Genomic DNA, 112500 nt, shown 5'->3' with positions numbered 1-112500 from the left:
TACGAATAGCCGACTCATCAATATGATTAGCTGATGGCTAATGACTAATGCAAGAGTTTTCCTTTGTCATATAGGGATACGAAGTAGCCTATCATTTAAAATGTATTAAGAACGTAACGCACAGCGATAATAAGTGTCACCCATTGAAGTGCCCAGAGAAATAACACTGATCATCGGCGGCACGTAAAATTACCTTCGACCATTGTGCGCAAAAATTTATCGGCATATCCGGGAACTGCTCGAAGGCTAAGGCACTAAGGCCAATAGGGACGGAGCCAGAGCGATTGTGGGTGCCGCGGGAGGCCAACAAAGAGGCTTCTGTCAACAAGTATAGGGTCCTCAGAGCAAGCAAGATGAACCCAAGACCAACGTGGTGGACCCCTGAAAGATTCGTAGTTCTCCTGCAGGCTAATGTAGGCAAACATTTTCGTATTTTTAAGTCGGAACATTTGACAGGCCTGTTGATTACAAGATACGGTGAAGACTACACCCCGCAGGTCCAAATGGACTAGCTGCAGGACGAGCGGAAACAGAGGTAATTGGCACAATGGAAGACAGACGAAGTTGTTTCGGAAGAGACGAGAGGATGGACCGATGGAATGAAAGGGATCAAACGCCGAGTAGCAGTGAGAAACGAAAGCACCTCCGGACCAACCAGTGCGCGGGGGGCGAGAGAACTTCGGGACGACGCAGCCGGCCGGGAGCTCCAGCGTCTCAACACGGCCGTCGTGCTGGACATCATGCAGTGTTCGACGCGGGTGGAGGGCAGCTGAGACCGTCGCCGTCGACTGGCTTGCGCACTTACTAGACGGCAAGCAGTTTCCGGCGCAGCGAGCCAGCCCATCGGACCGGCGCTGTCGACTCGCTGGCGCACCTGCTGAACGGCAAGCCGCGTTCGGCGCGGCTGGAAAGCAGCTCAGCGTCGTTGCTGTCACGCTGTAGTCCTGCTGGGCAGCAACCGGTGGCCGGCACAGCTGGCGAGCAACCATCTGACCACGGCGAGCGGCTTCCCGTGCAGCGACAGGCGAGCCGACATCGGACCGCGGCGAGCGGCTTCCCGCGCAGCGACAGGCGAGCCGACATCGGACCGACGCTTCTGACCTGCATGCGCGCCGGCTGGACAGCGGGCAGCGGCAGACGTAACTGGAGAGCCGACATCGGACCGGCGCTGCCGACTCACTTACCATAATGCTGGGCGGCAGCTAATGTCTGGCGCAGTGGACAAGCAGCCGTCAGACCATCGCGGCTGGCTTAGCTGCACGCCGGTTGGACAGCGAGCAGCGGCCGACGCAGCTGACGAACCGCCATCGCAGCATAGCGGCCGACCCGCTTGGTTGACTCCTGTCGCAGAGCTGCTGGATCGGGAGCGGCGGCAGGTACGACAGCTGGGACCTCAGCGCAGCGGAGCAGCGGCCGGCGCCAGCCGGCTGAGATTTGCGCCCGACTGGTATACATGAGGACGGTCGTGGACGCCCGCGATGCGAGGCGGAGTGTACTGTGGCATGAGACGGCCCCGCGTGAGCGCCTTGCACCTCCGCCGGCGCAGAGGGTGAGCCGACGCTCTTCCTCACACGCGTGCATTGCGTCAAATGTCCGTCCCGCTGGCTCAGTTGATTAGAGCACCTGCATTCCGGCCCATCCACCCATGGCAGGGTGGGTTTGAGTCGTTTTAGGCTCTCGCTATTTGCCTTTGGCAAGTATGGCCTGCGGCCAGTGGCAGTGGTCGCGCTAAAGGTCAGTTGACGTCACAGGGCAGGACGGACCGTGCCGAGCATTGCGGCACGTTAAGCTTTCGCCACTAAATTCTGCCGTTGCCTGGAAATGCACTATCGGATGGTGGGGATCAGGGCTCACACAAGAAGCACTGCTTAGCGTAAGCGCTGATCCCAGAAATCCATCCATTCAAAAGGTTCGCATCAAATTTATAAAAAACTAAATGTCACCGGTGTACATGCCGTGTATGTATGAGGTGGAGAGCGACTGTGCAAATGAACCACCCCGCGTGAGCGCCCTGCACCTCCGCCGGTGCAGCGTGTGAGCCGACGCTCCACCTCGCGTAAATATGTTATGTCGATTGTCCGCGGCGTGCATGCCGTGCACGTGTGAAGTGAGGTACCGTGAGTGCCGCGTACGTGTGTATAGGGAGGGTTTATGATTGTCAGCGGTGTGTATGGGGAAAGTTTGCGATCGTCCGGAGTGTGCATAGAGGGTTTAGTGCGTGTGGGAGGATCAGGACAATGACCCAGATTAAGGAGGGTTCACCAACTTTTTACAGGGACGTGAAATTGAAGAAGGCTTTTAATGATGGCACACATTTTCATACTTTTTCCACTTCGCGCCACCCGCCCGGGACCGATGGGGCTTCCTGCGTGGAGCCAGTCATAGTTTGAGCTGGTCTGGGCCCCCACGCCGCACCAAACACGACCATTAGGCCGAGAGAAGAATGTGGAGCAGCCGGCGGCGTACAAACATCCAGCGGCGACCCGGCAGCAACGCAGCGCACGCACCACTCCACCACAGAAACCCTTACACAAACATACAGGGCCCCGGCCAGAGCAGGGCGCTCTCTGAGCAAAGGGAAATTACCAAAGACCCATTCAAATGGCCCTCAAGAGATCGAGTGTACAGGCCAACAGATGGCCGCCGACAGGAGCGATGGGCTCTACATTCAAATACCTAATGTGCAGGGCCCCCAAACATTCCAGTGTGCCCGAGTAGATTAACAGGTGGCCCCCGACAAGAGCGTAGGGCCATAGTGACATAGATTAGGACCAAGCAACATAGATTTGGAAGCGCCCTAGACCAATGTAGAGGACCCATGAACATATGGAGAGTGTGTCGGCAGGTTAACCGAGACCAACGTGAAGTGCCCCTGATCACCCGAGAATATCCCGACAGGTTTATGGGCCCCGGCTATAGAGTACAGAGCTTGCGGGGCGAAAAGTAAAATTCCGTGAAATGCCCCTGGTTGGCAAGAGCACTCCGGCACGGTAGCTAGAAAGGGCCCCAACAGCAGCCCAGGGCCTTCCGCGCAAGTGCAAAGAAAGTAAGTGCAGCGTGGAAAGCTGCTTAGGGATCGGGCTGCCCTTGCAAGCGGGCATATAGCTCTCCTGGAAACAGCACAGGGCCTCTGGACAGCGTAATGGGCCTTGTAGTACACCAATCACGCTCCATGTCATATGTCCACCGTATAACGACGTTTTATTTAGCTGCCATGATCTCATTTTACTTCTCATTTGCCAGCTGATCCGCCTGCAACCCAGCGATCTATTGGTGTCCAAGATCATATTCCACGCCATATTCCTACCACATAAAGATGTCATATTTGCCCACCACATCGACCAATATACAAACGGAACGAAAACAAATCCGACCCGAAAAAAGAACGCCGACGTCCATCAATCTAGCAGGAGACTGATAGCCAACTGCAGTTGGATATGCCGGGGGTGTCACGATCGCCTCAAAACTTGGTATGCATGACCTTGTCGACACGCTAATTCCAAAAACCACTGTCTTTGGGGTGGGATTTTGCGTGACTTCCGAGTTCCAGGGCGCGAAACATCACCAGATCGACGTTGCAGGGGCGTTTCGATTGCCTTCAAATTTGGTGTACAGGGCCTTCTCAACACGCTGATTCCAAAAATCCCTGGTCTGGGGTGGGATTTGGGGGTAACTTCCGAGTAACAAGGCGCGTAGCATCACCAGATCGACGTTGCAGGGGCGTTTGGATTGCCTTCAAATTTGGTGTACAGGGCCTTCTTAACACGCTAATTCCGAAAATTCCTGTCTTTGGGGGTGGGATTTGGGATTGGGGGTGGGATTTTGCGTAACTTCCGAGTTATACGACGCGTAACACACCAGTTGAATATTGCGGGGCGCCTCGATTGCCTCCAAATTTAGTGTGCAGGGCCTTCTCAACACGCTGATTCTGAAAATAAGTGTCTTTGGCGTGGGATTTCGTGAAACTTCCGAGTTACACGACGCGTAACACCCCAATGTAATATTGCGGTGGTCTCGATTGCCTTCAAATTTGGTGTGCAGGGCCTTCTCAACATGCTGATTCCGAGAATCCCTGTCTTTGGCATGGGATTTTGCGAACTTCCAAGCTGTACGATGCGTAACACCCCAGTTGAATCTGCAGGGCGTCTCGATTTGCTCAAAATTTGGTGTGCAGGGCCTTCTCAACACGCTAATTCCGAAAATTAGCGTATATGAGGTGGGATTTTGCGTAACTTTCGAGTTATACGACGCGATACTGGAGTGTTACGCGCCGTATAACTCGGAAGTTACGCAGCATCTCACCTCAAAGACCATGAATTTCGGAATCGGCGTGTCGAGAAGGTCATCCACACCAACTTCTGAGGCGATCGTGACGCCCCGATATATCCAACTGGCAGCTGGATATCAATCTGCTGCTAGATTGACAGACGTTGCTAGATCGACGGACGTGAAACGCCGGTTGATCCGCTGGGATGGCCTTGGCGCGTCAGTATCGTGCCAGCAGATCGTAGGCCGGGGTTCGCCGTCGTCCGTTGTTGCTGTCGTGATTATTATGTTTTGAAGGTATGATGATGAGATTTCCACTTGATATTGTTGTTGCATGATTATTTATGATGTTTTATGTCTTACGGACGTCAGTTGGTAGACACTTACAATTCAGCGTCTCGTGCCAATGTGAACAATGACCGAGTGGCAAGTTTTACACTACTGATGCCAGGTTTTGGTTTATATGATAAAAGTGACTATATATATATATGTATATATATATATGTATATATATATATATATATATATATATATATATATATATATATATATGTATTTAGACATCCATGTTCCATCTTTTTAAGGTAATGGAGGAAGGTAGTACCACCGATTTGGCATGTCATTGGCCAGCAGGAAACTCAGAGTAAATAGTACTAACCAAATTGCAATTTATGAATATGTCGTAGGTAAAATATACTTCTTTCCTCATTCAAAGTTGCTGCCTCCTTCTACTTAAAATGTCCTAAGAATTTTGTAGCTGTCTGGTGGGATCAAGTAATGCCCATTCCTGTCTTGGAATCAACAGATATGAGCAGCATTGACTGACAAAAAGTGGCACCAAATGCAAAGAGCTTATTTTATTAGGCAAATGGTGAAAAGTGACAACTTTAAAGCAGATTGGACTATTTCACATTTGTATATTGTTTTAAACTGAGCTAATCACTTCAGACCACTCCCTGCAGTTTCAAATTTATGCCCTTTTAGAATATTGCAGCTCACATCAAAGGTAGATGCATGCACACTTTTGCTGATTGGCTCTGTTTATCCTAAGGACACATAGTTATTAATGATAACATAAAGATATCAGATGAATCTCAAATTAAAACATATAACCATTGACCTCATGTCATTAATTCTGATATTGACTTCATGTCAGGACACTTTTTCCTTAAGAGTACATCAGCATGAATCAGCACATCAATAGGCAGCAATTGGTCAGTCAGCTTAAAGGGAATGTTTTACATTTGAAGATATTGAAGCAATCATCAGACATGACAAAATGAGCTGACTTTTGGTGTACTATTCATGTGCTTTTTAAGTGGAAAGCCTGTGCTGAACAGCACAATTTTCTATTCAGTAAATATCCTCTCAAATGTCTCGTGGTTTGATTCCGTAATCACAAATGCCCAGATATACCTTCCATGTTTTGTCATGTCTGATGCTAACTGAATTATTGATGATAATCACAAATGCCCAGATATACCTGCCTACATTGTATTTATTGGCCTTGACTGCCACATGGCTTATGGAATGGCAGGATTTGAATGATGCTATTAGGATGTCGCGAATGCTAAGGTGACTCTGAAATACTCTCCCCAATATACCTTTCCCCATTTTTCCCATTTGGGTGCATAGCTTAGGAATTAGAAGGGCTTAGGTCTTAAGAAGGACAGGATTGTGAACAGCATTGAAAGGTCTTCAAGATGGCTATTTCAGTTCAAAACCCCACATAAGTGTGGAACACTTCTTTTAGCCTGTAAAATGCAGGTCATGATCACTTGACATATTTTTTGATACATAATACTGACGTTTTGGCCATGCTGCTAGCTTGACAGAGACAAGATGGTAGATCAAAAACATAAGAACAGCATAGAAACCTATGATATGAATGGAAGTAAAAATATGAAATCACTTGAATATGCAAGAACATCATGGGATTGCCCAAAATAAGCACACATGATGGTTGTCTGGTTTATCAAGTACTTGAATAAACAAGCCACCTTACCACAAGTTCTAGTGTTAAAGTTAGTCAGACTCAGACTCAGCAGGAAGTCTAACACAGGCACTCTGGGAATGACTGTTAAGTCATAAAACAGTTCCAGGATGTAGTCAAACACTGGGTTATTGGGCAGCCCTCCATTAGGCAGTGAAATTGTATTATGTGGAGCCTTTGCACCTAATACAATACTGATTGATACAAGTGAGTCTTTTCCATCATATTTGACATTTGCCAAAATGTCCTACCATGTGCAACATTTCCTTTTAAACATTGGGATTGTCTGTCAAGAGTGTCAGTACCTGAGTACTGCTCTGTTAATCATATTTCTTGGTGTGATATAATTGGTATCAACACTTTGGATAATCATCATTATCAGCCTTGGGCCTTGCTGTTATTGAACCAGCTTTTTGGAATAAGAACAAAGGAAATCTGCATGTTTCACAGATGAATTGGATAGATATTCAGGTTAGCATTTCAGCATGCCTGAATATCATTGGCATTTCATAATTTCAGCAAACAATTATGTCAGGTTCAAGCTCAGTTGAAGTGAACTACAAATGCATTATCAATGTGCATTAAACATTTGCACTAAGACATTCTGAAGGAGCATCCTAGGAAGGCTATTGTGCTGTGTTATTTTGTTGGTATGTCTGATTAATGTTATCTAAATAAGTAAGGTCTTTTACACAAATGGATGTAATGTGACAGGTGTGTGTGGTTATGCTTTGCGCATGTGAGATATGTACCTATGAATTATTATGTGACCATTTTTGGCTGTTCAGCTAGTGTTTCATCTTCTGCAGAGGTATGGAAAGGATAAGCTGACCCACCTTGTCTCATGGCTAAACCATCTATTGGAATAATAACTAGCAGCATTTGCCTCATCACCAGTGTTTTGCAATGTTTTTTTTGTCATTTTTACCGTGGCTCTGGGAAGTGTAAAATCTGAGCTTTTACTCTCTAAGTGTGTGTTTATTACCTAACTACATTTTAGCAAAGGCACCAAAAGATGTGTCACATACTGAGCCCAACCAGTGGCTATGTGATTACTAAGGGAACAGTGTTGTGGGTAATGTTAGAGAGCTGTTGCAGTAATTAAGTATGTTACTTCAAAACTTCCCATAGCATGTTTTCAATCATGGCAAGAATAATGTAAGGAATCATAATTATAATATAATTGTAATTAGGATGTCATTTAAGCAAAATTGTATCATGAATAACAGTTTTGTGTGTGTTTGACTAGCCTAGAACACTGTCCACCTCTCTTTCACAGTGACATCAGTTCTTGTCAGTGAACTTGGTGAAAAACAAGTTCAGAAAAAAGAACAGAAAAAGTGAACAGCAGGACTCTGGGATAACACATTTTAGTCCACCTGGCACAAAAGCCAATCTTCTGCCCGGAGTAATTACCGGCTTGCACCTTCATCAGCTTGCAGTTGTCAGACAGTGTCTGCCAGTAGCACCTGAGCCCTGGCCATGGAGTGGTCCCAGTCCGACACCTCTCCAATGACGCCGCGCGGCGGCCGCGGCCGCAACCGCAACCGCGCGCACCGCTTCTCGCCGCTGGTCGGCTTCACACCTTCGCCGGGCCGGGTGCCCGACTTCACGCCCTCGCCGGCGGCGCGTGGCGCCCGTTGGTCCAGCACGCCGCGCGGCAGGGGTGGCTTCGGCTCCGGCGGCAGGGGCGGCTTCGGCTCCGGCGGCAGGGGTGGCTTCAGCTCCGGCGGCAGGGGTGGCTTCAACCGTGGCGGTGGGGGCGGCTTCAGTCCCGGCGGCAGGGGTGGGTTCGGCACCCCGCGCGGGCGCGGCGGTCATGGCGGCCAGGGCGGCCTGTGCTTGGACGAGACGTTCGTGCGCTTCGCCACCGAGAACCCGTGGGCCGAGCTGGAGCGGAGCAAGGGTCTGGACTCGGCGCTGGGGCCGCTGAACACGGCCGGCGGCGCGCGCGGTCCCTCTGCCGCTGCAGTGCCGGCGTCCCCGCAGCACTCGCTGCCCGTGCCAGACGACGACGACAGCTTTGTGTGACGGCAGCCGTGGTGAAACGAGCCGAAACGTCGAGCGAACAGAAACACCGTTGGATCGCGTCAAGGCGACGTTTATTTTTTTGCGAACTAGTCCTCTCGCTTGTGTTCATGCATCGGATGTCACGCATACTGGGCTGCGGCCATTGGCGCCAACACACCGCATTGTTGGGTATGTTCTGCGCTATGTTTCTTGTCATGCTGCTCTGAGCGTGTGGATCACATTTTTGTGGGGTTACTGTGGCCCATCAGTATCGTTCTCATTTTAAAATATGTCGGCGAAGAATCCCATTGGTTGCATTTCTGGTGCCATCTAATGGTGTTTCATGCAAGCACTTCGGCAATACACGCTTTGTTTGTTGCCTCGAACGACTTGTGATCTTTAGATGCTCCACCTGATGTGTTCTCACAGCATGTACGATCGTGTATTGTTAAATACAACAACAAAAAAGGTGTGTGGCATCTGCAACTTGGAAGTGAACGATGAAGGGCTCTCCGAAACGTCGTCAGATTGACGCTGTTAATTGGTAGCATTGCCTTCTAGGATTTCATCGATGCTTTTTGTTACAGACTATGCCAATGAAGTGCAAAACGGACTGCGGGAAAAATGCGATCCTTAAGGTAATAAGTGGCAATGATCCGGTTAATTTAATAGTTTCGATTAGCAACGTTTAGTGGCTTGATGTACTTCACATTTGGGGGCACTGCTATTTGCTTTGCATTAAGATTGTATTGGGGATTACGTTTGTGCCATATTACTCCTGTTTTGGTGATTTCTTTAAAGCGTGTGATTTCTTCAGCCTTCATGCATATTTCGCACGAGGTCGCCACCTGTTATATTTCAGAAAGGAAGACAAAGAACTCGCGTCTCCCTCCCTCATCTACCTAGAGGATTCGCCATCACTACAGGATCATCACCGTGCTAGGGCAATTTGCTAGGTACACTAGCAATTGGCGTCGGAAGTTTTCTTGCTAGGTAGACGAGCGACTGACTTCGAAAGCTTTCTTGCTAGGCACACGAGCGACTGATGTTGAAAATTTTCTTGCTAGACACACGAGCGATTGACGTCGGAAGTTTCCTTGCTAGGCACACGAGCGATGATGTCGGAGGTTTTCTTGCTAGGTACACGAGCGACTGACGTTGAAAATTTTCTTGCTAGGTACAAGAGCGGTTGACGAAAGTTTTCTTGCTAAGTACACGAGCGACTGACTTGAAAGTTTTCCTGCTAGGTACACGAGCGACTGACTTCGAAAGCCTTCTTGCTGGGCCAACGAGCGACTGATGTAGGAAGTTTTCTTGCTCGACACACGAGCGACTGATGTGGGAAGCTTTCTTACAAGGTGCACGAGCGATTGACGTCGAAAGTTTTCTTGTCAGGTACACGAGCGATTGACGTCGGAAGTTTTCTTGCTAGACACACGGGCGACTGATGTGGGAGGCTTTCTTGCAAGGTGCACGAGCGATTGACGTCGGAAGTTTTCTTGTTAGGTACACGAACGGTTGACGCCAGAAGTGTCCTTATTAGGTACACGAGCGACTGACGCTGAATTTTGTTTTGCTACGTACACGAGCGATTGACATGAAAAATTGTGTTGCTAGGTACACAAGCAATTCATGCCGGAGGTTTTCGTGCTAGGTACACGAGCGACTGACGTTGACAATTTTCTTGCTAGATACACGAGCGGTTGACGGAAGTTTTCTTGCTAGGTACACGAGCGACCGAGATGGAAAGTTTTCTTGCTAGGTACACGAGCGAACGATGTGGAAAGTTTTCTTGCTAGGTACATGAGCGATTGACGTGGGAAGTTGTCTTGCTAGTCACACGAGCGACTGATGTGGGAAGTTTTCTTGCTAGATACACGAACGATTGACATCGGAAGTTTTCTGGCTAGGTACACCAGCGACTGATGTGGGGAAGTTTTCCTGCTAGGTACACGAGCGACCGACGTTGGCATTTTTTTGGTAAGTACACGAGCGGTTGACGGAAGTTTTCTTGCTAGGTACACGAGCGGTCGATGTGGGAAGTTTTCTTGCTAGGTACACGAGCGATTGACGTGGGAAGTTTTCTTACTAGACACACGAGCGACTGATATGGGAAGTTTTCTTGCTAGATACACGAACGATTGACATCGGAAGTTTTCGTGCTACATACACGAGCGACTGATGTGGTAAGTTTTCTTGCTAGGTATACAAGTGACAGACATCGAACGTTTTCTTTTTCTTTGCTGCCGAGGCTTTCCATCCTCCATCAGCTATGAAAAATTGATAGATACGCGAGCGAGTGATATCAGAGGCTTTCTCCTTCTCTGCTACCTGATCTTGTAACCTGCACCAATGACAATTGCTCCTCAGTGTTTGGACCAAGTGCCAGGTCCAAAACGGCTTGGACGGTGATTGGTGCCCTCACGGGACGCGAGCCTGGAGAGACTCCCGTTTGTGTTGCCGGTGTGCGATCCGGATGTGAGTGCTCTGCTCGGAGCGACCCCATACCCGAATGTGAGTGCTCTGCGCGGAGCGATCCAATATCCGGATGTGAGTGCTCTGCGCGGAGCGATCCAATATCCGGATGTGAGTGCTCTGCGCGGAGCGATCCAATATCTGGATGTGAGTGCTGTGCTCGGCAGCGACCCAATACCCGCATGTGAGTACTGTGCTCGGCAGCGACCCAATACCCGGATGTGAGTGCCCTGCTCATCAGCAGCCTAATAACCGGATGTGAGTGCTCTGCTCGGCAACGAGCCAATACCCGGATGTGAGTGCTGTGCTCGGCAGCGGCCCAATATCCGAATGTGGGTGCTCTGGTCGGAACGACACATGCCCGGATGTGAGTGCCCTGCTTGGCAGCGAATCAATACCCGGATGTGAGTGCTGTGCTCGGCCGCTACCCAATACCCGAATGTAATTGCCCTGTACTCGGCAGCGACCCAAGACGGGCGACGCGCTCTGTCGCCAATGCTTCTTCTGGGCGTTCGAGACAGAGGTGCATAACACGGTGACAGCGGCCGGCCTGTTCAAGCGCGGGCAGTACGTGGCCGTAGCGGCCAGCGGCGGCAAGGATTCCACTGTGCTGGCTCACGTGATGAAGGAGCTGAACGAGAGGTGAGGGCGGGGCCCGGCGGGACGGCGGCCGCGTGTACCGCCCACATGCCCCCCGCCACGCGCTGCGCCCATCTATAGCGGCACTGGTTCGCAAGCTTAGTTGTTTTGGTTGAAACGTGTACCAGGATAGATTACTAGGGTTTTCGGTATTTTCGTAATGAACACTAACTCCACGCGTTTTACTGAATAGTACATTGGAATGTAAGTGAACAGACTTGTTACCTTACGATTTCTTCACTGGTTGGCGCTTGTGTTCCCCAGATTTACGAGCCTTATGTACCATTTCTCGAGCGCTACCTGACTAGACTGCTCAGGTTGCCTCTGAATGACCTAGCTTCTTGTGATGACCTTACGTCTGGCTGCTGACCTGCCCTCTGTCGTAGCCCTTCGAGGTAGAGCCGAGCTCAGCAGAACATTACAGGACCTATGGAGCGGAGCCTGAGGCCCTGATGCAGATGACAGTATCGACTGCACCCAGTCATGTGTTCTGTGCTAGACACCAGACGCCAAGCTGGCTTGACCTGACCTGGTCTAACCCGGGCCGGCGCTAGGTACGACTACGGTCTTCGGCTGGTGCTGCTCAGCATCGATGAGGGCATCACCGGCTACCGGGACGACAGCCTGGAGACGGTGAAGCGGAACCGAGACCAGTACGGCCTGCCGCTCACCGTCCTTTCCTACCACGACCTGTACGGCTGGACCATGGACGACATCGTCCGTCAGGTCAGCGCCTAGCGTCGCCCGCGGTCGACATCTGCCGGCTGCTAATGGTGACGGTGCACCGCCTGCTTATGTGTTCGGCGATTAAAGCAATGCAAACAACAACTTTTACTGAAGAACTGAGACGGGGTGTACAGCCTAACACGCCAGATGAGGACGATAGTCCGACAAATTATTCCGTCAGCAAACACCAGCGTTCTTAGCACTGAACAGGCGCACATGCAGCGCCGTGGCGGTGAATGCTGCAGCAAGCGGAAATTATAAACACCAAACCGACGCACGGAACAACGTAGAATACTCGCAGGCCTCCATTTAATTATGCGTTCATATTCAGTGGGCAACTGTCACCAGCTTGTGATGTGTCCGTGGTTTTTCCGAGACAGTAGTCAGTGTCAGCGTCGAGCACCTAGCTTCGTCTCAGAGCGCCTTGCCGGCAGGTGGGTCTACGAAACAACTGCACGTTCTGCGGCGTGTTCCGACGCCAGGCGCTTGACCGTGGCGCGGCGCTGCTCGGCGTCGACCAGATCGTCACCGGCCACAACGCCGACGACATCGCCGAGACCGTCATCATGAACGTGCTGCGCGGCGACATAGCGCGCCTGCAGCGCTGCACCGCCATCTGCACGGTACGTGCTCTGATCTGCACAGTACGTGCTCTGATCTGCACGATGCGTGCTCTCATCTGCGCGGTACGAGCTCTGATCTGCACGGTACGTGCTCTCATCTGCACGGTGCGTGCTCTGATCTGCACGGTACGTGCTCTCATCTGCGCGGTACGTGCTCTGATCTGCACAGTACGTGCTCTCACCTTCACGGTACGTGCTCCCATCTGCTTGGTGCGTGCCTTGATCTGCACGGTACGGGCTCTAATATACACGATACGTGCCCCCATCTGCACGGTGCGTGCTCCGATCTGCACGGTACGTGCTCTGATCTGCACGGTACGTGCTCATCTGCACGGTACGTGCTCAGATCTGCACGTTACGTGCTCTCATCTGTTCGGTACGTGCTCTCACCTGCACGGTAAGTGCTCTCATCTGCACAGTACGTGCTCAGATCTGCACGGTACGTGCTCTCATCTGCTCGACACGTGCTCTCATCTGCTCAGTACGTGTCCCCAACGCACGGTCACGGCAAGTTTGCGTCCTTTGCACAGCACGTCTCCGTTATTTGCGAGGCATGTGTCTGCTATCTGCATGGAGCGTTTTGTACGGCACACATGGCCATCTGTGCGATGCGCATTCTAATTATCGCGGACAAACACCATTGTGACCTCTGAGCCCTTTCAGTGAATGTGGTCGAAAGATTTACACTGGCCCAACGAAATGCAGATGTATTCCTGTAATGCTGGTACAGGTACCTGAAGTCATCACCATTACTTCACTGCCCCCCCCCCCCCCCCGGTGTACTGCAGCTTGATTATTTTCAACATAAGAGACAACATATATATATATATATATATATATATATATATATATATATATATATATAAAGGTGTGCTGATCACATTCTTTGAACTCAGTGAAGAGTGCATGCACTTGGGTCTCGGATACATTTGTTTTTTTGTGTTTAAACAGAAAGATTACGTTATATGGGGTCGCCCCAAAAGGATTGGGGATTGATTGTCCGGGAGATCACGTGCTCGAATAACGCGGGTGCTCATGGTTGGGTACTGAAGTTCTACGGTATTAAGTGTGCGATTGGGGCGAAGGCGTCATGAACATGTGTCAGGCGTCATGCCACGAACAAAGAACAGTCGGCTGCATGGTGGTCTGAGCTCTGATGGCCCATTTCCCAAGCAGGGACATGGTCGGGTCCACGATTCACATTGGTCGGACTCTTGTATCGTTCAGGGGCGCAGAGTGCCTAACAGAGCACTGTGGTCATTTTGTGTCAACGCGGGGCCTCGAGTCGGTCAGGGGAAGATTTGCTTGACAGGGACAGGGGCGGGAGGCCGACTGGCAGAGGGTCTCTTGCGTTGGTCGGCCCAAGTGGAGTCTATGTGTAATTATTTGACCACCTGCAGCGAACAAGGATGTTGCTGCGTTAATGACGGCTCATGCGTCGACCTAAGGTCAACTATGCGGGTCAGAATTGCCCCGCGTCAGGGAATGGACCAAGGTGGTGTGATGTATCCCTCTAAGGGCCTCCGGATCGGCCACGAGATGACGCCCCGTGTCGCCAGAATGACGACCGGAAAGCGCACCGCGGTGGGACAGGATGGCCCTTCAGCCCTTGATCGGGAACAACAATGTGACCCGTAGTGTTGTACTCATCTCTACCGGAAATAATAGGTCTCATTATTGTTGAAAATAGTGGGTCGAAATGAGTTCGAACTGCATAACGCCATCCCATGTTTCCCTGAGAACGTTCATTATTTTGCAGAATCGACAGGTGAAGTAAATACCATCAAAAGGTTTGACAGTGCGCGCCGGGTGCCGATAGTGTGGTGGATAACAAGCCTGCCTTACTCAGTGCGCGTTTGAGGAACCTTAGGTGCGGCGCTCAGTTCCGCGCGGTGCCCGCCCTTCCAGCCAGTCTGAGAGGCTGGCGGCGCCATGTAGTCCCAGCAACTGAGCGCGTCATACACTTCCAATGACGGGCCCGAAATCTCGGAGAGCAACGATAGCGGTGGCTTGGTTCGCAGTTTTCGTAAAACCGAACGGCGTTGGCCACTGCAAGTATCGCCAGTGGGCGGGCGCCGAGCGTGTAACAATGACTATCGTAAAATAATGTTTTTGGATGTCTCTCAGAACTAATTCATATAGTTCAAAGATGATACTGGGCGAATCTCTTTTTCCAATTTCGAGGTCGTCTTCGAGACAGATTAACAAATACAGCAACACCGGGAATGGATATTTTACCTTTACTCTTTCAGTTCCATCACCAGATTCGATCACCACTTCACGGTGCTGTAAAGACCAATACTTTATTGTCACCAATCTAAAAACCGCACAGATGAAATATACGCCCGGAAGACCTCTAAATGGGCGATGTGGTGTCCAGAAGCGTTCAAAGGTACTTCTTTAAGATGCGTCACCATTTTCGTTCACCTGTTGATCACAACCCAGTATTAGCCACAGAGCCAATGGCGCGTGTCCTAGGGGGACTGCAACGCCTGGCGTCGAGTTTTGTGTTACCGAGATATGCGAGCGCGCATGCTCAAAAGTGCGCCACATAATTTATGCCACTAATCAGTTCTGACTGAATGTTGAACATATCCAGACAAGCGTGGCGTGGCCGTGTTAATACAAATTTTTGACCCATTTTGATCTTCAATCTACAGTCGTGGAATCCTTACTATCTGTACAACCCGGGAAAAATTTCTGACAAAGTTTCCGAGTTTTATCGGTTTAAAAAGAGTCTACTAGACCGTTGTAAGATGAGGAGCGCTGATGATTTATTTCATGCGGGCTTTTAACGCGTGATGTTGCCAGTTTATTTAGTATAAACTAAGGCGGAATTGATCTCGCGATAGCGTCTGCCCAATATTCCAGTAATAGAGGGAAAAATGTGTAATATATGCATACGTATGTAGTTAAATGTATATGTATATATAAGATGTCTAAATAAACATGTCTTCAATAGCAAATTGGCCATTCCGGCGATTTTTTTTTGGGGGGGGGGCCTTTTACTATCAGGAGGCCCTTTGTCAATCCTTTCCCTCCCCTTGCCAAGCTTCTGGCTGCGCTCCTGCTCCAGGCCCTGGAATGTACCCGAGTAGAAAGGTTAGTTAAAGTGCGGGACATTACCAAAATCCGTAAGGCCTCAAACTGCCAGAGCGGGCCCCCGGATTGCGCGGCATGTTAAGCGCCAGGTCCTCGGTGTCCACCGTACCACTCACTCCGCCGGGGCAGCGCGGCTGGAGCTGATAAAATACCGGCTGGCGCGCTCACAGAGCGGCTTCGGCACCGAATGTCGCCCCCGTGAAATAGACTGCCGGTGTGAGTAAGTGATGCTCACTGTCCGCCCTCAAGTGTGCCGTGGGGGTGTAAACAGCTGGGGGGGGGGGGGGGGGAGATTGGATATTTGGTGATCTTATGGCTGATACGCATTCATAATCGCATGCTAGTTTTGCCCTCGCATTTTTGTGGTGTTTCTAGTCGTGTACATTATGTTCTTATTACTTTTAACAGTAATCGTGTACTTGGTTTGGTATTTATCTGCATTGACATGAGGCCATGAACATTCTGTATTGTTTCTACGCCATATACTGGACGTACATCCGGTTACATACCATTTTTATATTAAATACATGCATGCATACAAACACGTACGCACATACATAGATACAAACATACTTACATACACGCACACATGCATATTTTAAAGCCCTTCATTAGTCAAAGCCAAACTGTATTAGTCATAAGCCATCAGCTGATGAAATCGACTGGCCGGCTGGCCGTGACCAACCATGGAAACATCAAGTGTCGTGGCTCATTTTGACGATATGTAACAGCCAACTGCAGCTCATTTTGTCGGATCTTCTACGAGTTACTTAGCCTAAAAATGACATAATTCACCATGATCCAGACACAATGGATGCACATGTGTACCATGCCTAGGTTGCACGGGGTGTGCGCGGGAAGACGGCTTCACGTATACAAAAATGAAAAATAAAAAATGTCCCTAAGTCCAGGAGCGGGGGGAGGCACGATGTGGCGTGCTCCCCCCCCCCCCCACCCACTTTGACGAAATGGAGAGTGGGTGCCACTCAGCGGAAGCCAAGTGAAGCCATTTTAAGCCCAATACACCGCGGCAATACTGCAGCGTGTGTGAGATCGATTAAGCCATGGTCGGGGCTCTGTTCTGGCAACATTTGCTGGCCTGTGAGCCCAGTACACTTGTCTTAACAGCACCACAGCTGAATATATGGTAGAGGATGGAAGTGGTATTAAGGCTTATGGTTCACAGCCGGTCCTGCGATGTCTCACGGGGTCAGTTGGATGACGTCAGCCAGCAGGGGCGCAGCCAGGATTTTGTTTTAAGGGGGGGGGGGTCATAGCAGAGCCCGGTTACTAAGCGCCACGCCGATATTTTTTCTTTTACCTCTCTGGAGTCTTTTGCGGTGACAAAAATCCGACCTTAAGTAGGAGGTCTGGGTGCATCATGCCCTTTCCTTGGCTGCGGCCCTGCCAGCGAGGCAAAACTGAAGATTCACCCACTAAAGTGGCAAGACGCTCTCAGTCAGCAAGCGACAGATTCCTTCTGGGGAGATGACTGTCTGTCTCTGTTTCTGGATAATGCCATGGGTGCCTGCTAAACCCGAAGTGCTAGCTCATCGTCCGGTTGCAGCCGTAATACACACAGATGCGCGATGCCGCCCGGACGTGCAGCCATCAGCCAGGGTTGTTATCGTGTGGTCCAGATGTCCAAATATGCTGTAGTGTGTTCGCGTATGTGTGCGTGCGTGCGTGTGTGTGCGTGCGTGCGTGCGTGCGTACGTACGTGCGTGCGTGCGTGCGTGCGCGCTTGCGTGTGCGTGCGTGTGTGTGCGCCGTTTGGGGTGCCATTAGCTCTGTGATTTGGTGTATGTGGTTCTGAAACCCGGCCATTAATTCTCTGTTCTTTTTGCCGAGTGCAGGGTACCGAGGGCTCCATTCCTCGCTCCAAGCCATTCAAGTACACGTATGAGAAGGAGATCGTCATGTACGCCTACTTCAAAAAACTAGATTACTTCTCCACGGAGTGCATCTATTCTCCAAACGCGTACAGGTTCGTGCCGACCGGGTCGTGAAGTTAAGTCTATTTGTTCGAGCAGCTCTGACGCACTGACCGTTATGCTGCTATGTAAGTGCAAATGCCCAACCAACTGTCTGGTGCACATTAAGCAGTGGCACACGTCATGGTGTTCTCCAACACACACGGTAAGTCAGCGAGTTATCTCGGTTGGTTCCGCACATGCTGCACTAGCGCCGTAACTTGTACCCGAATCGGTATGTTCTTATTGGAGCCGGAGTGTCACCGTATGAGCTTCAGTACGGGGATTCGTGAACCGGCTTACATCGCGGTGGATCCGTGCCCGTCTGTCACGTGCCCACCTGTTCTGTTCTGTCGCCAGGGGACACGCGCGAGCCTTCCTGAAAGACCTGGAGGCGATCCGGGCGACATCTATCATCGACATCATTCACTCGGGCGAGAGCCTGGCGGTGCGGGACGCCGCGCGGCTGCCCGCCCAGGGCACGTGCACACGCTGCGGCTACATCTCCTCCCAGGCCGTCTGCAAGGCCTGTGTGCTGCTGGAGGGCCTCAACCAGGTCAGTTGGCTGCGCTCGGCTCCTCCCGGCCGGCGGACAAGGAATGCACGCTGCCGCCCCGAACCGACCCGGATGGCTGCTGGGCCGACGCCGCTCTCCCAGGAGGGCTGTGGACTGGCCTCGTATCACGCGTGTACCCTTAAACAAGTCCGGACAAGTTGCTCACATGTCTGTGCTGATGAGATGCCGCCCGTGGCCGAGGTCTCGGCTTGGGCCGGTCTCGGCCACCACTGCCTGCCGCCGCTCAGGCGCCTGACGACGACGGCCGCCAGCTCTCGAGGCGTGCGTCACTGGCGGCTTGTCGGCGCCCGGCCGACATCCAGAGGGCGTGCAGCTCGCTGTGATGGCCGCGGTTCACTGATCGTCGCCGCCCGTCTTCACTGTAGGAGGGTAGCGCGGGGGGGGGGGGGTGATGACCTTTCAACTGTGGTGAACACTCAGCCGCTGTCGTATTCAGCCCTAGAATGCTCTCGCGCCCAAGCATTCAAACCAAACGCAACTGATTTGTGAAATGCTTAAAGGCTACCAGATCTCAGATGGCTCGCGAGCGGGCCTGTCACAGACACGCTGACATCTGACCTGGTAAGCCGGGTACAGGCGTGTCTTGTTTATTTTAGTGTTTTAGACGGTTGCGGGCAATTCGTTGGGTTGCGGTTTAATGCGTTGGCTACAGTTATTCTCGAAACGCCAGTTTCACGTATTTCCATGCGTTCTGGCAACGTGCGGCTAGGTTGCGATCAACGCGTGAGTGTTGAAAGTGCGTGGTACCTTGCTTCTGATGGCCTATGTGATGCTCCATGCTGGTGATACATACCATACATTCCAAACTGGTGATGGTATACTGTTTTTTTTTGTCGTCGTTGAGGCTTTTCGACGCAGTCAGCCGCTGAGGCTATATGGCGTCGCCTGCCTCTCACCCTGGCAGGAAGGGCGGGCACCGCGGAGAATCGAACCCCGTACCTCTGCGCGTACGTACGTTAACCACTGCGCGTCTGATTTCCCAGACGCGCAGCCTTCAACGCAGACGCGTTAACCACTACGCTACCGGTACCCTCATATGCTGGTTGTTACCGTCATGCTGTTGGTGATACGGTATATTTTTCGGCGAACACCTTTGTGCCCACGATCCTGTACATCCTGTACAGTTTGGTATCGTACCTGGCTGTCATGCTTACTATGGTGTCTTCACAGGGCCAGCCACGGCTGGGCATCGGGAAGTGCAGTAAAGTGCGCGAGCGTCTCCAGCAGGCAAGGAGGGAAGTCAGCCCGGGAGACGCACTGAAGGCCGGCGAGACGCTGCCGCCTGTGGCCGGTGTGCGACGCTCCGGAGACGCGGACGGCGACCAAACAGCCGGGCCGTGGCCGCCTTCGGAAACGAGCCGGGCGGACAGGCCCCACAACACTGCGACCGGCGCAGCTCGCTGCTGTGGGGGTGCAGGCGCTTGTATCGCCGACGGTGCCTGTGCTCGTGACATGCCGTGATGTGATGCTGTGGCAGTACACTGACACAGGCCATGTTAGTGTTTCTCTGGGTGGTGGTGACTTGAGTTCGGGTTCGGATCAGGGCATTGATGCTGCAGTTATTATTATTAATTTTTGATCATTTTTGGTTTAACGACCAGCTTAGGAAATTGTGCCAACATGCCTACCTTTTTCTTTTTCCTTCCCAAGTATTCAAATAACTACGTTCCTGGTTGAATGTAAATCTCAAAATGGTGATGTATGAGCGACAGCATTGTGAGGAAACCCTCACACTAACGGCAAATTTTAAACACGAATACTGATGTACAAAACAAAGGGTTTGCGGAAGGACATTAATCCGTTGGTGGAGGAATACAAGCACCCACCGGTCGTCGGTTTGCTTTGTTAGCAATAGCAAACCGACGACCGGTTGCTTTGCTAGTGATAGGCAGTTGAGAGCAAAGAGGAGACCTCGTTCTCCTCGTGTTTACCTTCGAACGGGCTAGAAACACCTACCATGATTAGATGACGCGCTGTTCGGTACCATCGCTTATCAACGGTTCCTGTCTGCTCTGACGGCCCGCCGACCTGACCCTGACCATCCGGCGGCCGCCCACCAACCTGGTCCCGACCAAGGCTACCAGAGTTACCAGCTACGTAGAAGTGACGTCATCATGGAACTAAAAAATATGTGAAAATAAGGTAATGTGAGGAGGACAGGTGCCAAAAATTTCGCCGATGCTGCGCTATGATCTTTCGAGGCGTTGGTCAACTTTCGAGTCCATACTCACGAATGGGTTGGTTGGCAAGATACGCAAGGAATAGTACCCCAACTACCCTGATATATTCCCAAGACTTTCCGAGCTGAGCTATGGGCTACGACTCGACTGGCAGAAGTGCAAAACTTGCCAGAAATCGTCCTATTTTACAGTGAGATCTGCTATCGTAAAATGACATGGCACGGGCTACATTTACACCTCCCGAAGTTCACCCCGCTAGGGCAAGCCGACCCTGCATCGGCACTGAAAACACCCTTCCTAAGGCTACAGGATATGCATTCAACCTTCTCGAGGTGCGTCCGAGGGTGCTAGACTTTCCATCCCCGCCCTATGTTGTTATTGTGTATTGTGCTGTTCTACCTAAACTGCCTCTAAGCACTTCCGGCTAGAGTTCTTCGGAACAAATCGCTGGTGGATGAGTTACCCCATCTCTCTGCTGGAGGCAGGTGGGAAGCGCATTGCAGCAGCAATCTTGTGGCTCTGGTGCAAACCAACCATTCCTCAGCTAAAAACGCTTCGCTGAATGCGCTAGGTCCAAAAGTCTGGCGTGTGGAAATATTCATGTTTAAACCAGCCCGTAAAGAACGCGGTTTTACGCTCCCGTAGCATTGGTGCCATTGATGCTGACGTCGCAGGGTCGCCTACCCGGAATGCAGCAATACGGAGGCTTATTCCCGATCTGGACTCGACCACCCACCGACCTGGCCCATACCACTCGCCAACCTGGCTCAGCCCTGCAAAGATCACATATCCAGCTAGATCCTTGTCATGATCGACGCCAGCTCACATTTCTGCTGGCGCGCTGAGGGACCAGACTGAAAGCCACGTTATCACTGGTCTCTATGATCCGTGAACTGTATGTGATTTCAAACCACATGAAGCTTCAAATGATGAATGTATTCACAACGACGATGGTGACTGATAACTATAATGGTTAATGACATCCGACAACATACGGCCGGCGCTTTTCATCCCGAGGGTTCGTGAACCATCCGTCCGCTGCGAGGCTGCGTTTGATCACAGGCCAAGTGGGAGCGTTCACGGCATCAACATCTGTGACGTCAGGATCCTCTTGATGCAACCCTTGAGGCTCCCGTGATACGCATCCATTGTCCTGTGAGCCAAATCAAGCCCTTCCCACCCCCTCCCCCGACCGCTGTTCACCTGCAGGTGACACTGACAAGGCCTGCACTGCCCTCTACGTCCAGCAACGCGCACTGCTAGGCGTCAGCACCGTCGGCAGATGGCACGTATCGCACTTCTCCGGCGTCGTCGGGCGTTTCCATGACAACGGTCTTAGCGCCGGGCGGCGCGCCGGGCACCTCGGCCAAGGAGACCTTGATGATGCGACCCTGGGAGTCCTGCAGTGTGCCCTTGCCGGCGAGCACGTCCTGCAGGTGCTCGGCCGTGATGCCCTGGAGCGCGCCGGCGCCGCCGCAGTCCCCGCCAGCGCCTGGGCGGGCGGTGCCGAACTAGGTCAGAGCGCCGGCGAATCGCAGCCGCGCCACGGCCGGCACGGCAGAGGTCATCGTGCATCTACTAACCAAGCTCCGGTAGGCGTGGGCCGAGTGAGGCAAACCTTCGGAGGTCGTCTCAAGAACAGAAGCACGGCAACAGACTACTGGCGTCATGACATCAAATCAGTAACTGCGCACATATCTGCATGAACATCTTGCGACATGGACACCCTGTAAGACACGTAGAAACCCACCAGCGGAGTCTTCCGTGCGCGCCTTCTTGGCAGCTGGTGCGTCCTCCTCCGTGGAGCCGTTCTGCAACACAACAGCCGGTCACGGGCGAGTTCAACACTACCTTTCGCGGACCCATTTAAGGGCTGCGTGCACGTAACCGCACATCGCATGAACAAGAATTAACTTTCTTTTCGGCCCAGTTCTCCCCGGCAGGAAACCGAACACGTGAACGAAAAAAGCAAAGGATTCCCTCGACGAACGATATAGAAGGGACCGTAAGGGACAACCTCAGAAGAGTGAAGAATAGTTAACGATGGAGAGGTAAAGATCAACACAACGGTCAGGTTCCCTCACATCCGTCCTCCCCCGCCCCCCCCCCCCCCTCACCTCGAGCCGCTCGTCGGAGCCGGTCTCGGCCGAACGTTCCTCCGTCACGTCCACCAGACCCCACTGGACGTTCTCGGCGCTGGCCCGCTCGACCGAGGACGCCACCGCGTCAGCCGACGGCAACGGGAAGCCCATGCGCAGCAGGCGGCCGTACGCCGTCTTGCCCACCTGGCGACGGCGGCAGGGTCGTGTCATGGTCGACAAGCGCCACCGCCACCCAGAAGCCGGGCGCGCTAGATTCCGTCCGAGGCCCGGTCACCATGCAGCCGTAGCCGTACTAGCTCGCACGCGCGGCAGACTGACAGGCGCCAAATACGACGGCAGACAACACACGAACGCGCAGAGAGTCAGCGCCGGCAGCAGCACACAGACGTGCTGTGCAGCTGCCGCCCGGCGGCTCCAACAGATCGCGCCCACCAGAGGGTCAGCACCGGCAGCAGCACGCAGACGTGCTGTGCAGCTGACGCCCAGCTCCAACAGATCGCGTTCACCGGTGAGACGACGCCCTGCCGCCCGCTAACAACCAGCGCCGATCGCCGACGCGCCACGGCTTCGATGCGCTCACCCACAGCGTGTTTTACACCACACGAGTGACAAGGACGCCTCGGCCGTAGCGTGGGGCTGGGACGGAGGGTGGTGGGCGTACCTTCTGTATAATGTCGCGTGCTATGGTGAGCGTGGGCACGGCCCACTTCACCTGCGAGTCGCCCATCAGGGCCCGACGCTGATCCTGGTACTTGAAGAACCGCAGAAACCTGCCCCACAAACACAACAGAGCTGCACGCCAGCATGTAACAGAGCGGCAGGGATACGCTATCCACATCGTGTGCCCACAAGGCACCCGACTGAACAAGTCACTCTGAGGACATGAGTACAGGGATTCATTTCGGCAACTTTCATCCATTGAATTCCGCCATACATACATATAATGATATAACTTGCAGTTAACGAATACCGATTATGTGGTGGTAATAGGCCTAAAAATGACGACGAAAAAAACGTTAGAACACCAAGCAGTGCAGTATACCAAAATACCAACACAAACATAAAATCCTTTGCAACCAAAACGCATCAATCATCAACAAATTAATGCCTTGGGATGCCTGGCTTTCAGGAGTCTATACGCTAAGGGAGCGATGGGAGGTTACCTGCTGCATAGGATCCGCGCAAAAAAAGCTTACAACTTGGCTGGTTGGACCTGGCATGACCAGGCTACTGTAATCCACAAAATCGACGAACTTGCGAGGCCTTACAGTTTCAGCCACTGGGCAAAGTATCATGAAATGTGCCCGTGTTGGGGTGGAAAATGGTAACAGTGAGCTGGCTGCACGCGCGTTCCCCCCCCCCCCCCCTCCCTCCCTCCCTCCCTCCCCCTCTCCCTCTCCCTCTCCCTCTCCCTCTCCCTCTCCCCTCTCCCTCTCCCTCTCCCTCTCCCTCTCCCTCTCCCTCTCCCTCTCCCTCTCCCTCTCCCTCTCCCTCTCCCTCTCCCTCTCCCTCTCCCTCTCCCTCTCCCTCTCCCTCTCCCTCTCCCTCTCCCTCTCCCTCTCCCTCTCCCTCTCCCTCTCCCTCTCCCTCTCCCTCTCCTCTCCCTCTCCCTCTCCCTCTCCCTCTCCCTCTCCCTCTCCCTCTCTCTCTCTCTCTCTCTCTCTCTCTCTCTCTCTCTCTCTCTCTCTCTCCTCTCTCTCTCTCTCTCTCTCTCTCTCTCTCGCCCCTACCCTGTGGTTCTATGGCGAAGGCCTCCAAAGCGACGTTGACCGCTCTCTAGCCTACTACTGACGTTGCTATAGTTTCGACAGTGCTAGGTTGACGAATTCTTTTGTAGTGGTCCTTCAGCTACATCATGCAGTTGATCTCTCTCTCTCTGGATACTTTGTCTCCTTCTCTCAAGTATTTCATCAGTTGTGGTTGCCGTGACCCAAACGCAATCCTCCAACAAATGCTTGACCCCCAGCAGCCGCAAGCTGCGTGCTGGATCGCGAGTGACCGACCGCACGTCCCGGCCGCAGCTCTCGCTAGTGTGATCGTCCTTCATCAGGCTGTGTTCGCCTCGTGTCGCTTACTCAGGCCTGTCACTACCACATCCCGTTTTGACTGGCGTTCTTCAAACACTCCTCATCCCGCAAGTTTTTCGTTACATACAAATAAAAAACTAATAGGAGGGGCAAAATTTCTGCCGTGATACTAGAAAGTGGTGCAAGTTACCTGCTACAGGGAAACACAGCCCGAATAACGTACGAAGGCATACCTTGAAAAGACAGCACAACATGCAACTGGTTGTGCACGTTTTGCTACCGACTGCATGGCAATGAGATTGATGTTTTCGGTGACGAGAACAAAGTTTATATTACTGGTTGCAGTAGTACAAGCCAGTAAAACTAGGGAGTGGTCTAACTAGCGTGGACGGACGGAGCCACATTTTCAAAAGTCTGTGGAGCCACCGACATGCTGGAGGTTGTACGATAAGAATCACAGTATGCCATCTGCTTTTTTCTACAAAATGAGGCAAGCCAAACAAAAATAAAAACAAGCGTTCGGCCCATCTACTGTGGCTGCTATCAGGCCCGGCCCTACAAAAGTCTTACAATAGTTTCCAGGAACGATAACAGGCATGCGATACCACAAGGTACAGGTGTTACTAGCCACAGTTCTTCACTGCCATGACATCGAGGTTAACATATTTATACTTTGTCCCAGCCGCAGCGGCCACAGTGGAGCAATTATCGCACGAGCAGGACCACCCGCAAAAACCGATCTGGCGCGTTATTCAAGAGATTATGCCACATCTTTCGCATTCAACCCACTGATATTTTTTCGGCGGGGGCAATCGGAGTAAGACAGGCTCGGCCGGTCTATTCGCCCCTAAAAATTCACCACCCACCTTCTGATCGGACAAACATCAGAGCGTAAACGTCTACAGACCGTTCCCCTCGTTCACGAATGAACCACCCGCGAAATCATTTGGAATGCGTTGGACTAGTTACTGACGTGGTTTCCATGGCGGAGATCTTCCTCTTGAGCGTGTTGAGTTTCAGCGTGAGGGCCTCCGACTCCCTGGCGAAGTTGTCAGAGTCCTCGAAGTAGCGGGAAAGCGAGCGCTCGTACTCGCGTCGCTGAAGCAAAGTCGACAAGGCCGTCGGAGACGCGACCGGCGGAGCAGCGAGACAAACGGCCGCCGGCGTGTCCAGTGACACCGCTAGCTGTTTCATCAAAACCACACACATTTGGACGTCATGGCTATGTTCATCACACGGGTGCTGACAGATAACATCGAATACGACCGACAACTGTCCACATAGCAGGCGTCGCAATAACGGAACACTTAAATGTGTCGAGACTGACAGACTGAAACACATATAGTAGAGCCACGCTTACACCAAAGCCTCCCTCCCCCACCCACCCTATCCTATCCTATCCTATCCTATCCTATCCTATCCTATCCTATCCTATCCTACCCTATCCTATCTTATCCTATCCTATCCTATCCTATCCTATCCTATCCTATCCTATCCTATCCTATCCTGTCCTATCCTATCCTATCCTATCCTATCCTATCCTATCCTATCCTATCCTATCCTATCCTATCCTATCCTATCCTGTCCTATCCTATCCCATTCCATTCAATTCCATCCCATTCTATCCCATCCCATCCATCCCATCCCATGACCCCTTCCCCACGCCCCTCTCAATCCACCGCACCCGACCGCGACCAGCACCGATCTCCGACCAGGCCGCAGCTGCAACTGCGGCTGCGGCTGGAACAGGGGTCGGGATAATGAGCACCCTCACCTGCTTATCCACCTGCTTGATGCCCTCCACCAGACGCTTGACGTCCTCGTCATCCATGTCCGGGTTCAGTGCCAGTACATCCGCCTGAGGTCAGGTCAGGTCGGGTCAGGTCAGACGCGCCCGGCGACAGGTTCAGTCAGAGCCCGGGCGAAGGGGGGCAGATCGGTCAGGTCCATATACACTGGAGCACGTAGATACGTCCCCACGTGTGCCGCTTCGCTGTGAGCATATAGCATCAGTCACTATCAAAATACCGTAACAGCCATCTGTTGAAGATGGGTCAGCCATAAGCGCCATTTTTTTTGTGCTACAGTAATTTCAGATTCACGCTTTCTGTGTTAAAATCCGCCTGTTACGCCATTGTCATAAGCCCATGCCTGAGCTCGACCAATCGGCCAGCGGCTAGCACTCTCTGTATAGAAGCGTTTTCAACACTTTGCCATTGAGAGAAAGCAGCTGCTCGTGCACAGTATAAGGAACCCATTTTAAGTCTGCAGTGGACAAAATCAAAGTACATATGGTTTAAGAGCACGTTTTATGGTGGTGATCAAGGAGTCCCATTGAAAATGCAGTGAAGATAGCCATTTCAAATGGCTTACATGGGCTTCTCAGGAAAGATTTAAGAGAAGGCTCTACGGTCCGATTCATCCAAGCCTTTCCTAGTTGCGTACGGGTGCAACCTAAAATTCAGCACAAAACATGATAATCTCCCTTCACAAAATAGACGGAACAATGAAAAATGGCAAACGGAAGATAACAACGCGACGCAAGGTTCGTACACTGAGATGAGAGATTTCAGGCCGCGTCCACAAGTACGACATCAAACGAACTCGCTGAGCCAGCTTCGCCCATACTTGCCGCTACGATTTTTATGAGCGTGGGAGCAGAAACCGCAAGATGTGTACACAGAACTAGAGTACAGCGGTGCTCACAATCACGGGGGAACTCTCAAGGCCATGTATGTACACAACAGAGTACAGCGGTACTCACCATCACAGGAGAACTATCAGGGTTCTGTGCTTCGCCAGCCTCCTTCTCCTCCAGCACTGGATTGACCTAGAAACAAATCATAAGTCCGGTTAGTGTCGTTGAAATTATAACTTACCAGGGCCGAACTCTGGTACAAGAGACACTACAAGTAGACAATTAGTGCACTCCGTTGGTCAGCGTTAAAATGAAGGTCCTACACAGCAACATCCATATCCGACGACCTTACATCCACAGCGCAGACGCCGCTGATGGTCGCAGTGATCAACACCCGTCACTTGCGAGCAGTGACTGACCTGTGTTTCGCAGAGCTTAAGATTCTTCCTCTCGTCGTCAGATACGTCCGTCTTCAGTTTGTCCTTGAGACAGTCACTGATGCGGCGCAGCTCTGCGGCGGCCAGTCGGCGGAGGTCAGGTCAGGTCAGGTCAGGTCAGGTGGGGCGTCACGGCGCAGGCGCGGCTCGTAGCTCAGCACACGCCGCCCGCCGCGCCACTGGAGAGCCGCGCTCCACGTCCGGGCAGCTCCGCGTGGAGCCAACAAAGCTGACACAGGCCGACTGCCGTCCCGAACGACTGACGAGCATCCAGTTCAGCGCGGTACTTCATCGCGCGGCTGAGGCGAGGTCGTGACCCGCGCTCCAACGGCAGCACGCAGCACAGAACCCGACTCAACACAAACGCCGAACTTGTGGCAGTACGTATTACAGCCGCAGACGCCACACATCCGTCTGCGGCCTCCATCGAGGCCAGTCCTCCGCGGAAAGGACACACCACAGCCGCAGACACCACACATTCGTGTGGCGCCTCTGCAACAGTCTTAGCGCTGCACACAGCAGTCCGCTGAGTGGCCGGACCCAATGCCCGACCCGCGCCTGACCTGCCAGCGTCAGGTCTTGCAGCGATACCGTCGCACCGTTCTTGTGCACCAGCTGCAGGCCCTCGTCCGTCACGTTTACAAATACGGGACCCATCTTCTTCCCTGCGGACAGTGGGGCGCCGGTTCAGCTCCGCCCTCGCCCGCCACAAACCGCGCAGTGCCCTGGCGCAGGCGTCGCGCAGGCACTGGCCCAGGACCGCGCAAGGCACTGGCACAGGCACCGCACAGAGCACTGGCACAGGCACGACGCAGAGCACTGGCACAGGGCGTCTCACCGCATATAAACAGTTCGTTTCACCTCAATGCAAAGTTGGAGCATAAAACCGTCATCAAGCTACCAGAAAAAAACAACCAAAATGCGAACAAAAGAACATGGTGGCGCCCTGGTTCTCAGCATCAGATGGCAAATACTTGTTCCGTTAGCATGGGGACCACCAGTTGGACACCAGTTACGACGCGGCACTAGGTAGGTGATTACATACATGCTAGCTACTATAAGTAGATTAATATCCATATACAAACGACTGGACCCGCCGCCTTTGGGAACATATATGAATGGGACATAAATGTATCAGAATATCCTTATAACATGATTTCAAGAGGTAGCGGCGCGCTGATGATGTGCTTCCACAAATAAATCCCCAACCATGACTGGGAAAATTAGCGGGCAATGAAACTGGCGTGATCCGATGTTCTTAATCGATGGCTGCATGGATTTAAAGGGCTGGCGGTTGTAACCACTTCGGAGGGTGGAGGTCGGAGGCCAGAGGTGCAACCACCTAGTAGGTCGGAGGTCAGAGGTGACGTAACCACTTAGGATGTCGGAGACCGGAGGTGTAACCCCTTCATTCGGAGGTCGGAGGTAAGGCGTGTAACCCCTTCGGATGTTATAGGTCGGAGATGCAACCCCTTCGGAAGTCGGAAGCTGGAGGTGTAATCACTTCGGAGGTCTGCCTTGACAACGATGGCGTTGCACGTTTTCCGGACAATTACTGGCATAACCAAAGGTCGGATGACGTTGACAGTTTAGTGATTGGCGACTTTAGCCACCCCGTGCAGTGGGTTTCAAGTATTCCGCTGCTCTCGCCGCCGAGGCCTGACACAAGTCCTTAGATATTGGGAATGTACACATCGAGCCGCGCTCTGGCAGTACGATTACCTGCTTTCTCCTGCGCGGTCATAAGCTTATCTTACGTTGCCGTGACACCTGGCGGCCCAGGCCTAGACGGTTTCCAACCCGTGTCCTTCAGCACTTCGTGGTTTTAGCATCTCCAGTTTGCCATGCTAGCAAAGTGGGAACGTGAAAAGCGTCCATTTCGAAACGTTGCAGACATGGCTATGGCCAATGACTGTATGATCTTTTATCCAGACCCATTGCGAGAGGCATCCTCATATCTATACAAACCAGCCTCGGTGCATTCCACCAGGGTCATGCTCCCAGACTTGGTACAAATAGCCTCTGGGTGTTGTACCTTTGGAAAGCATACCTGGGTCCGTTTTATGGCTGATGTGCTTGGGTGTGTACGTCTTCCGAGCTGCGGGGGCCGGCTTTGGCTTAGGCGCTGCGAAACAGTATATGGTCATCTCAGCGTCTCGTCAGCGCAGTCATCTCGTCATCTCAGCCGACAGTGCAAACCGCACTGTTTGTACTGTCGCCTAACATGGCCGTATGAAATGAACATACTGAGTTCAGCACAAACGGCCACAGGAAAACCCACGCCATACTTAAAGGTTTTAAACGTATATCACGTTTCAAAGGACGACATGGCATGGCAGGCTCATTTATGAGCGCATTGGTGCATACGGCTTAATTGTGAAAGCAACTCAATACACACTGTATCTCAAACCGGCTACCGCTCGTACCACAAAAAGTCGTTTAACCTCGCAAGTGTTATGACAATCAATATACGTACGACGGGTCGCGGATCAGGTCAGCGACCCTGTCGTGGCGAAAGGAGGAGAGGGAGCGCCCTTACTCTGAGCGGCGGCGGCGGCGGTCGAAGGTCGGAGAATCACCTTCTTCTTGCCATTGTCAAACAGGCTGGGGTGGGAGCCAGCCTTCAGAGTCTTGTCCGCGTTGAAGTTCTCAGGCACAAAGTGTTCCTGCCCACCACCGGGGGGCGGTAACGTCAGCAGCGGCTCGCGAGGCGACGCCGAGGCGCGAGGCCGAACCCAGGTCAAGGTCGGCCAGTGACAGGTCGCCACCGAACACGAGGTATGCGGGGGCGCACGTCCAGTCAGACAACAGGCCAGGGGACCAGGACACACACGTCGGATGACGTCACCAATGACCGCATCTGACACGGCTGCAGGCTGGGCCGGCCAGACGTCCGTGCAATCACCCCACACAACAGCCGACGCGCTCGTCATCTCAGCCGACAGTGCAAACCGCACTGTTTGTACTGTCGCCTAACATGGCCGTATGAAATGAACATACTGAGTTCAGCACAAACGGCCACAGGACAACCCACGCCACACTTAAAGGTTTTAAAACAGAAGTCGCACGCATGCGCACATGACACGGTTCCAGAAAATCCTGCCACTTCCACTGTACATAAGCCACTGTTGGCAGTGTTCACGGCCGAGTTTGCAGCAAGTTTGCACAAGCTGAGAAACTGAGTTTGCACAAACAAACAAAGTGAAGGACGCACCTTGCAAACTCTCATTTCCAAGGGCCGTTGGGTCTTCGGGTCCAGGTCACCCCTTTTCCACGCATGTTTGCTTGTAGCTGCCGAGATGATCGAAGACCAGGCGCGATGGAGATCCTCCGGGAATAGGTACATGCTGAGACACCGAGGACCCGGATGTCAGCCGCTGCCGCCAACACCGACCACAGCAGCACAGACACCGCAGACCCCCCGACGTCAGCCGCTGCCGCCAACACCGACCACAGCAGCACAGACACCGCAGACCCCCCGACGTCAGCCGCTGCCGCCAACACCGACCACAGCAGCACAGACACCGCAGACCACCCGTCGTCAGCCGCTGCCGCCAACACCGACCACAGCAGCACAGACACCGCAGACCCCCCGACGTCAGCCGCTGCCACCAACACCGACCACAGCAGCACAGACACCGCAGACCACCCGTCGTCAGCCGCTGCCACCAACACCGACCACAGCAGCACAGACACCGCAGACCCCCCGACGTCAGCCGCTGCCACCAACACCGACCACAGCAGCACAGACACCGCAGACCCCCCGACGTCAGCCGCTGCCACCAACACCGACCACAGCAGCACAGACACCGCAGACCCCCGACGTCAGCCGCTGCCGCCAACACCGACCACAGCAGCACACACTGCAACCCCCCCCCCCCCCCCCCCCTATGACGTCGTCCACTGCCGCCAACACCGACCACAGCAGCCCGGCTAAGATGCTTCCCATGGGGAAATGATTTCGCCTGCTTCCCAGCGACAAAAAACAAACCCGCATCTCAAGCAGGACTGGGCAATACACGCCGCGAATCTCGAAACAGATTAACAACTCATTCACCGCCACCGAGCGCTTATTCCGTTCGGAAACGCCCATCCGTTTTTCCCGTTGTGATGCCGCATGCTTGGCCTAGGCTACATCACAAAAACACGCACCAAGGTCCGTTTGAGACACGTAACGGCCCTCGCTCCAAGGCACACCTGTCCAGCACGACCCGACCCGACCCGACCCGACCCGACCGATCCCGGGTCCTGCCCGGCAGCGCCAGCGGTCCGGCGGTGGCTGACCTGTCCGCCAGGTCGACGGTCGTGCAGCCGGGCACGCAGCAGGCAATGGGCGCCGGCTCAGCCGGCTCAGCCGCCTCGGCGACTGCCTCCTCGTCGCCGGCCTCGCCGCTACTGTTGTAGATCACCTTGACGCCGCCTGGGAAGCGCGTGGGCACCGCTGACGGCTGGATCAGGCCGCGCTCATCAAAGTCTGTCAACTCGAAGTGGTCCTGCGATGGCGGAGAGTACAGGGTCATTAGGGCGGCAGGTGGTATCCTGAGAATACAAAGCACACCGATGCACGACACAACACACACACACGCACGCACGCACGCACGCACGCACGCACGCATACACACATACACACACACGCACGCACGCACGCACGCACGCGCACGCGCACGCGCACACGCACGCGCACACGCACACGCACAACTTGACGCGTACCACACAGAGGTGTTTCACAAGCTCTGAAGCAGTTGTGTAGGCACATGACAAAATATAATACATTGCATAAAATACAATGATAATCTGTTGTTCACACACTGATACCTAACATGCCACAGCAGAAAACACCAGGGCCGCATCCCGTTACTGCAGTCCGGAACGCCTCCAACGGAGCTGTGTCGTACCTCGCAGAGTAGCTTGAGCTTGGGCTCTGGCGCGTTGATGTCGAGCGTCGGGTATACAGCCTCGAGCACGCTGGTCCAGGCGGCGCGCATCTCGCCCTCCACGGGAAAGGTGCACATGCGGCCGTGGCGCCGGCCACAGCCGGGCACCACGCACGACACGTCCGCCGGGATGGTCATTGGCACGTCTGTCGACAGAGACAAGCACTGACCATGGCTGGACATGGCCTCCTAATGACAACACTCGCTGCACTGTGTCTGCTCCCAAGGGATCAATGGCAACCAGCTGTGCTGTGTCAACCACAGAATGAATGTTAAATTGCACATATCCTTTAGTGTTAACATTTATTTCCACCTACAACTATACATCAGTCCCAGTTGGGTGGACATTGTTGAACTAAGCCATGAAATCCCATCCATTGTTTTCCCACAGAACAGCCAATTGACTGCTATATACTATACCACACATGTGGTAGACTATATGGTTTTGCTTTCTAGAAATAATGCTCAGCATTTTTGTCATCTAAAGTTAACTGGCACTTGCCAATAAGAGAGCCTGCAGGTACTGGCAACAATGTCATAAGCCTGCATGACATAATATTGAATCTTTGTTCTGGGAATTTAAGAACAAGCTGAAGCCAACATTCTCTATTGCCATGAAATGAAACAGCCATGGTGTCAGCATCACACCATATTCAATGAAGAATCATGGTATACAAGCCTTTGGCAACTGTGACTGATAGAAATCTCACAGGGCACATTACATGCATAAGATCATTCCATTTTCTTCCTTGAGTTCAGAGTCTGGACACTCAACGAGCCATGCCCGCAGTGACTCTGGGTTAAAATCAGCCTAAGCAAACTAATCATGAGTAAACAGTTTGACATCATCTACAATGAAAGACAGCCCCATGTTTACCTTCATCTTCCTCTTCCATTGTATGCTCCATGTCATCCTGTGGCATGTCTTGCAATTCAGATGCAGCCATACTCTCCTCATCTTCCTCTTCAGTGAGGATATTTGGCATGCTCTCACTGGGCTGCTTTATTGCCAGCTTCATGGTCTGCAATAATAGAATATAATATATTTGTCTCTAGTTTGTCACAGCATAACTGGTAAGCTTTGCTTATGGCACCTACCTATTCACTTATCCAGTCAGCAACAATATAACAGTGATATAAAACTTATCCTACAGGAGAGTGAAAAGCTGCCTTCATTCTCCAGTGCAGCCCCCATATGGTGTGTCTAAGTTGCTTAGTTGATAATGACTGACCTGAACCTAGAATGTACCAGTACAACCTTAGTGTGCAGTTTTATGAAGCATCCATGCATAATGAATATGTCCAAAGTGTGTTTTATTGTTCATAGTTGGATTTCTTTTTATCACAAGCTGTCCAATGCATGTTTATTATATGTGGTATTAAAAAGATGGTGATGGTGATGCTGATGGTGATGATGATGATGTTACTATGACTCTGTGATAATAAATATTTCAGGGCATTCATTCAGATAAAATGTGATGCTACCTTGACAGCTCTGCTTGCCATGTGCTCTGGGGTGTGGGAGGGGATGATGGGGGGGGGGGGATACAATAAGGTGGATACTTACTTGCCAGTCTGCAAAAACAAGGAAAATTTTGACAAGATTTTGCTGTGGTGGTAATGAGGCAAGGATTAATATTTAGGGCGGGTTGTATACATTTTTGGGAGGGAATTTCTTGAGTAAAGAAGCTCACATTATCTTAGCACGGGTCATGGCATCTTGAGGAAGGCACTGATCTGGGGCAGTATTTAAGCAAAACTGGAAAACACAGAGGTTTGTAAAAAGCAAAGGAGTGATATAACCAAAAGGCCTTCTGACGCATTTCACTTATGCCAGCTCCTGCTGCTTGTGCTGAGCAGGTAAACCAGCCACAAGCAACTCATGCCAATTGCCAAATAGGCCAATGCCAGAATGGCAGCTGTAATACTGTGATATCTTATTGTTTGCACTTTTAATGGAAGTTGCATTCTTAAATGCTGTAACAGTAGTAGCATACAGGTAGCATACAACACCCTGAATGGTTAATTCAGCAACACTTGTCCGTCTTCATAAGATCACGAGGAAAATCTTTGAGGCTGCCCAAGCCATCACATCATCAGCATCTTCCCTAAGAAGAGAGGTTGGCTGCCCCATCTGAGACAGGATAGGACCTGCCCCCAAAATCATGTGGACTTGACTAGCATGCCATTTTCTGCAGCCAGCCAATTAAAGACGGCAAGCATATGCCAAAACAAAATCGTTATGCTGCCAAGGGCCATACCGTGTTCCAGAGACATCTTCTGACCCTGTCCCCCCCCTTCCCCGCCCATTACCGCCGTCCCTATACTGTCAATTCCACACATATGACGACACTTCGGAGCCCGCCTGATAAAGCCGACCGAAAACGCGACGAAATGAAGTAACTCTACAATTTCATGGAAAAGAACGTGGTTATTTACTTACCCTTCGTTGTCAATTCCCCAATGTGTAAAACGTATATGTAAATACAATTCAACTGCGACCTAACGCCGGGGCATGCCCGTCCCCCTTCCAAAACCTACGCACAACCGCCGCGGCACAAACCCGAATAATCTCACCGACGTATGCATCAAAACGACGCCATGATAGTGACGTCAGCATTTCAGGTGGTGTAACAAGAACTAGCGCTTATGATTGCATTGTTTTGCATAGAAAACGCTTTTTAATATCCATTGGAAGTATTGATTTAATCAACGGCCGAAAAATCGTCGCATTTCCTGGACCATTCTTTTGGAAAACTTATCACTTTCGATGTGCTATTATTCTTTTACGTCATAAGATGGCGGCCTGTCCGCGATCGTGAGGGCGAGGATCGGGGCGCGAGTCCCCAGCGGCGTGTTGTGGTAAACATCACGGATTGGTGGTAAGTGTGGGCCCCGCGTCGTTGAATCGGTGAGCATTTCTTCAGCAGGCTTTATTACAACTTTCACTGTTCAAAGTTAGCTCGGCCTGAGGGAAAGATTAGGTTTTCCTGTATTGTAGTTAGGAACTTGGAGCTTACCTATTACGTGCCTGGTTTTCTGCATAGGCTCTGCGGAAGAAAATGGGTTGAGTTAAAAGAGGTCGGGTTATGATGTGACGTGGTAGATGCAGTCATTACAATCCAGTCGGGTTTTGCTATCTGCAGCTCCATGGTTTGGTGCAGTAAATTGGTGGTGTGAGTTATCCAATTGTGCTTGCTTTTACATTTTCATCACGGGCTCATGGAACAAGTTGCCATTGAGTTGGAGGAAACCAGTGTAAGGCTGCTAATGTATGTCTAATATAGCTTTAAGAAAGTGGTACATAGTAGGCTAAAACATTTGAAAGGCTAAGTTACTGAGTCTCAATGTGGGGCAGATGTTACATTAAAGAAATGGTACCTCTTGTACATGGGAGATTTGTGCAAAATTGGGTTTGTTGGCAAATGCTGAATGACATTCCAAATTGTATTTTCAACTAGATTTGGTCACTTTACTGCACTCTTGCTTTTATCTTAATGCTACATCATGTTTTAGCCATTTGAGCCTGACCCTTTATGTCTTATAACAAATATTGTGACATCTTAAGACAGGATGCTGATTTTACACAATCAGTTGCAGTTTGTTCATGCCAATGTTAGCGGGGATTCTCATTTTTTGCATTTTGTCATTGTGATTTCTTGTGCACTTGCCTTTTGAAAGATCATCATGTTTTCTTTGTGAGTTCTTCAGAAGAGAATGGCCATGCCCAGATTTGTTATTTTTCAAAGAGTTAATCTATGATGTGTGTGTTGGAGGGGGGGGGGGGCAAAGCAATAATCCTGAGGATGCAAAAAGCTGAGAGGCATAGAGCCTTTTAGAAAATATCAGATTGGTCTCAGTAAAACTTTGCAGTTGGTTTTAAGTTCTGTTTTTTCCAGGCTGGTATCTAGCCCCACCAGCCCAGCTAGGTAAAATATCAGTTTTTGATATAAATTGATTATTTCAGCTTTACATGACAGTGTTGAGAAAACCATGTAATTTGTCTGTATGAACTCATCTGATGTGTTCCTGTCAATTTTCAGTATATTATCACATGCTTTTTGTTCTGAGGAAATGTTGATATCAGGGGTATGTGAATGTCACAGTGTGCCAGCTAGTGATTGGCAGGTTGTTTGTTTTATCAGTGCCACTCATGTACTGTGTTGGGATTCCAGGGATGCATTATGTGCAGTTCAATGGACATGTTTTGCACACACAGATGGGAATGCTATGTTTCCAAATTATCATGTGTTTTCTATGTACATAGAAATTTTCATATCAAATTGACAATCCATTCTACAATATTTTATTCAAATGTGGCAGACAACCAGCTGCCTGTGCTAGCTAAAGATTTGCTATGCAGCATTCCCACAAAACATGTTACTCAGAACTCAGTTGAACAATTTGAAGATAAGCTCTAGCCCAACAGCAATAATTTGAAAATGATTGCTTGGCATGTCAGGGAGATATTGGAGCAACTCTAGAGGGGTCATATTATTGCCCACATAACAGCCAGTGAGAAAGAGGCACCAGTTGTACTAGTGAGATGTTGCTAGTACTGCATGAGTGACAGCATGCCCTGTGCACCTAATGTATATAGGGTGTATTTTCAGTTGCGGAACATGGTGAACAGATTATTATTTGGTGCCAAATAGCATGTCTGAAGTATTAAAAACCTGGCCTGTGCTGGCCAATAGATATTCTTTATCAAACTCCTTAGTACTAAGATCTGGTGGGACAAACCAATGCTTCTCCTTTTTTCACTGAAATGTGGCATGTAACATGTGTTTTGTAATCCACTTCAACAGGCATATCAATGGTTAGGCACCCATCTTGAAAAAATGGATGAAACATGCAACTAAATCAAATGGCTTCAAGCTTGGAATATAGTGGGTGCATTTCTTTCTCCACACAAACAGAAACATGCTCCCATTCGTCACTGGTGATCACAAGTCTTGTAAAGCGGTGAAGCGACCCACTCCCATGCCCCTAATGTAAGGTGCGGGTTAGTCAAAATCTGTGGATAAAAACAAAGATTTGGGGAAAAGAGGAAGTTGCTTGCTAAATGTGATGCTGCTGTATGCATCTGCTTTTACTCACGCTTCTGGTCTGCCGAAAACGCAAAGTTCTGCTGTCTTGATTGTGTTGTGATGAGCTGTATATGCTTCAGGCATGGTCATGCAAATTCATGCCACTCCTCTTCGTCGATCGCGAGATCTGACGCTTCTGCCACCACTGAGACCGGCCTCTCCGCAGCCTGAGTGTTTGCAGGAAGTTTTTTTCCATTTTAAGGTGGACGTCCAGGTGCTTTATCAGTGGCAACCCTGTCACCAGCTCTGTGTCCTGGTTGAATAACTGGCCATAATCTGTGATAGCGAGGTTCACAACCAGCAGAGTGAGCAGGCAGACATCTTCCTGCAGCTCAAGGTGGCATTTCTGGACATGTTTTATGGCATGGGCTCCGATCTCTGCATCCTTTTCACTCATCACCGCCAAAAACACAGTCGAGGGATGAAACTAGCACTTATCCCTCTCCATGGAAGACTTTAATCTTTTTCATGTAGTTTGGGAGAGACTCAGGAGCTGCAGAAAATGTTGAATGTTCTCTGACTCACTGACGTAAACACCTGCCGCGGTCTCTTTGCGGAGCGCTTCCGTGAATGACCGTCCCAGTTGTCACGTCACGCCGTCGACCTTGCTGAACAGCTGCCGCATATTATGTGCGTTTGCATGCGGGTGGCAAGTGAGCCATTAAACAGGTATGTCATTGACCCGCTTCAACAGCCGGCAGATACCGCTACAGAGAGCAGCGTTTATCAACGTACCATCACACCCAGAAAAAGTCAGGTATCCACCATGCTCGCAGGATGTTGCCTGGTTTCATTGAAGTGGTCTGTGACAAGGAAATAAGCTAATGGGCTTAACAAACAGGGAGGTTAAGTGTCCATTGTATTATCCACAAAGCTCGGCTATCGCATTCAAGAGGTCTTCGTGATCTCCTGCGCTTACATGGGTGAGATCCCTGCAACCGTCAAAGTATAGTGAAGCCGGGGCCAAAATGCGTTGACGATTGGCTCTGGTCTGCGGTTCCCCGTTTTTTTTTCTTCCAGAGTTTTCTCTTGCTCGGAACACGATTTTGAAGAAAAAAATGGAGAGCTTTTAACTTCCGTGTTGGGTTTATCTACGTTTTCCGGTTCAAGTCTAAAAAGGGTAATTTTCAAACGGTCGCATCGAGGAAAGTGTCCATCACGGATCCAAAATTTAACGGGGGATAAACCATAAGGACGGCTACATTTCACACCCAGTATGCTAAAAACTTATGAGCAGTGCATAGACACTAGATTGCTTAATATTTCAAGATTGTTATTTTAAAGAAAGACGACGATTTTGATCTTAAAATCAGCATTATTTTGGGACTTTCCATACCTTCCTACTTTTCAATACGTGAAAAATGTGGGTATTTCATACCGACTCATCCAGCGAGCACCAATCTGGTACTCCCAGGCTAGCCGCCGCTGTACCCAGTGTCGCCTCCCCCTAGCATCGGGTGCCCGACGCGATCTGAGGCGGCACACGGGGGAGAGTCATTGATTGACATGCATCATGTCTAACTTGAAGGAGGATATGCTTTAAACAAACAAACAAACACGTTCAGTACATCGGAATGTGTAAAGGGGTCGTGAAATACACTGCTTATGTACTGTCTAGATGACACGAGTTTGCAAGGGATATTGTTTAGCACCATCATACACTTGTTCGTTCGGACTACCCGAAATTATGTTTTGTCTTTGGTCATCCGAATTTGAAATAAAGTGTGGGTGCTGCTGGATGTGGAGCCAGGCAAGTGGATGTACAAACATTTCGGTCTTCGGCACCATGTTACAGTCATGCATTCCCAACGTCCTGTCATGAGGCACTTTCAACAAGCACCCAGCCATGTAAAATGTTTCACATAAATTAAAACATGTTTAAGGCGAGCGTTTATTAACATGTCCGGAACAGTAAAGCAAGTCAGGCCCTGGCGAAGTTGCGTACACTTCCAGATGTTTGTCGCTGGTCGTCTTGTCGATGTAGTAGTCACTCATGTATAAGACAGTAGTAATGGGTTTATTCCTCGCAGAATAACCAGGAAAATGGAGAGAAAGATGCGTTGATATTGTAGCAGCATGGCTCTATCGAAACACATATCAGCGATAAATTCAGAATTGCCCGCCGATCCTTCTCGATAATGCAGCCCTTTTTTGAACATTCAGACGCAGTTTTTACAGATCACCAACATTGAGGGGATGAAACAAGGACCAATTGATAGCCATTACTGCCGCGATACAGTGCTCATCTAATATTAAGAGTACGCGAATAGTACGTGCGCATGCAACCGAATTCAAATAAACCGGCATTGCGCACTACGCTTCACCCAAACTTTCAAGCGAATTCAACTAGGCATGCATCACGTATCACGCATCATTTATACATGCAAACAAGTTAAGTTAAATAGGCATGCAGCATCACGCGTCAGGCAGCACTCATGCACGTAAACGATTGTAAGCTAGCACGCATCACACATTAAGGCGCTCGTCGCATTCGCATAATCGGCCGTGGTGAGCCGTTTTATGAGACTTATTTTTACACTAGACACTAGACTCACTTATTTACCTGTCTGAATGGTCCTGTGCTGTGTAGATGACTTAGGTCTTTACTGCACTTTGAGGAGTATAGGGTCCATACTTCCCGGGATGTGAGCCTGAGTTTATTTGTGTTGCCAAAAAGTGGTCGCGTAAGGGGGTGTCCCTGTTTTATTTTTAGCGACCCGCATGTGTTCATTATCTCAAACGAACCCGTCGTCCGACAGCAAGTGTTCCCTCCTCCTACCACCCATCCCTCCAAGCGCTCTAGATCTTTTCACCTCTTCCAACATCATACTTAAAAGTCCCGGAAAATATCCTCTGGCCAACAGCAAAGTTCATTTTTTATTTATGCTGTTCCTTTCCTTTTCACAGCTAAATGAGTTGTTAAGAGCTGTATGGAACATGCACGAATTACATTCAGATAGTGGAAGTTGGATGCGCAGATCCACAGGTATAATTTTACCGGAGATAGTTGGCTTGATAAACAGCTCCACTTCTGACGATGTGCGTTGTGTGTTCCTCCTTTCTGTTGGTGCCAGTGCATCGAACTATGAACCCCTTTCTGTCACGTGTATTCTCCAACGTAAAAGCTAAATTCGGATGCTGAATGTTCATGAACTCAAAAAAAATATTCAAGGGTACACTGTCAGTGCGTCCATATTCCATCGATGAATCTAGCTAGGAAAGTTGGTTTTAATGGGCTGGCGGCCAGGGCCTTTGTGCCGAATTGGTTCAAAAAATGTCATCGCCAGAGAGATAAGGAGCGCATGGGTTCCCCATTGTTGTGCCCATTTTCTGTCGACAATAGTCGTCTCCAAGCGGAAAAGATATTTCTGGAGACGCTGCGCTAAAAGATTGCAAACATCCCCTTTGGATAGACAGAGAGCATCAATTTCACGGAAATAAAAGGACTCACTGGGTTGCCAGGTTGCATGACACTTAAACATAGGCGTGCACGGGGCAAGCATCGAAGCACAAACAGTAAATGTGGCGAACATGAAACCCCAGCATTCGCGCGGCACTTACCCTCCCCTTGGCATTCCCCGACCTGGAGATAGTCCTGTATTTGGTGGCTTACGAACAGCCTGCGTTTGTGTTCAGTGCTTAGCAGTTGTAACGCCAGCAAAATGAAGCCCTCACATGACTGCCAGATTAATAGAAATATCGGTGTCTTCCAAGAACTGGCGAGCAGAATAACGTCGGGATAGGCCCACTCAAACCCGCCGTAGGTTTTCCCCATTTTCAAGACATGGCTTGTGCTTTGCATCACTACTTTCGGAAAGTCTGATGCCTTGTCCTCACATCTCAGGGTTTTTTTACCTTTCATTGCCGTGAAATGGCTCAAAAATGTAATATTTTTGGATGGTGTTGAAACGTGTCGTCGTTGCGAATTGTTGCCTTCCAGGTTCTACATCAGTACGGAAATGATTATTTTGATTTAAAACTACACCATTGGCAATTTATGGCCACGTTCTTTTCTTTTTCAGCCTGCTAAAGCACCCGAACAGTACACAAACCGTCTCGAACACAGCAGGCACCTATTTTAAATTTGAAGGTGTCTTCACTGTGTTTATCGTCTAGAAATTCCATTTGAGACTGTTACATGCTTACGCTTGCGTTTTGGATCCAAAATATTTCGTTTCCATTCAATAAACATTAATTGCCCATTATGTTTAACACCGTTATATTACGGCATCCACATTTTGGAATCCGAATCTGCCTGCGCGGAAAAGCTTCTGCGTCACAAACGTCATCAGCTATTACCACAATGAAGATGATTGATCATAAAGGTAGCTTAGGAGAGATGCGAGTTCATGCTTGTGTTTGTCTCAACTCCATTCACCTTGTTCCAATGGTCTGATACGTGACAGCACGTGGATGTAGCCCTTGGAGGTAGCACATAGGCGGTTGCTCACTGCGATTATGTTCACTGGTTTACGTTGACGTTGCTGTGTTTCTCGTCGCAACCGACATCTGTGTGGCTGCGAAAATGAGTGTGGTGGAAGCCGAAAAGGTCTGTAATGCTATAGCTGGCTTTTGCCGTACGTGTATGATGGTGCCAAACTAAGCATAATCTCGCAGTGGATGTTGGGTAACAGCTGTGACTAGCGGTGACACTTTGTATATCATTGTGTGTAGTCTGAGTTCCGGGCATAACCACATCTCTGCAATGGGGAGGACCGGGATTGTAGAGATTAAAGGGAGTGTTTCTAATATTTTCTATTTTCCAAATTCACGCCAAGGGGGGTTTTGCAACTACCCATGGTTAATTTTGGCGCTTAAATGTGCGTTGGGTCTTGCGCAATTACACCGCCAAAAATGAACCAATCATTGGATAGGAAAGGACGAATGCATGTGGTGAGTAACCGCGCTTTAGTGATAGGGAGAGCGCTGGCGGTATAGAGGGTTACGCACTTGCAGATCCATTGCGTGATTCGAGACGGAAAAATGTGATACCCTGAACATGCCTGGTGTACCAGCGACATCGCAGCAACAATAACAGCGCATGTGTCCTGCTATTTCGAACACTGAATTCGGTGCACGTGCATTCGAAATGCGGTCATTTATATCAGGGTATAGGCATTGGAGCCGCCTACAGACGCTGCCAAAACAACGTACAACAATCGTATTTTCATACAGCCTGGTGTAGCCGATTGACACGACACAATGCTTGTGCCTCATCTCAACATAAAGTAGGTCAACGTGAATTAATTGCGGTGCGTATCAACTGACCAGCCGTACCACACGGCCAAACCCGGGCACTCACAGCCCTCAGCTGAATGTAAAAAAAAACAAACATTAACATATCGGGCGCCACCATCGCTGCGCTCGCAAACTGCTGTCAACGCTGACAAGCGACATCCTCGAAAAGCCATTGGCTAGAACTAACAATACCTTCTCAATGATTTCGATGTGTTTAGTAGTGAATTTTGCTTGTGGGCTACCCGATAACTTCGCTCTTCCATACAAATCAAAGCAATCTTGGGGGGTTGTGACTAGATCTCGTCAGTGGAGGCGAATTAGTAGAAACCAATAGCAACAAAACCTTCAATTTGAAATTCCCTGCCATCCTACGTGCACAGCTAAAAATCCCAACTTGACTAGGCACACTCCCTTTAACTGGAATGCGAGGGGCATACACATGTCAGAAATAAGTAATTTCAGCGGGGAATTGTAAAAACGTGCATTCCTCAGGTAATCAAAATCCAACTTCCTAAACTTCGGTGGCATGATCCTGGGTGTGCTTATCAATCCTTGTCTTGATTTTCCTTATATGGGGCAATGGGGGTCAGTATGAGGTGAGAACAAGTTTTTTCAGCACACTTATTACTGGATTCACCCAGGTCAATTTAAAACACATCACATGGTACCATCTGCAATTTAGCAATGTTCACGTACACCCAAAGATCATTTGGCAGATTTTTGTAACTGAATTGTCACTCCGTTCGTTATTCATTGTCGAGGCTTGCTGTTAAAACATTAACCTTTTTAGTGTGACCTAAGCCTCATTGCAGGATATGATCTGCCCCCCCCCCCCCTGAAAGTCACACCCACGGTCACCATACGGTGTTCAACGTATGACTCTCCCAGGAATTCCTGCCTGTGCTTGTTGAAAATAATCGGCCATCGAGTAGCGTTTTAAGTGAGCCTTGGATTATTTGATACATAAAGCCTAGCCTTCATAGGGGGGGGGGGGGGGAGGGGGTCTTGTGAACCACCCCATTAGGTTTTTCTTGTGGTACCTGTCGGGTATGCTGTGCAATCGCACCGAAATTTGGATGCCTTCTGTGTTATGTATTGCGCGTGTTCTGGCGCCATAAACGTGTCCCTTGAATTTCGGGTTTCTTGGGAGCGACGGTAGTTTGGGAGCCTTGCCTGGCGATCTACTGCCGGTGTGGGCGGAGGCCGGCAACCTACCATTGCGCGGTCTGGCGCGGTGGGCCGACACTGTCGCATCGACTGAACCCTTTATCAGATGCGTACGCTGGAGACAGATTACATTCCATTGTATTCAGAATCGGACAACACATACGCCTGTTGAAGTTTTGCGTCGCCAGGAGGCATGGCCCTGTGCATAAGAACATGTAAAGCCGAACAAATCTGTTAATGTTGAGAAAATCTTACCTTTGACCTGGCGTATTAGTGACAGTGTGTAGCCTAGGGACGCGCAGTTATTGTCAGCCGCTAGATCTCGTATAGAACAATGCACTGTAATTTTTTCTCGAGGCTCCACCTTTTTTAGTTTAGGAACGGCAGGGAGGCGCATCGCCCCCCCCCCCCCCTATCAGTCCATGCTATTAAAAACCGCGAATCAGGGTCAGAATTACTATCTGGTTTTCATTGCCATCCAAACTGCGTCGCCGTCGCCGTTTTTGCTAGGTGTGGTCGGAAACAGTGATCCGACAGCTTCGGTCTCAACACCTGTCCGATAATAAAGGTGTGCCACATCGCTATCCATCCGTTGTGGAAGTGTTTTGGTAGGATCTGTCGGGGAGGAGGGGGAGGGATGAGCAACACCCATCGGATATATTTAACTCGTTCTACGTATATTTAATAAGAAATCTTGTTGGCAGGCCCAGAGCCCCTCAACGCCATGCCACGCCGTGAAAAATTGTTGTGTTCATCGTCTGCGGAGTTGAGATCGGGGCAACATGGTTTCCGGTGTATGATGTACTCTTATCAGCTGGGCTGGGAGCTGAGTTGGGGGGAGGGGGGACTCTAAACAGCTAGCTCGGGTTCCTAGAGACCGCCTGGCATCTGATGTATATTTTCTACCAACTCAGATAAAACAAACGTTGCTTATTATCACGATTTACTATCATACTGTAACAACATGGTCTTTAGTGGACAGTGAATGGCGAGGAGGTGTGGAATTGGGAAACGCATGTACTTGAGCAGGGTACTAGACCAGCAGTATGGTGATTATACCTTAAAAAGGAAGCGACAGGAAACAATTAGCAATCAGTCAGATTTTGTTTGTTTCAACCAATTTTTGTGTCGTTACATGTCGCACATGTGACATGTCGGAAATTTTATAATGTTTCGACCTCTTCTTTAGTGGTGACATCTCTCCTTCACCTAAGTAAAAAGCGATTTCAGGACACTCTCTGGGCTCTCAGTAATGTTGCGAAAGGACAGCCCTGTGTCATATTTTCGATGGTTACCTGATATCTACGTACTGCGCTATGAAAGAAGTGAGAAGGCTTTTATGAATTATTCTTGCTGATTCCATCATGCATCATGCACTGCGAAACAACTAACCTAATTACGCCTTTCAGCTGGATTTTCTTGCTGTTAGGTGGCAGCACTCTCGCTGTCAGTAATGCATAATTAATAGGGACGACTTAAAATCGGCTTGCGCAGCCTGAGTTCCTGATCGATCTGGGGAAAAAATTATTGTTGTATTTAGTTGTCATTGCGCACCAAGTTCCATTGGCTCACCGTGCTCTAAGAATATAAAGCCCGATGGCACACACTACTCAATGATTGGACGGTTGTCCCTGCGAATTGCGCTGTATCAAGGACATCTTTGCCGTCCGAAGTTATAAAGGCGTAAATGCCATGTTTTGGAAATGGAAGTTGTTCATATGGTTTGACGTCGTTCGAAGAAATACATCTTGAAATCTGCATCTGATGAAAAGGCAACGTTTGAGAAAAATTCAGCTTATTTTTTTTTAAAAATCCTTTCAAATAATATCAGCATGTTTATTTCAACGGTATCTGGAAATGTTTTTCTGGGACAATTTAACTTGACGACACCTAGGCCTTTTTTGTCAATGGACGGCAGTTCTACGAATGGCTCTGATTTGCCTTGAAAGATCGTTTCAGAGTTGGAGATGAAAAAGCCGAGTACAGAAACCGATCATTCTGATCGTTTCGATCATCTGATCATGACTCTTTTTTTGCAGGACTGGAAGCTTCGAGCGTTTTGCGGATATGGATGATAGTCAAGGTATTTTTAACTTTATGAGTGACATCCGAATGTTGTCCTGACCGATGTCTGGGTGATACAATGGTTTCACCTATGTTTTTAACGTGCCATATTGAGTCCGCCACGTAACCAGGATTTCGCCCAGGAAGTGGTAAGCCGAGCTTAGGGGCCCTTTAGCTGGGGAAGCCTCTCTCGGTTAAGCAGATCCTTTTAAGCCGCTGCTGGACACGACGCCATAAGCCCCATGCGCTGTGCTACGACACTTACCCGGTTTACATGGGCAGCCGAGGATAATTCGAATTAAGATCGGAACGGATCATGCGACGTTAACCCTCTCGGCGAAGGGCGTTTACATGGGCGAAACCGGCTTTACGTCGGATTAACGGTCGATAGTTCGATCCCGCTTAGCTCGAACCAAGGAACGGGTTATGGGCGAAAACTGCGCTTTTGAGGCGAACTGAACAAAACAAGAAGAAAAAAGCCGGTACTCTGCGTATGGATGGCGAATGTCACGGGCCATGGTGGGCGCGAGACAGCTTTGAGGGCGAGGAGGAAGATGGACTCCGTTGGAAAAATGATCTGTGCGGGACTCATAGGCTTTGTAGCTACAGCACAAGCCATAGCACTTGAAACACAGGAGTTGCGCAGTCAGCACTGCCAAATCTGTCACATAAGCAGTGTTATATGCAAATTTTTACTAGCAGGAAACTGGCTAGCACGAAATCAGTATTTTCTTGTATTGGCCAATGACACTCACAAACTTACCACACTCATCAGTATGCCACCCAGCATCATGTCATCTACTTTGCGCAGCCCAAGAAACACATTACTTAATCCCGCACCAATGCATTTATGAGCAGCCTGCAACAGTGAGCTAAGCTACAGAAATGACTCATGAATGCTACATAGTGGCAAAAATTGTGTAACTATGTTGTCTTTCCCCATCCAATGCATCATCAGTACCTGAGGGCAGCATTGCCATTTAGACTTGGCATGGACTGGCAAGTCAGAATGCAGCTATTTGCTTTCTTGACATACTATGGTTGAAATACTACTTTGATATCCTTGCAGTCAACAGCATTGGCTGATATGGACTGATGGCTAGGTGGCACAAACAGCCGTGTTCGCACAGTCCAAAGATCATAACGTGAACCAGCCCCAGAGCTGTCATGACAAAAGCAATCTGGGCTCAAAATTCATAACAAATGATTAATTATAGCAACAGCTCAATTATCCACCTCATGGTTTGCAAAGATACGTGTCACAAAAAAGCACCGAGGCAACATATTTACTCACCAGTACAAAAACAGGTAATGATGTGCACTGCAGATGTTCTCTGCACATCATGTGGCATTAGGTTAGGTTTACTTAGTTTATGCACTGTTTTCTTCCACATGAAATGCACAAACCTGGATTTGACAGAGTACTGATGACAGCTAATTTCATCCAGTGCTCACATTTGCTTTCTTGACATTTTGGAACCATCACTGGGCAATTTTGGTCCCATCATTAAAAATAGTTCAAATTCTGCACTGACTGCAATGATCTATTGCCTATATTTGTTGATCCTTTGCATCATGCAGGAATTATTGAGTTACCTATCTCACACACATTAAACCGACAAGCAACAAACAGCCTAATTGCATCAAAAACAAATATTCCAGCCCCCGCTTCCTTGCCAGTTGGTCTACCAGTGTGACGTAACTTCATATTTCCTTGACAAGCCAGTCACCAATATCCAGCACATCCCTCCTGCCAATAGGTGGTCAACCAAATGTTCAAGTCACAGGAGGAATGTCTGCAAAATCAATCCTGGGGCATTTATGTATTCACCTAATGAAAGAAACTATTGGTACTCCCTGCAAGAATTGTTGAACAGTTGAATTACCTACCTCGTGGCCTGCAAAGACACCCATCACAAAAAAGCACCAAGGTGACATATTTAATCACCAGCATAAAAACAGGTGATGATATGCAACACAGACGTGTTCTCCATGCAGCATGTGCCATCGTGTTAGGTGTTAGTTTATGCGCTGTTTTCCTGCACATGGAACACACAAACTTGGATTTAGCAGAGAAATGATGACAACTATTTTCATCCAGTGTTCACATTTGCTTTCTTGCTGTTTTGACCCCATCATTGGGCAATTTCGGTCCTACCATTAAAAAGTTCACATTCCGAGCTGACTGCAATGATCTATATTTGTTCATCCGTCATATCGTGCAGCAATTTTTAAGCTACCTTCCTCACACAAATTAAACTGACAAGCAACCAGCAACCTAATTTAAGGAACATCTGCAAAAACACTCCCGGGGACTTAAGGTATTAACTTAATGAACGAAACTTGGAGGCATTCTCTGCAAGAATTTTGAGCAATCCAAAAATTAAAATGAGAACAAGTCAAAGCTATATAAAATAACCATATTACCTCCATCTGGCTTTTGGACGCATGGAGCCTGCCCCAGATGTAAACTAATCTAACCTTTAGGCGGAAAGATAGCACCAAACACCGTCGACGCCTGCTGTCTGCATAGATCAAGCGCCTAGCAAGGCTAAATTACGTGAGCATTTCTGCGCTGCTAGCCACTCAAGGCCCTCAATAATAAGAGTAGTTTTAGCAGCATGATGTCAACTTCACCTTCCTTCTCTTTTCCCTTACCATCTTGGACTTGAACCGTCTCGAGCAATAGCTAAAAACCCGTGGAAAAGCGGTAACACCGCACAAAGCTGAAATGGCTATGAACAGAACTGCGTGCGCCAGGCATTTTTCTTTTTTTTTGTTTAGACAGCTGACGGCCGATAATTCGGACGAAATCCCTTCCTGAACGGATGATCCTCTCACGGGAAGGGATTTCCTCCGGCGCACGATTCGAATCAGCGGAACGGCGCGTGAGTGTATTACCCTGTTTACATGGGCAGCTGTGATTCGAATTAAGCCGGGACCCGTCCTCGATCCGAACTATCCGGCCCATGTATACACTCACGCGCCGTTCCGCTGATTCGAATCGTGCGCCGGAGGAAATCCCTTCCCGTGAGAGGATCATCCGTTCAGGAAGGGATTTCGTCCGAATTATCGGCCGTCAGCTGTCTAAACAAAAAAAAAAGAAAAATGCCTGGCGCACGCAGTTCTGTTCATAGCCATTTCAGCTTTGTGCGGTGTTACCGCTTTTCCACGGGTTTTTAGCTATTGCTCGAGACGGTTCAAGTCCAAGATGGTAAGGGAAAAGAGAAGGAAGGTGAAGTTGACATCATGCTGCTAAAACTACTCTTATTATTGAGGGCCTTGAGTGGCTAGCAGCACAGAAATGCTCACGTAATTTAGCCTTGCTAGGCGCTTGATCTATGCAGACAGCAGGCGTCGACGGTGTTTGGTGCTATCTTTCCGCCTAAAGGTTAGATTAGTTTACATCTGGGGCAGGCTCCATGCTTCCAAAAGCCAGATGGAGGTAATATGGTTATTTTATATAGCTTTGACTTGTTCTCATTTTAATTTTTGGATTGCTCAAAATTCTTGCAGAGAATGCCTCCGAGTTTCGTTCATTAAGTTAATACCTGAAGTCCCCAGGAGTGTTTTTGCAGATGTTCCTTAAATTAGGATGCTGGTTGCTTGTCAGTTTAATTTGTGTGAGAAAGGTAGCTTAAAAATTGCTGCATGATATGACGGATGAACAAATATAGATCATTGCAGTCAGCTCGGAATGTGAACTTTTTTAATGGTAGGACCGAAATTGCCCAATGATGGGGTCAAAACAGCAAGAAAGCAAATGTGAACACTGGATGAAAATAGTTGTCATCATCACTCCGCTAAATCCAAGTTTGTGTGTTCCATGTGCAGGAAAACAGTGCATAAACTAACACCTAACATGATGGCACATGCTGCATGGAGAACACGTCTGTGTCATCATCACCTGTTTTTGTGCTGGTGATTAAATATGTCACCTTGGTGCTTTTTTTGTGATGGGTGTCTTTGCAGGCCACAAGGTAGGTAATTCAACTGTTCAACAATTCTTGCAGGGAGTACCAATAGTTTCTTTCATTAGGTGAATACATAAATGCCCCAGGATTGATTTTGCAGACATTCCTCCTGTGACTTGAACATTTGGTTGACCACCTATTGGCAGGAGGGATGTGCTGGATATTGGTGACTGGCTTGTCAAGGAAATATGAAGTTACGTCACACTGGTAGACCAACTGGCAAGGAAGCGGGGGCTGGAATATTTGTTTTTGATGCAATTAGGCTGTTTGTTGCTTGTCGGTTTAATGTTTGTGAGATAGGTAACTCAATAATTCCTGCATGATGCAAAGGATCAACAAATATAGGCAATAGATCATTGCAGTCAGTGCAGAATGTGAACTATTTTTAATGATGGGACCAAAATTGCCCAGTGATGGTTCCAAAATGTCAAGAAAGCAAATGTGAGCGCTGGATGAAATTAGCTGTCATCAGTACTCTGTCAAATTCAGGTTTGTGCATTTCATGTGGAAGAAAACAGTGCATAAACTAAGTAAACCTAACCTAATGCCACATGATGTGCAGAGAACATCTGCAGTGCACATCTACCTGTTTTTGTACTGGTGAGTAAATATGTTGCCTTGGTGCTTTTTTGTGACATGTATCTTTGCAAGCCATGAGGTGGATAATTGAGCTGTTGCTATAATTAATCATTTGTTATGAATTTTGAGCCCAGATTGCTTTTGTCATGACAGCTCTGGGGCTGGTTCACATTATGATCTTTGGACTGTGCGAACACGGCTGTTTGTGCCACCTAGCCATCAGTCCATATCAGCCAATGCTGTTGACTGCAAGGATATCAAAGTAGTATTTCAACCATAGTATGTCAAGAAAGCAAATAGCTGCATTCTGACTTGCCAGTCCATGCCAAGTCTAAATGGCAATGCTGCCCTCAGGTACTGATGATGCATTGGATGGGGAAAGACAACATAGTTACACAATTTTTGCCACTAACTATGTAGCATCCATGAGTCATTTCTGTAGCTTAGCTCACTGTTGCAGGCTGCTCCTAAATGCATTGGTGTGGGATTAGGTAATGTGTTTCTTGGGCTGCGCAAAGTAGATGACATGATGTTGGGTGGCATACTGATGAGTGTGGTAAGTTTGTGAGTGTCATTGGCCAATACAAGAAAATACTGATTTCGTGCTAGCCAGTTTCCTGCTAGTAAAAATTTGCATATAACACTGCTTATGTGACAGATTTGGCAGTGCTGACTGCGCAACTCCTGTGTTTCAAGTGCTATGGCTTGTGCTGTAGCTACAAAGCCTATGAGTCCCGCACAGATCATTTTTCCAACGGAGTCCATCTTCCTCCTCGCCCTCAAAGCTGTCTCGCGCCCACCATGGCCCGTGACATTCGCCATCCATACGCAGAGTACCGGCTTTTTTCTTCTTGTTTTGTTCAGTTCGCCTCAAAAGCGCAGTTTTCGCCCATAACCCGTTCCTTGGTTCGAGCTAAGCGGGATCGAACTATCGACCGTTAATCCGACGTAAAGCCGGTTTCGCCCATGTAAACGCCCTTCGCCGAGAGGGTTAACGTCGCATGATCCGTTCCGATCTTAATTCGAATTATCCTCGGCTGCCCATGTAAACCGGGTATATACATGGGCCGGATAGTTCGGATCGAGGACGGGTCCCGGCTTAATTCGAATCACAGCTGCCCATGTAAACAGGGTAACTGAATCGAGGAATACATTTTGAAACGTTTTCTTTGAAAACCTGATTGTGTGTGTGTGTGTGTGCGTGCGTGCGTGCGTGCGTGCGTGCGTGCGTGCGTGCGTGCGTGCGTGCGTGCGTGCGTGCGTGCGTGTGTGTGTGTGTGTGTGTTGGTCAGCTCTGCCCCTGTGCATTCCAAGGTCACGTATGACGGGTCAGGCCGTCTCCCTAAACTAGTGCGTCGCCTCCGTCTAGCGTGTACCCAAGCCTCTTATCACTATCCCGTCCCATAAACATGCGTCCATTCGCCGGACGGGGAGGCAAACCCGCCGTCGTCGCCGGCAGCCATGGGGACGGACTCGGAGCCGGAGTCGGGATCCGCGCCGGAGCCGGAGCCTCCCGCCGCCGGCTCCAGCGAGCAGGCGGCGACGGAGCGGGCGCCGATGCTGGCGGCGGCGCTGAGCAGCAGCGCTGATCAGGAACAGACGACGCTGGACGTGTCGGACGCCTCGGGGGGCTCGCCGCCGGGCGACGACGAGTTCGGCCTGGTGGAGACCGCGCTCAGCGCCCACCTGCGGCCCGTGATGCGCCGCTGCGACGACGTGCTGTCGGCCGCTGACGCCGTCCAAGTGTCGTCCATCACGTCTGAACAGCGCCGCGCGCTCGGCAGGTCAGCGGCGGGCCGGGGCCGGGGCCGGGGCCGGGGCCGGGGCCGGGGGCGGGGACTGAGTTTATATGTTGTCTTTATCTACATGTCCGACCAATCCCACTTTCACCGCCCGGCGCAGCTCCCGCACGCGGGTCTTTAAAAAGGCGTCGGGAGGCTACAGAACTGGTGCGGGCAGGGAAACAGTCTTCAACGACAGCTGCCGTCAGTTATTGATCAGCTTTGGTATTGCTTTTCTAGGGCCTTCATTATTTTTTTAAAGAAATTATTCATTGTCAAAACCTGGCTTAAGTAAAAGGAAAATCTAAAAAAAAAACGTAAATAATTTAATTCCTAACCGAACGGTCTGCTCAACAGAGAACAACAAAATATCCTTCAGCTTTACGCTCGTACCATAATTTGATGGCGACGCTCTGTAGATCGATAGAGAAAAGTGCATGCCTTTATTTAATGCCCCTTGCATGCGTTTTCATACCCTATTAAGCTCAGGTTTCTTGGTGGAGAACATGCCTTCTCTCCAATGCTTAATCCTCCCCAAGAGCCAGATGCTTGAGTAGCCGTGGATTTCCGCGTGCCCAAGCGAGTGTTTAGGATGGTGTTTGGCGTCACTTTAATACCTTTTAAACAATCGCCATTTGTAGTAGCTTGACATTTAAATGTAATCAAGGCAGCATTTAAAAGAATTGAACATAATTTTAACCAATATATGATCAATTCACGCAGTATTTGTAGGCATATGTTAGTGAAGCATATGTTTTCATGTACATATTTAACGTGCTACAATTATTTTCACGTGCAATCCAGAAACGTTGGATTATGACGTAAACGAGATGTCCTCTGTTCTTTCTCTTCTCCCTAGCGATCCGCCCCGTCAGGAGAGGCGGTTGTTGTTCTGAGCGCGGCGCTCGTAGTCCGGCGTCTGAGCGCGTGAGTGTCGTTGGTGGACGGTGGGTGTATTAAACGTGTGCTGGTGAGCAGTAACGGACCTGGGCACTGAGTGCATTGAAAGGAAATGTATGTGATATGATAAAAGATTCGGCAGAAACTCGCAAGCAGTATCCCTCGTTTAGCCGTGTGAGTGCGGCACGCGATGCTGTCGAAGTTTCAGGAACAGCCTATTTGCATCTCCTGTTGTTCACAGAGAACAATTTTTATACTTTTTCCAATATACAGTTATGGAGAGCAATACGTCTTAGGGTCAAAACACCAAGAGACGCCCAAATTTCAGGCAATGGTTGCCGGTCAGATCCGGGCGGCGCGGGGAGAGGTCATGACCACACAACATTTGGCAGTGACAAACAAGTTATATTATATGACACAGCTTATGGAGGTTTCCGTCCAATAACCAACCGGATCTGGGTGAAATGGAGTCATGCTTGGTAAACCTTTAATCATGGCTGATGGTGCGTTAAACTAAAGCGTATTCCTTCTCGGAGCTTGGATGCGTATTTCGTCAATACGATTCTTAAAAGGCATTATCTTGGCACTGAGCTCCACCGGCATTGCTGATTAGATGTTGCGCTTTTTTAAATGAAAACCGCAGACATGGACCGTATGGATGATGGATGATGATGACATGGATGATGGCCAGAGGCTGCTGGCCCTGCCTGTGCCGACTGGCACTGATGGACGCGCCGCCCGGCAGGCTGGACGGTGACGGCGACGTGACGCCGCGCGCCGAGATCGTCACCGACTTCGTCAAGCTGGAGGTGGAGGAGCACGAGCTGGAGGACCCGGGCGACCGGGATGACCTCGACTGGGAGGTGCCGACGGCCGCCGAGAACGACAGCAGCTACGGGCGGCCGTACCTCACCACGGCCAGCGACCGACGTTCGCGCGCCACCGGCGGACCCGGCCCGAGCCGCGGCGTGACGCGCGGTCGGCCGCGCGGCTCGCGCTCTCGCGGCCGCGGTCGGGCGCGCGGTCGCGGAAGGGGCCGGGGCTCTCCGGGCCGCGGCCGGCCGGCGGCGGGCCCCGGCGCCCGGCCGGGCGTCACATACCTGCAGGCGGGCCGGTCGGCGGCGCGCCACAACGGCCCCATCGAGGTGCTGGAGCTGCCCGACCGGCGCGTGCGGCTGGTGGTGGTGCGCGACAGACTGGTCATACAGAACACCGACGAATCGGGTGAGAAGGACGGCCGCTGCCCGCCGTCAGGTCCTCGAACGAGCGGGCTCCGTGCAGTGGTGCGGTGCTCTGGCCAAGCCATAAGAACCGTCTCAAATATCCTCACTTGATTTGTTGGATGACGGCCGGCTATATGACGACTCTGTCATGTGTGGCAGATTGAGTCGCTGGCGCGGTGCCCATTGCTTCTGCATCGTAGACGCCACGCTGCTACTGCAATGTGCCTGCCTGATATTAACATGAACCTCTTCTGAAGGTCGCTGATAGATTGTACCGCAGTGTGTTTTTGTCATTCTAAAAAAGGGAACGCGGCTCACGTCGTCGCGTACCTTTTTATGAAGCGCCAGCGACTGCATTGGCCTTATGAGCCCTCAAAAGCTATGGTGCAACCAGAATTCGAACCCGGACCGCCACGTTCGAGTCCAAGGAGCTAACCACTCGGCCGTGATACCCCTACAGCAGCATGCTATGGTCTTTGTCTGGCTGCCGCCGTGGTGACTTACTGGGTGCTCCGTTGTCTTCCAGATTCGGAGCCTACCCCGTCCCACAATGACCTGACATTTATGGAGCTTGTTAAGATCAAGGAGGCTGTCACCAAGAAGGTGGATGAGACCAGCGCCGGAGGTAAGATCAAAAGTCGGCAGCCCTGTGTAAGCGTCAGAACGCTGAAGATGGATGTGCCGAAGGCGAGCAAGAGACCATGGAGAGACGCAGTGCTGATTCGGCGGTTCACCTTTTTTATGGATTGAGATGCCACGTTGCCCGAAATCTGGGCTCTGGCTGTGAAGCGGCTGTTGCGGGGAGTGCGAGCGCCGCTGGAGCTGTGATCGTGCGCCACGTCCGCTCGTCTCGTACGCCTGTCTCTGGCGCAGCGGTGTGACAGCCTGCGTGCGCTGTGTGTCGTCTGCCGGCGCCGCCCCTGGCCGCGCGGGGCGAACCAGGGGCGGTGGCCGTGCGGGGTCGGGCGCCGGTAGGCCGCATCACCCCCGCGCCGCCGCCGCCGCCAGGTCCCGAAGAGCATATCCGGCGGCTGCGCATGGCGCGGCGCCAGGCCATCTCCTGGGTGGAGACCCGTCTTCGATCCGAGGCGCAGGGAGACATTACGCCCGTGAGTACCAGGCGGCCCGCCGCCGCCCCACATCGGTCGTACTCACTGGCACGTAGACGCGCTGTTCTCTTTGTATATCAGTTGACATGTCTGTGCACTTTACGATCCATGCCATTTCTCGGCTGTGGCTTCATCATAAGTTCACTGGGGGCAAGCACTGTGCTTTTGCGGTGCGCTTTGAGCCATCAAAATGTTTATTGTGTATTAATTTTTTTCCTCATCCGTACTGAGATTTCGCGTTTGTGGTGGAGCTGTGCATCATGTTCTTGGCTTATCGAACCGTTCGTTGTTTTCTGACTCGCCGACTGATCGCGGGCTCAGGGTTGCCACTCGCCCCTGCTCGAAGCCGACCCTGACCGCTGGTGTCTCCCTCACCCGCAGAGCTCGCACGGCAAGCAGGGCAAGTCCAAGTATGACGCGCTGATCACGGCCAGGCCGACGACGGCGGCGGCGGCGCTCACGCCGGCCCGGGCCGCCACCGTCAGCTCGTCACGTGGCAGGGGCCGCCCGCTGCTGCCCAAGCCACGTATGTGAGACCGCCGGCGGGACTGGGACGGGCGGCGGCCGGGGCAGGACAGCCGACAGACTTGGACGGGAGGTGGGCTGGCCAGGACAGCCGACAGACTGGGACGGGAGGTGGGCTGGCCAGGACAGCCGACAGACTGGGACGGGAGGTGGGCTGGCCAGGACAGCCGATAGACTGGGACGGGAGGTGGGCTGGCCAGGACAGCCGATAGACTGGGACGGGAGGTGGGCTGGCCAGGACAGCCGATAGACTGGGACGGGAGGTGGGCTGGCCAGGACAGCCGGCAGACTGGGACGGGAGGTGGGCTGGCCAGGACAACCGACAGACTGGGACGGGACGGTAGGATCGGGTGCTGACAGCACCAGCCGCCGGCGGACGGACTGGGCGATGTGTGGGCGCCGAGGTCGGTCGGGCGCTGACGGCACCAGCTGCTGACGGACGGGCTCGGCGGTGTATGGACGTCGAGGTCGGCCGGGCGCTAACATGCCGTGACCCTGTCGCAGCGATGGTGCGCCTCACCGGGGCGCACGGGCTCGGCGGTGTATGGACGTCGAGGTCGGCCGGGCGCTAACGTGCCGTGACCCTGTCGCAGCGATGGTGCGCCTCACCGGGGCGCACGGGCTCGGCGGTGTATGGACGTCGAGGTCGGCCGGGCGCTAACGTGCCGTGACCCTGTCGCAGCGATGGTGCGCCTTACCGGGGCGCGGCACGTCACCGTCGAGGGCCAGCCGCCGACCGCCGTCGACGCCGACGACCCCGACTACGACCCGACGGCTGGCGACGACTTCGACAACGAGCGCGCCCGCAAGCTGTCCGCCGCCACCCGGCCGACACGTGAGTCCTTGGCAGCCGCTGCTGACGGGGATGACCAGTAGCCCGCCGCCGGCCCCCAACCGTTTGGTAGCCACTGCCATCACCGATTACTGGCCGTGGGGTGGATGGGGCCTGCCATTCTTAACCCCCACAGAAACGTGCTTAGACAACTATTGGCCGCAGCAGACGGGTACACGCAACTTCGAAGGGCCGCTGGTAAATGCCACCAGTGGCCAAGTGCAAAAATTAAAAAATAGAATCCCCAGTTTTTGAATGGATGGATTTCTGGCATCACAAGCTCACGCTAATCGGTGCATTTTGTGCGAGGCATGATCCCTACCATCGGATCGCGTGGCGTAAGTTCAAGTATTGCAATGCTTGGCACGCCTCGTGCCGTCCTATGGCGTCGCCGAGCTTAAGCACGGGCGTTACCTCCGGCTGCAAGCCATACGCGTCAGGGGGAGATAACAAGCACGCGAGACACTCGAGCCCACCCCAACATGGGCCACAACACGCTTTGTAAGAAGTAACTACTGAGTGCCTGGAGGGCAGTAGGCATCACTTCGCAGCTAACAGTATATTATAAATTCCCCTTACATAGCTTGAATTTATTCGAGCAAAAACCTAACGCCAAAGCGAATAACACTGCCAACACCCTAATACAATGTACAACACCCCGCAGTCAACACCTCTGTCTCGTATTCGGCGCACTGAGTTTCAGTTTTACCAGTTAGTAGCCGGGTAAATTATACAATTTCCATTACAAGCGTGCACTAATTTGCATGACTGTACCTGACCACAATGGAGTGTACCAGAACTAACGCAAGGTTTGCATCATAAGTGTACGAAGCGAGCTATTTACAGCACATAAAAATACCAGAAGTAGCACACATGCCCGCAACGTAGCACAACATTATCTATTTGCAGCTAATTGTCAATCATACAACAACAAATCAGATGATCTCTGTTGAAAAATAACGAGATTATCACCTCAAACATTAGCACACCTTGAGAACACCTTGACCAGTCACTTAGGCAGAAATCAACAGCCGATAGCCTATGTCACACTGTTTAAAACCGACTCGCTGTGCAGTAACCGAGTCATCGCACGATCAATTATGATACAGAATGTTTAGAATTAGTCGTGTCGTGTAAGATTAGACATACTGGGACTTCGCAAAGAGCAAGATATATCAGATTAACCCAGATGCATGTCAAATTACCTTAACACGCGCCCGGATGGCGGGTTCAATGCTCTTTGTCGGTGGGGGTCCACTTAACCCCCTGAGATCTCAGAAACTAAGAGAGCTAGAGACACCAAATTCACAGGGTGTGTTGGCCTGTACGTGAACTCACGTGCGTCAAAATTTACGGTTCCTAGGTGATGACGTTGGGCCAAATAAGGTCGCACAAGGTCAAACTCCACAATGGTGTCCAAGTGCCCTCAGACCTCATGCAACCACCATGAACCTAGCGACCTGTCCTAAGCAGAAGGTCACCTGTGCTCATTGAAGTTCAGTGACATTGTTTCACCTTTCGAAGGTCACGGTAACCAAAATCTTGCGAGACTGCTTTGATTTTTGCATTTGAATGAGCATCAAGGATTAGGCAAGGCAGTATGTTCTTGAAAACAGAATGTTGACCTGGGTCATTTTAGGTTTGTGACCTGTACTGGCCTTGTAGAAGTTCATGAACGACGAGTAATGTGGTTCCTGTTAGCAAATTAAAAGTCAATACTAAAAATGCCCTCATCCAGCATGCTCTGGAGTGATAAAACAGGGTGGTTTTGATGTTGGCCTGCCCCTCATAAGTTACCCTGGGTCTGTGGAATATCTGGCCTGTAGAAGAATATCTGTGTATTTGTAGGTCTATGGTATTTATGGCCTGTAGAAGAATGTGTATGTATTTGTGAGTCTATGGAATTTCTGGCCTGTAGTCGGGATATTCTGGCACATTCTGCCCTGTGGAGGACCTGTTGCCATATGTGATGGACCCATTTGGGCTTGTACTGGGGCCCATTTAGACTTATAGAGGGCCCAATATCGACTTGCAGTGCCCATTCTGGTCTGTGGAGGCCCCATTCTGACTAGCAGTTGGCCCATTAGTAATTGGACAGAGCACGTTCTGGCATATAGGGGGGCCATTCTGGCTTGAAAAGGGCACATTCTAGCCCTTAGAGGGCCCATTCTGGCCTGTGGAATGTCCATTCTGGCATGCAGAGGGCATATTGTGGACTATGGACGTCCCAGGCTAGCCTGTAGATGGCTCTTTCAGTACTGTAGAGAGCCCATTTTGGTCTATGGAGCCCACTTTTGGAGGTCCATTTCCTACCTGTAGTGGGTGGGCCCATTCTAACCTGTACATGGCCTATTGTTAACTGCACAAGGCATACTTTGTCCTGCAGAGAGCCCATTCTGATCCTATGGGGCCATGCTGACCTGTAGAGCACCCATTATTGACTGTCTGGCTTGGTGGTGGGGGTGGGGGGCACCATCTTATTTCAGGGGCCAACTTTGGCATTTTGGGGCTTGGCTCCCAACTTGAACATAGCTCCTGTGCCCTGGTGCACAGTCATTACCAATTTCAACACAACCTTTATTCTTAGGCATTAGATGTTGCAAGAGTTTTTTCTCACAGCTATACGTCTACAGCTTTTCACACACAAAAATAATGTGAAAGCTAAGTGCATTTCGGCCTGGTCTGAGTTCTGCACATTCAAACAGGTTCAGACTTCAAAAGCCTTTCTCACACCTAACAAAATAATTGAAAGTAAGCTGCATCTTGGCCTGCAATGCATTTATACCCAAACAGGAAATTCAGTGCAGCAATGTTTTAGGGGTTCTGGTGAAGGGGATGCATTTTTTGGTGGATTGGGGTTTAGATGGGCTTTTTTGAAAAACTGAGCCCAACATAAGTGGCTCAATCTGCACCAGATAAGTCTCATAAGTTTCATTTACACCGTACTATGAGGATTGATAGGCCAAAAAAGCCAAGATGAAGACGTCATAAACCATTCGCCCGTGATGGTAATGATGATTTCGGATTTGGGCGTGTGTTCCACGTAAAAAGCTGCCCATTCTAATTTTACATTAATAGCAGTGTGTTAAATATTTACGTAGACAACTACGCGGTCATCTGCGGACAATACAGGTGTTAAGGTGTTACCCGGTACACATGCATGCACGGCACGACAATCGTTCCGTCCACCACCTCGAATTTACCACCAAAATCAAGGTCCCTGTGCGACAGGTAGTCGTGTTCGATGTGACCTCAGCAAAACTATGTAAATTTCTTAAACCGCAAGATGCCGCCAATACCCGTAGGAGGATTTAGGAAAAAGTTCCTGGCGACCTGGAAACAAATATACGTAAGCACTCTACTGGTGCTAATAAAAGGTTTGTGATTGGCCCACCGGCAAGGGTGTGTCACCGAGAAGCACATTGGTTGACGTTTGAACCATTGCGTCATATGGATCACGTGATGATCCCATTCTGAAAACCTTAAGTGCGCCTCGAATAGAGCCTATAAGGTTAGACGCCATAGGGGAGAAATCAAAGCCATAGTATAACGTTTCGTTGAATTCGCGGAATGAAAGCTTCGTGTTCGTATGTCTTAGTTTCTAAATAGACTGTTTCAGGCTTTCGTGGCATTCATTACGCAAACATTTGGACACCCTTAAGATGTTGCCAACATTACGGAACACACACGTCGGAAAAGGAAGACAAATGGAATCATTACTTTCATTGTGGTGAGCAGGAAGTCAAATGGAATTGCTCGCGCGGCTTCGGCTACGTCAAGTTGAAGTTTTCAGCTATTCGGAGGTTGTTTGAGAAAACTGGTATTGCGGATCAGATCGTACGCATAGGGTGTAGCAGTAAGTGAGGAGTACAAAAAAGGGGGATATTCCCTTCAAGAACAGAGTTGTGAACTGTACGCAGTGGCCGCCAGGATGGTTAGTTCAGATGAATACCCCATACAAATGTCGATCACTCCCTTTGATCCTGTATGTTGTGAGGAAGAGGATTTTCATGATAAGTCGATTAAGTTATTATTTTAGCCTTGCACATCCGTTCCCGTGTCATGTCCGTTGCAGAGTTTACCCAGGCTCGTGTGAACATTCAGACGACCTTGAAAACGCAGAAAATCAACCGCGACCTGGTGATTCTACAGGCCAAACAGCGTGATCTGCAGAACGTGGTAAGTTTGGGGAAACAAATAGTCCTGAAATAACGGCACTGCCGCGGACAGTGGGTCGGGGGTACCGGGTGCAGAGTGGAAGCCGATAACGGTGATTGGCGGGGTATGTGTCCACAATACGTGTCTGGGCGCAAAATGACCCTAGAAGTCGACGCGCCCTACAACCCCAATCATCATCATCATCACAATACGTGTCTGACAAGGCAGTGTCTGCACACGAGCGACTATTCGCAGACCCTGCACACAGAATGTCTGTCGATCCTGCTACCATCTATCAACGAGTTTTGAAATCGCGCCACGTGGTTGCGGCGCACTGCAGCAGAACTCTGACCGTGACCACCGCCATGTTGACCATCATCTCATTATCATGTGTTCAGCATAAATTGCTCTTTACATGGATAGCTGATTTTTTCATTTAAGTCCGTGGGGTGTGTGGAACGCGGTATACATAATGATGCTGTCGTGATGGACATACGTATAACGTAAGAAAAGTGCACAGAGGCACTAACTTTCCACGATGTCGCGTGTTAAATCTCGACATGAGCACTGCACTGCTCCCGAAGCCCCAACGGCTGGCGGCAAGCGGTTTCAGGACGAGGCCTCACGGTATGGAAACGTCGTGCGCGGCATGGACATTCTGAAAAAGGGCACACTCATTTTAACAGTTCCATTTGCATATCGCCCCTAGCCTTCCGTGAAGATTCTGAGCGTTAGCTTCGACGGTACCCTGTGCTGGTAGTCGCACGTCCGAATTAGTCAAATTGTGTAATTACATCCTGTTATGTCCATATTCGTATTGGATTCGTCACCATTTCGCGACGGCAAACTCCTTATCGGAGCTAACGTTTTCCCTCACGTCATGCGCTGCCTCATTCCGGGGCGTAGCTGTTGCGTGCTATCCCAGCCAAGTGCAAAAGGTGAATTTCGCGGCGTGGGCAGGACGCGAGCGCTGGCTGGCCAGGGGACCGGGACCACACGTCATCGGTCTTGGAATCCCGCCCGCCCCTCATGCTGCTGTTCCTCAGCACGCCACGACGTCGGCGGTGGCCACCGCATTGGGATGTCCGCTTTCCGAATTAGACAGCTGGAAGGACTGCCGTATTGCACGGTGTCGTTCTTGGGCCGCCTACCGCCGGTCGTCATGGCTTTTTTTTTGTTTGTTTATTGGTGCTTTCGGGTCCGTTGACTGTAATGGCCGTCATGGCTTCCCACAGCCGTGCTGTGTTCATGCGTTGAATTTACCAATGTTGCACAGAGAGCAGTGTTTGCCTATGTGGAGTGTTTTTACGCCCCCTAGTGTATTTTGTCATCGCTGCGCCGTCTTTTTTGTCGTAATGCATGAAGCCCATTGGTTCGCATCAAACGTAACGTCATATACGTATATTGAACGGTTCGTAATGGATACATGATAATGATCATGATGACGGCAACCGTAGTCAAGAGTTCTGCTGTAGAAAGCTGCGATCAAACGGCGTGGTTTGAAAAGTCGTGGCCAGATGGCAGCAGAATGGGCAAAACTTTCGTGTGAAGGGTCTGCTATAAGTCACTCGTGTCAACAAGGGCTGACCTGCCTTCAGATGCGTGCTTAAATAACATTATGTCTGATATATCTGCAAGCAACGTACTAGTGAGGGTTTTTGGTTACGTCGCGCCGGCCCCAACTTCTAGTGAAATTTTCGTATAAACCTATATTTAGTATTTTGTAGAGCCAAATTGATTTAATTTCTTATTGAATATTATTTATTTATTTTTAAACCCGATTTGGTAAAATTGTCGACATGCATGTATAGCCTAAGCTGTCAGGAATCCTGAGACCCTGCAACATTGCTTTCGTCGTCACCGAAGGACAGGTCACTACGTGTTATATTTGATATGGAACTGCACAGTCGCACGCGTGTTGAATGCTGTCACATCATGCCTGCTCGAGAAGGCTGGCTGGCGTAACACAGCGCTATGTACCGCGGTGCGCCAGTGGCTGGTGTACTGGGGCTTGGCAGGTACCCAGCGCGATATACCGCAGTGCGCCAGTGGCTGGTGTACCGGGGCTGGGCAGGTACCCAGCGCTATGTACTGCGGTGCACCAGTGACTGACGTTCTAAGGCTGGGCAGGTACCCAGCGCGACGTGCTGCGATGCGCCAGTGGCTGGTGTACTGGGGCTGGGCAGTAGCGTGTTTTCAGACGTTGATTGGTCATGCCGCGGGCCTTTTCGTCAGGGGGCCGAGCTGCGGCGGGCGGTCGACTACTTCAGCGTGGAGGCTACAAAAGACCAGGCCAAGATCGCGCGGCTGAAAAATGAGAACTCCCTGCTGGAGAAGAAGCTGAAGGATCTGGAAACCAGCATCCTGGGCAACACGCCCAGCATTCTGATTGGGCTGCTGGACAAGGTGAGCCGGACTTCCGTGATTTGGGAGATTCACATCGTCTGGGTGTGCTCTTCTAGCAACATTGACCCACCGAAAAACGAGTGTTCAGTTAGGTGCATAGAAAACAGCGGTATCTGTCCTGTATTCATGTAAAATGTCTGTTTCTTGAGTCTCCACATTGTAATGATTCAAAAGAACCTGCTCCATGCTCACGTCAGTATGGGTAATGTGTTAGATGAGTAAGCAGCATTACCTCTTTCATTAAGGCAACGTTTTAACATGTTAGCTATACACGCACGCACGCGCACGCACCCGCGCGCACACGCGTGCACACACGCCCACGCCCCCCCCGGCACCAGCTTAGGCCGGTGTAGGAGAGTAGCGCCCCCTGGGGTCCCAGCTCCGGTAATGGACGGACAGTGCAAGCTGTTCATTTCAGGACCTAGCGACCCCGCCGGCATGTGAGCCCCTGCTTCGTATCCCGCCCCCTCCGTCCTCATCACCCGCATTTCCGCATCCGGCCCTCTCACCACTCCTCATCCTCGTTTTGTCGGGGTGCCGTGCCCCTTCGCCCGCGTCCCCGCGTTGATCGGATCCTGCTAGCTGAGGGGCACGACGCGCGGGCCAGCCACAGCACGTCCCATCACTCAACTTTGGCGAGGATATTCGGGGGCGCGGGGATCCAGTGGGGCTCCACACGGGTCTAGCGGCTTGCCGCTCGCGCTGCGGCTGGGTGCTCCGTGCAGGTCTCCGCTTGGGGCGCTTGGTCGCGCGCAGCGGCTTAAGGGGTCAAGGGGCGACGGCGCTGAACCGCGGTTAGCACGGGGAGGGGTCTCCCCGGTTACACATGGGCGTGTGGGAGGCGTCGCCCGCCCCGTGTAGCACCGGAGTAGCCCTGGCAGTCACCATCTCCCGATTGGAGTGTTTGGCCGTCCCCCAGTTGGGTTCCGTGGTGGGTGGGAGGCCCCGGTGCCGAACGCCTAAACCTTACGTGCATGACAACGTCAATCCCCAAAAACACGCGCACCCCGAAAGAAGGGCGAGCTGGGACTACAGGTGGTAGTGTGTCAACGCCTACCCCTCGAATCCTGAATTTTCGAAGCACCGAGAAGGCGCTGTCGTCCCTGTCGCCCTTTCAAAGGCCGAATGGGTGTGTATTTCGCCCTTTCAAAGGCGGAATGGGTTTGGAAAGGTTTCGACCGATGCGAAAAGCGCGAGGGTGGTGGGATCGAGGTCGAGTTTCAGAACGGAGAGGAGGCGAAACGGGCCATGACTTCGGATAGGTATGTGTACTGTGTTCGGGATGCGGAAGGGAAGAAGGGCGTGTCGGTTGCGATGACTGTGGAGGCTCATAAAACGAAGAACTCATCAAAAAGCATCATCAACTGTTTTGACCTGAAATATGTCAGTGATGAGAACATAGTCGACGGCTTCGCTGAGTTCGGGCTGACAGACGCTCACCGCATCACGGTGCGTAGGGGTGCTGAGTTGGTCCCCACGAACAGCATCGTACTGAGTTTTAACCGTCCTGACATACCATCTGAAGTAAGGGTAGGCTGTGTAAAGGCAGCGCCCTGGAATTGCCCACTTGCGGTGTAAAGCGAAGTGAAGACATGCTATGAGGATGTCTTCGCTTTTTTTCCCCATATTCTATGCGAATTTTTCACTCCCATCTGATATCGTCTGACCACACATATGAAACCCATATTTCCATTTCAGAAGTCTGTAGATGTCATCCAAAACCGAGCTCATTTAAAACCATAAAGTATAAACAAGGTTCCTCAACATATGGGTTACTCTAAGTTAGGTTAAGTTGGTTAAGTGCATGTCATGTGACAGTAGGAGTTTTACAAGGATTGGTGACTCACAAACGCTGCTGTGATACCAGTAGGTCAGACAGGATGAGATAAGGTAAGGCTTCTCTAGGTTACGGTTATTTAGGTTACTTTCACGGAAATAGACACTGGTATTTTGCGAAAAAAACACTGACATAATATTTGTACTTCCTGGCCCCATCTTAACATGATTTAGAGGTATGTCTGTTGGTTGTTTGATTTGGTGGTGTGTTGATGTGCAAGAGTCCGTGGCTTTTTAGTTTGAATACGTAATGCTTCATCAATTTTTGCACGTTTTGTTGTTTTGCATTGTTTTGCACAGTCTTGTATTAAGAATCTTGTGGAAGGGAACTCTTAAGTGCAGCATCAAAACATTGGTGTTACGTAGTTTCTGGTGCTCATCACACTATTATGAAATTACTGTTCTTCAATGCATTCTGTTAAAGTGAAATGAGCTAAGATGTTAAAAACAAAAATAAGGTTGTCATAATTATGATTTTACGTCTATACCAACTTGAAATGTATGTCTTTGTTTGCTGGAGCATCTCTCAGTTACAAGTTCCAATTTGTGAATTGAATTTTTAAGTCCGGTACGGTCTTTTTTGCGATGAAATTGGTCACTCCCACTCTAGTTCAAAAGCGATTTTAGTTCACTTTGTGAGGGTGAAGCTGTAGATTTTTATTCCGATTCCCGTGATGTGTGTTAAGTGTTAGATGTTTGGACATGCAAGATACTTCTGCGATAACCACCCAGCATGTGGTAAGCGCGCCTCTTCGGAGCACCCGAGTGATCAGTGCACTGCAGCAAGCCCGTGGTGGGTGAACTGCGTTAAAAACCAGACACCTTACCCTGCTTTCGATCGTGTGCGCCCGGCGTACGTCAGAGAGGAGATCATCGCACTGAAAACCACGAAAGACATCTCATTTCGTGAAACGAGGGATCTGTTGAACTGAGTCACCCTAAGATATCGTATGCCACGGCAGCCAAGACGTCTGTCGCACCCGAAACCTCCCTTAGATCCGATGACTGGAACGCAACTCATTAAACTACTTACAACGTTCGGGCTGTCGGCCGTACCAGCGTCTCAGGTGCTCGCCACCGCATCGACAACACTGTCGTCCTCCGTCTCGGTAGCACGTTGCGCCCCCCTCTGAGGCGCAGGCCAGCTCGCCAATCCTTACATCGCCGCCTGACCCCACACCAGCGGGAAGCAGTGAGTGGACCGTAGTCCGCCGTGGCCGAACCTCCCGGTCTTTGCCAGTAAGCATGCGGTCATCGGCTTCGCAGCCGTCCTCTCCAGGAGCATCACACCCTACAGCACTATGGAGGTGATGGGACGAACTCTGGACAGGCTTGAGCGCCATGAGGCGGGGAGACGTGCGCGCGAGGCCAAGCGTGCACGCCTTCAGGAGCGGGAGAGGGCGAAGGCAGCCAATTGGCTGTCGGGTGCGGGCCTCTGGCCTGCTCCCACGGGGGAGGTAGTCCCACTTCCTAGAAGACGGTCGGGGCTCCATCAGACGCCCCGCGGCATCCAACGATGGGTGTTCCATCCCATCATCCGCTGCCACCCCGGACCACTACTTCTCCAGCGGCATCTCCGTCCAGAGCGGCGCGGTCCATGCGGACCGATCTTACCGTCAGAGGGCAGCGGCCCTTGGGTCCGGCCAAGAATTTGACTTTGTTCTGTTGCGTCGGGTATGCGGAGCGCAACAGTAAAGCTGAGTTTGACTGCTGGTGCGAGTACTGGTGCATCGTGACCGCGGCCCTGGAGAACGGTTTTCATCTCTTTTAAAACGTCCCTTGACAAGCGTTTTTAGAGGAGCACTAAAAGCATAAGTTGCACCCCTTTGCTTTAGTTCCCTGACAATGTTTTACGATGGAACTGCAGGGGCGCGAGAACTCATGCACAGGATCTCCAAGTTATTGTAAACGTCCCCTGTCCAGTGGTGGTGTGTCTGCATGAAACGAAACTACGGCCGGATTCACATTGGACAGTCAGAGGCTATTCAGTAATCCGTAAAGACTAACAATCGCACTTCTAGCACTTTTGTTCTTTTAGCTGTTCACTACAGCGTGCCTGCCCATCACCTGGTACCCGACACAACCCTCCAGGCTGTGGCAGCTCGAGTCAATTTCAACAATCGACTTATGGTGTGTTCGCCGTATGTGCTACCTGAAGTGGCGTCTTTTGTGGCGGAACTCGGCCGTTTAATGTTTGGTCTCCCTCCAACCGTCACGATTTTGGGTGATTTTGACGCTCATCACACCGTTTATGGTTGCGGCCACACAAACATGCCTGGACGCCTGTGTGCACACTTCATCCGCCAAGAATCATTGCGCCTTTTCAATACTGTGGTTCGGACACACGTTACACTGCCCTCGGGCCGGATGTGCGCCATTGGCCTAAGTATTTTGAGCCCATAGCGTACACCGTGATTTACTTGGCATGTCGCATACGATCCCATGGACAGTGATCTCTTTCCTGTTCGGCTAAGGTACCAGGATGGATCCGTTGTCGGGCATCGGCCTCAGAGATGGAATTTAGAAAAGGTGACTGGTGTGGGTTCGAAACTCGGCTAGACGCTGTGTTTCCAGCTGATCCACTTACATAACCTGCGTCTGCTGATGTCTTAACGTCCCTGCTTTTAAACGTCGCTCATGGATGCGTTCCCAAAACCACTGGGGCACCGCGGCGCACCCCAGTCCCTCGCGGATAGAGGGATGTTGAACTGCTATTCGTACACGCCGACGCGCCTTCAGGGCTTTCGATCACAGTAGCACTTGGCCAGCTCTGATCGTATTCCGCTATGCTAGGGCGGCAGCAAGTCGCACCGTTTGCGAGGCGAAGTGTGTTTCCTGGAGGGAATACGTTAGCAAACTAAGCAGGTTCACCCCGCCATCTCACCTGTGGTCACAGATCAAACGAATTTCAGGTTATTTTTCTTCCACCCCACTACCATTGTTACGTTCACGTGGCCAAGATGTTCAACCCATCGATGTGGCCAATGCGATCACGAGGGCACTAGCGGATCGCTGCCGAGCAGGGAACGATAGGATACAATGTTTGCGTCATGGAGTACGCGTCGAGTTAATTGCCGTGATTTTTTAACGTCCGAGGAGCGTGGTTACAATTTGCCATTCACTGTGAATGAATTCCAAGCGACCGTTTCGACTTGGCGGAGCGTGGCGGAAGGTTTCGATCACATCCACAAGATGTTAAAATATCTCCTCGTGCGTTGGAGTCCCCGTTGGGTAGTTTTCATTTGTTATGGATAAGAGGTCATTGCTCGGTAGACTGGCGGAATGCTACGGCATTGGCTCTTTAAACTGAGTAAGACGGGATTAGATCTGCTGGATTACAGGCTTATTTCTGTTACCTCACCGTTATGTAATTGATGGAGAAGATGATGAACTTGAGATTGTTGTGAAACTTAGGAGGCAAACGCCCCTTGAACAATGTCAATGTGGTTTTAGGAAAAGCCGCTGCACGATGGACCACGTTTTAACACATGACACTGCTGTGCGCGCTGCTTTTAAACAGGGTCGCCATTTAGGTGCCATTTTATTTGATTTTGAGAGGGCTTACGAGTCAACCTGGCGTCATGGAATTACAGTCAAACTCTTTAAACACGGCATCCGTGGCCCTACAGGCGTCTTTTTGCAAAACTCTGTCGCAACATCTGTTTTGCATAAGAAACGGCCATCATATTTCAAATTCGTTTTTGCAAGTGGGTTGAATACCTCAAGGAAGTGTTTTAAGCGTCGCATTATTTGCTATCATGATCCATGGTATTGACACGCCGCTCCCGCGTTTCATCGGTCTATCCCTCTCTGTCGACAATTTTGCCATCTGATCATGCACGTCAAGGACAGCTAGGACAGCAAAGACTGTGGAGTGATAGCTGCATATCACTGTCAGGCGTCTGGGCGTTTTTCAATTTGTCTGGACCGCACCTAGCTTTCCACGCAGCTGTATGCGGTCCAGATATTCATATCAAGTGAAGCTGCCGTGGGGCGCGACTGGGCGTGACGCACTTGGTCACCGGGCTGTCGGCAGGACAAGCGGAAGCAGCTGACGGCCCAAGACGAGGCGGTGCTGGAGTGCGGTGAGCTGTTAGCCGAGGTCGGCAAGGAGAACTACACCTTCCTCATGGCCCAAGGTCTCCCACTGCTCTCCGCGAAGGAGCTGGAGGAAAAGTAAGTGTGCTCGTGGATTTGTATGTCGTAGCGCTATTCAAGGAATTTATGTTCAGGCGATTTGAGGATTGTCGCATTGGCAGTTTTAGATGGACAAAAGGTTTATTTTCTGCACTGTGCTCCTTTCATTTTTTCTGTGGCCATGGTGTGCGGCTGGATGTGTTGTGATCGCGCCCGACAGTCGCGGGTAACCTCTGTATCTTTTGACACACTACGCTGTGCCGGCACGCCGGGAACGGCTCCGGCGCCCGTGCCTGACGTCGCCCCGCCGCGCCAACAGGACGCGCGGTGTCAACATGGCCTGGCAGTTGGACCCGTCCGAGCTGCTGGCGGCCGCGGCGCCGCCGCCGGCCACAGGCCGGGGCCGCGGCAAGAAGCGCCGCCGCCCGGTGGACCCGGGCGCAGCCGTGGACGCGGCCGTGGAGGCGGTGGTGGCTGACACACTGTCGCCGCAGTCGGGCGCGGCGCGCGGCCAGGCGCTGGTCGGCACGGCCGACGGCACCGAGCACATCAGCCTTCCGCAGGAGGTGCTCGAGCAGGTGATGAACGGCAAGGGATACCTGGTCGACGAGAACGGCGAGCGACTGGAGATCCGCGTCGTCGGCGACGAGCCGATGGCTGGCTGACCGTCGGCGGGGAGGCCAACGGGTGTGCCGGATGGGTGAGGTGGTGTCCGATAGAGAAGCCATTGACGTCAGATGACTGAGCGAGTGGCGAGTGGTGTTCGAGTTGCGAGATGGCCAGCAGCGGCGCCCAAGGGTGAGCGGGTGATGCCGGAGGGCCGAGCAAGCGAGCCTCGCCCGGGGATGGCTCTAACGTGGCGTGTGGGGGCGCGGCTGGAGGGCAGCCTGAGCTCGCGCCGCTCGGTCCGCCACCGCCGCCACAGTCTCGTCTGACCACCGTCGGTGCACACGGCGTCACCCTGACCCAGAGCCTTTTCTGTTTCCATGCGGGATATCGGTTGCTGTAAAAATGCTGTGCTGGGCAGTGCCGGCGCAGAATGAGTTGCTGCGCTGACCGGCGCCTGGCGCCTGGGCTCGAGCGCCAGCCACCAGTCAGCTGGTGCGGCGCCTCAGACCGCGGCCGATGTCGTCCCTAGTGTGTTGGCCCCGACCTCTGGCCGCTCGTCCGGTGCGTCAACGGCGTCAGGACTGGCCGTTATCACCCGGTACCGTTCTGCTTCAGCCACGTCATCCACCATCGCTGTGTAAATACAGGGAATTCATCACTTGCTGCCGGGTTTAGCCGGTAGTGCTGGAGCTGACGTGTGAACCACAGTGAACCAGTTCTTACAACGTGATTATTTAGATGCGTTCACAACCTAGATGCGAGCACCGCTGATGTGAAGTGAACCTTAAGAAAGCGTGGCTTGTCAATTTAGCAGAAGTCAGTGGGCTGACAGGATATCGGGAAGTTAAATCAGCTGGTTTTGCAATGCAAGCAATTCCATGAAAACGGCCGGGACACGCTTCCGCAAGTTACACGAATGATCGGGACAGATAAGGCAGGTGTAGGGCACTGACATCAGTATGCCTTGGAGAAAAAAAAAACATGCTGGTTGCATAGAATAAGCAAAGCTCAACAATGAATAACCCAGTGATAGCACTGCAGAAGTGAGATTTTGCGCATCCGACTCACGAGTTATCTTGGCGTATGTCGGGGATTAGCGAGAAAGTGATAAGTACCGGCAACATGTAACATAAATCCGAATCGGCCCTCGCTGAAACTGGCTTTCGTCCCCTCCAGCCGCCCCCTGTAACCTCAGATGACTAAACCCTGATGGGCGCTGCATACGTCCATCCCACCATCGTCGCGACTCCGAATCCATTTACTGGACCTCAACGATGGCGGCCAATTCGTTCAGGTCGGGTGCCAGTGGCTGTATTAATTGTCCACCACCCAGCTACAGCACCATGTGTGTAACATCCCGACAAGTGGTCGTATGCAGTGCGCGTGGCTGTTTATAACACTGGACACCTATTCAAACCGTGCGGGTGGGCGACGCGCTCCCGATGTTGCCGCTCTCGTGGCGTTCGTATTACACCCCGCTGGAAAATTAGTCGGGCTGAGTCGCTGTCTGGTCCTGCTTTACGTTCATGTGCCGCTGACGGAGGTCGTAAAAGACAAGCTAAATCATACGAACATTAACAGAACCCTCCATTCCTGCTAGTGTATTCCACGCTCTCACACGGTGATACGAACCAGCGCTCAATTACGCCGCTCCACTCGTCGCGCTCCAAGCCCGTCCGAAACATACGGATGTGCGAGGGAACACATGAACACATGAAAATCTCGTACCGTCGCAGAGGCACGCACAGAGTCGCACCTCCAATGGTCACAGCCACGGCTCGCTGTCGACAGACAGATACCGGCCACCGGCCACGGTCGACTGATTGGTCAGCTGCATATTGCACGGAATATTAGCACGCATCGGATTGGACGAGCCAAGCCTCCGCGTATTTCCCTGGTGATGCGCGGTCTGGAGAGGTAAAACTGCGAGGTACGCGTAATACGGACAGCGCGGCGCTGTTCCCAAAAATTTGAAGAAGCGAACATTGCGACAGCAGCAACGAGCAGCCAAGAATAATGGGTCACATAAGCAAACTGACTTGTACAGTACGTTCTGAGGAATGACTTATACGCATATATTTTTGGACTTCTTACTAAATATATCTCAAATTGGGAGAAATATGAGCGCCCACACCCACAATCCGTGTAAATCCCAGGACTGTACAGGCTAAAAGGTCACTCAAATTGACTCACAACTGATCTAGGACGTACTCGAAACAGAAGGCAATGACAATGCAAATGCCAAGTCACTCTCGAAACGTGCCTGCATGCTCCTAACTAATTAATTCTGGAAGGAGCTATGTCACGTCATGTCAACCCTGGCTCACTCGCCGAGAAGCTAATCGCCAAATTTGTTTGCCTGCATCAGCGCCCCATGTCACGTTTTACGAAATAATACTAGTGACGAACATGCAATTATGCATCCCTGGTACATGACAACCAACTGAAAACTAGGCGTAGTATATGACGTCTGTAAGCCCGAGGTACTGACAACCCGGCGCCGCCAATCGCTGACAATGCCCTGCACTGTGCCGACTGTTGCGCGGGTGTGCGGTGCTGGCCGGGGTGTCGGCCTGGACAGGCAATACCCGCGGCGGCCAAGTCTCGAGTCGACCGCCGGCGCCGCCCCGGCAGAACGGCAGCACAGCCGTCCAGCACTAATGTCGTCTACCCCCGCCGACCCAGCAGCAGGAAGAAGACAAAGCGGGCGATCTTCTCGTAGAGCACGAACATGAGCGCCGCCGTCAGCACTGTCTGCAGCATCTTAGCCTCCAGGCCCTTGAAGACGCCGGCCAGGCCGCCGTGCCTACGGACGGCCGACCCGAGGTGAGATGGCGGCCTTGTCCGGTGGCAGTGCCGTCCGGCAGGAAGGAAGAGGATCTCCACAGGGCGGCACAACTCGTTCGTCATCGAGACTTTACGACGCGCTCAGCCGCTTAGGTTACGTGGCGTCGCCCGCCTCTCACCGTGACAAAGAAGGCGGGCAACGCGAGGGACCGAGTCCCGTATTTCCGGTTTGGTTCTAGCCCCAGTCTGGCGCCACAACTACCTCACGGCCCCACATCCACCGCCGTAACGTGACGAGGCCTCTGATCTCCGTACTTAACAAACTACGTTCAAGATGTCACTTGGGCATGAATCATCTGTCCACACAATCCGACCTCACAACCCATACGTTGCGCGGTACGCGGACTGAGGCCCGGCGCCCGATCGCCTGACCTGTAGAGGAGCAGCAGGATGCGCAGGACGCGCAACTCCCTGGTGCCGTCCTCGAGGACCAGACCGCCCACCTGCACCGGACCAGATCAGATCAGACTACGCTCCGTGAGATCAGGTCAGACCAAACCGGCACGCAGTCGTGAGGCTCGGGGGAGACACCGCTGCCGCCGGACCGGTCACACCGACGCCTGCGACGACAACCGAACTGCAGAGTCGTGCGATTTCGACGCACGGAATGCTTTGTGAGGCATGATGAATGTGGATGTTGCAAAAACGTATTTACCGTACGTCCGTCATAAACGCGCAGAGGCTTTATTTTGAGGCCAAGTTGGAGACTACACACAACGAGTGACGACCAGATCGGCGCCACAAAGGCGCCCAAGGAAATAACTGGAGACCACGGAAAGGGTCGCTTTAAGACACCACCGAAAATATACCAGCATGAAAAGAAACGTCATGGAAGACGACCAAGTCCCGCACGGATAAGAAACAATAACAAACGTGACAGGCAATCACGAACACAGCTTGTCACGTCGAGCGGGTAGGCAGTATAAGCAATGTGTGCGCCATCACCGAGCTTCAATAAGACTGACATTTGCCGGCAAACCCGGCCACGCCCGTAACGTGTGGGAAGAGTGACGGCCCGGCGTTCGATAGAGGGCCGGTGGAGGCGGCAGCCATACCCGCAGTTTGGCCTGCACCATCTGCAGGGGGTAGGTGATGATGGTGGCCAGCGCCTTGCAGGCGGCGCCCACCACGAACACTGTGGTGGCGCTGAGCGGCACGCCCGGCTTCAGACGCTGGAGGACACAGCCGAGGGTCAGAACACGGCGCGGGGAACAACGCACATGGGTCACAACACACAGCGAACACAGCAGGGTCAGAACACATGGCGAGCACGGCGGGGTCAGAACGCACGGCGAGCACAGCGGGGTCAGAACATACTGAGAGCATGGCGCGGGTCACAACACACGGCGAACACAGCGGATCAGAACACACGGCGAGCACAGCGGGGTCAGAACATATGGAGAGCACTGAAGCCGTCAGGACATGTTCGTCACGCAAATGAAGACCCCCGAGTGACAGCCCGGAGCCCACCAATTGGTCAGTGTGAGATGGCGCCCGTGTGGTGGCGTCCGAGGACGACCGCAGCGATACCCCCTGTAGATCAGCAGCAGTCACTCGCACGGGCTAGCCCACCCCGCACCCTTGCCGTCCATGGAGGCTCGGAACTGGACTGCCGTCCATGGAGGCTGGCCGAACGGGAGGCACGTGCCGGCCCAGCTCCTCCTTCCGCCGACCAGGGCCGTTACCTGCTCTAACGCTGACACGTGCCGGTCCGCCCAGATGGAGTCGACCCCGCCGACTCACCTCCAGATAGCGTTTGGCGGCCTCGTAAGCCACGAACTGAACGGCCGGGTTGGAGGTGAGCATGAGCGAGGGCGTCAGGCCGTTGTAGAGGGCGCCGGTGCCCTCCTCAGTGGCGATGCGACGCACGCCGTCTGCCGACGACCCAGCCGCCGTGTCACCGGGCGGGCGAGCGGGCGAGCGCACGAATGAGTTCGACCGGGCGGACAATACACGACCAGTTGTCGCGCGACGCCCGGCTATATGGCGTCAATGAAGACCTGCGTCTCGTTCACTTTCACATCACGGAGTCCGACGTGCAGGCTGACCACGAAAAGGGTGGTGGTAAAGGGCTGATCGGTGCGGGTCCCCGCCTCATGCCAGAGCCGCTGACTGATAGGCGCGGGTCCCCTCCTCATGCCAGAGCATGACGCGCTAGAGTCAGCCTTGGGAACAAGGCCCGGCTGTGACGCACCGGCCAGACTACGGTAGCGCCTGCTGGCGGGCGGCCGCGCCTGCCCGCGGACCCGCTCGCTCAGCTCCGCCACGCCCTCCATCTTCATGCGCGTGTTGGCCACCCACAGCGGATTGGTGAGCAGCACATTGACACAGCCTGCGGCAACGCAGAGGGGTGTCACCGGGAGCCAGGAGCCAGGAGCCGGGAGCCGGGAGCCGGGCGCGGGCGGCGGCACGGCCCGGGTCGGGCTGGCGCGCCACCCGCGCCACAATCGGCGTCGGCCCAGACACCACGCCTCGTCAGCATAACACGGCCGAACTGACGCCGTACCTCAACACCTGACCCGCACCAACTCACACAACTAGGCGATCTCCCACAACGGGGGAAATCGGGAAAATCAACGGGGAAAATCGATGAGGTGACGCCCATTCATTTTTACAGCTCTGGGGGAAACCAAGTAAAGGATACGAAATGTCGCTAGCGATCATCTATGGTTCGTCAGGACCTGCCGACGGCGCTGTCGACGACGACTATTGCGCAAGCAGGATTCGTCGTTGTAGGGGCATACCATGATAGATTACCCACTGAAATGTAACATCAACATGTCCAAGACATGCAGAGTACCAGTGAACTAACAAATCTGAGCTCTTTTGCACAAACGTACGTTATAAATCATAGCATCGCACTCTGAAGCACACGTGAGACATGTCATCAGAGGAGCCCCCTCTCCCTTCCCCCATGGACTGATCAGTGTACAGCAGGGCCCACAATGCATCCAAAGCAGGCTCCACGTCTGTCACGGGCCCGCGGCCGCCCACCTGCTGTCATGGCCATGAGCAAGTCCTTGGGCGCGCTCTGTTCGCCCACCACCAGCCGCTTCAGGCCATGGAAGGTGTAAAAGTAGACAAAGTTGGAGGAGAAGAGCGACTGGATGACAGGGACGATGCCGCGGTACAGGCTGGTGATGCCCTCCTGGCGCGCCAGCTGGACCAGCAGCACCGCCGTGGGTGCCGCGCGCCGGCCCTCCTCCACTGGTCACAGCAGGATAGGAGAACATCAGCCATCACGGAACAGACCTATGCAGGCCAGGTCATGGGCAGGCACAGCACAGTGAACATAAGGTCAGGTCACAGACAGACAGTCAGCGCAGGTCACGTCAGGTCAGGTCATGGACACACGACACTAATTCCATTTGCCAAGGGAAATCAGGTCAGGCTGAAGGCAAGACATGTAGTCACACATGAATAAACAGCCTGGGGGATGGCTGGGGCACAGACACAGCTCTTGGTCTGGGCATAAATATAAACATTGGGTAGGTGTTGTAACTACAAGCAGATATGGTCCACATTGTCAAAGTTTCCAGTCAGTTCAGGTCAGGGAAGGCCTTAAAGTGACCTGAGCCCACTCTTTCATGGGTGGGTGAATGGGAAGGCAGATGCTCTAAACAGCGGAGCTGCCAGAACTGACAAATTACGGCCAACAACAACTGGGGTGGGTCAATTCAGAGACGGAGTCACAGAAGGTCAATTTATCATCAGACACAACAGACTTGACATCAGGCTGCAAGCAGACTAGACATCAGGCTGCAAGCAGACATCATCAGGGCACAGCAAGTCACTGAAGAGCAAGAACCGAAGTAGGTCAGACTATGAAAAAGTCACAGCAGAGCAATAGCTGCATTATATGCAGACAGAGGGGAGGTCATGAACCGAAATAGTCAGGCAAATAGTATCACCCTGCGACTAATACAGCCACTGTACAAGCCATATCTCACGCACATGCAAGGAAGTATAGCGAGGGAAGGACATGACAAAAGGATGGACAAACAGTACATCATAACACCAACAGACAGCACCTAACACAGACAGGGAAGCAGGCTCATAATGAGCACGACAGCCAACATGCCCTAGGACTCGAATCATCACCACCAGACAGTAAGGGTAGGCCATGCTGTCGAGGTCAGGAACAGTCATGAAACATCAGGTGATGAATGACAACAGACACTACAGTAGGAAAACAGCAAACACAATTATTAAAATGTCTGCCGTGCAGCAACATTATGGTCAAATGATGAAATGAAAACAGCAAACACAATTATTAAAGCATCAGTCATGCCCTCAGTAATATACTCACACTGAAGTCGTGTCCTCACAGTGTCCAAGGGGTAAGTCAAGGACATCGCCACTGAGCTTCCCTGAAAGCAGCACATTTTTCCAGTTAGCTTCATTTATACACCTTTTCCTGATTACAAGCAAGATGAGGGCTATGCTCTCTGCTGCTATGCAGCCTCAGATATGCAACAGTGCAATTTTTGAATTGCAACTGAATACAGTGATTGCCAGCAAATTGCTCATTTTTTCCGTCCACCCATCGCCCATGAACAGGTGACCAAGATGGCCCGCTCATGTCCACAGTAGGGCACACAACAGTTACAACCATATTAGGAGTAGAAAATTGCAAAGCTGCAGCACTCCCTGCTAGGAAGCAGGAGAGATACTACACATGCCAGGTAGATGAGTAAAAAGGTATTCAAGGTTAGTGGCAGGGCATTATGACACAAACAAATGTCACTGAAAGTTATGGTATATCATATATTTATACATGCATATAATATATATCATTGAAATAATAGGGCATTATGACACAAACAAATATTAAGAGGAAGAATAATGAAAGCAACCACTCCCAAGCATGACAACAGACAGGATATGTCACCAATAATCATTTCAATCTAATGTTATGAGAAAATGTATCATGATGTTATGAACGGCTCTGGGGTATATCAGGGTCATCTAGTAAAATAAAATCTAGTTTAGTAAAATAAAACAGTCAATGGAATAATAACCAGCCTTTTGTCTGTCGAGTGACAGGGGTGTCTCAATAGTCAGGCAGAGTGAAGTCAGCTGAGCAGGAAATAATGATCCCTGCTTGTTTGCTTGCTGCACACACCCACATACACCCACACATGCACGCACGCACGCCTACTCCCATGCATACACATGTGTGCATGCACACACACACATGCAGAACGTCCTAATGACCTAGCCGCCTGCACCATGTCAAAATGTTAACATGTGTCATATTTGGAAAAAGTATGACAATTTCCTCATCCCACAGCTTTGGGTAAAGCAAACATGTTGTAAAAGGTCTGTGATTTCAGTTTGAAAAAGGGTGCCCTCAGTGTTCAGTTTGTCCACAACTGCAATGAGAGACTTGTGTCTACATAAATTAGCAAATAGTGCTGATAAGCTTATATATCAACTTATACATTTTGTGTCATTGGGGTCTTACAACACACTCAGCTGCTGAGGCTATATGGCATCGCCTGCCTCTCACCCTGGCAGGAAGGGCGGGCACTGCTGGGAATTGAACCCTGTACCTCTGGTCTGGTGGTTTGAAGAAAACCGAAAATTGCATCATCTCAGGACTGTGTAACATTCACACCAAGAGCTTGTGGAACTGGCACAACTGCACATGACTAAAATAGTGGAAAACATAAGGAACAAACCATATTTACAATTACTGGGCATGAGCTACATTCTCTGCATTACTGAAGGTGAGGTGGAGATATGGTAGCCATGTACCAACTCCCCCATTCAGATATAGACTTGAATCCTAATGGCCTTTTTATCCATGATGCACTGGGAACTACTCAAGGCCAGTGACTGCTGGAAGCTCTCCAAGCCAGAACATCATCCATAGGCCAACACCTGGAACAGTCTTTTCCCTGAAATTGATTGCAACCAGGCAACATGCCATGAACACTCATATTTATGGTGTACATACATACAAGGCTGTTGCTACAACATTGCTGCCATGCTAGACATGTTTGGCATAATGTGCAATATTTGTGGCCTGCACTGTGCTTACTTATGAATTGCTCACTTTGTTTGATCTCATGGCGATCCAAGTAATTCATACTCCATGTCATGTTGACGATAACAGACAACAATGTCAGTTTTGAAATATCGGTCCGACGAGCTGTGAAATCAACTGGCTGACACAGTAAACGCCACAGCCGATTTTAACAGAACCAAGCGGCAAACACGTCCTTGGTGCTTACCGCCGCGCCCGCAATTGCATGCACCAGGGAAGAGTATGAAAACAGAGGAATCTTGGAGTCGGCCATTTCGAATTGAGAATAGCAGCCAATGAGTACGTGCACCGCGGACAGTGGCCCCAAACACGACGAATTTCCAGATTCTACAGCAAATTTCCACTTCAGCCAAATGCCGCGTATTGGCTCCCTATTATCCAGTCACCAAAAATGAATTCAAAACAACCAAAATAGGTACACCGACCAGATTGGACAAACCATCACCAAAATGGGCGTTTCAGCACCGTTTGGATTATTGCCACTAATATGGGCGTTTTCACGACCGGGTTAACGAAGTTACTGACCGTAATGGTTTGAATTCACCAAATATGCAAACGAAATGTCTTGAAAGAATAGCTGGTGAAAGACATTACCAAAATATTTAGTTTTTGGTGCTCACTTCGAATTTATTGATAACAGTAGCCGCATTATTCGCCTTTCATGAACTTTTTAAAGGTCAGAATAGGCCTCTGACCTTAAATAACGCAGGCCATCATTTTGCTTCTAGGAACATGTTGCCTAGCGTAATCTTTGTCACTCATTCAAACGCAAGCCTCAAGGTAATCCTGTATGATTTGGGTTGTCATGACCTTCAAAAGTTCAAACAAGGTCACTTACCTTAAATGAGCATGTTAACTTTTCCTTAGAACGGTTATCCAGGTTTTAGGGCTCTCTGGAGACCAACCTGAAATTTGACCTTGTATGACCCCATTTGACCCAAAAGTCACGAACTAGGAACCCCCAACTTGAACCTAAGTAAGTTCATGTATAGATCAACGCACCCTGTGGTGTTGGTGTATATAGCTCCCTTAGTTCCTGAGATCTCAGTAGGCTAAATTGCCCCCCCCCCCCCCCCCACCCGAGCGAAGGCATCCGACTAGCCACCGGGCGCGTATTACGAGCCCGCTTCGGGGGCCCGAGCGGCCGGCAGGGGGACGACCCCGGGATGAAGGCCTGGCCCTCAAAGGCTAGCCAAAGGGACTCTTCGCGCCTGTCGGGCGTCTCCGGGACGACAAGGGCTTCTATGTAGGTCCGAGACCACCAATGCCGAGCAAGTTGTCTCTGGGTCGGCTTGGACCCTGGGGTCCCATTTGCGAAGCAGGGCGAGGCTGGTGTCCACAGTTGTTACTGAAGACCTCTTACATTGGCCGGGGTGAGACAATTAATGGTCCGCGATGAGACAGTAGGAGGGCCTTGGCCAGCCAGAGACTCTAGTATCGAACAAGAGCCATTGAAGACCGCTGAATTTAATTCAGTTTGGTGGTTCTTAATGCCTTTCCACCCGTAATCACGGGTTTTAACCCTGATGTCTAGTCGTTTTGCTACGCCAGATCTTAACTCACACTAATGGGGATGACTCAGCCTCCTAGTGAACGTCCCCCTGACCCAGGTATGAACACCCTCTGGCACCTAGACGTGCGGGGCCTACGCATGTGTCTTCATACCAACGTACACCATCCTCCATTCTCAAGAATCATAAACATTAACAAGCAACTTTTAACCAGAGGCAACAATCAACCGGACAACACATCGCCCAAGCGCGCGCTGCATCCCCCATAAATACGCTTACACTGTCGCTCAAGCGGCGTCCAAATAGTAAGTACAATGTGACACTCCGCGTGCGAGTACTGCGGCGGAATGGGACCGCCGCCGTCAGCGCATACTCAGGCCGGGCCCACTCGGCCGGTATCCCGTAAATCAGTAGCTTTTCACCCCTTCCCACCTCAACAAGGAAAACAGCCACTATCGCCTTTTTATTGGTTGTGCGCCCGAATATTTCCGGTCCATCGGCAGGCTGGTTGTTAAAAGTTTTCACCAGTTTGAAGTAATCCGCATCTAGGCCGCTACATCCGAAATGGCCGGTGAAAGTTAAGGTGATCATCTGATCAAGCGTGAGCAAAACTCATCGTTATTGGGTGTCAAACATGTGGGCGTGCAATGCGTGCAGTGCTTACAAACATGCAATTATGTGGGCGTGTGTTGAAATATGTGATAAGCCATATCTGCGTCATCCCGGTTTGGCTAGGAGACATATTAGCAATCTGCTTAAGACTTTGTTCAGAAGGGCTTGGAAGTGCTTGAAAACTAGCGTCGAAAAACCGTAATGCGATACCTGCAATACATAAATGCCCCCCAAGCATATTCGTGACAAAATCACTGTGGGATTGCCAGGCCTAGGCCCGACTTGGTTCAGGCTTTCCCCTCCTCCCTTGTGAACAAAGTGTTAGTTATTCCCAACAGTCAGCTAGGGAACGTCGGGTCAGGCCGCGTCAGTTGTCTCAAGGAGCCCGTTGGGGAAGGTCGAGTCAGACCGCGCCAGCTACCTCGAGGGGTCTGCCGGGGGAAGGTCGAGCCAGACCGCGTCAGTTACCTCGAGGAGCCCGTTGGGGGAAGGTCGAGTCAGACCGCGTCAGTTGCCTCGAGGAGCCCGTTGGGGAAGGTCGAGCTAGACCGCGTCAGTTGCCTCGAAGAGCCCGTTGGGGAATGTGGAGCCAGACCGCGTCAGTTACCTCGAGGAGCCCGCCGGGGGACGGTCGAGCCAGACCGCGTCAGTTGCCTCGAGGAGCCCGTTGGGGAAGGACGAGTCAGACCGCGTCAGTTGCTTCAAGCATTCCGGCCAGGCGGGTTTTATTACAGCAGCAGCAGTGGAGCCTGCGAGCAGCTCGAACCTACGTGAGCCATGTTGAATGCGGTTGAAGGCTCTGATGTTCTACGTATAAATTTGATAGCTGTGTTCTTCATATGCATTCCATCGCTGATATATTCAGGTGAGTGACATACGAGCCTAAACGAACATACACTCTCCTTAATGGAATCCCGCTGATTACTTGCACTTTGGCCAAATTCCTGAATATTTTGGGCTACGGAAACAGGTTAAGACTGATAGCTGTCGGTTATTTTCCCTCTTAAATGGCCAGCCATAAAAATGACCACAACATTAACCTGAATGCTCGAAAAAAACCCAGCACTCCCTTACCATGTCCATTTCACATGTTCGACAACAACATCTATCTGGCGTATCATTTGACCATAACGTTATGGAAATTAGGAAGAGGGAGGGGTGTGCAGTAGTGCTTAAAAATAGAACCATAAAATTGCGTCGAATTGGGTAGCAAACGAATCCTGACGACGAAAGTTGTTCGATGGTTTGTGTAGAAAGTTCGTGATATGAGCTCATACGATTTCTCTTCAACCTCATCTGACCTCTTTTTGACTCTGATGTCTTTTGTTCGACCTCAACTAAGACAACAGAAATTATCGAGGCAGGCGAAATAGAAATGCACGTGCCAAACAAACCAACACGTCACAGCATTATTCCGTGGCATGATCCTTTTGAGCACGTCGTGTATTTTACATCACTTCACATCGAAGAGTCTACAGCGTACGCTTCTTAAATATCCTGGTCTTCTGCCAACCAGCTCCCACCACTAGCAGGAGCCACTGTAGCTGATATCTGTCACCAGCTACACTGCTTGTGGAGATCTCAATCATATGCATACACACGATAAGACGGATAGCCGTCATCCAATTCGCACTCATCGGTTGACTTGCTTGGCCATCGGCTAAGTAATTTTTCATTTTGTCTGATGTATATGCTAGAATAGATCTGCCAATCTGAATGCGATAGAATACCAATGGAGAGGACTTATTCATCAGATCCAACCATTCCCACTCGAGGTTGACGAATGGCATAGTATCTTCAAAATCAGTTTTCGCCGGCATAGACAGCAGCATCAATGCCATAGCTGCGTTTTTCATTATCGCTGACGTTACCCAAAACCAAAGATGTGCCCGGTTTCAAAGATTTCTTTCTGAACCTGGTCTTGGTTTCGGAACTAGAAAGAACCCAGGAACCAGTCTGAGTTTGGACCGAGGGAACCAACAGGAACCAGGATTCAGCATCATATTAAGCCGAAAGATCTAAAAAGAAAACAGGATCCAGCCTGACATCAAGCCGAAAGATCCCGCAAGAACCAATATTCAGCCTGATACCAAGCCAAGAGGACTAGCAAAAACCAGATCCAGCCTAGCAGCATGCTGAAAGATCCAGCAACAACCCATATCCATCCTGGAGCGTGCAGAGATCCGGAAAAAAACAATATGTAGTCCAGCACTAAATCGAGATCCAGCAAGGACCAATAAACAGTCTAAAGTGATTCCAAAGTTAGCATCCAGAACAAAAACTTTGTTTGAAACTCCAAGCAGCCTTGATTTTTAGGTTCAGCGAGGTGTTCCTCAGGAACACAGTCCTTCAAACTAGTTTGGAAGGCTGAGGGAAGAAAATGGCTGAACCTACTAACATTTTTATACTTAGAGTTGAAAGAAACCGATGCTATTTTTTGTCCTTTTGTATTCTTTTTTTTTTGTCTGCGTCTCCAAGCAACCTTGATTTTTTAGGTTCAGCGAGGTGTTTCTCAGGAACATAGTCTTTCAAACTAGTTTGGAATGCTGAGCGGAGAAAATGACTCAACCTGCTGCATTTTTATACTTAGAGTTAAAAGGAACTGACGCTACCCAGCAATGTGAATCTAAGACCTGGTGTTCCTTTAAGTTGATAGCATGAATGGAGACAATATACATTTGTAGGTCACGTGATATCACTGCACTTGGAACAAGCGTCATTCATGTTAAAATAATATATCAAATAATCGTGTTCCGATTCCCTTAAAAACTAATTTATTGTTTCGGCCTCGATATGTATGGCTTTCCTGTGTATTTTATTTGGTTACGAATTTCATCTTGGTATATCTACTTTCTTAAGTACCGTCTTTCAGCGTCGACATAAAAGTTCTATGACTTAGCGCATGGCCACCGCGAGTGGTTGTTTACTGCCTAATGGGTCCACTAACAAGTCCTTTATTACCGGTGACTGCTTTATAAGCTCCTTCCCAATACCATAATCCCTTGGCAATTACAAAAACAGGCGACCGTAAGCCTCCGTGACATCACCTTAGCAACTATAACGCATGCAATTATTGTATGTATTATACATGGTGCATTATATGGTGTATGATGTATAACAATGTATGGCGCATTATGGTATATGATACACCAGTATTTCATCAAGCTTCTTACTAACCGATGTATTCCGTCATGCATCCGTTTAAGCGCGGTTGACAAAAGCTGGACTCGCCGAGCCGAACCACCAACACAGTCCCCTCTGGATGACCTTGACCAATTGGCGTTCTCCGATAACCATTTTGCAAACGACTAATTTATAGATAATCGTAGTGATGAAAAAGCTCTTTACCCAGGAATTCAGCAATGTAGAATCAAGCATGATGACGCGCGAAGGGAATCAGCTTACCAATGCTGAACATAAGCTCTGAGCCTGCGAAGCTTCATCGACAATGGGTGGAGGAATGAGGATCAGCTCACTGACCCACAATAGCGACGCCGTTCTGAGGGTGGAGGAATGAGGATCAGCTCACCGACCCACATTAGCAGTGCTACTCTGAGGGTGGAGGAATGAGGATCAGTTCACCGACCCACATTAGCGATGCTACTCTGGGGTTGGAGGAATGAGGACCAGCTCACCGACCCACATTAGCCGTGCTGCTCTGGGGGTGGAGGAATGAGGATCAGTTCACCGACCCACATTAGCGGTGCTACTCTGTGGGTGGAGGAATGAGGATCAGCTCACCGACCCACATTAGCGATGCTACTCTGGTTCTGCCAGTATCTGATTTCTGACTTACATTTCATGCATCTCATTTGTTATGAGGCTTTGATATGTGACGAAGCTAGGCGACGGTCTCTAAGACGCGAACTTGGACACATCTTGTTTCCATATCAACAAGAAGGACACCATTTGATGGGAAATTGCCAGTTTGACAAACCAGAAGGATGTGAACACAACGCAGACAGATCGTGCATGGCTTTTCACTTTTTGTTGGTATCATACGGCAGGGGCAATGGAAGCTCCCTCAGTTTGGGGACCGGAATGTAATTTTGCTGTTTATTTTCGGTTAACGTATAGTCAGCCTTGGCGCTTCAGCCAACATGGGCCCTGTCTCGAAGCGCCAAGGCTGACTACGCGTAGTCAGCGTTTCTTTTCGGCTGTTTCTTTTCGGTTAACGCGCAGCCAGCCCTGGCGCATCAGTCAACATGGACCCTATCTTGAAAGGGTCAATATTTGATTTTTCCCAGAAGTCAGGAGTCTCAGCCACTTCTGGCCTTCCCATCCGCCACACCCCTATCAGACAGATAATACGAAGTTTTTCCAAGATATTCATACAACTGACAGCTTTTCATGGAAATCCTGATGCGTGGAGAGTTTGAATTCTGACATAGTTTCTATAGTCTTGGAACCTAATGGGTTATTACATCAACATGTATCTATGCACTTTTTGTAATAAACACCCCCACCATAACTTGGAATGATAAACATATGGCTTCAACATTTAGGTAGCTACTAAACAATAAATGCTGCGCGAGGGTCTCCAGCGGGGCTCGCGGTGCAGCAAGCGTCCTCTGCAGACACATAAGCTTCTTATGTGGGCTAAGTGTATGAGACGGGCTGAAGTTCTTGTAGCTGAAATGACCAAACACGTGTTGCCAACCGACGAGGGGCCGACCAGGGAGAGCTGGGGAGATGTTCATACTTCAGCAGGCCCTCTTCATGCCAGTGCAAGCTCGTAAGTCAGCTGTGCTAGGCTGTGCTGTCTGTGCATGTAGGTGAACAATGTGGTGTGAGGACAAGATTATTAAACACGGGCAACACGGTACGTTCATAATATGTAAACTACCTGAGGTAAATGAAGTATATACCAGATTTCGCCTATCTGTGGACAGTCGCTCCAGAAAGTCCATTTTAATGAAGCTATTTTGTTTATCCAAAGATCATTTTGTCCGCCCCAACCCCAATTGGCTGGAACACATGCCGTGCCTAAGATACCGGTGACGCGGTGGCTGGATTAGAGTAACTGCGACTCCCCTGGTTGCGATGACTCCGAGCGGTAGCATCGGCCACTCATGGTCAGACGAGATTAGAGCGCGGAGGTGGCCATGGCGAGCACAGTGGCACATCAAACTTTGGTTACAATTCTGTCGTCGAATCGGAATTTTACTTTCGGATGGTGAGGTTAGGGACCACAAGATAACCCCTCCTTAGTGTGCGCTCTGATTCCAGAGGTCCATCAAATCAGCATGTTAGAGCTACATACACAGCTCACCCAATGTTGATCTTGTGCAGCAACAGTAGCATTATCGATGTCATAACATACTCCTAACACAGGAATGAGGTCTCACTTATAGTGGGCAGACTGAAGGCATTCCTACAAGATCTACTAGCGTCCATCACCATCACATGAAGCATCTTACCAGAAGAGGTTCTATTTATGTTTGTTTTAGTCAATTTTGGTTTGAACTAATTCCGTTTTCGCCTTCTCCCGAAACGTTTGCAGTCAGTCGGCATGCCTGTATTCCTTACACGGCGTGTCAGGATAATTTACCATCGCTAATAGCGTCCATAATAGACGTGGACAGCCATCTTCTATGCTTTAATGTTAACGGTTAGGCATGCCTCGCAAAAAAAGAACGATCGCTTGCAGGCCGTTCCTGCGATATTTCCATGATAGTGATGACTATGTGGCGCATTTTTTCTCTGCGAGGAAACGACAGGCCCCCAGCAGAATTTAGTAAACATCAACAATGCCGTAGGACTGACCAGTTTGATCTCGCACTTAACAGTTTTGGGGTCAATCCACGATTGTATTTAATGCGATAAATGCATACACATCTGGTGCATAAACGCTGTTTACTGTAGTTGCTGTGTGGAATAGCGGTTCGTAAAATGATTTACAGAAAGCAGGCAACATCGACTTAAAGCTGCTGCCTTGTGCTGTCCAGAATGTTTCTCATTGCCGCCTGCTACGCATCAACATTCTGTGTCCTGCACACCAATTCCAAATATATGCTTGCAGCAGAAGATACGCTTGCAGAGTATTGAATTACGTAGTGCCCACAAGGACCTGTAGATTCGTAGCTACGCGCCCGCGAAAATGTGCATGATATTCCGGGTAACCATTTCAAAGTCGCGCAGCCGCCTATGACGTCATAACAGCGTCATCCAAATTCTGCCGCTCTACTGGTCGCACGGCCTTTAAGCTAAGCAACATATGGTCGAGAGGTTTATATCTGGCGTCGTGAGCACGATTTCCAGATCCAGATAAAACGGCTGTCATTTGGCTCTCAATCAATTTTGTGCAAGATGTGAAAGATTGTAACACGAATTATGTTTTGCGCTAAAAAAACACAACGGTATACAGGTACATATACACACACATATATATATATATATATATATATATATATATATATATATAGAGATACAACACACATATATATATATAGATAGATATATATAGATATATATATATATACCCAGCCAAGGGTCCAACCGTTGCCCCAACAATATATATATAGATAGAGATAGAGAGAGAGAGAGAGAGAGTAGAGAGGGAGAGAGAGAGAGACAGAGAGAGAGAGAGAGAGAGAGAAGAGAGAGAGAGAGAGAGAGAGGGAGAGAGAGAGAGAGAGAGACAGAGATAGAGAAGAGAGAGAGAGGGAGAGAGAGGAGAGAGAGAAGAGCGAGGAGGAGAGAGAGAGAGATAGAGAGAGAGAGAAGAGATAGAGAGAGGTGCGTGTGTGGTGTGTGGGGTGTGTGTGGGGTGTGTGGGTGTGTGTGTGTGTGTGTGTGTGTGTGTGTGGGTGTGTGTGGTGTGGGTGTGTGTGTGTGTGTGTGTGTGTGTGTTCATCAACGTCATACAAAACGTTGCCCAACAATATTAAACAGTGACGCATTAAGGAGCGTATTTAGTAAATAGAGAAACCGTGTTGTCTAGAGCAGACTTTTCCACTTAAAAGTATGCCCTAAACAACGTTTGGGCAGTCTTCAGAAACAGCTCCAGATTCCAAAGAGCACTTCCGACATCAAGCAAATATACAAATTTTGACCATCGACACCCAAGGACGATAAGACTTACTGCAAATACGACCTACCATACAGGTGCGGCAGTTCCTGTATACGAGACACCAGCTCCGTGGTTTTGTGCTGGATTTGATTTAGATTAACAATTGAATCAAGAATAACTCACCTTTTCAGTGAATCAAGGTTGATTTTTGAAGCCTTAGCTTCTGAAGCTGTTCTGAATCCAATTTGATTTGGCTCTTGTAGTTAATTAGCTTAATCAACCTTTTATAAAAGCTAATCATAACAAGCCACCATGCTGTCAAAGAACGACGTCTTTTTTATATAAGTGACAACATCTAGATGGTCACGCTGCATGACGAAGGAAAATATAAAGACGTATCAAAATACATCATAGCTGATGTCAAGGGCCCTGTTCGGGGCCCAGCCAAGGGTCCAGTCCGTCCTGGCAGCTCAGTCGGTTAGGTATGGCATGAGGCCGGTGGCAGCGGTTGCACTTAAGGCCAGGTGACCTCAGATGACAAGACTGACAGTGCCGAGCATTGCTGCACGTACAAATGTCGCCTCAAAATTCTGCGGTTGACCCGTAACTACACGATCAGATGATGCAGGTCAGGACTCACACAACAAGCACCGCTTATCATGGGCTCTGATCTTAGAAATTCTCACATTCAAAAGGCTCGGAATTTATAGCAGAACAGATGATGCAGGTAATCCGATGCAGTTTTACAGATTAAGTTGTGTGCGTGTGGGGCGGGGGGGGGGGGGGGGCACGGGAAAATAGCCAATCCTACCATCAATATACAGGAAATCTGCCTTTGGAAACCCAGGAAATCCCTGGGTTTGACACACTTCGCAGCAGAAGACAGAGAGGGGGCATGGACCTGAACTCCCTAACTGGACGAGAAAATATTGACATGTGTTAAAGTTTTTTGAGGGAGAGGAGTAGAAAAGCTTTCACATGCATTGGTAGCTACTATATTTACTGAGGCTTATACACCTCAAAAGTTTACAATACCTACATGAACCGAGGTTTCCAATGCTTGGAAATATTACTGAGCTGGGACTTTGTTGCTGTAAAAATAGTAATATTCCAGCCTGCTTTTTTGGTTTCAACGGGAGCTTTTAGCATAATACCTACCCCTTCTCAACTTAGGTGAGGCAATGATATTATGGAACACGGGTGTAGGCACGTATTTAGAAAAAAAATTACAAGGCACACGCAATTAACATACGTATCTCTCTGAGATAACGAAAGTAGAATGACCGGTGTGTCATTTAAGCCGCAGATGAAAAGTGCAAAACGCAGCCCAAGAACACTTGCAATGCACTCATAACTTCGACACGACACGACAAGAAACGCAAAAATGAATTTTTCGCGTTTATCGAACCAAAAAACACAACAGTTTTTTTTCCTTTAAGCCGTAAATTCTAAAAAGAAATGCGGCTCAGATGAAAAATACGTCATTCTACTTTCGTTACCTCAGAGGCATATGTATGCTGATTGCAGGTGACTTGTCATGTTCTTCTTAGCGTGCGCGTTGGTGCGTGCCTGAATCCGTTTTCGAGGATATCATTAACTGAACAAGGCTGAAGAAGAGGTAGATATTATCCTGAAAATCACGTTGAATATAAGCAAACTGGTCGGAATATCAATTTTTTTTAAAAATGTTTCCAATTTCTCATGAAGGTAAATATTTCCCACACGCCTGAACAGAGTCCCGGGATATTTTTCTAAACGCACTGTGGCGCCGATCATCTATACATACTGTACAACTGATAAAATTCCAGGGTTTGGATGTCGCCAGCATCTTAAATACTGAGGATGTTTTTTATTGCAAGGTTTACCCAGATTCGATTCATGTTCATTGCAGTAATGATTTTGGTAGTAATTTGATTGATTCAAGCCCAATCCGTCGCTTAGTCAGAACACCCAGTTCAAACCAAAGGAATTTAACAGAGATAAGTCGGGCCGGGACGCATGCATGGCTGATAACCAAGACCATCCAGTTCTTTTGAGGATTCAAGAGCATCCGACGATGCATAAATGGTAAAAAATGCCGACTTGGTGGATAAGATCGGCGACAAAAAGGCCTATTTTCACGCGACCCTGGGTGCCAAAAATGCTTTTGACCTAGCGTTTGATGGCGGCCACGGCAAAATATTGCAGTACGCATTGCAAAGCCTTACATTGGGCTTCAATTGCAATATGTTTCGGTTAACATCAGCAAGCCTTGCCACAAAGACCCTTTACCGTGCTCTACGGCACCATAGTACTTTTCTTAGGCTTTATACCAGCCTGGCGACAAAAACATCCTGCGACTTTTAAGCTGATTGCTCGCTTCGGTGATTGGTACCAGACAGCAGAAAATGTTTAAAAAGATCTAAATATGGCGAATCGTCTGGTCACAAGGGCTCCTTTCAATCGTTGCGATGCGACTAAGATATGTGGGGTTGCAGGTGACTCAATGCACTGCGGCTTCACAAGGGGCATTCGCGTTGCAGTTTAATGAATGCTTACTTACGTTTTAAGTTTTGGACCTCGTTAAGTTCAGTGATTGACAGTTCAAGAGAAGTCGGCGAGATGACCAAATCAAGGCAGAAATTGATCTGCCATTATTCAGACTGCCTTTTCAAGACACAGCAAACAGCAGAAAAGGCTGCTGACTCCTGTAGATTCGGTGGTAGTACCGTAGGCTGCTGACTCCTGTAGATTCGGTGCTGGTGGCTGATAACACTCCTCAGGGAAGGGAACGACAGGAGGTGAGAATGATTATCAAGTGCCATTGATGCCATTGCTGCTTCGTTCCTGATTAAGCATGGCTACCTATCAAACGGGAATGGGCTGACAAACAAAATTGTGGGAAGTCCCTCTCCAGTAACATTCAAAAACCGCTTGGATATAGCTAGATCTATGCAGGCCAGGTGACAAGCTTCGAGGATGTGTACAGAACCTGAGGTAGACCAGCTTCGATGGGCCCTTGTGACTCTTTGTTGGCCGACTGTCTTTAAGTCTTTGCCTTTTTGTCTTAAATAGGTATTTTAATCAGGTTTTGCACCTAGTCCCTGTTTATTTGAGGCCTCCAGCTCCCTAGTTTATGAAAAACTGCCAAATCGGGGGGGGGGACAAACATATTTTTGGAAAGACCGCAAAGTTTTCACTGCTCAGTCCCACACTTGCCTTTCAAAACTGTCTCATCTTGATGTGAGGCATAATTTCCGTGGCAATTTTTGGTATTTTTGTGCCGGGAGTAATTTTTCCCACAGTTGTACCTAGTGAAATAAACTTAGCCGGCAGCACATTGTGAAGAAAAGTATCATTCTTGTAGACCACTGGCAAACCAATTTAAAACAATGACCTGATCTGACCTGATCCATATGGGGAGCACAAATGGTCGTAATGAATTCTCCACAGTCTTAACGCTTATTTCTGTACCCTCAATATCCGTATTGCCATGTTAACATAGGCTTTAACTGCATGCATCGACCATTTTGTACGTTTCGTGACCTCTGGTGACCTCAAATTCCACCCACGGTCAAATATTTTAAGTGCGTTCTTCCAGCTTTGACGAAACATTCAAAGCGATATATCTCTTTTTTTCATACGGCGTCTTGAAGTTAGAGATGTCAGAGGGAAGTTAACTTCCCCGGCCGAGTGCGGTTGTCTCAGACCCTCGGACGGGCGCGGGTTAATCATTTCACGCTTGTCATGGAAGGGGCCTATTGGACTCGGATGCGCCCGTGGATGTAATTGATTTCGCTACCCCGTATTCGTGGGTCCTCTTATTTCAGCTCGCCTACGGAACACCCGGCAAAGTTCCCATCAGTAACACACTGTTCAGACCTTCACTACCAAACCATGCGGAATGCACCTTAAACCTATTAGCTAGATGAGCTACTATGGATGCCTTTTTAGCCTGTATCCATGCCCATAAAAATTCCCTCTCTAGCTAGTTTCTGGGACAGTTTCAATAGCCTTGTTCCTCGTAGAAAAAGCGGAAGAATGGGCATATAGATACGTTGATATTTCGGCCCCATGCATTTATCGAAGCATATTACTTATGCTGTTTTCAATAAAAGCATACAACCGAAATATCAATATATCTTTCCTTCCATTCTCCTGGGTATTCTGCGGAGAATAAGGCTAACACTGCTATCTTATCTGTATGCACAATAATCCTCACAAAGACAGTTAACAACTTATGTTTTCTGGACGCTCGCGAGCGGCACGTGGGCCACAGCAGGAGGTGGTGTACAGCGGTGACGTCCGTCGCGATTAAAAAAAAAATCTGGTCCTAGACGGACACGTGCCTGGCTCCCCTTCCTGATTCCTGGTTCTTGCTTTTCCAGATCTTGAAACCTTGGCATCTGCGTTTTATTTCACGATACTCGCCCCTGGATCCTATTACTAGTTTTGTAAGTATAGCTCCCGATTTCCTGGCTCTCACAGGTTTGTCCACAAACAAACATTGCTTTCTGGCTCCAAATGTTTTCTTAGCAAATACTACAAACTGGTTTCCGGTACTCATCGGCTTTTCTCTCCCACCAGACACTGGTTTCCTGGTTCTCAGCATTCTTTTAAAACACTAGGGCCTTGTCCATAGTTCCCACTGATGTTTTGGCTCACTTTGCTTAAGTGTCCTCCAATTTCTGTCATGTATTCTTTTAACCATTTTGACTTTTTCGATTCGAATGTTGTCGCTATCAATAGCTATCTTGTATTACCCAGTCTTAACCCTGCCGGCTTTTTGTCCTTTGATTTTTTCCGATCCGGCTTTAATTGCTGTCTACTCTGATTCCCTTTGAAACGTTGCCCTTCTACTCCTGCCCTTTGGACTTTTATACCTGTCAGCTTTACCCTTTTCCTACCCTTATACTTGTCAACTCTTATCTCTTTTTACTCTCTACTCTTCGAATTTTTTCCTATTCTACCTTTCCCATTCGACTTTTATCCCTGTCAACCCCTTTCGTCCGAGTTGTATCCCTGTCCACTCTTTTCGCTCGACTTGTTTCGTTTCCATTGAGCTCTTTTCATGCGACTTTTTCAAATTGGCTTTCTGTCCGGAAACCCCATCGAATATCTTCTTTCCTCCATCTCTACCTTTTGCAACTGGCTTCAAGCCTTGCGGTTTACAGCCAACATGTTCTAACATGTTCAACATGTTCGTTTTAGAGTTTTGAAACCTATTGGCTGGTATTATCGCCGGCCTCGTGTTTTATCACAGTCGCGATTTTCAGCTTTGCCCTAATAGCCACTTTGCCCATCGTCCCTATACCATTTAGTAGAAGCTGCGGGTCCTACGTTTTCTCAAAAATCCATTCATTTTTCCATTCTTCTAAATCTCTGAAAAGACAGTGCCTTTTGCTTTTCTAAAATTAAGCTTAATGTGTGTTGCGTATGAACCATCAGTCTATGTTTCTCAGACGACGGTCGCCTGGTGGCCCTGACCACGGAGACGCTGTCGGCGGCCGACCTGCCCCGCGTCGTCTCTCTGTCCGAGGTCGCCCCTGACGACCTACAGCGCCGCCTCCGGGGCGCCTTCTGGCAGCAGGACGTGCCCGTGCTGACCAGCCCACCCCGCTTCCCGCCCGCCACCCGGCTCACTGTGCTGCTGGCCGGCTCGCTGGGCCATGTGACGGCCACGTACCGACGGCTGGGCCAGCAGCCGGGCGCCCGCTCACGTCTGCTCAGCTGGCTGCTGGCCGTGCGCGGCAGAACGCGCCTGCTGCAGCCGGCGCTCGAGGCGGTGCTGCGCGAAAACGAGCGGGCGATGCTCGTTAGCTGCGCCAACGACTCGTGCGCACGCCTGGCGGCCACCTCACCAGGCCGGGGCGGCGTGCGGCTGGTGCCCTGGACGCCAGGGACGCCACCGCCCGACTGGAAGCTCAGGCAGCTGGGCGGCCGCACCCTGCGCGTCCTGGCTCCCCTGAGGAAGAAGCTGGTTGGCCACTGCACCTCCCCCGTCATAGCAGCCTACATCGCCCCCGACAACCGGACGCAGCTATGTGGCTACCTTGGACAGACTCTGAACATGCTCGCCGACAATCTAAATTTCAAGCCGCGGCTGATAAGGAAATCTGGCTGTGGCAGATTACAGGTGAGCGATGACTAACAGATACTAAAAACAAGGCGACATGCCCATGGCTTCCGAGTTTTGATTCGCGACATAGATGACAAGTTTGGATTAACCTTCCTGGAGTAGGATTAGGAGTCTTGAAATGTGGAACACTCCCCTTGAGTTGTGTGTAAGAGAGGGTGGCAAGAAGCCCAGGAGTGGTATTTGTCGTTAAAATGGGTTAAAAGCGGGAAAGAGGTCACGGCTCGGGCCATCTGGGTGTCAACATCGGCCCAGCAAACCGAGACACCGATCACTCTGGGTGGCAGTGCGAACTGAGCCCGGACTGGGAGACGGTGGAGGCTCTGGTAGAGTCGTAGCCGAAGCCACCGTCAAAGAGACGCCAGGGCAGCCTTGCCAGGAGACGGCGCCGACTGAGCAAGCGGGGAGCGGCTGCCGCGAGGAAGAGACCCCGTCAGAGACAGCCTCCCAGCGGTTGGTCAAGACAGTGAACGTGTGAATGCCACTGCAGTCTCAACTACCTGCCAGGGTTGTGGCGGCCCAGAGAAGGACAGGGGCTGACTGTTTTTGTAGCGCGAGGTGGTGACCTAACGATGCAAGACCGCAGGGTCTCCGCCTGGACTCTGCCCCAGGCGGAGCTGGCCATGCTTGCAGCCCGATGGAGGCAGAGGCAGCCGCTGTTTAGGCCGGGCGTCCAGAGGATGACCATCGCAAAAGGCCGGAGAGGAGACGTCAGGGAGCAGGCACTGCTTGTGTCCGGTGGGTCCGGGCACGAGATCCGATAGGAAAGACTTACGGTTCTGCTGAGGCGACTGGTCGATCCCCAGGCTCGAAGCTGGAGCCCGGCTGCGCAAGCCCACGAGGCCTATCCCTTCAGGGCAGGCCCAGGGGACGCCGGCCCGAACCCGAGGCCCGGCGGCGACAGAGGGGGCCAGAAACTGTAGTTCAGCGCCCAGCGGGCGACAAGCAAGGAAGCCAAAAGCAGTGTTCTCAGAGCTCAGAGTCTTCCCACAGCCCAGATCCCGCCGAGGCGGTCAGGTTTGCGGAGGCTGGTGGGTGGGCAGGACTGATGGGTTGGGGTGTCTGAGACACATCTGCTGTGATTTTTATCATTGGCAAGCTTTTCCTTCGAGAATCTAATGACACTGTCGCGTGCGATCCTGCAACGGACAACTGGAGTTAAAGTTCAGGCTTAAGGGCACAGACGCGAGCTTAGACTAGGACTCAGGCCCCGAGGGCTCGGAGCTAGACTGAGGCTCAGGAGGCTCGAAAATTGCCATGCAAGTGCTAGTTCTTGAATGTGTGCACGAGCTCTGAATATTTTCCCGAGCTGATGGCTGGTGCACCAGCAGGGCGATGCTCCCTTAGCGACCGGACGTGCTGTCCCCGCATTGTCATTTGCTCTGTACACCCTCAAACTCCCTCTCCTACCGACAGAGCGACATCCCCTCGTTCGATCCTCCCGATCGGCTCCGTCCGTACCCCCTCGGCGCTCTGTACACTTTTTCAGTACTCCTCGGTGTGCCAACATAACGACGCTCAGTGTTAACGACGCTCTGTCGTCTCATTCGCTCGATACTTCTCAGCCGCACTATCTGTGTTCCATCATGGTAGCTCGTCTGTTGACAGCTGGACGGCTCGCTGAACGGCCGGCCCTCCTGGCTGATCACCGGCCGCGGCGACCTCGGCGCCGGCACCTGCACCGTCGACGTCAAACGGAGCTCAGCCGTCTACATGGGCGAGTGGTTCTGGAGCGACACCACCTCCATCGGCACCGCCCAACCGGACCACTGGCACTCGGACTTCCTCGTGTTCGGCGTTTTCACGCCGGAGGTGTGGGGGCTTTCGGCGCTGTACGTGCTGCTGTACGCGGCTATTCTGCGGGTAGCCGAGTTGGCGGGCGGCGCGGGACGCAGTCGCCCGCCCGGGTGCCGCTCGGTCGGTCGCTCTGCCCGCGCCGCCCGCGCCGACCGGCAGCGCGTGCCCTCCGTCACAGCCTACGTACAGCAGTCGCTCCGCATGTTCCTCGGACAGGGCGACGACGTGACCAGCGCGCAGCCGGCCACCAGGCTGCTCATGATGTTCATCTACATGGTGCGTGGTGCTCATGATGTTCATCTACTTGGTGCGTGGTGCTCATGATGTTCGTCTACATGGTGCGTGGCCGCCGCTGTCGTGCTGTGGCTGGTCGACCAGGGAGGCGTGTCAGGCCTGTTCCGGGTGACCTTCACGTTGCCCCATTCCGCACGGATTTACCCTACCTCCACCCTGACATCTGGGGAGTTACTGAACCTATTTCGTATGTTGCTTTAATTAGAAAACAGGTATTACCCCAAACCTAGGATAGCCAAAGACAGATGCCTAATAAGGCGGCGAAAAAGTGTGAGGCTACGTGAGTAGTAAATGGTATTATCTGTCACAATGGTGATATACGCCGTGGGCGAGCTTGTCTTTCCATATAGCATGTATAGACAAGTGTCATTAGAGGTATCCAATTTTACAGAGAAGCGGAAAGGGTCACGTGATAGGAGACTGACCCATTGCCGCGCCCGTCAGCCCACAGCCCTTTGTTTCTCAGTCCCTCATTTGGAGCCTGGCAAACGGCGATGTCGACGTCCGCATGGCAACACCTCACCTGATACAAATCAGCTCGCTTCGGAGCTTTAAGGCACCGTGCCATCGGAAGGCCCCGAGACGCGGGAAGAACCATATGGATTCGTAGTTCATCCTCTCTGTTCCCCAGCTCGTGAGGTTTCCGGTTAGGACATTTAGAAGTCGGAACTCTCCTTACGAAAACGTTGTGGACGTACCTGCGCTTTTCATTGTAGCAGCTGTGATGGAATGAATGTTCAACGGCATCTAACTATTCGCGAACAGCGGAAGTGGATAGGCTGACTAAAGCAGGTGCCTATATTCGATGGCCGGTTATAAAAGTTTTATCGAGACTAGATTGTAACCAAAGAAATTACAGACTATTGCACTGTCGACGTAGGCCATATAACTAGCTTTTGAAGCTTTCATGTTAATGTGTTTGGTTTTAGTAAGAGCTTTATGAGACTGGATTGCTGCCCACCAAATACAGACTATTACACCGTCAACATGGACTATATATCTATTTTTAGGCCTCCATGCTGATCTATTTGGTACAAACGATGACAGGCTTTGACCTCAGTGTAGTTCCAGTCCCTATGAGCTTGGTTGGTAGCGTCAGAACGTCAAAGTCAAGACCATCGCCCAATAAAATTGTCAAGCCTGTGAGGATTAATCCCATTCCCGGCTGGGACGACCGATCTTTCCCGCCCTAGTGCCCTCAAATCTTGAGAGCTACAAGACGCTACCCTTCTTTCGGGCTGGAGAGGCCCGTCCAAGCCGTCCTAATGCTCTCAGATCTCGAGAGCTACGGGGACTTTAGCTTCACTTGGAGCTGGAGGGACCGGCATATTACGTCCCATTCCTCTCAGATCTCTGTGCTGGAGCGAACGATCTATTCCGCCCCCTCCAATCACGAGAGCTACAGGACATTGACCTAATTATGAGCGGGAGGGACCGATCTGTTCGTCACAACACCCGCAGATTTCAGGAGCTGCTATGTCAATTGCATAAACAAAGAGACATAACATTGCATTTGATTCTTCTCGACAAGATCTACATCCCTTCGACAGAAATTTCCACCACTTCCTGATAAGGAAAAACTTGGGGAGGAGCAACCGAAGTGTTATGCCTTTTTACTTGTGACCCGAGACAGGTGTCACGTGTATCAACCGATTTCAATGCTACTAACACATATCTGTAGATAGCACTTTAAAGATTGATATGTATTGGGTGCAGTTCAAAATGGATACATCATGGAAATGAACACCAGAAACTATCCCGCACAGAAAGCTTTAGGGCGAAACAACAGGCTGGTTTTGGCCCCGGTCTGTTGTTCATATCCGAACCAAGGTCAATGAAATTCGTTGTAATCCTACATTCAGTCGTTTTGTCGCTTGGGAAACTATCTCAGAGATGTATGGGCTCGCCAACACCCCGCTATCGCATAATATTAAACGATTACCTGCGATTTTCCTTCGTTGACAGCCATGGTCTGACTGATGCTACAGGTCAGCGAGCTATCAAGACATAGCTAATTTTGAGTATCAATAGGTTCACTATTCAAATATTTACAGCTATGCAATGTTTGGCGCAGCTACTCCGCGCCGATTGGAAATTATTCTGTAAAAACCTGTAGGGGAGGGGGAGCCAAATTGATCCAATAATCCAAATTTCCATTTCCAATAAACCCATACTGTACCTGGCAATTCAGGATCATAACGAGAAATATAGCACTCACGGTGTCTAGCTTGTGTCCTATGTATACACTAAGGTGTACTCCCCTGCAAATGGAGTAAGCAACAGGCTGGGTTAACAATGAAGCTCATCAATGTGTGATATTTGGTTCTTGCAAGTAGTCATAATTTTTTTTTTAGCTAGACCATTGATAACTTTTTTGAGCCAGTCAGAATTCATAAGTGAAATTTGTTATTACAGAAGGAATTGATTACCCTTGGATGCCACAGGTATGTTTGTTTATAACAGAATCAGAGGCTTGAGGACGGATCGGGACGGATTTTTCTTCTCTCTTTTTTTTTTTGCTAAGCTTGACCAGACTAGATTGGGTTAAAAAGCCTTGAAACTTCTAGCTTGGCGGGTGGATTACATTCTGGACAGCCGGGATGGAATGGACCGAATTTTACAAACTCATTTAATGAATTGGTTTTGTTCTCAGTAGGTTGAGGCGGAAATTGCTGTCAACGGTACAGGGCAGTGAGGCCAAGCATAAAATATAGCTCTCATCTCACGAATGGAATAATTGTTCCGACTATCGTTCTCGCCTTTTGGTCCCCTAGCGTTTCTCCCAGGTACCTCTCCGGCCGTCGTCAGCTCTGATTTGGTAAGTTATTGAGTAATGTTGCCTGACGACGGTCAGAGAACAAGCTCTCCTAAACATCGTGTAAAGAACACGCTATAAGAGAACGACAGTCCGAACAACTAATCCATTATGGCGCTAATTTCTCCTATCAATCCTTCCGTAAAACCGTAAGATTTCATCCCATCGTGAAAGCTAGAAGTGATGCGGAAAGGTGGATTGATCTCTGCAACAGCATGTGTTCCTGTTGTGTGTTCCTAGTGTCGGGCTACTGCTACGTGACAACATTACTCAGGGGCAATGCTGCGACACCCTGTCAGTAAACGCAGTTGCCGCTTGATTGCAGTGACAACGGCCTATGACAATTGTATGAAGTGGCAATATTTATCAAGACACACGAGATCACACAGATGCGCTCCATTCCAGAGCACGGTAACGCTGATGTCGATCTACGCGGGCAACCTGACAGCGTTCCTCTCGATCGGCCGCTACTCGGCGGCCATCGAGACGCTGGAGGAGCTGGCGGCGTCGCCTATCGAGCCCCACGTCACCTTCGGCCAGAGCCACTACTACATCTTCGAGAACGCCACCAGCGGGGCGCGCGGCCGCATCTGGCGCAAGATGCAGGCGTGCGATGGCTGCGTACACGCTCACTTCCGCACCACCGAAACTCCCGAGTTCGTGGCGGCCCTGGTGCGCGGCGGGCGCTCGCTCTTCCAGAGCCAGCGCGCACTGCTGATGAGGGCCGACAATCACCTGGCGCGCACTGGGCAGCCGTCGGCGGCGCTCTGCCCGATCCGGATCGCGCGGCAGGCGCTGCGCCGCGACTTCTACAGCCTCATGTTCCCGCACCACAGCCAGTACAGCGAGCTGTTCGACAGGGCTATCCGGCGCCTGCGCTACCAGGGCGTCATCCAGCGCATCTTCGGCCAGGTGGCTGCCAACCGCTGCACGCGCTCGGCACCCCTGAGCCACGGCGTCGCTCCGCTGGACCTCCACCGGCTGGTGGGCGCCTTCTACGTCTGGCTGGCCGGCATGGGCGCCGCTCTGTTGGTTCTGGTGACCGAGTGCTGCTTGGGCTGCAGGAGAACATGTCACATATAGCTGAACCCATTGACCTGCATCAGGGCGGCAGTATATTGACCTGGGTCAAGTTGGCACTGCGACCAGATCCGCAAGGATTCAGTCCGAGCTGACCAGATGAGCGACAGCCATAGGCGTCGGTAACCGCTAGAGAAAACCAAGAATGAGAGGCTGGTCGTTCTCCAAATAGAGTTTTAAGAAGTGTTGAATGTGGGCGCATTACCTGGGCGTTGTCGTAGTTAATGATATGTGCACAGCATATGTGCGTGTAACACACGGCATTTAAAAACCATATGGTAACTGCAACTACATAAAAGCCCGGCTGCACATAAACCTACTTTGGGGTCTCTGGTCTGCGACTTGAGACCAGCAGTCATATTGGAAGCTACGGTCGGAACCGAACTGTGCAGTGAATGGGTGTTCGTCTGTGGTGTGTTCTCCACGTCACAAAGGATGAACGCCCATTTGTTTACCAAAGCGCCTTGGCCACTACTTGTGACCTATTTCGTAGGTAAATGGTGTGCCAAGTGTTTTGGCTGCCAATTCGGGCACCGTGTTGTCTACGAGCCTTGCACACAACACCACTTAATAACATGGTGGCGTAATGTGATAACACATTAACGCCTGCGGAATAACGCTTTAGGTCGTCGTTTTCCACCGTGCAGCCCCTACAGATAATAACACCACTCAAGTGTGGTCGACCGTGCTACCCAGTCACGCACTCAGTCGTTAATCCCCGCAGACCAAACACTAAAACGCTGGTCAATACATGAGCCTCGCCGCTGCTGCCTGCCCTACGCACCGGTATGAAGTCACTCCCGTGGGCAGGCAATCACCGGCAATTACCGGTGCCATCGGTCGATCGCAGGCATTAAGCAGCCGCCTTTCTGGCGACGCGCCCTACTCTAGGAGGTAGCTCACGTGTAAATATCGGATGGGTTGGGCTATGCTATGTATGATCGGACGGCTGTGCTACTCAGTCCGCCTGACCTTTAGGCGTAAAAACTTAACTTCGGCGCTGTTAAAGTTTGCATGTAATATTTCGGGGAGGTGCAGTCAAAATTGTCCTCCAGGTTGCCAATTCGACCAATCCTTCTCATATCCTTCGATGCCATACGAGCGTCTTTCAAGGCACTACGGAGCCCTCGGTCCTAATAGTCCCGTGGCTGCCGATCTATGGGTAAAAAATGATGTCAGACATGTCTCAGAAGTCCCAATCAAACACACAGACATCGCTAGAATAATGAGAAAAATATACCGAGGAACAAGGTGGACGTTTCGTACTGCTATCCTGTCAATAGGCGATGACAAAAGCAATGTCCTTCCTGGAACGCAAATAGTCCGAGGGAGTAATCTTTCGAGGCTCGTACAGGATTTCATGGGCGCAATTGGAGCACTGTGTGATGAATGGAATATAAGGATCCTATTTTTGTTGTTCTATATCACAGACATTTAAGAAAGGGGTATATACAGGAATTCTATGAAAGCGCGAAACAAAACCCTTTGAAAGAATCTCACGTCTTTTAATACTATCATGCCTCAGTCACACGTGTGACACCATTGGACGGTGATCACACGCTGGTAATTCAAGGCCTCCGCTTCCAGGCGTGGTGTTGGAATCCTCGGCTTTCGATTGCTCGTGGCGTCATTTCAAGCAAATTTCGAAGTGCAGATGTAGCCGTGGTCAAAGACACTTGCTTGGTGACGTTGTATTATCAGTAAAAGCACCGCGCTCACCCTCCCCACGTCTCTACGGCTCGCCTCGGTACCCGGCCATCAGCCCCCCCCCCCCTTCTCAGCGCTCCCGAGGGAGTCGGCTGTCCCCGATCTAAGGCGCAGCTCGCAATGTACGCATTGCCGCCGGTGTGTCGGGCGACGGACGGCTTGACCTGGCCCCTCTCCGAACTCCCAGGTGTGCTTGCATAAGGCATGAGGCGGTTCGTCAAGACATGGCAACGTTAACGTGATGTTTGCTCCCTCACTCTCCCTCAGCATCTCCACAAGGGTCCCACCGTCACTGACACGGGGAACACCTGTGACATGTTAGAACCCGTCATGAAACATAGCCATGCTGGGCTGGACGTAACTTGAAAAACAATACTTGTAACTTACTGGCGCTTACATTCAGTATGACTTGTTGGTTTTCCTCACCTGACGATTTTTTAATTTCTAAAATATGAAAAAACTTATAATCTTACAAAATCTTGCAGCATCTGTTGTTACACCTTTCATTATGGGCAAAACGAGCATTACCTTAAAGGCATTTATACTCATGCCAGTAACTCCATCGCCTTTCCAGCTTATGAATTTGATGTTAGCCCTCTTATTTAAGGCATATACAATACACACCATGGGACTTTATATTAACCCAATATACGTTATACGGACTCATTTAACTCCATCGAGATCTCAAGAACTACTTGACCGATTATCAAAAAATAATCAACGTTTCATTTCGGCCGACATGATCTACACTTATCAAAAAACTCCAGAATAGTTTTGATAGGGTGGACAGGCTCCAAATAGAGAGTAGGATAGGTTAAACCTGACACTGTTGGCGCGATTATTAACCGATTTCGACGCAACTAACGCGAACTAATGGCTATTGATGTTGAAAAAATTGTCAGGAACGTATTTTAAGGTTCAAGATTTATAGAGGTATCCAGGAGACAGAAAAGGGAGAACACCAAGAAGTCCCCACCCGATTTTTGATCGAGTTCATTGGAAAGGGGGGGGGGGAATACCATGACGCGTTACTATCGCATCATGCAATAATGCATGAACGCAAAAGGCAGTCATAGATGGTGTCAGAGCAAAGGAAACGGGGACTTATTTAGTGGTATTAGCTGGCAGCCCAAATGCTGATATCCCTCTGAATCACTGCAGCGTGTATTTATCGTCCGCGAATATGTACCATATATGTATCGTATGTACGTATATGGTATGAATATGTATCGAATCCAGTTTTCAGAATAAGGAGGAGTAGGGACAAGTAATTAGAGCATGGCCTTTTGAGATCCCCCCCCCCCCCCTCCCCCGTCTGCTGACCGACAGCCGTTGGCGACCACAGTCACGTGTGCTGCAATAACCCCTTCACCCATCTTTCGTCGTTCTTGGATTCACCTGTGACATGTCGTTACTTCTTAAAATGACGTTTGCCGCACAGAGGAAGCAAATAGCATACAACACACCGTTTTAGTGTTTCATGTTACTAGCGACATAGTCCCATTTCTTCCTTCCTTGGAGGAGTCTGTTTCAAAAGATGTTGTTTTCCTTCCTCCTGTTTCACACGTGTGTGTATACTCCTCCACTATCCACTGAAAGCACCGTAGTGCTGACCTAGATTAGACACCACGACCCCGTGCGCTGGACACACTTTTGCCATAGTATATGTCAGTCGGTCGTGCAAGGTTTGGCAGAAAATGCAAAGCTTTGCACATAGATGTCGAGAAGCATCCCTTATATAACCGCATTGGCAACCTGCAATGCTCTTCGCGCAGTACGGAAACTCACCCTTTTTCGAGCCCAGAAGTCGCCACTGCCATGCTTCTTTTGGCATATTGCAATAAAGACACATGGTGCAACTGTTTTATTCACCGGAAACAGTGGTTACTTCTGTAAACACAAGGCGGCGCACATAATGCTGTGCGGATCGCCATCTTAGCATTATCGCCAAATTTCATTGGAAGTCCCTTCCAAAACCGGACCCTGCGGCCGTCCCTGCGCGAGCCACACACATTAAATTAAGTAGAATGCGTGTAAAGATGTTCAGGGAAAGCCATGAAACTTAAATGAGCTTCTTCAAAAACAATTTTAAAAAAACATTAAAAAACGAAGGGGACAGCTTGCACTCTTAAAACAAGAATCCTAAGAAATATGTTTCTCTTACAATCTCTGTGCATCATTGGCACTTTACGAAGCACTGAGCTGCTGAGGTTTTATAACGTAGCCTGCCCGTAACCGTGGTAGAAAAGGCGGGCACTGCGAGGAATCGAACTCAACTTCTGGCTTCCCCAGACACGCAGCTTAACACTGCGCTATCGGCACCCATGCTACGGAAAATGTTTTCTGTTAAGCATAGCTGGCTATATGTCAAGACTTGATAAGCCCTTATTAATATTTTCTTAGCCTTTTGAAATCCTCGCATTAACCACTGACCTTCGTTGGATAAATCACGATGTTATTTCCGAGAGTCGTCATACTGATTTCAAAGTGGCTATTAGACGCATGATCTAGCGAATGCAAAGGCCTAGATAGGGATATCGTTGGCATGCTAATGTATTTGACGTCACGCAGCGTACAGTGCGCGGCCATGTGTTGGCATCCATACATCACACTGGCATGTTTTCATCGTTTGTCACCATTTGCACTGTTTTTCATGGTCATGTTGGACACTTTTTTGATGTTGTAGTATGCCATAGTTGGATTCTGTCGTTAAGGCTATTGACGTTGACTCCATGAATTCATGGACGTTTCTTCGTCGACTTCATATGCAGTTGGAATTTGGTTTCTGTGGTATACCTTGGTGTTGTTTGTTCCGTACTTTTGCGGACTCTGTTGAAGCAAGTTCCACGGAGTGTCACAAACCTCACTATCTCCACATCATTTGCTATATTCAACACTCACCAGTAGTTTTTGTTATCATTTCCGTTCGCCGTTTAGGATCTCCCATGTACAACTGTTGCGAATTACGCGTCTGGTGGAGGTTTTCACAACAAAGCGCTTATGGCGATCTGGACATTCCCTCCAGGCGTTCATGCATTTACCGAGATATTCTGACTCGTAGTGGTCACTGATAACAAAAGGCCGGATTGAGCGTCAATGTCGAAATATCAAAATAATATATGTTGTTATTTGCTCATTCCAGATGTCAATTTAAAAACTGAGCTAGTTGGCAAACCATTCCACTATTATTAAGGATGCTGAGTGTTTTTTTAATCGACAAGAAATGCAGACAATATAGCGACAGAAGACCTGTGGTTACAGTTTTCGTCTCAAAGCACTCCGTTTTCTACTTAATGCATGACAAAGTCTATATAATGAATGTTAGGGTGAATCCATGACGGCCGGAACGATGGTGGTATTACATTATCATGGGTTTAATGGATATGTTGGCTAAAAGAATGGCATGGCATTGATAACTAAAAAAAGCACGTATATCATAGCATTGCCAGGTGATTAATATGTGCGTTAAACGAGAAGGCATCACGACGATGTCAGTCAGTTGTAACGTGGATTTGTGCTATGCGATGCGTCATTTCTGTCAATGTCGTGATCGTTATTATTTTGTGTAATAGTCTTTGTAATAGTTACACAACAATATTGTTGTCGTGTAAGTAGCTGGTCTTGTGCACTGAAAAATATATCTCCATTTCATTTAAAGGGAGTGTTCTACATTTGTATGGGCTCTTTGAGCTGAAATGGCCATCTTGAAGGTCGTCCGGTCCAGTTCACAGCCCTGCCCTTCGTAAGACCTAAACACTCCAGTTTCTGAGCTAGACGCTTGTGAAGACGCGCGGGCTATTTCGAGGAGACTATTTAAACGTCATCCAGGCATCTATGGCGTTATAGTAGCGTCATCCAAGTCCCGCCATTCTATACACCATGCGGCGATCATGGCCAAGAAAACACGCGTGCCAAGTAGTTTATATCTATCGTTCGTGAGCACGATTTTCAAACATAACGACCGCCCATTGGGTCTCAATCAGTGTTGCACATGGACTATGACGTAATCAAACAATGACGTATGAAAAAACATTTACTTAACAGAGAAATTGCGTTGCCTAGGGTAGACTTTTCCACTTAAAGATATACAAGTAGTTATAGGCAAGCTGATTTCGTCATATCTGATGCCGGCTTCAATATCCTCAAATGTGAAACATTCCCTTTAATAGAAACTGGTCAACAAGTCCTTGTCTTGGCCGGGTGCTTGTTCGTGCTTCCAACACAGCTGAGCATTGCAAATGTCTTCCACTCTTCATCTCTCTGTGAGGGCCGTGTTTCTGGCGAAGGCAACGGGGGGCAGCATCACGTCCCGCATGGCGCAGATTCGGCAGCGACTCGTGCGTCGGTGCTACGCTCGCGGCCGCCAGCCTGCGGACGCCGGTGGCTTTACCACGGCATCAGGCCGACCACGAAATCCGACACGGCGGGTGAACGCTGCGCCACTCATCACGCGAGCGCCAGGAAGAGCCGCAGTAACGCCGAAGCGTGGCGTGAGCATGGCGGCCGACTGAGACCAGGCTAATAGACACCGGGTAGAAGGAGGTCTAGTTCAAACGACTGCAGTGTTAAACTAAAAAACTGCTAGCTATGCAATGCAGGCTAGCTTTCTAGGTTGCACTGAATGTTTGGCAGCCTGGAGCCGGTGCCATAATGGTGGATTTATTAACATTCTAGTGGCTGTTGCTTTTTGCAAAAAACTCTCAAGGAGTTGTGCACTACCTTACACTGAAAGCATGTGTGGCCTGATGGAAAACAATGTAGCATGTTCCGCGGCCAACAGGTAGCAAAGTTCTAAAACACTGCGTCTTCGAAAGCACAGCCTTTCGATGATCGACCAAGCACGCTGCGGATTAAGCTACTGAGCAGAAGTGAGCAAAGTGCCTTTTCTGTCACCGACGAAAATTGGGACCGTCTGAATAGCCATCTGGAGCCAAATCTTTCAGAGACCGTTGCAATGTAACCCTAAATGCAATACACCACGAAGACTAAAAAATTCAAAACAATGTGGCATGACCATCAAACGTTTTTGTTTCGCCAGTTCATTTGCACTTCATTATCATTTGCTGGCCATCGAACACTGAATGATGGTTGAGACTAAAGTAATACAACTATCAGATAAAGGCATACTTAACATATCCAGTCTAAAGGCATGCAGTCTCCTATTCACTGAGGGGGAGGGAATTGTGCCTCCTAACCATGGACGTGGTTTCTTATTTTTATTCATCATTTTTAAGCATTACTTTTCATTAATCATAACTTTTATGGTTCAGCCCTCTAACTAATTTCGAGAAGCAACACTCCTGTTCCCAACTGTGAAAAGAAGGTGCATCAAATCTGAAGAGAAACTGTTTTAAGTGCATTTCGGAGGCAGGCTCTGCCTTTTTTCCTGCTCCTCCCTCCATCTCCTCAATCCCACGTATTTTGCAAAGCTGCATCCCTGAACCCCTACATTTACTGATAACATGATTCTACAAGCACCTAACAACAGGATCACTTTTGGTTTTGTGACATCATCCTACAATCAGCTGCAATCGATGGCGGCCTCTACCTTCGCATAATCATCATCTGTGCAGAACCCGCACTTGCTAACATGGTCCAAATTATTTGGAGCAAAATTCACGCAATATTGGTATCAAGAGATGCAAAAGACACTTTTGAACACCTCTAGCATCTTTATTTAGCTTTATCGGCCATATGATGACGGTAGAAAGCGTCTTATCTCACACCTGTCTACGGATCCGTACGCAAAGTCAGAGGTGCAATGGGCAATGCGAGAGGCCTACACCAGCGTGGTCTCTTACCTCAAAGCCGCTGTCCCTCACAGCTGCAGCTAGCCCTGGATGAATCCTTAACATGTGTGGCTCCAACGTCCTCCGTTTGCCTCTAAGGCTACAGCTCACCTACAGTCACCTCTGTATTATTTTTCTCGTGCGTAGTCTGGAAGTTGGGAGATATCAACTTTCAGACCAAGATAGCTACAGCCTCAACCACAAGCGAAAGAAGAGTGAGCTCGGTCACGAATGTGTGCCTTCCGTGCAGTGCGCCAGAGGCTGAGATGAGTAAGTGAGACATTTGGGGAGGTAGCCCGTTGCTCTGTGTGTGGTGTGTGTGTGTGTGTGTGTGTGTGTGTGTGTGTGGTGTGGTGTGTGTGTGTGTGTGTGTTGTGTGTGTGTGTGTGTGTGTGTGTGTGTGTGTGTGGTGTGTGTGTGTGTGTGTGTGTGTGTGTGTGTGTGTGTGTGTGTGGTGTGTGTGTGTGTGTGTGTGTGTGTGTGTGTGTGGTGTGTGTGTGTGTGTGTGTGTGTGTGGTGTGTGTGTGTGTGTGGTGTGGTGTGTGTGATGTGTTGTGGTGTGTGTGTGTGTGTGTGTGTGGTGTGTGTGTGGGTGTGTGTGTGGGTGTGTGTGTAGTGTTGTGTTGTGTGGGTGTGTGTGTGGTGTGTGTGTGTGTGTCGTGTGTGTGTGTGTGTGTGGTGTGTGTGGGTGTGTGTGTGTGGGTGTGCTTGTGTGTGTGTGTATGTGTGTGTGTGTGTGTGTTCCACTTTCCCGCTCGCTATGTACATGGCAGAGGCTAAGAGCCTCAGACTAAGACTCTAGGTGCGCACACCCGGCGACGAGTGTACTATAGCTCCTGTCTATTCAATCAAAATCTTGCGGAAAGGCTAGATGAAGAAGTGCGATGCGTGTAACCTCCTGTATATAGCGTTTGTGAAGCTGACGACCTATAGTTTCATGAATCGTCGTGTTACAATTGCTGACGTGCTATGTTTGTTACTAATATGTTGCCAAGCGTCAAAGGGAATATGCGTAATGTTTAGAACAGCCATGCGGTTTAGTGCCTGTAGATATACAACACAGTATTACTGACGAGGGAAAAGCGCCGAACCGGTTATTTAGACCCGCTTAGTACTAAAGTTGTTGTTCTGATTTTGGTTAATAAATGTGACTTAACGTGACCAGAGGTGATCTTTAGGTTAGCCTAACATGGTAATTATGTGTCCAAGGTACTCTTCTCCCAGACTGGCATTTAATACTATCAGCTTAGTCGTGGGCACATTGTGAAAAAGTACCGTTCTTGTAGGCTACTGGAACACCAACTTTGAATAGTAACCTGACCACACATGACCCCTGGGGGGAGCAGTAACCTGACCTCACATGACCCTTGTAGGGGAGCGGTAACCTGCCCACACATGACCCTCGTGGGCGAGCAGTAACCTGACCACACATGACCCTTGTGGGCGAGCAGTGACCTGACCTCACATGACCCTTGTGGGGAGCAGTAACCTGACCTCACGATTGATCAAATTTTGTATGTTGCTATGTCGATAGTTGACCCATTACGCCAGATCAACAGTCCTATTCCTAAACAATCGTACATCTTACGCTTTCGGAGCTTTCAGGAATTTTTGCATCTACCGGAATAAATACGCCACGCGGTTCGTCTTAAAACGCGCATTTACGGCATCGAACATTGCCACTTTCGAGTTTCGTGTCCCAGTAGGAGGTTATCACAGATTTCGTGATATTTTGTCGGGACATCACCCGTGAAAAAATCCATTGTGGGCTTGGTTTATGTAACTTTTTGGGATAAACTCAGCATGTGGAGGCAAAATGTTTCAAGTCTAGTAATATTTCCATTATTAGAGTACACTTGCCTGACAGGCGGTGCGCACAAATGAACAAGGGAGCGCTAATTTTAGAGTAAGGTTCAGGATGGCTGGTACTGAACCACTGCAGCGGGGTGAGGCTGTGTGCAACATGGCTTGCAATGTTGCAGTTTTTCCTTAATTGCTTCTTTTGGGCTTTCGGACGACGCGAGAAGAATTCAGGTGGTCTTAGGGTCCCCGAGTGCTTTGTTTTACTCAATTTTTTTGTTACATTCTGAAAATTTCACAATATATTCCACAATCCTCTCATAAGAGCACGTCTGTCTTGGGAGATCAATAAATGTTGTTTGAGGCCGTTAAGCACTTTTGCACAATTTTGCAAACTTTGCAGCACATTTCAAAATCTTCTTGTAGGAGGTCTTTGCCTAGGGAGACCATTAAAACTGGTTCTGGTGCGCTAACTTACTCTGTTTTTGCCGGAAGCCGCATTTGCAACATTTTGCAATACCTTACAATTTCCAAAACTTTTATTCAGACGCTCTTGTTCCTTGCAAGAAAACTGCAGGCGGTTCTACAATACTACACTCCTTCGTTACGTTTGTGCCCTTTTGCCTCACATTCAAGTGGAATCCTCATATGTTCATGTAAACTGGTCGTCCTGCAAGAAAATTGCACTCAGTACTGTGCTGCACCCCGTGCTCCCTCCAGAACTATACACAGATGTGAGGTTGGGCAATTCCTGGTGAGACACATACATACTTTACTGCTCAGGGTGGAGTTTGAGGTTGAGATGAGGACAATGATATCGAGAGAATTCGTGCAGTGGTTCTTCCACTGCTACCCCCGCCTGACACGACTTGGGTTTCAAACGCCCCGCTGGGTATCTCGCCTTTTCCCCTCAGTCTGTCTTCGTGTTCAGCATTAGCTGATTTTTAAATGCGATTATAATTCGCCCATCTGCAGTGCCCATGCTGAGTTGTCATTCCTCCCACTGACCCCTACGGACTTAGCTCTTTCATTCTGCTACATACATTCCTTCCCATTCCCACGGTCACTCACGACGCAGTTATCTTTCCACATCTATTCATGCCTACTCAACATTGGTGACAAGATTGCGGTCTTAAGGACCTTGGACACACGTTTGCGATGTTAGTTCCCTTTCATTTCGACACGGCAGGCTCGGTCACACGAGGCGTTCGGCTTCATCCGGGTGATGGGTAAAAGCGTATGACTAAACCGCCTTCCCACTAGTACAGAAAGCTCTCATCCTTAGCATCGCCCAGGTAGCATCTTTGCCCTTAAGGAGGACACACGGGTATTGTACCCACGGTTATTTTCTGGTTGGGATCCCATGCGGTCTTCGCCGAGCACGCAGTGTTTCGCAACAGCCTTTAGGAGAAACGTGTGACGACCGCACCCAGTCGTACCTCCCACAACGTCTTGCAGGTACCACTCCTTTTTTATGAGAGCCATCCGGACTGGTTACGCCAGCCTCAATTAGCAAAGAGCATGACAGCAGCGCACAGGAAATACGTCGTTGTCATGTGGCTCTGAGTGGCTCTGTATCTTCAGTATCGGCCTTCAGGGGCGCAGCCACAGCCTTGGCAAGGGGGAGGGGGCACAGGGTGGACAAATGGCTTCCTGATAGTTTTACTATTAGGGAGCCATTTGTCCCCCCACATCGCCGGGTATGGTTCATTTGTTAATAAGGACATGCTTTTTAGAATTTAGATGCATATTTCTTGTATATATGAATATATATATATATATATATATATATATATATATATATATATCATGTAGACGCTACCGAAATGTTAATTCTGCCTTAACTTTTCATTAAACAAGCTGAAAAGTCGTGCGTTAAATGACTACTCAGAATAACTCACCAGCGCTCTTCATTTTATAATGATCCAGCGGACTCATTCAAACTCAGAACTCACAGGCTGTGATAATTCTTATCTGGGCTATACAGAGATAGCAAGGACTTGGGCGAATGTAGGTTGAAGATCAAAATGGGTCAATAATTTGTATTAGCATGGTCGAGTCATATTTGTCTGAATATGCTCAACATTCAGTCAGAATCGATTAGTGATGCAAATCATGAACGTAGTTATGAGCATGCATTCTTGCATAGCTTAGCAACAAAAACCCCGACGACAGGCGTTGCAGTCTCCTCAGCCCGTTTTGGGCCCGCGGCGAACATTAGGCTGTGGCCAAAGGGTATGCAAAATGATGACGCATTTGAAATAAGTACCTTTGAACGCTTTTGAACACCACATCATACGAAGCCCGGGCGTATATTTCACCCGTGCGGTTTTTAGATTGATGACAATAACGTATTGGTCTTTACAGCACCGTGAAGTGGTGCTGGAACCTGGTTTTGGAACTGGAAGAACAAACGTACAATCTTTATTTTACACGCTGCTGTAATTGTTAATATGCCCAGAAGACGACCTCAAAGTTGTAAAGAAGATTTTCCCAGTGCTATCTTTGAACTGCACCAATTAATTTTGAAAGACATTCAGAAACACGATTTTACGACGGCCATTATTGCGCGCGCGGCACCCGCCGCCTGGCGTTACTTGCAGTGGCCAACGCCGGTCGGTTTTACGAAAACTGCATCTCATGCCATCGCTGTCCTTGCTCCCCGAGATTACGGGCGTCATAGGAACCTTATGACACACTCAGCTGCTGGGGCTATATGGCGTCACCAGCCTCTCTCCC

At 50.1% G+C, this 112500-nt stretch overlaps 5 protein-coding genes across 7 annotated transcripts; 3 read left to right on the top strand and 2 right to left on the bottom strand.

The window, feature by feature from the left end:
• Positions 1-8859: 8859 nt before the first annotated feature.
• On the top strand, positions 8860-19872 carry LOC119103610 (cytoplasmic tRNA 2-thiolation protein 1). Of its 2 annotated transcripts, XM_037227205.1 has the most exons (8): positions 8864-8907; positions 10640-10783; positions 11208-11386; positions 11938-12109; positions 12544-12732; positions 17691-17821; positions 18168-18363; positions 19555-19872. In XM_037227205.1, the coding sequence occupies exons 3-8, from the start codon at positions 11367-11369 to the stop codon at positions 19843-19845; spliced, it is 999 nt and encodes a 332-aa protein (XP_037083100.1). In that variant the 5' UTR covers positions 8864-8907; positions 10640-10783; positions 11208-11366; the 3' UTR covers positions 19846-19872. The 2 variants fall into 2 exon arrangements, with proteins under 2 accessions (XP_037083099.1, XP_037083100.1); XM_037227204.1 differs by lacking the exon at positions 10640-10783 and having other exon boundaries at positions 8860-8907.
• A 1609-nt stretch (positions 19873-21481) lies between these two features.
• Positions 21482-35265, bottom strand: LOC119102722 (uncharacterized). Its single transcript, XM_037226179.1, has 16 exons — positions 35146-35265; positions 33580-33724; positions 32664-32848; positions 32053-32261; positions 30983-31115; positions 30308-30434; positions 29819-29893; positions 28332-28433; positions 27751-27842; positions 27458-27523; positions 26468-26551; positions 25667-25791; positions 23328-23436; positions 22682-22849; positions 22315-22375; positions 21482-22056 (listed from the first exon to the last, which is right to left on the bottom strand). The coding sequence occupies exons 2-16, from the start codon at positions 33719-33721 to the stop codon at positions 21824-21826; spliced, it is 1911 nt and encodes a 636-aa protein (XP_037082074.1). The 5' UTR covers positions 33722-33724; positions 35146-35265; the 3' UTR covers positions 21482-21823.
• A 253-nt stretch (positions 35266-35518) lies between these two features.
• Positions 35519-70991, top strand: LOC119102721 (uncharacterized). Its single transcript, XM_037226178.1, has 14 exons — positions 35519-35584; positions 46237-46280; positions 52274-52598; positions 54241-54455; positions 54529-54551; positions 54602-54719; positions 55245-55343; positions 55727-55827; positions 56209-56353; positions 57035-57187; positions 61260-61363; positions 63578-63748; positions 69621-69760; positions 70041-70991. Exons 2-14 carry the CDS (start codon positions 46265-46267, stop codon positions 70384-70386), a joined length of 1956 nt encoding a protein of 651 aa, XP_037082073.1. The 5' UTR covers positions 35519-35584; positions 46237-46264; the 3' UTR covers positions 70387-70991.
• Positions 70992-71889: 898 nt separating this feature from the next.
• Positions 71890-79603, bottom strand: LOC119103740 (peroxisomal membrane protein PMP34). Of its 2 annotated transcripts, none has more exons than XM_037227373.1 (8): positions 79417-79603; positions 77487-77547; positions 76172-76384; positions 75372-75509; positions 74921-75051; positions 74233-74349; positions 73550-73620; positions 71890-73136 (listed from the first exon to the last, which is right to left on the bottom strand). In XM_037227373.1, the coding sequence occupies exons 1-8, from the start codon at positions 79480-79482 to the stop codon at positions 72998-73000; spliced, it is 936 nt and encodes a 311-aa protein (XP_037083268.1). In that variant the 5' UTR covers positions 79483-79603; the 3' UTR covers positions 71890-72997. The 2 variants fall into 2 exon arrangements, with proteins under 2 accessions (XP_037083268.1, XP_037083269.1); XM_037227374.1 differs by lacking the exon at positions 79417-79603 and adding an exon at positions 79239-79333.
• A 12678-nt stretch (positions 79604-92281) lies between these two features.
• On the top strand, positions 92282-100468 carry LOC119102719 (glutamate receptor ionotropic, delta-2-like). The gene is made up of 5 exons (XM_037226177.1): positions 92282-92300; positions 93806-94014; positions 94114-94479; positions 96088-96552; positions 99791-100468. The coding sequence occupies exons 1-5, from the start codon at positions 92282-92284 to the stop codon at positions 100466-100468; spliced, it is 1737 nt and encodes a 578-aa protein (XP_037082072.1).
• Positions 100469-112500: the final 12032 nt, after the last annotated feature.

This window comes from Pollicipes pollicipes, unplaced genomic scaffold (assembly GCF_011947565.3).
Source record: "Pollicipes pollicipes isolate AB1234 unplaced genomic scaffold, Ppol_2.1 Scaffold_5724;HRSCAF=6776_pilon_pilon_pilon, whole genome shotgun sequence".
NCBI lineage: Eukaryota > Metazoa > Arthropoda > Thecostraca > Pollicipedomorpha > Pollicipedidae > Pollicipes > Pollicipes pollicipes.
This window is presented reverse-complemented; position numbering and strand designations above follow the sequence as displayed.

Bases quoted from the DNA above. Each gene is read 5' to 3' on its own strand.
- LOC119103610 (XM_037227204.1), top strand. From the start codon at position 8,860: ATGCCAATGAAGTGCAAAACGGACTGCGGGAAAAATGCGATCCTTAAG. The intron at 8,908-11,207 runs GTAATAAGTGGC...TGTACTCGGCAG, and splicing joins GGAAAAATGCGATCCTTAAG to CGACCCAAGACGGGCGACGC. The intron at 17,822-18,167 runs GTTCGTGCCGAC...TTCTGTCGCCAG, and splicing joins TATTCTCCAAACGCGTACAG to GGGACACGCGCGAGCCTTCC.
- LOC119102722 (XM_037226179.1), bottom strand. From the start codon at position 33,721: ATGAAGCTGGCAATAAAGCAGCCCAGTGAGAGCATGCCAAATATCCTC. The intron at 32,849-33,579 runs GTAAACATGGGG...CTCTGTCGACAG, and splicing joins AATGGAAGAGGAAGATGAAG to ACGTGCCAATGACCATCCCG. The intron at 27,524-27,750 runs GTCAGTCACTGC...ATTTGTTTCTAG, and splicing joins TTAAGCTCTGCGAAACACAG to GTCAATCCAGTGCTGGAGGA.
- LOC119102721 (XM_037226178.1), top strand. The intron at 56,354-57,034 runs GTATGTGAGACC...ACCCTGTCGCAG, and splicing joins CCCGCTGCTGCCCAAGCCAC to CGATGGTGCGCCTTACCGGG. The intron at 69,761-70,040 runs GTAAGTGTGCTC...CCGCGCCAACAG, and splicing joins GCGAAGGAGCTGGAGGAAAA to GACGCGCGGTGTCAACATGG.
- LOC119103740 (XM_037227373.1), bottom strand. From the start codon at position 79,482: ATGGCCGACTCCAAGATTCCTCTGTTTTCATACTCTTCCCTGGTGCAT. The intron at 75,510-76,171 runs GTGGGCGGCCGC...GCGTTGCCGCAG, and splicing joins GCTCATGGCCATGACAGCAG to GCTGTGTCAATGTGCTGCTC. The intron at 73,137-73,549 runs GTCAGGCGATCG...GGCCGTCCGTAG, and splicing joins ATCCTGCTGCTCCTCTACAG to GCACGGCGGCCTGGCCGGCG.
- LOC119102719 (XM_037226177.1), top strand. The intron at 94,015-94,113 runs GTGACGGCCACG...CGCCTGCTGCAG, and splicing joins TGGCCGGCTCGCTGGGCCAT to CCGGCGCTCGAGGCGGTGCT. The intron at 96,553-99,790 runs GTGCGTGGTGCT...GCTCCATTCCAG, and splicing joins TCATGATGTTCATCTACATG to AGCACGGTAACGCTGATGTC.